Source organism: Phragmites australis, chromosome 16 (genome assembly GCF_958298935.1).
Source record: "Phragmites australis chromosome 16, lpPhrAust1.1, whole genome shotgun sequence".
Taxonomy (NCBI): domain Eukaryota; kingdom Viridiplantae; phylum Streptophyta; class Magnoliopsida; order Poales; family Poaceae; genus Phragmites; species Phragmites australis.
Window position 1 is genome coordinate 432,664 of NC_084936.1, and position 139,147 is coordinate 571,810.

Below are 139,147 nucleotides of genomic sequence, written 5' to 3' on the forward strand. Positions count from 1 at the left end.
ACCGATTTAAACTGGTCATGAATTACCGTAAACCAACTTGAAAGCGTCACAAGGACAAAGACAAAAACTTCCCATGGAGTACCAGTAAATTCAATTGATCGATTAGAAGTAATTGGCCAGCATAATTGGAGTCAACTAAAGATCACAAGCAACGAATGGAATGAAGCTGAAACATGAACATTAGTACCGGTTAATCAACTGATCTCTCTCTCTCTCTCTCTCTCTCTCTCTCTCTCTCTCTCTCTCTTGTTCTTTTCTTTTGGTGCCACCAAGATGAGCCAGTATTTCTTTCAGTACCACACCGATGATGCCTAGAACTCTATGGAAGGCCGAGCAAGTATAAACATGATGTTTAAAAGTAAGCTACTATACCAGTATCCTGCTAAAAGACATCTCCAAAAAACAAGTATCCTTCTAAAAGATGAAGAACGAAGCAAGAACAAGTGTCACAGGCCCCGAGGCTTAAATATTGTATCCAAAGCCCTTATGGACTATTTCAAGAATAAAAGAAATCTTACAAGCTCAAAACTCAAAAAGGCAACATGAGACTCTGATTGCAGCTTAAGCTGCATTAGTACACACTACAAACTCATGACACCAAACAGTAGCAGTCTAGCAGACGATGTAAACAAACACATCATCTTGAGCAATAACCTATGATTGACAACAGTACTACGCAAGTCAAAACCACTCTTTGTACAGTCATTTGCTTCTTCAACACTCAGCAAGTAAAATTGTTCACATTTTGCGGTCGCCGGTTATCTCTTCTTACAAGCAGTTGAGTCACCCATTTGATCACCTGCCAGTTTGGCAACAGATAGAGTTTCTCATGAGAGCTTTCAGGAACCACCATCAGTGCCTTGCATAAGGGCTCATAAAATGGTGGATTTGCAACAGCAATCAGCATCCTGGTAGCGACTGAGCTGACGTATCAGAATCAGGACAATGCTGTAGATAGAACTGACAAAATGATTGAGTTGATGTGGCAGCTGATAGACTTGTCTCCGAGTCGCCTCCATGCTGCAGCTGGGTCTGTTGCGGTGACTGGGGCACCATAGTGAACAGGCTCGGGCCTGAGACCATGGGGATGCCATATTTGCAAGGTCTACATTGCTTCCACTTGTGCAGATAGAAGGTGAGTTTGCATAAGACCTATGCTGAAATGGAGTAAGTACGGGATATGGACTGTGATGAAGGATGCCGGCTGATTGGCCTAGGGGGAGATGCTGCAACTGTTCACCGGAAGGAAGCCAAAGTGGTTGGTTGATCCAGCAGGCAAGCGAATAGCAGAAGACTCTGATACAGGGGTGTTTGATGCTCCAGCTTTTGCATCCCGCTTGCATACAGGGCAGAATGTTCTCCATGAGGTGAGCCACAGGTCCACACATGCTGCATGGAACTCTGCAAAGTGAAACAACCAAGTCTTAGATAGCACATAGCAAATGGGCCAACAAGAATGCAACAAGTACACGAGGTGACATATTAAATGCGAGCACCACTAATCATTTTGAGATAAGTTACATAGGGGAACGAACGTTTAAACTGAAATTCCATGCACGCAACATCACTGGATCACGGAGCAAATATCCAAAACATAAAGTAGCCAAAACACATGTGAAATGTGGGAAGATCGTATTCAATTGAGCTAACATCTCAAGCCCACAAGAAATATACGGAACTATTGTGATGGAATACTTTTTATTCTACCAGACCATTCTCTTACTAGCATTCTAGTATTGCATATTCTTCCATCTTGTTGAAGATACCGTGAACGCTCTACGGCCTCTTACATGTTAGCTTTGCTGTTATCAGTCCTTCTTTGATGCCCTAGATAGCGGCATCGATGATTGTGTCCTCACTTATGCCCTTCGCCTGACATCATACATGTACAAAACGACGCATGTAGTCTTTGAGTGGCTCAGTCAGCTGTTGCTTGACTACGAGGAGGTTTCCGGTCGTGACCTTTTCCGCACGATTTTCTTGAAAATTGCATAAAAGGGCATTACGTAACTGCTCCCACGAGTAAATTGACCCCGGAGGTAAGGCAAAATACCAAGATCGTGCTATTCCTTTCACTGACAACACAAAGGCCTTTGCCAATGTTGTGTCATCTCCACCAGCAGATCCGACTGCTGCCTCAAAGCTCATGACGAACTCCCTGGATATGATTCTCCATCAAACATCACCACTCTCGGTATTTTGAAACCCGAAGGCCGAGGCTGGTTTTGCAAGACCAAGGAGAGGGGGGAGTCTGGATCGCCTACGCGCTACTTGGGGCGCAGGTCTTGCGCAACCCTTGTTACAACTGCCGATGAATGGGTGATGGTGGTGTGCGCCTTCTCGCCCTCGCGCTGCAGCATGTTGATCTGGCCTTGTAACTGTTGCAGCATTTTTCTCGATTCATCAGCCTAATGATGGTATTCATCTGCCCTCCGACTTACTGTCAAGCTTTTTAGTATATGCTTCTTTTGTGCTATTTGCCATTCCAAGTCTTTGGCTTATAGTCGTGCAGTTCTTTCTGCCTCAGTCTCATCTTCTTTGTCGTCTTTATAGTCTTGAAAATGATCAAAGTTGTCATGCTCCTCAGTGGCCAGCACGACCACATCATATGTTCTTGCTGGTCCTCTGCAACTGCTTGAATCGAAGCGATGATCGGCTCCGTCACAGTCGGAGGGGTAATCACTATGGCGTCGCCCCCCCCCCCCCCTCCGCGTGGAAGTTGTAGTGTATGCTGGCGTTGTCAGCTTCTTTTTGGGTGGCATGGCTTTGGAATGTATCGGCCCCCACGAACGACGCCAATTGTTGGAAACTTGCGTAACCGAATGAAGTGGTGGACCTTCGGAACTCCGAAGTAATCCGAAGGCTTGAGGGAAATACACACAAAGTGGAGAATGATTCACTGATATTGATGTCACCCATCATGTCAGTTACAGTTACGTCCTATTTATAGGCCGTATTCAACCACTCCCTGTTACAGTTTACAAGACTATCCCTGATATTTTGGTACTTTCCTAAGTACATCCAGACTATTTACGATCCTACCAATCATGGTCTTCGGCCGCTACCCCCATGGTACTCCATTCGACCATGCCTTCGCTCTTTTCTCCTTATTTGTGCAGGACTTGGGTCATCCTTCGCTTAGACCTCCGGAGGTCTTCGCTTGGCTGCACCTGCGACGCCCCTTCGAACGACTCCCTCGTGGGGTTGAGCAGAGCCCTTCGGCTGAGCTCTGAAGGACCAATGAAGGCTTCGCTCATCTTGGTTGTCAAAACTGTTCCTCCTGTGCGAAGTGTCCGAAGGGTTCCTGAAACACGAGAGATCCGTGATAACCGTAAGTCTTGTTAGCATGCGTTACCAGCGGAGGTCTTCAACCCACTAGCCGAAGGGGCATGTGAGACCATTCCTAACATGTTGACGTATAGGATGAGTGTCACATCCCATGCTTACAAATTCTCCCTTACAATGCATTTTTGCCTATAAATGTTCGTCTATGCACGATTTATCCCTACATGATTTAAAAAAATGAATACTATGTACATGAGCATTATTTCTAGAGCACATGATAGTTAGTCAGAGATAATCAATAGTTATTTTTGAAATGAAGCGGTATAAGAGCTGGCTATTATATTAATAAGAAGAAAAGCCTTATCTGTTAACTTACTCAGTTAATTAAGGAAAAATCGAGTAAAAATAACAAACATAACAGACAAACTACCTAGCTAAACTAGACCTAGACCCTCATAGAAATGACCCATATTCCTAACCAACTACTAGCTAAACTATGTCTGAGATGGTCCATAACACCATAGAGCGGAAGAAACCTAGACCAAAGCTGGTAGCCCCCCCCCTGCATGAGAGATTACTCCCAGATGATGCCTCCAAAGAGGGCATAATGCCAAAAATGCCACCTCGCCAATTCTGAAATAACGGGAATAAGTTTTTCACCTAGAGAATCTCCTAGAGTAAGCAGGGAACACCACAACACCGCTCCCAAGGAGGGAACGACAACCAAGGGCGTGCCGGCACTGGCATCGACAGGGCGCCAAATAGGGCTTTCGCCCAATGTTCTCACACCCAATGTTTGCCCAAGGTCAAAAGGTGCAAAAAAACGTGGGCTTCGCCAGGAAGCCGCAAGAGACGCGCCGCCAACGACCCAGTCATCAACCCTTCGAGCACTCACATCCCAAAGGAGTTGTCGCCAAGCCACAAAGCTCCCTGTGGGCCAAACCTGGGGGGGGGGGGGAACAGATCTTTAATGGGGAGGAGCCCGTAAGATGCTAGAAAGGCCCGGACGAGGACGATCACCATGAGAAGAGGACCGGAGCACTATTGAAGCCAAACTGACCAATGTAAGACCCAAACCAATTGAGACACTGATGCTTGAAGCACGAAAAATCATAGACACGTCGAAGGATCACCATTGTACAACGTTTGAGAGAAATGAATAAAAACAGTAGTACAATGAACCATAAGCTACACCATGGTCAAGAGAAACCGCAACGAGTACACACTGATCTCTGACCATCGACAACAAAATTACAATGACGATAAGGGGCAACCTCTCAGCTTGGCAGTGAAAACAGCGACGGTCGCACCAACGTACGGAATGGACACACCACCGCACCTTGCATTGCTCGGGCGTCACGCGCACCGCCATCGACACCATCTCCAGCAAGGACCACACGCCGCCGGCCACCAACGGCATCGGCAGTCACCGTATTCTTACCACGCCTCAGGCATGCACACTGCCACCGTGCCTCGGCCACCGACGACACGCACCACCAAAGCAAGTGTCGGCTCACCTTGCCTGGCCATGGCTCGCGTGGCACCTATGCATGCAGATCTAGCCATCTCGGACGGATCTCGGCCGCCATCGCCCACCAAAAGCTGTCTGCTGTAGCAACACCACTCGGAGCTAGCAGACCATCGCCGAGTGGATCCCTTGAAAAAACACGGTCGCGCGCATCCCAGAAGGCGTCAAGGGGGCCGGAGCCTCTCCTCGAGCTCCGCCTTGCAGCAGCATGCAATGCGCATTGAAGCACCTCCTTCGCCGCATGCAGTTGCCCTATCGCGGCGCGCTCCATGTCGGCCACCACCGCACGCGCGTGGCACCGGCTTGTCTCCATGAGACCCATGCACATCATCTTAGTCTTGAGCCGTACAAGCGCGTCAATAATTTTTTGAGGGATTGTTCACACACAAATATATAGTCTGGACATTTACGCTTGATCCTGTTATAACTGAAATATCTACTGTCGGAGAGTGAACTCCTGTCGCAGGGATCCCGAGAGACCCCTTTTTAGAGATTCGGCCGGGGGGATGATCCTGGAAAAGCTTGTGTGGGAAATAAGCGGGAACGGAAATAAATGCGATGGCTAGTGGGAGACGATCACCCTAATGCAAGGAAAAGTGGGTACGCTGGGTTTTAGACAGGTTCGGGCCGCACGGAGGCGTAACACCCTACTCCTGTATGAGCGCTATATTTATCCTTGAAGGGGATTCTTCAAGGAGGTATCTGGTTCTAAGGGGAGAACTGTTTACAAAGAGCTTGAGGCTCTTATGTTCTAGCTTAACTTGAGCTGGTTCGAGTGTCTGTCGATCTATCTTTGGCCTGGTTCGCCGGAGATTGTTGGTTGTCTGGTCTCTTGGTCGTCTTGTGGTCGGGGGCTGTTGCTCTCTCCTCCTTTTAGCGTTCTCTATCCTTTCCTTTTATAGGCGCGCCGACCTCAACATATCCTGAATGGGAAAGAGGGGACGCGAATGCCAAGGTGCCACGGAGAAAGGCGTAATCATTTCATCTTGGCGAAGTGACAGGGGCGGTGGAGAAATGCGGCGCGCATTCGACCACCAGCCGCTACGGAAGCCTCTGGGCGCCATAAAAGGGGCCCACCGGGCAGCCTCAGAGGTGCCCGGTGCGCCCACCCCGTCTTGTCCTTCTGACAGGGCAGGGTGGCCGACGGAGCACTTTGATCCTGGCAACGTTATCCCGAGGCACCCGGATGAAACGGGACGGGACCCGTGCATTTAATGGACCCACGCCTCCCCCCCTGCCAGTACATGGCAGGGTCTGACACTGGGGCGTGGGCAGCTGAGAATGTCAGGATGTCAGGATGTCAGGCCGCACGTGCCTATTAAATGCGGCATTGGGCCTTTGACTGGATGACACCCTGACGACGGGACCCTTCGGGTCGTCGAATGATCTTGCGCGAACCTTCGGGGCACCGAGTCCTCGGGGGCCGCCACGTGCAGCCCCGAGCACTCTCTCCCGAGCACTTCGGTGGGACCTTCGGGGCACCGAGTCCTCGGGGGCCGCCACGTGCAGCCCCGAGCACTCTCTCCCGAGCACTTCGGTGGGACCTTCGGGGAACCGAGTCCTCGGGGGCTGCCACGTGCAGCCCCGAGCACTCTCTCCCGAGCACTTCGGTGGGACCTTCGGGGAACCGAGTCCTCGGGGGCTGCCACGTGCAGCCCCGAGCACTCTCTCCCGAGCACTTCGGTGGGACCTTCGGGGAACCGAGTCCTCGGGGGCTGCCACGTGCAGCCCCGAGCACTCTCTCCCGAGCACTTCGGTGGGACCTTCGGGGAACCGAGTCCTCGGGGGCTGTCACGTGCAGCCCCGAGCACTCTCTCCCGAGCATCTGCGGATCATCGGGGAACTAGGGTGCTCGGGAACCAGAGGCGGCGGCCCCAAACACCTTCTCCCGGGACTTAGCGTCTTCCTACCTTGCAGGGTGGTGACATGTGGCGGATGGCCGGCCGGGTCTCGGGACTTAGGGACCCCTGGTTCTGAATACACCGACAGTAGCCCCCGGGCCCGTTGGTAGCCGACGGGATGGAGACTACGAATGGGCCCTTCGTCGCGACCGAGGCCGAGGCTGGTGCGGACGCCATGTGGCAAACTCTTGAGAGATGGCCCTTGCGGAAAAAATGAGTAGACGCGTGTCCTCACAACTTCCGAAGGGTATGATGACCATATGGGCGGCACGGGCGGTTGCCGCGCAGATCGAGGAAAATACGCCTGGCAGCCGCTGACATCGCGCGATCGGCGGGGGATTTGCCTGGCAGTTGCGTCGATCGAGGCGACGCTTCGCCGAGCGAACCGTCTTGGGCGGCAGTTTTTGAATTTTGAGCTATAAAAAAGGGGGAATGGATCGGACCGTTCCCCTTTTTTACGCTCTCTCGCACTTGCGCTCCTGCCTTCTTTGTGCTCCGAAGCCCTCAGGAAACTCCCAGGCGACCGGAGCATTCTCCCTTCTCTCTCTTTTCACTACCAAAAAACATCCCCCATCTTGCCGAGATGACGAGGGTTGGAGGAGGACGCCGGGACAAGACTTCGGACAGCATCTTGCCGGAGTCTCGTCTGAGGAACGAGGAGGCGGCGGATAAGATTAGGAAGCTGCTGGTACCGGAGAGTCAGGAAGGAGCTGCGGTGGTGAGGCCGGCGACTCTGACGCCGGCAACGACCGTCCCTGGGCGGACCGTCCTGTTCACTTCTTTCGTGGCGGCGGGGTTGGTGCCGCCGTTCTCCGCCTTCTTCCTGCAAGTGCTGGAGACGTACGGCATTCAACTGGTGCACCTAAGCCCCAATTCTGTCGTGGCGTTGGCGGTCTTCGCGCATCTCTGCGAAATGTTCGTGGGGGTGATGCCGTCGGCGACGCTGCTTCGCCATTTCTTCGTTCTCCGGCTGGTGGGGAAGAAGAGGGGGCACTCCACGGCGGACGTCGCGGGGTGCTGCAACCTTCGGCTCCGGGAAGGCCTGGGGGATCATTACATTCCCCAGGTGCTGCGCAGCAAGTGGGAGGAGTGGCGGCGGGACTGGTTCTTCGTCGACATCGACCCCCACGAGCGCCTCGAATTGCTAGAGAGGGCGGCGGAACCTCGGCGATCGACGTGGGAGGCGCCGCCGCCAGAAGACGCGAGGCTGAAGCCGGTGCTGGAGCGCATCTTGGAGCTGCGCGAGTCCGGGCTGACCTCCGTCATGGTGGTCGTGGATTTTCTGCGCCGTCGGTTGGCGCCCTTGCGAGAGCGGGCCCGACCAAGCTGGTTCTACACCGGGCCGGAGGACATCACCAGGACCCAGATTGGCGCGAGCTGGGATCTGGGGCAGGCGGAGCTGCGAGGGATGACCCGAGTGATCACCGGGACGGAGGAGATGAGCCGGGCGGAGCTCCCGTGGCCGGAGATGGCGCTCTGCGCCAATCCCAACCGGGTGGCCATCATGAGGCGGCTGCCGGAGTTTGACGCCCAGGGGCCCGTGGACCGGCCAAGAAGCCGGAGTCCCGAGGCCTCCGAACTCCCCGGGCTGGAGGAACTGCTTGGCGAGGAGGTCGCTGGTGGCTCGGCACGGGCCAGTGAAGGGGTCGCCGCTGGCGGCAGCCGCTGTGCCAGAGAGGAGGGCGCCACTGAAGTCGTTGAGGAGTTGGCGCCGGGAGACCGGGGAAAGCGTCCCCGGGCCTTGATCCTAGTGTCGGACTCTCCGCCGTCGCCGACGGCAGCGGCGGCATTTCCGGTGCTGGAGCCGCGCCTGGTGCGGATGGGGCCTGCATCGGTGCCTGCGACCCGCACGGCGGAGACCGAGACCCGTGCGGCGGCACCCGAGGCCCGCACGACGGCGCCCGTACCCCGCGCAGCGGCTCAGCCGAGCCCCCAACGGAAGAGGCGGCGGGAGGAGTCAGGACCGACAGCGCCGGATCCGGACATCAGGCTCCCAGCGGCCAAATGGCGGTATCTGTGAGTCTTCTTGCTTGCTTTTCCATGGGCATTTCCGGCCCGAACTGAGTTTTGACAACTTTCACTTGTCTCCCGTAGGCCGGCTGCAGGCGCTGCTGTGACGGAGAGAGAGCAGGCGCCGGGGCCAGAGCCGAGCCTGCCCGCTGCGACGGCGGAGGCCGGCATAGGAACGGCGGAGGTGCCAATTGACGTGGCGGCCCCTGGGAGAGAGGCGGAGGCGGCGGCCGAGAGAAGGGCGCCGGCGGAACCTACCCCGAGCGCGGAGAGCCCGGGGCGGATAATGGTGGAGGTGGATGTTCTGCCGGGGCCGGCGGACAGGGCGGCCGATGCGGGAATGCGGCCGCCGTCCGAGACCTTGGCTCCGGCGGAGACTACCCCGGGGAGGCAGAGCCCGGGGTGGATGGCGGCGCAAGGCCCGGCGGAGAGCTCGGCCCCCCTGGAGGCATCCCGCGGAGAAGCCTGGGCCCCCCCAGTGCCCGGCCGGCCTGCCGATCCCTTCCTGGCCGCCATTAAAGGCGTCCAAGTAGCAGTCGGGCAGCTGGGCGCAGTGGTGAAGGCCAAGGAGGGGGAGCTCGAAGCCGAGCGCGCCCGCCTGGTACTGGAGAAGGCGCAGCTGGCGGGCGCCCAGGAGGAGGCCCGTGCGGTAGCCGCGCGGGAGCAGAAGCTCCTAGAAGACATCCGCGCGGAAGCCGCGCGGGAACGAGAAGACGCCGCCCGCTTGGCTGAGGCGTCGAGGCAGCAAGCTGCCGAGGCCCTTGCCAGGATGGGGCAGGCGCAGGAGAGGGAGGTGGCGGTCGCAGCCCGGGAGCAGGCCGCGGAGGAGCGGCAAGCCGAGCTGGCCCGCCAGGAGGGCGCGGCCGAGAAGACGCGCGCCGACCTCCAGCGCTGGGAAGACAATCTCCAGAAGATCAGAGAAGAATTCAAGCGCTGGGAGGAGGACGTCTCCATCCGGGAAGTGGACAACGAGCTATCGGCGTCCGGTCTTGGTGCCCGGGAGGATTCGGTGGCCCAGCAGGAGGATGTGCTAGCCCGGCGGGAGAATGAGCTGAGTCGCCGAGAAGGCGAATTGAGTCTCCGAGAGGGCGAAGCCGCTGCCGCGGCCGCTGCCGCGGCCGCTGCCGCGGCGGCCGCCGCGGCCTCCAGGGCGGAGTAGAATGCGAGGCACGAGGCGGAACTGGCCGCCCGTGAACGCGCCTTGTCCGAGATGGTGGCCAAGGCGAAGCAGGCTACCGCCCTTGCCGCAGCTGGCGGTTCTTCCGGTCCGGCCGGGGACCAGGGACTCGAGGCACAGCTGCGGGCCGCCAAGGAGAAAATCGAGACTGCCTTTGTCTCGCGGGTCAACCTTGAGCATATGCTGGAGGACATACTCCGGCGGATGCGACGGGCCGTGGAGAAGGGTGGTCTCGGACGGCTTGTCGACGACAAGAAGGGAGACGGCCCCGCACGACAAGTGTTGGGGCTGCAGCAGGTCTGCGAGCGCCTCGAGACCCTGCCCTGGGCAGTCCAGGAACTTGCCGCCCGGGAGGGGCGTGGCTTGGCACATGCCGTGGCCGAGCACGTCCTGGCCTGCTACCGAAGCAGGGACCCGAACTTCCCATTGGAGTCGGCGTGGGAGGGAGTGGTCGAGGCTGAGGAGGAGGCCGCCCGGGCAGCGGTCCGGAGTATCGCCTCCGTGGTGGCGGTCGGCTTCAGGCGAGAGGTGCCGCCGCCGCCAGCCCCCGGGGACGACTCGGAGGATTCAGCCGACGCCTCTGCTGCCGACTAGGCATTCTGTGCCCTCTTTTCTTTTGCCGTCTCAATGGATGTAAATATTAGGAGTGAACCCTTAGAAAACGCCTTGTATATGTCTTATGAATATAATGGCAGCTTTTCTTTGGGCTCGCAACTCCAATTTCTCTGTGTGTTTGATGTTTCTTCTGGTGCTCTGCCTGGAAGTCCCGGGGAGTACTCAGTCAGGCCGTTCCCGACCTTCCCATCCCCGAGAAATGAAGTTGTTCCGATCGCTGACGTTGGCGCAGCCAGCCCTCAAGCTCTCGCGAGTCCGCACTGCCTAGGTTAAGAAACGAAGACACAGACTCCCTTGCCCGGGAGATAGATCGATCCTGCTCGGAACACGCCGTGCCCAGTGAACACTTTTTCACTTTGCGACCACTCAGTTAGTAGAAGGGAGACGCGTGCGGGCGAGAATGTGACCAAGAGTCCTCGCGGTCCGGTGGTGCCCGGGCTCAAAACGGGCCGGACCGAGCACTGACAGCCCGCCCCCAAGGCCTGAGCTCCGGACTACTCGAGCAGCTCGAGCGATAGGATTACCCAGGGCACCCGAGGACTCGGTAGTGCTCGGGGTCCTTAAAAGCGGACCGAACACCACGACCACCACGAAGGGCTTCGGTCAGACATTACCGCACGCACGGTACTCCTTTCTACAAACCGCTCTGTCGTTCTGGGAAAAAGTAGACACGCGGCAGGGTTTTTGCGTGCGAGGAGACCACCTCGCCGAACAGATTAAAGCGTGAGAGCCCCCGAGAATGACTCGGGAACATAAATTTACTGAAAGCAGACTTGTCTGAATATAACCACTCACCGGACAGCTGTCGGCCTTCCGGCCAACCGATCCAGGAGGGGTGTGCTTCCGAGCTCGGGTGCCCGGGGACTTGATTCTTTCAACGGAGCGCCCGAGTGCCCAGAGGCATACGAGGCTCCTGGGGTCGGGTGATCTCGACCACTCATGCCTAAGTGGTAGGACCACCCGAGGACCCTTGGGGCCGACCAGAGACCGGGGCATTGAAGCCCTCGCGGCCGAACTGCTCGTGATTGCCAGCCTGTGACTTAAGAGAGAATATAGAATTTCTTTGTCTGGTGCGCTCTGTTAGTGCGGTACTTGTTATAGACTGCTCTCGTTTTCGACCCGAGACCTCTCGAATACCCAAACCAGCGGACAAGAGCGGACAGAGGCATAACCCAGAGGTCCTATGGTTCGGTGGTGCCCGGGTATGACAGACCAGACCGAGCACCGACAGCCCGCTCCGGGGGCCCGAGCTCCGGACTACTCGAGCAGCTCGAGCGATGGGATTACCCAGAGCACCCCGAAACTTGGTAGTGCCCGGGAGCCTGTCACGACACCGAACACCACAGCCTACCATGCCGGACGTAAGTCAGCGGCGACTGCTCGCATGCATACCGATCGGGATTCTTTTGTCAGCGGGGAAAAAGAGAGAGCGAACTTTTTCTCGCACAACCGAGCTCCTCACCAGACAGATTAAACATACGGAATCCAGAAAAAAGTATTTTGACATAGCGATTGCTTATTGAAATACTTAATGTGCAATATTTACAAGGTTGGGCGACAACGACTTACCCCACGGGGCGAAGCCTTCAGACTGCTCGGGCGGGGAGAAGCCCCCGGCCTTGCTAACCTGAACCGCGAGCACGACCATCTACGGGTAGAAGCGTCGAAGATGCTCGATGTTCCACGGATTTGGGAGTGGCTGTCCTTCCTCCGTCGCCAACCTGAAAGAACCTGCCCGGGGGACCGCGATCACGGTGAAGGGACCTTCCCACACAGGGGACAACTTATTCATTCCTTCGCGCGACTGGATGCGTCAGAGAACTAGGTCCCCCACCTCGAGAGATCGGGCCCGGACATGGCGCAGATGATAACGCCGCAGACTCTGCTGGTACCGAGCCGCCCGGACAGCAGCACGCCGTCGGCGCTCTTCCAGGTAGTCCACGTCGTCGCGCCTTTGATGCTCCTGCTCACCCTCAGAGTATGCATGCACTCGAGGGGAGCCCAGAGTGAGCTCGGAGGGGAGGACTGCTTCGGCGCCGTAGACGAGGAAGAAAGGAGTCTCCCCGGTGGCGCGGCTTGGCGTAGTCCGATTGGCCCACAGCACGGCTGGCAGCTCGTCTACCCATCCCTTCCCGTGCTTAGCGAGCACGTTATAGGTCCGGGTTTTGAGGCCCTTCAGAATTTCCGCGTTGGCGCGCTCGACCTGCCCGTTACTCCGAGGATGAGCGACGGAAGCGAAGCAAAGCTTGATGCCGAGATCTTCGCAATAGTCCCCGAATAAGGCACTAGTGAACTGGGTGCCGTTGTCGGTGATGATCCGATTGGGGACACCAAAGCGGCTAGTGATGCCGCGGATAAACTGGAGCGCCGTGTTTTTGGTCACCTTGATGACTGGGACCGCCTCCGGCCACTTAGTGAATTTGTCGATAGCGACATATAGGTATGCATAGCCCCCGACTGCTCGGGGGAATGGACCCAGAATGTCCAAACCCCAGACCGCGAAAGGCCATGACAGGGGAATGGTATGGAGAGCCTGAGCTGGCTGGTGAATCTGTTTTGCATGGAACTGGCACGCCCTGCAGCGCCGAACCAGCTCGGAAGCATCCTGGAGAGCTGTAGGCCAGTAGAAACCTTGCCGGAAGGCTTTCCCGACCAGCGTGCGGAACGATGAATGGCCACCGCACTCGCCCTCGTGGACCTCAGCGAGAAGATCGCCACCTTCTGCCCGAGAGATGCATTTCAGGAGGACACCTCCTGCGCTACGTCGGTAGAGATCCCCATCTACTATGGCATAGCGTTTGGACTGCCGAGCAACTTGAGAACATTCGGCGAGCACAGCGCACTCGCCGGACGGCGGCGCCCTGACAGGGCTTCCCACTGAGAGCACCGCCGGGGTCCCCTGAATTGAGTTCGAGGTTTCCCCTTCATCCTGTTCGGCAGGCAGGACGGAAGGCCGTGCGAGTCTTTCTTCAAAGACTCCGGCAGGGGCGCGCGCACGTGAGGAGGCCAGGCGAGAGAGCTCGTCGGCCGGAGCATTGTCGCGGCGAGGGATATGCCGTAATTCGAGGCCGTCGAAGCGTCTCTCGAGCTTTCTGACTGCATCCACGTACGCTGCCATTTAAGGATCCGTGCACTGGTACTCCTTGGAAACCTGGTTGACGACCAGCTGGGAGTCCCCTTTGACCAGGAGGCGACGAATCCCGAGCCCCACCGCAGCCCAGAGGCCGGCGATGAGACCTTCATACTCCGCCATGTTGTTGGATGCGCGGAACTGTAACTGTACGACGTACCGGAGCTCTTCACCCGTTGGGGAGGTGAGAACCACTCCGGCCCCTGCGCCTTTCAGCGAGAGGGAGCCATCGAAGTGCATAACCCAGTACCCGGGCGCGTCGTGCCCAGGATAGGCAGAGATCTCTTCTGGGATGACGCAGGGGACGGGCGTCCATTCTGCCAAGAAGTTGGAGAGTGCCTGGCTTTTGATTGCCTGGCGACAGACGAAGTGTAGGTCGAACTCCGCCAACTCAACCGCCCATTTGACAACGCGCCCGGTGCCCTCCCGGTTCCGGAGAATGGGTCCCAGTGGATAAGTGGTAACCACCGAGATCTTGTGCGCCTGGAAGTAGTGGCGCAGCTTTCGGGAGGCGACGAGCACGGCATAGAGTAGCTTCTGCGCCTGGGGATACCTTGTCTTGGCCTCCCGGAGGACCTCGCTGACGAAGTACACCGGTCGCTGTACCCGGCGGGCCCGGATGGTGGCCCCACCCGGGGGGCTGCCACATCCCCCAGGGTCGGCGGTATGGTCGGGGCTGGCCGGGCACTCGGGCTCGATTCCTTGGCTGGGAAGAGCAGTGTGTTCGGGCTCGACCCCTTGCCCAGGGGGAGCCGCGAGGATAAGTGAACGGTCGGGGGCCTCTGGGAGCTGGGACCCAGCACCCGGCCCCGAACATTCGTCGCGCTCCACCACCAGCACTATGCTCACGACCTGTGGAGTGGCCGAAACATAAAGTAGTAGGGGCTCACCTTGGGAGGGAGCCACCAAAACGGGTGGCGAAGTAAGGTACTTCTTTAAGTCGCGGAAGGCCTGCTCGGCTTCCGACGTCTAGTCAAAACGACCGGATTTCTTCAAATGCTTGAAGAGGGGGAGCCCTCGCTCCCCGAGCTTGGAGATGAAGCGCCCGAGGGCTGCCATGCAGCCGGCGAGGCGCTGGACCTCCTTGAGTCGAACCGGGGGTCGCATCTGCTCGATGGCCCGGATCTTCTCCGGATTGACCTCGATTCCTCGGCCAGAGACCAAGAAACCAAGGAGCTTGCCCGCCGGCACCCCGAAGACACATTTCTCCGGGTTGAGCTTGAGGCGGGTAGAGCGGAGACTGTTGAAAGTCTCGGCAAGGTCCTCGAGCAGGGTGGCGCGGTCTCAGGTTTTGACCACGAGATCGTCGATGTAAGCCTCGACGTTGCGGCCAACCTGCGAGTTAAGAGTGATACGAATGGCGCGCTGGAAGGATGATCCAGCGTTGCGCAGGCCGAAAGGCATTGACATGTAGCAATAAGTCCCCACCGGGGTAGTAAAAGCAGTTTTTTCCTCGTCCCCTACGGCCATGCAAATCTGGTGATACCCAGAGTTTGCATCTAGGAAGCACAAAAGATCACATCCCGCAGTTGAATCTACGATTTGATCAATGCGAGGTAAGGGGAAGGGATCTTTAGGACAAGCCTTGTTAAGGTCGGTGTAGTCCACGCACATGCGAAGCTTGCCGTTGGCCTTCGGGACGATGACTGGGTTTGCTAGCCAGTCGGGGTGGAGGACTTCTCGGATGAATCCGGCGTCGAGGAGCTTGCGGACCTGCTCGCGGATAAACTCCTGGCGCTCTGGCGCCTGCCGCCGGACCTTCTGCTTCACTGGGCGGGCGTCCGGACGCACAGCCAAGTGATGCTCGATCACCTCCCTAGGGATCCCGGGCATGTCGGACGGTTGCCAGGCAAACACGTCCACGTTAGCCCGGAGGAAGGCGACGAGCGCGCTTTCCTATTTGCTACCCAGGTCGCTGCCGATACGGACAACCTAGGTAGCGTCTTCGCCCACCTCGACCTCCTTCATTGGAACAGAGGTGTCGGCGGCGAGTCGGGGTCTGGATGAAGAGGGTCCCGGGCCCCCTGAAGAGCCATCAACCTCGGCCTGCGCTGAGACCAGAGCCATGTATGATTGTTCGGCGCAGGAGACAGCGCCGCCGGAGTCAGCGATCATGGAGATAGAGCCTGCGGGGCCGGGCATCTTAACCGTAAGGTATGCATAATGCACGGCCATCATAAACTTGGCGAGCGCCGGACGCCCGAGGATGGCGTTGTAGGGGAGAGGGAGCTCCGCGACATCGAAGAGGACGCACTCCGTGCGAAAGTTGTCCCGGCTCCCGAATGTGACAGGCAACTCAACCTGCCCGAGGGGCAGGGAGTGCCCGGGGGTTACTCCACAGAAGGGGAGTGACGGCTTTAGGCGTCGGGAGGATACTTGCAGCTTCTCAAAAACCACTTTGGAAAGGAGGTTGAGGCCGGCGCCACCGTCGATCAGCACTCTGCCGACCTTGACATTGCAGACAATGGGGGATACTACCAAAGGTAGCCGTCCCACGGCTGCAGTACTGGAGGGGTGATCAGCCATGCTGAACGTGATCAGAGCATCCGACCACCTTAGGAGTCTTGTGGCCTCCTCGCTCGGGGTTGCCGAGCATACTTCGCGTCGCATGACCTTGATGCCACGGCGCGAGCAGGGTGTGTAAGCGCCCCCGTTGATGAAGGCGACGGTATGCTCGGGCTCCTGGAAGCCGAGCTCGGCGTTGTTGGGGACGACCTCGGCATCGCCTCCTCCGCGGGACTCGTCGCGCTCCCTCTGGCGCTGCTCTACGAGTCCTTTGACCGTACGACACTCCGTGAGGTCGTGCCATCTGGTCAGGTGTATGGGACACCATTTACCTGGCTCAGGCCCCGCGAGAGCGGGGGCCCTCGCTGGAGCTGGAGCTCGGCCAGGGGCCGGGGCTCTTGCTGGAGCTGGCGCCCTAGCCGATGCCGGGGCCCTCGCGGGCACAGAGGCCCGAGGAGGAGCCCGAGCAGGGGACCTGACGGGGCGCCGATCGACACCCGGCCGTCGCTCTTGCCGGTGATCGGGCTCTTGCGGCTCTCTGTGAGCGGGGACTTGGGCTAGCTCAACGGGAGCGGCCTCGCGCTTCCTTCTCTTTTTCTTTTCCCGCTTATCAGAGCGGGAAGAACTTGGCTGATCGGAAGCGGGGCGAGGAGCATGCCACGCCCTGGCCTCCGCAGCCTTGGCGCACTTATCGGCCAGTGCGAAAAGTTCCGCAGGGGTCTCGATCTCGTGCGTACCTAGCTTCTCGAGCATCCGCTCATCACGGACGCCCTGCCGGAAAGCAACAATAATAGCATGGGGGGCCACTCGCGGAATAGTGTTGTGAACCTGGCTGAAACGCTGTATAAATCGCCGTAGCGTCTCCCCTTCCTGCTGTTGGACGGCGTGGAGGTCGCACTCCAAACCGGGACGTGCGAACGTGCCCTGAAAGTTGGCCACGAATTGGTGGCACAGGTCATCCCAGGAGCCGATAGATCCTGGGGGTAAGTTCATAAGCCAAGAGCGGGCGGAACCCCTCAAGGCAACATGAAAATAGTTTACCATCACCTTTTCGCTGCCTCCGGCCGCTTGGACGGCCGTCGTGTAGATCTGGAGGAACTCGACGGGGTCGATGGACCCATCGTACTTCTCCGGCAGCTCGGGGCGGAACTTGGAAGGCCACCTCACCCGGCGGAGCTCGGTGGTGAAGGCACGGCAACCGGTGCCGTACCCCGCAGCACGAGCGGGGGTTCTCGGTGGCGAGAAGCGGCGAGCCGGGGATCCCCGGTGGTCGTGGGCCGGGAGAGAGGAAGCCTGGTCCTCTGCCCCAACCCCCTGCCGGGTCTCCCGCTGACATTCGAGAGTGACTCGGGCATCTTCGTGGCCCCTCCGCTCGTCAAGGTGCAAACGAAGGTCCCGGGCTTCGGACATGGCCAGGGGGACGGCGCTCCGCCTGGAGACCCCTCGGCCCGTGCGGGTGTTGCCCGCTGAGGAGCCGGCTCTGGCGGCACCATGCTGAGAAGTGGTGTGAGGACTCCCGGCCTGCACCTGGCGACGAGCAGTGCCGACCAAAGCGACGACATCTTGCATCCACCGGCCTTCCGGAGTGTTTGGCGTGGCCTGAACGGGCGGGTGTCTGAGGAGAGCATGTGCTGCAAGCAACGCGCTCCCTGGGCTGGCCTCACTGAAAGCGAGCCTGCGCCGAGGCGGCACCCGACGTGGTCCAGAGGCGGACCTGGCGGCCGGGGTCCCGACCACCTACTGGGGGTAGGAAAGTACGTCGGCAGCGGCGGCGGCGCTGATGGGCCCAGCGCCTTGATCCCCTTGGGCGGGAAAAACCGCGCGCGTGGATGGCGGCTGCCGCGGGCACGCAGCAGCGACGGGGCTTTCTCGGTCGTGGGGCAGCGCTCCGTTACTGGAAGTGGAGCCGGAACGCTGGAGACGGTGCCCACCGGCCATCTTTTCCTGTGGAAAAAAAAAGTGAAACAAACAATCCAGGGATATTCCCCCCTACCTGGCGCGCCAGCTGTCGGAGAGTGAACTCCTGTCGCAGGGATCCCGAGAGACCCCTTTTTAGAGATTCGGCCGGGGGGATGATCCTGGAAAAGCTTGTGTGGGAAATAAGCGGAAACGGAAATAAATGCGATGGCTAGTGGGAGACGATCACCCTAATGCAAGGAAAAGTGGGTACGCTGGGTTTTAGACAGGTTCGGGCCGCACGGAGGCGTAACACCCTACTCCTGTATGAGCGCTATATTTATCCTTGAAGGGGATTCTTCAAGGAGGTATCTGGTTCTAAGGGGAGAACTGTTTACAAAGAGCTTGAGGCTCTTATGTTCTAGCTTAACTTGAGCTGGTTCGAGTGTCTGTCGATCTATCTTTGGCCTGGTTCGCCGGAGATTGTTGGTTGTCTGGTCTCTTGGTCGTCTTGTGGTCGGGGGCTGTTGCTCTCTCCTCCTTTTAGCGTTCTCTATCCTTTCCTTTTATAGGCGCGCCGACCTCAACATATCCTGAATGGGAAAGAGGGGACGCGAATGCCAAGGTGCCACGGAGAAAGGCGTAATCATTTCATCTTGGCGAAGTGACAGGGGCGGTGGAGAAATGCGGCGCGCATTCGACCACCAGCCGCTGCGGAAGCCTCTGGGCGCCATAAAAGGGGCCCACCGGGCAGCCTCAGAGGTGCCCGGTGCGCCCACCCCGTCTTGTCCTTCTGACAGGGCAGGGTGGCCGACGGAGCGCTTTGATCCTGGCAACGTTATCCCGAGGCACCCGGATGAAACGGGACGGGACCCGTGCATTTAATGGACCCACGCCTCCCCCCCTGCCAGTACATGGCAGGGTCTGACACTGGGGCGTGGGCAGCTGAGAATGTCAGGATGTCAGGATGTCAGGCCGCGCGTGCCTATTAAATGCGGCATTGGGCCTTTGACTGGATGACACCCTGACGACGGGACCCTTCGGGTCGTCGAATGATCTTGCGCGAACCTTCGGGGCACCGAGTCCTCGGGGGCCGCCACGTGCAGCCCCGAGCACTCTCTCCCGAGCACTTCGGTGGGACCTTCGGGGCACCGAGTCCTCGGGGGCCGCCACGTGCAGCCCCGAGCACTCTCTCCCGAGCACTTCGGTGGGACCTTCGGGGCACCGAGTCCTCGGGGGCCGCCACGTGAAGCCCTGAGCACTCTCTCCCGAGCACTTCGGTGGGACCTTCGGGGAACCGAGTCCTCGGGGGCTGCCACGTGCAGCCCCGAGCACTCTCTCCCGAGCACTTCGGTGGGACCTTCGGGGAACCGAGTCCTCGGGGGCTGCCACGTGCAGCCCCGAGCACTCTCTCCCGAGCATCTGCGGATCATCGGGGAACTAGGGTGCTCGGAAACCAGAGGCGGCGGCCCCAAACACCTTCTCCCGGGACTTAGCGTCTTCCTACCTTGCAGGGTGGTGACATGTGGCGGATGGCCGGCCGGGTCTCGGGACTTAGGGACATCTGGTTCTGAATACACCGACATCTACTATTTTTTAAGATATATATATATATATATATATATATTATTTTCTAAGAGAGAGATATATATATATATGTATATATATATGTATATGTATATATATGTATGTATATATATATATACACACTTAGTATGTACTTTCGACTCGATTCATAGAATGTATAAACTACCATAGTAGGGGTATATATGTAGCTAGCCAGGTCATTATATTAGGCGATTAACTATACATCACGAATTATATATGACCAATCGTAACTAAGCACCATTATTGAGTCCGGTTTCGTCTTCCTTCTTCCATCGTTGGCTATAAAAGCATGTGCCAAGAACAAGGAGGTACCACCGGAAAAAAATCCTGTGCAGACGGGCTGCAAACCTCTCCCCGTGCAGCCCCTGCCTTGATGCACGACGCGTGGCAGCGGTTTCGATCTGACGGGACAAACCATTTGTGGTCGATCTGGACGCCTGCGGCTCGCGATCTGGACACCCATGGCTCGGCTCGGCTCTCAGGTGGACATGAGCGTATTGTTTCCAGAATTCGAGAGGACACGGGCAATCTCTGACCACTACTGCAAACGATGTGTATGGGCAATCTTTGACCATGACTGCTCCTTTAATCCAAGGTGGATATACAAGTCTTCTACTTGGAGTTCAGCAGGATTTCACATTGGTCTCGCCTGCTAGAAAGTTACATTTCGATTAATAGCACTTGGTGCAACCTATAAGTAGGCTTTGGTTGGTATATTTTGGTGTATCAAACTATATCTTTTACTATGTTGCACTATATTTGTTTGGATTGAACTGAACCATTGAAGCCTTGATTTGTTACCTGCTTCCTTTGTTGGAGAATTTGAGATATGATGATGTGATAAGAGAAGCATTTCTATGTCTCATTGAGCAGAGAAGCATATGGCAGTACTGCAGTAGCATTTGTTCAGTTTCTGAAACTCTTTTGTTCAGAACAGTTTTTTGTATAGTTTATGTTTTGTTCAGAAAAGCTTTCTGAACTTTAATTAGCATTGTCATGTTCCTGTTTCTTGAATTGGCAACTTATCAGCGTGACTTATAGCATCTGGATTTCACTGAACATGCAAAAAGGTACATTTTTACTGAACATGCAAAAAGCCATCTACATAAAAATGTCAGGCAAAAAGGAAGAACATGCACATTTTTAACAGATTTCACTGATAGAACCATATACATTCCACCAATATCTTATAGCATCTGGATTACAATTTATAGTGGAACCATATACATTCCACCAATATCTTATAGCATCTAGATTACAATTTATAGCATCTGGACTACAATCCTTGCAAACTATTGACAATTTACAGATTACAAAGAAAGGTACAATCAACAAACTACAATCATCTTTTGTCACATTTCCAGTCCTTTCAGTCTGAGCATTTCCCTCTTCTGTTGCATTTACAATCCTTTCAGTCGGAGCATTTCTCTTATCTGAAAAAACATGGAAATGAATGTGTTTGGGGAAGCTTAACACTTGTAAGAAACAATAACTCTGTCAATTTGCAGAGCTCTGAGTCTCTGAAGATGTCTTTTGAGGCACGGGTAGGTGCTACTGCTACTGTCACAGTGGAGAGACAGGGAAGAGGAGAGCACTAGCTGCTTGATTCCTCGAACCTCCTGGACGAGGACCGGAGGAACATGCTCCTCAGGCTGCGGCTGCTCTCCCTCGCCTGCTTCCCCCCTCCTCCTCCCTGCGTAGTGGCGGCGCGCTCCTGGGCGCCGGTAGTCGAGGACGAGGCCAGACTCGAGCTTCCGCGCGACGGCGACGACCTCGTACGTGTCCCACAGCGACTGCGCGAAGTCCCATGCCGTCCCGGCGCTGCGCGTGTCCCGGGCTGCGGCCGTGGCCGCCGCGGCCTCCAGCTGCGCGGAGGGGAACGACCATCACAAGGTGGGAGGCGGAAATAGCGAAGGAAAGGGATCGTGGTTGAGCCGTGAGCGAGCGAGCCAGGAGGGGATTGAACGAGCGAGCCGCGGGCGTCGAGAATCCACCATCCTGGAGCCGAGCGGGATGTCTTGGTTTCCCGTCAGATCGTAACCGCTGCCACGCGTCGTGCATCAAGGCAGGGGCTGCACGGGGAGAGGTTTGCAACCCGTCTCCACCAAATTTTTTTCCGGTACCACCATTCACATCCCACTAATTAAGATAGATCCATAGCTACCGATCGATTAAGGTACGGTGGCCATGCACATGGCTCAAGCAGTGATACACGAGCTGCTCCATGGAGAAGCAGCGGTCCCACGAGGAGCATTTTTCTTCCTCGTCTCGCTCTTCTCCCTCGTGCTTCTGCCGATCCTACTCCGCCACTTTGCTGCATCAACCGCGAGCGCGAGGGATGACAAGCTGCTGAGCAAGCTCCCTTCGCCTCCGAACAAGCTCCCCGTCATCGGCCACCTGCACCTCATGGGCGCTCTCCCCCACGTCTCCCTCGCCGCGCTCGCCGCCAAGCACGGGCCCGACCTCATGCTCCTCCGCCTCGGTGCCGTGCCCACAGTGGTCGCCTCCTCGCCACGCGCCGCCGAGGCCGTCCTCCGCACGCACGACCACGTCTTCGCGTCGCGGCCCCGGTCCATGGTCGCCGACATCATCGTCTACGGGGCCTCGGACTCGTGCTACGCGCCCTACGGCGAGCACTTCCGCAAGGTCAGGAAGCTCGTCACCGTGCACCTGCTCAACCCCAAGAAGGTGCAGTCCTACCGCCCGGTGCGGGAGGAGGAGGTGCGGCTGGTCATGGGCAAGCTCGCCACGGCGGCGGTCGCGCGCGCCGTCGTGGACATGAGCGAGCTGCTGCACTCCTTCGCCAACGACCTCATCTGCCGCGCGGTCTCCGGCAAATTTTTCCGGGAGGAAGGCCGGAACAACCTGTTCCGGGAGCTCATCGACACCAACGCCGCGCTCTTGGGAGGCTTCAACCTTGAGGACTACTTCCCGAGGTTGGCGAGGCTGGAGCTGCTCAGCAAGGTCATCTGTGCCAAGGCCAAGAAAATCGGAAAGAGGTGGGATCAGCTGCTTGACAAGCTCATCGACGACCATGTACGCAGGGTGGTGCGCCGTGAGGACGACGCGGAGCAAGAAGACAGCGACTTCATCGACGTTCTGCTCTCCCTTCAGGAGGAGTATGGTCTCACCAGGGACCATATGAAGGCCATCTTGATAGTGAGTGCTCAAATATAGCTAATTACTCGCAACTATTTCTTTCGATGATAAATACATATCGTTTTGATTAACAATATATTCTAAAATATTTAGTTTAGAAATATTAAAATTATATATGTAGATTTATTTTAAAAAATACTTTCATAATATCACAAATTAAATATATTATATATATTCTGATAAAAATAGTGATAAAGCTATGCCATATAGACTATATTATCCAAAATAATATTTATTTATAACCGGAGCGAGAAAATAGTAGTCAAATCAGCGAGAGTTGGGACCAGCTGCTCGATAAGCTCATCAACACCCATGTACGTAGGGCATTGCACAGTGAAGACAACACGCCTCTCTGTGGAGTATAGCCTTGCCAAGGACCACATGGAGGCCGCCTTGATAGTGAATGCTGAACTAATTATTAGCGACTACTCGTTCTGGTTATAAATATATATTTCTTAGATAAGACATAACATCTAATGCATAACTTTGATCATTATTTTTTTTATTAAAATGTATTTATAAAATCTATAAATTTTGTAATATTATGAAAATATTTTTAAAGACAAATCTACCATATGATTTTAAAGGTTTCAAACTAAATATTTTGAAAACTATTGTTAGTTAAAGTTTAAAAGTTTGATCGAATCTTTTTCAAAATGAAACATGCATTTATAACCACAGGAAGTATATGTCAATAATGATCCCTCTCCCTTTTATTTCGGTCCGGAATTCAATATTTCCTACTATATATATGGTGCCATTTTCAGGCCATGTTCGAAGCTGGTACCGACACGTCGTATCTGGTTCTAGAGGTCACCATGGCTGAGCTCATGCAGAAGCCGCACCTCATGTCAAAGCTACAAGACGAGGTGAGGAGGAGCGTACCGGAGGGGCAAGAAATGGTCACCGAGGATGATCTTGCTAGCATGACCTTCCTGAAGGCTGTCATCAAGGAGACGCTCCGGCTGCACCCGCCTGCGCCTCTCTTGATCCCACATCTCTCCATAGATGCCTGCGACATCGATGGCTATACAATCCCAGCTGGGACACGGGTCATCGTCAATGCTTGGGCAATCGGCAGGCTAAGCAGCTGCTGGGACAAGGCAGACGAGTTCCGACCAGAGAGATTCATGGATGCCGATGACGTCGATCTCAAGGGGAAAGACTTCCATTACCTGCCATTTGGGTCCGGGCGGAGGATGTGCCCAGGGATTCACTCCGCGGCAGCTACCCTTGAGATCATGCTGGCAAACCTCATGTACAGTTTCGACTGGGAGCTGCCGGCAGGGGTGAAGAAGGAGGATATTGATATGGCGGAGGTGTTTGGATTGACAGTGCACAGGAAGGAGAAGCTCTTCTTGGTCCCAAAGATTCCTTGAGAAGGTGATCTGGATGTGTTGGATTGTCACGTGTCTATCGTCGACTGTGCTGTGTGTTGAAGACTGTATTATGAAAATAGAGTTCGTCGGGGTCGGTTTGAACTCGTTAAAGATATAATTGGATGATTCAAAGTGTAATCTATTAGGGATAGATTTTATCCGATGTCCAAATTGACTTCGCCTGTTGCAATCACCTGTTGTCGCACAGTGCTCTGTTCTGTTGCCGCACAGGTGCTCTGTTCTGTTGTCGCACAGAACCTTGGCTTGTTCTCGCATAGATACTCATGTACGTGCTGCACTGCATGCCGGTTAAAATATTCTACACCTGTGTGGTTAAACTCGCCCATTGTTTATGATATCTTCTTGGTCTTAGTCGGGCTGGGCTTTCCTGAACCATGGCCCGGCCCAGTACTTCAACTGGAAATTTGCCGCGATCGAGCTCTCCAAATCGGACAAAATTAAATCCGAAATTTGGCCATGTTAAGTCGGAAGCAAGACGCGTAGTTTTGGAATAAAATTCTAGTTTCTACTAGATCAATTCGTCGTCATATATATGATGACGAAGGGTATAATTTGGACAGGCTGCCGACCATGCATGCAACGTGTGAAACCTTGATGGCTAGCTTAACACGCCCATCAAGGCCACAAGCCGTATTTCCGCCTGGGCCGGCCTCCTGGCCCATTAGCTGGCCGGCAATTTTCTTCGGCCCGTCTCCAGGTCTAAACACGAGCCTCCTCCAAGCCGGCCTATTTTGTCCTCGCCCGCTCACTGTTGGTATAGGGCCGAGGGTAGTTCAACAGGCTGGTCCAGCAAGGAATTAACCGTGGGCCTTAACAATCGGACCTAAGCCCCAATCAGATCCAGTCCGACTTTGACCCAGTCAACAGGGACCCACCTGTTAGGGTCAACAGTTAACTGTTCATCGTTAACTTTTTAGTGGGGCCCACTGATCAGTAATTTCGGGTTTTCCAAAATTTACTTGAATCAAGGAATATTTCGGGGATATTACCTTCCGTTCTTTTTCGAATTAATTCCTGGTTAATATTCCGAAGACTGTATCTTCTCCGTTCGAATTCCAAATGAGGCAATTCTTTCGCCTATATTCATCTAAAATCAAGATATATCCTCCGGACCTATTTCATAATCTTAAGTACTCCTTTCACTATCCATTTGGTATTGTTAGTGATCCAACACTTTAGCCTTTCCGTTAGATTCACTACATAGCTCGACAACTGAGGCACACGCCATTATCTCATCCAAGATCTCGACACAAGCTCTCGCCAATTGGCCATGGCTATCTCGTTGTCACCTCTATTCATTCAATGTCAACCACGGCCATACTCTCACCAAGCCAAATCCACCATGGTGCAAACTCACGTTTTCACATCTCACTTACACCTTGCCAACTTCGTGCACGTATTTTACGTGATCTTAGTCACCCAGTCCCCTCAGCAGACCAGCCCATAACCAATGCCCCACAACAAAAACCCTACAGCCGTTTGGCCAGATGACTCGTGAATCCAAGCTGAGCTCAGCACCTTTTTGGACGTCAGGTAACCTAGCCTGTCAACATTAACTTGTCAATCGGCCCACCGGAAAGTAGAACCCCGCCTGACTATCAACCTTGCTAATAACCTAGTCCGCAAAGCCTATTCGCCGATCCTGTCTTTATCCAAGTGATCTTATCCAACTTCCAGTAATTAGTTAGTTGAATCGGAATCTGCTTATCCAAAGATCTAAAGAATATTGCTTGGAAATATTCTACGCCTTCCTATGTACGCAAGTAATCCTCCCAAGCCATCTTCCGAAGGCCTTAGTTTCTCCGATTCTAATGCTTCCTTTACTAGAACTCGTCTAAAATTGTAATCGATCCAATCTATCCATCTGCCCTATTAGGTAATGACCAGAACCATTTTTAGTTTATTTAGATTCGAGAAGCTTCACAGTTAGACGTAATTAACCCTTAGGCTAAATAATGTTAAGGTGGATTAACTTGGTGAATCTAGAAATAGCCTCTAGATGTGATCTTCATAGGATAAGAAGATAGCTTAGTTAGGAGCTGGTTACAGGGCAACTAGAGACAGTCAGTAGACCATAAGAGGTAGCAACCTTGATTAAAAGGTCCAAGGTTAAGCTGGATCACATGTGCTCACGGACTCCTAGTAAACCCTAGTAGCTACCGTGCCTAGCTCTCATACCTCATATTCGAATAGAAGTAGAAGTTGTTGGTACTCTCCCCTAGAACCGTGTCCCTAGTAGGTCTACTAGCTTCGGCGTTCTTCTTTCGCTTTAATGATTAGTTAGCTTTATATTAGTTTTTTCCTTAGTCGTCGTTTGTTTATCAATGATAAATTGCATAATCTAAAAGATGAAGCTCGAAGAAGCAATTGGGAGAAGGGAGCCGGAGGGAAAGTTTTGTCTGGCGAGAAGCCCAAGTTACAAGGATAGTCAACAAAAGGAATATCTGCAGGAAGGCAAGTCCTAACTCCTTGATCATATTGATCCCATGTTTGCAATATAATAAAATGATGAATTAAAAACCAGTAGTTATACATGCATACTGTATATAACAGTTTCTCTTTAAATGTCGGTGTTAGTTATAACCTATTTACTGAGCCATACCACAATCACTACTCGCAATATTCAAATAGTAACCCTAGAATGTTACCAATACCTGATACAATGATGTTGGATGAAACCTTGACAATTAGTATGCTTAGGGCTGGTTACTCTGCTCTTTTTGAAGACGCTTGTTCTCTCCTTGGACAGTATTTAATCACTTTTTATTATGATCACTTGCTTTGCAAATGAGTTAAATATGTTGGGGTGATTGACGGCGTGTGTGGTGTGAAAAGGGTGGTGTCGGTGTTAAGAAAACCCTTAAAACCGCTTTAGCGGGGGTGAGCGAGGTAGTCCTATGAAAGTTGAAGGCTATCCTCTGAGTTCTGGGAGAAAGAAGATTTCGATCTGAAGATCATGTCGTAGGCTGGCGCTCCCCCGAACAACGTCTGTGGATAGATGAAAGACCCGCTATTGCTGAAATTTATCTTAGTGTTTTTTTTAAGACCTACAGGTCTTTTTTAATGAACTTTACCGTTATGTAATGACAATATTATGTTATCACTTATGAAGTCATCGCATGTATGAAAATTTGATCTTGGCATACATGTAGAATACATCTGGTTTATTCTATTAAAAACTGGGTGTGACAGGCGATGTCGCCCAGAACGACATCCGCCGCACCAAAAGCTGTCTTGTGTAGCAACACCACTCAGAGCAGACCATCGCCAAGTGGATCCCTTAAAAAAAACACGATCGCACGCATCCCAGAAGGCATCAAGGAGGTCGGAGCCTCTCCTCGAGCTCTGCATTTGTAACACACTAATTTTCAACTTTTTCCTAATAGTAATGAATTTTTGGTAGAGGTGTTGTGCTAGCTCTTGAAACCCTAGAGAAAAACATTAATTTATAAAGCAAATAATTAATTTAGGAATTGTTTGTCACATTCATGTTGGAGTAGATGCATTAGGGTTTTATTGTGTGGAAAGTCCCTTTTGAAAAACCCCGCGAGGAGCCGTTTAAAAATAGTGGAAGAAATCGTTGCAAAATCCTAAATCAGAAATTCAGAAAATCCTCCCGGGCCGATTTCTCTTTTTCTTCCTTTTTCCGCCGGCCCAATCTTCTTCTTTTTTTTTCTTCCAGCCCGGCCCGCTTTTCCTCCTCTTCCTTCCCCCGGCCGCCCTCGTGGGCCGATCCGCGCCGGCCCAGCTTCTCCTCCCGCTCGCGCTCGCCCTCACTGCCCGTCGTTGGCGTGTGGGTCCCGCGCCATCTTCGTCTCCGCGCCGCGCCGCTCGTTGAGTTCGTCTCCGCGCCGTCTCCGCGTCGCGCCGCCGTCTTCGCGTTGAATCCCAACAACCCGAGCCCGAATCGGTTGCACCGTGCTTATCCCCGCGCCCTCCTAGCCTATATAAAGCCCCGAGCCCCCCCTTTTTTCCCTTCGCCCAGATCCAATCGCCGAGCTGCGCCGCCGCCTGCCATTGCTCTCGGCTGAGCTCGCCGTCCGCCGTTGCCGCCGCCTCTCCGCCGCTTCGGAGAGCGCCGTTGTGACCGCGTGCTTGCGTAGAGTCTCCCCCGTGCCCGGCGACGAGGTCTTCGCTTTCGCCGGCGAAGTCGCCGACGCCGTTCCCCTCCCGCCGCTGCGTCTGCTCTGCCACCGCCACCGGAGCGCCTCCCCTCGCCCAGAGCCGTCGGATCTGTTCTGGACGGCCCAGATTAGATCCCGATACCCCTTCAGCCACCCAATCCCGAGCCGCCACGTGGCACCACTTAAACCCAGTCAGCGCCACGTCAGCCTGCCACCTCAGCACCCATGCCGACGTGTCATCCGAGTCATCATGCCACGTCAACCGCACCAGCCCAGTCAGCAAAATCAGCCTTTTTCAATACAAAAATAATTCCAAGAATTCCAGAAAATTGGTAATTTTGCAATAAAGCCCTGAACTCTTCTGAAATTATTTAAAAGCCCCTATCTTTTTGCAGTTTAGTCCCTGATCTTTCCCATAATTACAATTAGGTCCCTCTATTTTTGCAAAAGGTCCCTGTTCTTTCTGTTTAATTCAAATTAGGTCCTTTTCTTTTTTCAGATTAACTCTAAAACTTGTTTCTAGCATAACTTTCTCGTTCTAGCTCCGATTTAGACGATTTTCGCGCTCCCGCGTTCGTAGCAACGTGTACTATCTTGTAGTACCTTTTTCATAGATGTTAGTTATTGTGTGGTGTACTGTTCTTAGTTGGTTTTGTTGTTTGCTTTTTCGGTGCGTGTCGAAAGCAGACGAAGAGCAGTTCGAGAACCTTCAGGACCATGTTTTTGAAGAGTCTGAGCAGTAAGTTGGGAGAGGCAAGTGTCCTTGAACATTTTGATCCCAGTTTATTTAAAATGCGTTTTTTTCAAACATGCATGCTGTTAATCCTGAATCCTATGTATGTATGGTACCCTGTTCCATATAATTTCTTGTCGCCATGTTGATAATAGAGGATATGATGGGTAGTCATGCTTAGCTTCGCACAAAGGTATTGAAGGGTTAAGGGTTAAATATGATTAACTAATTAATGCAATTATGAGTGGGAATATTAATGATGGCAATAGCAACATAGAATCTTAGGCCTTGAGCAAAGTTGGGTCAGTGATGATGAAGTTATGATGTTGGTTTAGTCTTTACTCAAGTAACCTAATTAAGGACCGGTTCGTGGAGTGACAACCCAAGAAATATCGTACCAACCACGAGACCTGGTATGGGACAGGCCTAGCCTATTAATTAGTGGATTCCAGTTTTTGTGCGTGCCAAATGGAAGAGTGGATGTGTGAGGACGGCAAATACCAGAACTATTTTGTTAGTGGTATGAGATGTATAGTGGAAGGGAAGGGTGAAAACTTTCTAGAGCTAAAAGGCGCAAAAGGGGGCTTCTGGGTGGTGTGATGCCACTTTGACGGCGGTAAAACCTAGCGGGTATGCACTTACTGGATGAAACTTTGTAACGGCTTTGTAGTGACTTTCCGGGCGACACACCACTGGAGTGTGTTAAGTGTTTCGCGGACACGGCAACAAGGAAAATCACGACTTGTGGGGAAAGCTGGACAACCTCTGTATAGTGTAAAACTGTTATAACAGCCGTGCTCACGGTTATGAGAGACTTAGATCCTCACATGATTAGCCAAGAGGGTTGGGTCGTTTTGGTCTGTTGAGAGCCTGATGTGGGAACTCAGGTGGAGGGAAAAACTGTGGATATGGTTCTAGGAGTTGGAGGCCTAATGATGATGAACCTAGTTAAGTAGGTTGCTTTCATAAAACTTTGTTAGTTGGCTTTTATGTAAAACTATAATTGTTATGGCCTGTTCCTTGTTTAAGCTTGCATAGCATTTTATTTCCCACACTTGCGGAGTACTAGTTGTACTCACACTTGTTGTTTTTACCCCAAATGCCGTTCAAACGCTGCTAAGACAATGAAGGAGATCCAGATGTCTTCGATGATGAAGAGGAAGACTGCTAGGCTCACGTTTCCCCCGGTCAAGTGCATGTGGAAGTTGGAGTTTCACGGAGTATCGCTGTGTGCCTTTTGTTAAAGACTTTTTGGTCTCATTATTTGTTATAGTTAAAACGTTGTAATAATGACACTGGATGTGATACACTGATGAAGTCGCTGCATGTATGAAACTTGATCCTGGCATACATGTGGTTTACATCTGGTTTTGCCTCTTTCTAAAACCGGGTGTGACAGCATTGTAGCAGCATGTGCGCTGAAGCACCTCCTACGCCGCATGCAGTTGCCCTACCATGGTGCGCTCCCCGTCGGCCACCACCGCACGCGCATGGCACCGGCTCGTCTCCATGAGACCCATGCACATCATCTTAGTCTTGAGCCGTACAAGCGCGTTGATAATTTTTTGAGGGATTGTTCACACACAAATATATAGTCTGTACACCTAGGCGTCTATAGTTGATCCTATTATAAGTGAAATATATACTACTTTTTAAGATGTATGTATTATTTTCTGATATGCATATAATTCTTTATAAGTGAAATATATACTACTTTCTGAGATAATATACTACTTTCTAATATATATATGCTACTTTTTGAGATGTATATACGGAGAGTATGTATACCGAATGTAAAAAAAAAATCTTTATATATATATATATAAATTAGTATGTACTTTTAGAGTTATACTCTCAGCTCGATTCATAGTATGTACAAACTACCATAGTAGGAGTATATATGTAGCTAGCCAGGTCATTATATTAGGCGATTAACTATACATCACAAATTATATATGACCAATCGTAACTAAGCACCATTATTGAGTCCGGTTTCGTCTTCCTGCTTCCATCTTTGGCTATAAAAGCATGTGCCAAGAACAAGGAGGTACCACCATTCACATCCCACTAATTAAGATAGATCCATAGGTACCGATCGATTAAGGTACGGTGGCCATGCACATGGCTCAAGCAGTGCTACACGAGCTGCTCCATGGAGAAGCAGCGGTCCCACGAGGAGCATTTTTCTTCCTCGTCTCGCTCTTCTCCCTCGTGCTTCTGCCGATCCTACTCCGCCACTTTGCTGCATCAACCGCGAGCGCGAGGGATGACAAGCTGCTGAGCAAGCTCCCTTCGCCTCCGAACAAGCTCCCCGTCATCGGCCACCTGCACCTCATGGGCGCTCTCCCCCACGTCTCCCTCGCCGCGCTCGCCGCCAAGCACGGGCCCGACCTCATGCTCCTCCGCCTCGGTGCCGTGCCCACAGTGGTCGCCTCCTCGCCACGCGCCGCCGAGGCCGTCCTCCGCACGCACGACCACGTCTTCGCGTCGCGGCCCCGGTCCATGGTCGCCGACATCATCGTCTACGGGGCCTCGGACTCGTGCTACGCGCCCTACGGCGAGCACTTCCGCAAGGTCAGGAAGCTCGTCACCATGCACCTGCTCAACTCCAAGAAGGTGCAGTCCTACCGCCCGGTGCGGGAGGAGGAGGTGCGGCTGGTCATGGGCAAGCTCGCCACGGCGGCGGTCGCGCGCGCCGTCGTGGACATGAGCGAGCTGCTGCACTCCTTCGCCAACGACCTCATCTGCCGCGCGGTCTCCGGCAAATTTTTCCGGGAGGAAGGCCGGAACAACCTGTTCCGGGAGCTCATCGACACCAACGCCGCGCTCTTGGGAGGCTTCAACCTTGAGGACTACTTCCCGAGGTTGGCGAGGCTGGAGCTGCTCAGCAAGGTCATCTGTGCCAAGGCCAAGAAAATCGGCAAGAGGTGGGACCAGCTGCTTGACAAGCTCATCGACGACCATGTACGCAGGGCGGTGCGCCGTGAGGACGACGCGGAGCAAGAAGACAGCGACTTCATCGACGTTCTGCTCTCCCTTCAGGAGGAGTATGGTCTCACCAGGGACCATATGAAGGCCATCTTGATAGTGAGTGCTCAAATATAGCTAATTACTCGCAACTATTTCTTTCGATGATAAATACATATCATTTTGATTAACAGTATATTTTAAAATATTTAGTTTAGAAATATAAAAATTATATATGTAGATTTATAAAAAAAATACTTTATAATATCACAAATTAAATATATTATATATATTCTGATAAAAATAGTGATAAAGCTATGTATTGGAGACTATATTATGTAAAATAATATTTATTTATAATCGGAGCACGAAAATAGTGATCAAATCAGCAAGAGGTGGGACCCGCTACTCAATAAGCTCATCAACACCCATGTGCATAGGGCATTGCACAGTGAGGACAACACGCCTCTCCGTGGAGCATAGTCTTGCCAAGGACCATATGGAGGCCACTGAACTAATTACGAGCAACTACTCGTTCTAGTTATAAATATATATTTCTTCAATAAGACATAATATCTAATACATAACTTTGATCATTATTTTTTATTAAAATTTATTTATAAAATCTATAAATTTTGTAATATTATAAGATTATTTTTAAAGACAAATCTGCCATATGATTTTAAAGATTTCAAACTAAATATTTTGAAAACTATTATTAGTTAAAGTTTAAAAGTTTAACCGAATCTTTTTCAAAATGAAACATGCATTTATAACCAGAGGAAGTATATGTCAATAATGATCCCTCTCCCTTTTATTTCGGTCCGGAATTCAATATTTCCTACTATACATATGGTGCCATTTTCAGGACATGTTCGAAGCTGGTACCGACACGTCGTATCTGGTTCTAGAGGTCGCCATGGCTGAGCTCATGCAGAAGCCGCACCTCATGTCAAAGCTACAAGACGAGGTGAGGAGAAGCGTACCGAAGGGGCAAGAAATGGTTACCGAGGACGATCTTGCTAGCATGACCTTCCTGAAGGCTGTCATCAAGGAGACGCTCCGGCTGCACCCGCCTGCGCCTCTATTGATCCCACATCTCTCCATAGATGCCTGCGACATCGATGGCTACACGATCCCGGCTGGGACACGGGTCATCGTCAATGCCTGGGCAATCGGCAGGCTAAGCAGCTGCTGGGACAAGGCAGACGAGTTCCGACCAGAGAGATTCATGGATGCCGATGACGTCGATCTCAAGGGGAAAGACTTCCATTACCTGCCATTTGGGTCCGGGCGGAGGATGTGCCCAGGGATTCACTCCGCGGCAGCTACCCTTGAGATCATGCTGGCAAACCTCATGTACAGTTTCGACTGGGAGCTGCCGGCAGGGGTGAAGAAGGAGGATATTGATATGACGGAGGTGTTTGGATTGACAGTGCACATGAAGGAGAAGCTCTTCTTGGTCCCAAAGGTTCCTTAGAAGGTGATCTGGATGTGTTGGATTGTCACGTGTCTATCGTCGACTGTGCTGTGTGTTGAAGACTGTATTATGAAAATGGAGTTCGTCGGGGTCGGTTTGAACTCGTTAAAGATATAATTGGATGATTCAAAGTGTAATCTATTAGGGATAAATTTTATCCGATGTTCAAATTGACTTCGCTCGCCGCATAGTCGTCGCCTGTTGTCGCACAGTGCTCTGTTCTGTTGCCGTACATGTGCTCTGTTCTGTTGTCGCACAGAACCTTGGCTTGTTCTCTCGTACTGTGCACGTGTTGTTGGCTGGTCATTTTTTACAATAAATAGATACTCATGTACGTGCTGCACTGCATGCCGGTTAAAATATTCTACACCTGTGTGGTTAAACTCGCCATTGTTTATGATATCTTCTTGGTCTTAGTCGGGCTGGGCTTTCCTGAACCATGGCCCGGCCCTGTACTTCAACTGGAAATTTGCCGCGATCGAGCTCTCCAAATCGGACAAAATTAAATCCGAAATTTGGCCGTGTTAAGTCGGAAGCAAGACGCGTAATTTTGGAATATAATCTAGTTTCTACTAGATCAATTCGTCGTCATATATATGATGACGAAGGGTATAATTTGGACAGGCTGCCGACCATGCATGCAACGTGTGAAACCTTGATGGCTAGCTTGACACCTTCTTCGATGTATTCGTTCGAAGAACACAAAGTAGGTAGCAATAATCCGCCATGGACCTCCTTGTTACACATGCATGGTGGCATCAGCATTGGCAGCGGCAGCAGCAGCAGTAGCTCCAATCCAGGGGTGACGTTGATCGGCCACCTGCACCTCGTCACCTCATCCGCCAAAATGAAATCCCCACTTCGCGTAGACACCCGTCCTAGGGTCCTTGACCTAAGCCGCCGCGGTTTCGACAACTCCGGTGAGCTCGCCGGAAGAGCGGCGCCGTGAAGACCTCCTCTGCATGTCGTGCCCCAACGAAGCAGGTTGGCCTAGCTGGCGCAGCCCATCAAGGCCACAAGCCGTATTTCCGCCTGGGTCGGCCTCTGTCGGTGAATCAGGAACCGGGGGTCCCCGAATCCCGAGGCCAAGCCAGCAATCCGCCACGTGACGCCATCTCGCGGGGTCGCCTCCGCAAGGCAAAAAAGATTAAGTCTCGGGAGGGGACGCTCGGGGCCACGGTCAGTGGTCCCCGAGTACCCAGGTTCCCCGATGATCTGCGAAGTTTAAGTGCGAGGAAGAAAGTGCTCTGGGAGGTATACGATGACCCCCGAGCACCCGAGTCCCCCGACGACCAGGAAAGCTCAGTACCGGGAGAAGTGTGCCCGGGGCTGCGAGCGGTGGCCCCTCGGGCACCCAAGTATCCCGAGGACCCACCGAAGGAAGTTCCGGGAGAGAGTGCTCGGGGCTGCCGGCAGCGGCCCCTGAGCACTCGGTCCCCCGAGGATCCGTACAAGCATGCCCGGGAGAGAGTGCTCGGGGAGGTGAACAGTAGCCCCCGAGCACTCGGTTCCCCAAGAACTAAGAGAGGGCATTCTCGGGGGAGAGTGCTCGGGGAGATGAACAGTGACCCCCGAGCACTCGGTTCCCCGTTGACCCAGGAAGCCCCTCCGTCAGTGGCCCCCACAGGGGTCCGCTAATGAGGTGTCAGCCAGTCAAAGGCCCGAGGCCGTATTTAAGAGCGCGCGTGGCCTGTCACCTCCAACTGCTCCCGCCACGCTCGGTGTTAGTTCCTGCCACATTCTGGCAGAAGGGAGTGGGGACATTAAATGCACGGGTCCCATCCCGTGCCATCCGGCACGTCTCGGGATAACGTCGTGAGGGCCGAGGCATTTCGTCTGCCGCGCTGCTGTGGTAGGAGAACAAGACAGGGCGGGCACGCCGGGCCGTTCTGCGGCTACCCGGTGGGCCCTCTCCACGGCGCCCGTTGCCAGTGCATTTATGGTGACGGATGACCGGGCGCGGGGTGCATTTTCACCCCCGGTCACTTTGCGCAGAGGCTATGATGATGCCCTTTCCATTTATGGTGCCTTGGAACTCTACTGCCGGCGAGTATTTAAGGCAGCCGACAGCACAGAAGAGAAAAAAAAGGGGGTTCTGGCCCAGGCGAAGCTGAAACAGTTAAGGAAGTAGAGAAGATCGAGAAGCCCAAGGGCACCCAAAGCCAACTGATACACACAGATCGAAGAACAAGGAGCCCCAGGCTCTAGGATAGACAAACATTCCTGTAACCAGCAACATCCTTGAGGGACATTCTCAGGACATTTATAGCATTGATACAGGAGTAGGGTGTTACGCCTTCGTGGGCCCGAACCTGTCCAAACTCCCAGTGCATTTACTCTTTTCTGCATTGGATCATTCCACCCCAGCCAGGCATCGCATTCATATCCATTTATTTCTCCAGCAAACTTGTTCAGGATAATCCCCCCGGCCGAATCTCTAAAAAGGTTGGCCGCAACGTCGAGGCCTACATCGACGATCTCGTGGTTAAGTCCCGAGACCGCGCCACCCTGCTTGAAGATCTTGCTGAGACTTTCAACAGTCTCCGCACTACCCGCCTGAAGCTCAACCCCGAGAAGTGCGTCTTCGGGGTGCCTGCGGGCAAGCTCCTCGGTTTCTTGGTCTCTAGCCGAGGGATCGAGGCCAACCCAGAGAAGATCCGGGCCATCGAGCAGATGCAACCCCTGGATTGAATAGGAGGTTCAGCATCTCGCTGGCTGCATGGCGGCCCTCGGGTGCTTCATCTCCAAACTTGGGGAGCGAGGACTCCCCCTCTTCAAGCTCCTGAAGAAGACCGGTCGTTTCGACTGGACGTCGGAGGCTGAGCAGGCCTTCCATGATCTGAAGAAGTATCTCACCTCTTCGCCCGTACTGGTAGCCCCCTCCGAGGGCGAACCACTACTGCTCTACATGTCGGCCACCCCTCAGGTCGTGAGCATGGTGCTGGTGGTGGAGCGCGATGAGTGCACAGGGTTAGGTGTTGGGTCCCAGCTCCCGTTCGCCCCCGAGCACTCCCCAGTCCTCTTGGCTCCCCCCGAGCAGGGGGTCGAGCCCGAGCACTTGGCTCCCCCCAAGCAGGGGGTCGAGCCCGAGCACTTGGCTCCTCCCAACCAGGGAATCGAGCCCGAGAACCTGGCCAGCCCCGACCACGTCGCCGAGCTCGGGGGCTGTAGCGGGCCCTCGGGTGAAGCCGCAGTCCGGGCCCGCTGGGTACAGCGACCGATGTATTTCGTTAGTGCAGTCCTCCGGGAGGCCAAGACAAGATACCCCTAAGCGGAGAAGCTACTCTACGCCGTGCTCGTCGCTTCCCGGAAGCTGCGCCACTATTTCCAGGCACACAAGGTCTCGGTGGTTACCACGTACCCACTGGGGCCCATCCTCCGAAACCGAGAAGGCACCGGGTGTGTCATCAAGTGGGCAGTGGAGCTGGCGATGTCCGACCTGCACTTTGTCAGCCGCCAGGCGAGCAAAAGCCAGGCGCTCTCTGACTTCGTGGCAGAGTGGACGCCCGTCCCCGAGGTCAACCAAGAAGAGATTTCCGCATATACCGAGCGCGATACACCCGGGTACTGGATTATGCACTTCGACGGTTCCCTCACGCTGAAAGGCGCGGGGGCTGGAGTGGTTCTCACCTCCCCAACGGGTGAAGAACTCTGGTACGTCGTGCAGCTGCAGTTGCGCGCAACCAACAACATGGCGGAATATGAGGGCCTCATCGCCGGCCTCCGAGCCGCGGTGGGCCTCAGGATTCGTCGCCTCCTGGTAAAGGGAGACTCCCAGCTGGTGGTCAACCAGGTATCGAAAGAATACCAGTGCACGGATCCTCAAATGGCGGCATATGTGGCGACAGTCAGGAAGCTCGAGAGGCACTTCGACGGCCTGGAGCTGCGGTACATCTCTCGCCGCGACAACGCTCTGGCCGATGACCTTTCTCGCCTGGCCTCCTCCCGTGCGCGCATCCCTGCCGGAGTCTTTGAAGAAAGACTCACACGGCCTTCCGTCCTGCCTGCCGAATAAGACGAGGGGGAAACCTCGAGCTCAATTCAGGGGACCCCGGCGGCGCCCTCAGTGGGAAGCCCTGATAGGGTGTCGCCGCCCGGCTAGTGCGCTGCATTTGCTGGCTGTTCTCAAGATGCCTCATGGATGGACGAGATCCGAGGGTACTTGAAAGAAAAGTTCCTCCCCGGGGATGATGCCTCTGCTGAAAGAGTTGCTCGGCAGTCCAAACGCTATACCATAGTAAATGGGGATCTCTACCGGCGTGGCGCAGGTGACGTCCTCCTGAAATGCATCACCCGGGCAGAAGGCGGAGAGCTTCTCGCTAAGGTCCACGAGGGCGAGTGCGGTGTCCATGCATCATTCCGCACGTTGGTCGGGAAGGCCTTCTGGCAAGGCTTCTACTATCCTACAGCCCTCTAGGATGCTTCCGAGCTGGTTCGGCGCTACAGGGTGTGCCAGTTCCATGCAAAGCAGATTCACCAGCCAACTCAGGCTCTTCAAACCATCCCCCTGTTATGGCCTTTCGCGGTCTGGGGGCTGGACATTCTGGGTCCATTCCCCGAGCAATCAGGGGCTATGAGTACCTCTATGTCGCCATCGACAAGTTCACTAAGTGGCCGGAGGCGGTTCCAGTCGTCAAGGTGACTAAGAACACGGCACTCCAGTTTTCAGCGGTATCACCAGTCGCTTCGATGTCCTGAACCGGATCATCACCAACAACGGCACCCAGTTCACAAGTGCCCTGTTCGGGGACTACTTCGAGGACCTCGGCATCAAGCTTTGCTTCGCCTCTGTCGCTCATCCTCAGAGCAATGGGCAGGTCGAGCGCGCCAACACGGAGATACTGAAGGGGCTCAAAACTCGGACCTACAACGTGCTCGCAAAGCACGGAAAGGGTGGATCGACTAGCTGTCTGTCGTGCTATGGGCCAATCGGACCACATCAAACCGCGCTACCGGGGAGACTCCTTTCTTCCTTGTGTACAACGCTGAGGCGGTCCTCCCCTCCGAGCTCACTTTAGGCTCCCCTCGGGTGCATGCCTACTCTGAAGGCGAACAGGAACAGCGAAGGCACGACGACGTCGACTACTTGGAAGAGCGCCGGCAGCGTGCCGCCGTCCGAGCAGCCCGCTACTAGCAAAGCCTGCGGTGCTACCATCAGTGCCACGTCCGGGCCCGGTCTCTCGAGGTGGCGGATCTAGTTCTCCGACGCGTCCAATCACGCGAAGGAAGGAATAAACTGTCCCCTATGTGGGAAGGCCCCTTTACCGTGATCGGTGTCCCACGAGAAGGCTCCTTTCGGCTAGCTGCAGAGGACGGGCAGCCGCTCCCCAACGCGTGGAACATTGAGCATTTGCGCAAGTTCTTCCCGTAGATGGCATGTATGCGTGCTCAGGTCAACCAGGCCGGGGGCTCCCCCTGCCCAAGTTGACCGGGGTCTACCATTAACCGGGTAAGTCACCCAGCCTTGTAAAAATTCTCAATACAATATATGTGTTATCAGTGTGCAGTTCTTATGTCAAATTTTATTTTTTCTGGATCCCGCATGTTTAATCTGTCTGGTGAGATGCTCAATTGTGCGAGAAAAGTTTGCTCTCTCATTTTCCCCGTTGATAAAAGAATCCCGATCAGTATGCGCGTGGGCAGTTGACCGCTGACTTACGTCTGTCGTGGTAGGCTGCAGTGTTCGATGTCGTGGCAGTCTCCCGGGCATCACCGAGTCCCTGGGGTTCCCGGGTAATCCTATCGCTCAAGCAAAGAGTAGTCCGGAGCCTAGGCCCCAGGGGCGGGCTGTCGGTGCTCGGTCTGGTCTGTCATACTCGGGCGCCACCGAACCATAGGACCTCTGGGTTATGCCTCTGCCTGTGTAGTTCGCCGGTCCGGGTATTTGAGAGGTCTCGGGTCGAAAATGAGAGCAGTCTATAATGAGTACCGCACTAACAGAGCGCACCAAACAAAGAATCTTTATATTTTTTCTCAAGTCACAGATCGACAATCAAAAGCAAAAGCAGCTCGACCGCGAGGGCCTTAGTGCCCAGGTCGCTGCTCGGGCCTTGGGGTCCTCGGGTGGTCCTACCGCTCAGGAATGAGTGGTCGGGATCACCCGGTCCTGGGCTCCCCATGCGCCCCCCAGTGCTCGGGCGCCCCAGCCGCGGGAACCAAGTTCCTGGGCACCCCGAGTTCGAAGCGCATGCCTCTCCTGGATCGGTCGGCCGAAAAGCTGACAGCTGTCCGCTGAGTGGTTAAATTCATACGAATTTTATAGTCATTAATATATTGTTCCCGAGTTGTCCTCGGGGCCCCAGTATTCTAATCTATTCGGCGAGATGGTCTCCTCGTGCACAAAACCCTGCCACGCATCCGCTTTTCCCGGAACGACAGAACAGATAGTAGAAAGGTGTACCGTACGAACGGCGATGTCCGACCAAAGTCTTTCATGGTGGTCGTGGTGTTCGGTCCGCTTAAAAGGCCCCGCGCACTACCGAGTCTCTAGGGTTCTCGAGTTATCTCACCGCTCGAGCTGCTCGAGCGGTCGGGAGCCTAGGCCCTGGGGGCGGGCTGTCGGTGCTCGATCCGATCCGTCCTAGCCCGGGCACCACCAAACCGTGGGGACTCTTGGTCGCATTTCCGCCTGCACGTGTCTTCAGTCTACTTGTTTGAGTGGTCGTAAAATGGGAAAGTGTTCACTGGTCGTGACGTGCTCCGTACTGGATCAATCTATCTCCCGAGCAAGGAAGTTCGTGCTTTTGTCTTTTGACTTAGCCGCTGCGGACTCGCGAGGGCTCGGGGGCTGAACGCGCAAAGAAGGCCTCACTGCTCGGGCGACTAGTGGTCGGGGCAACTTTGTTCTCAGGGAGGGATAGGTCGGGCTCGGTCTGTCTGAGTACTCCTCGGGACATCAAGCAAGAAGAACAGAAACTTCATCAAGCACTTAGAAGAACACTGGAGTTGCGACCCCAAAGAAAGGCTTCCATTATATTCACAAGAAAGGACAGCTATTCTGAGAGATCACTCCCATATTTACATCAAGTCAAAGAAAAAAGAAAATTACAAAAGCCTAATCTAAGTCTGAGCCCTCAGGCTCGGAAGATAGCGCGGCCTCCTCGCCGCTGCTCCCCGGGTCCGGAATCGGTGGCGCCTCTCGTGTGAAGCATGCCGCCACCTCGGCAGCGGTGCCCCGGACTGCCTCCCGGGCGGCCTCCTCCTCGACCTCGATCACCCCTTCCCGAGCTGGTTCCAGCGAGAAGTTCGGATCCTGGCTTCGATAGCAAGCCAGGACATCCTCGGCCACCGCTCGGGCCAACCCACGCCCTTCCCGGCCCGCTAGTTCCTGCACCGCCTGGGGAAGCGCCTCGAGGCGCTGGCTGATTCTCTGAGAGCCCAAGGCGATGTGGCCGATGCCCGTCCCCTTCGCTCCCACATGGACTCGCCCGAGGCCGGCCACCCTCACGGACCTCCGTGCTTGCCGAAGGATGTCTTCCATCATCAGCTTCACGTTGGCCCATTCGGTCTTGGCGGTCTTGAGCTCCTCCTTCATGCTCTGCAGCTGCTCCTCAAGGCTCGATCCCTCGGTCGCGCTGGTCAAGGCGGCGCCGGGCTTCTGGGCTTTAGCCTGCTTCACCCGCTCTGCAAGGGCAGAGAGGGCCTGCTCGCGGGCGGTCAGCTCTGGCTCCCACTTGGCGGCCCGCTCCTCCCGAGCAGCTGAGGCCACCAACGCCTCGGCAGCCTCCATCTCCCAGCGGATCAGCAGCTCCTCCCGGGCGTCCAGATCCGACACCGTGATGCCGACGTCGGTCTCGCAGATCATGACGTCCTCCTCCCGGTGCTAGAGCTCGATGCAGATCTGATCAGCCTCACCTTTCTGGTGGGCCAAGTCCGCCTGGGAGGCCTCCACCTTCCTCTCGCGGGCCAGGACCGCCTCCTCCTGAGCTTGCACCTGCCTCTCCCTGGCGAATGCCTCGGCAGCCTGCTGCCGCGATGTCTCGACCAGGAGGACGGCTTCTTCCTGCTTTGCACGGCCTCCGTGCGTATTTCTTCTAAGGCCTCTCGCTCCACCTCTATCGCGCGCAGCTCACTCTCATTGGCGCTCACTCTCATTGGCGGCACACGCCGCGGTGACGCGGGCCTCAAAAAGATGCTTACCCTCGGCTAGCCGCTCCCTCTCCTTAGAGAGGGCGGCACGGCCCGTCTCAAGAAGCGTCCTCTCTCCCACCACGGCCGCCTCCAGCCGCCCGATCACCTCCCGGGCGCTCCCTAGCACGTCCGGAAGGGATTCTGCAGGTTGGCTGGGCGACGGCCGGACACTGGGTCCCCTGCGTGCCCTCTACGAGGGGCTCAGGGTCCCCGAATATTGCAACTCAGGCACCACCATCGACGAGGCCATCCGCCCCACACTCGACGTGCTCAGGGCGGGCTCAGCCGACGCTGGTTGCTCGGGCGCGGCCCCTGCCATCGGATCGGGGCAGGGCGGCGCCTGTGGCTCAGTCTCGGCCGGCGCGCTCAGCGGCTCCGACTCCACCGGCGCGCTCGGCTCAGGCGCGCTCGGCCCGGGGGCTGGAGCCGGCCTAGGTGCCTCCAGCCGTCCTTGGTCTCCGGTGGCGTCCGTAGGCGGCCTGCAAAAGAAAACGAGGTCAGTCTCCGAACTCACTCCGGGCAAGGCATGCTCAGGAAAAAGGGGGGAAACTTACGCGGATTTGGGTCTCTAGTATTGCCACCTTGATTCCGGGATCCTGTACCCCGGGCCCGACGGCGTTGGCCCGGAATCCTCCCTCCTCCTCTTTCGCGGGGGGCTCTGCGTGGCCGCTGCGCGGTCTTCGGGTTCCAGACCAGGCCCAAGCAAATCAAGGTATAGTTCCAGAACCGCAGATGCTGCCCCCGTCGTCAGCCCCGCGCTGGACGGTTGGCCGTTCTGGCCTCCCCCCTTCTCGCCAGGCGACGGCGATGGTGAGGACGCCGGTGTACGAATGAAAGTCCGGGGGTGCTTCCCTCTGTCCTCTGGCACTGTCGCCGCCCCACTGTCGGCGGCGCCTCCTCCTCCGGCCTGGCGGCTGCTTCCTGCAGCAGCCCCACCGCTGGCTTGCGGCCCGCTGCCCGCGGCGCCTGGGCCACCGGTCTGCGCCGGACCGCCCGCGGCCTCCTCGCTGGTGGCCTCGTCCGCCCGCAGCCTCCTCGCTGGTCACCTCGTCCGCCCCGGGAATCTAGATAGTCCCGAGGTTCCGGCGCCCTGGCCGGTCGACCAGCCCCTGGGCGTCGAACTCCGGCAGCTTCGCTTGCAGTGCCACCCGGTTCGGGTCGGCACAGAGCGCCAGCTCCTTCCAGGGGAGCTCCGCCCGGCCAAGGTCGTCCACCCCGATCACCACCCGGAGTAGGCCCCTCAGAGCCGGCCTGTCCAGGTCCCACTCCGCGCCGATCTGGGTCCTGGTGATGTCCTGGGGGCCGGTGTACACCTAGCAGGGCCGGGCCCGCTCCCGCAGAGGCGTCAGGCGGCGGCGTAGGTAGTCCGCCACCACCTTCACCGAAGTAAGCCTGGCCTGGCGCAGGAAGTTGATGCGCTCCAGGACCGACTCCATCCGCACGTCCGCCTGCGACGGCGCCTCCCTGGTCACTTTCTGGGGCTCCGTCGCCCTCTCCGGCAGGGTCAGGCGGTCGTGGGCGCTGACGTCGACATAGAACCAGTCGCGCCGCCAGTCGTCCCACTTGCTTCGTAGCACCTGGGGAATGTACTGCTCCCCCAGGCCGTCTTGCAGCCGGAAATTGCAGCAGCCGGCGACGTCAGCGGTGGAGAAGCCCCTCTTCTTCCCGGCCAGCCGCAGCACAAAGAAGTGTCGGAAGAGCGACACCAACGGTGGCACCCCCACGAACATCTCACAGAGTTGGGCGAAGACCGCCAGGATGACGACGGAGTTGGGGCTGAGGTGCACCAGCTGGATCCCGAACGTGTCAAGGATCTGAAGGAAGAAGGTCGAGAACGGCGGCACCAGCTCGACCGCCACGAAAGAAGTGAAGAGGACGATGCGCTCCGGCCGGTCCGTCACCAGCGGGAAGCTCGCCGGCGTCACCACCGAGGCCCCCTGCTGACCCTCGGGCACCATCAACTTCCGCACCTTGTCCGCTGCCTCCTCGTTCATAAGCCGGGACTCTGGCACCACGCTGTCGGGTGTCTTGTCATGGCGGCTTCCTCCCGCTCTCGACATCTTGTCAGGGTGGGGGATGATCTGGAACGGTGGGGGAAGAGAGGTGCTCTGATCGCCAAAGGGAGGCTGAGGGCTCAGGAGCACAAGGAAGAAGAAGGCTTGTTCACAAAGATGGCGTAAAGAGGGGGGCGGTTCGCTCCCCTCCTCCTTTTATACTCCAGGGAAGTTCAAACGTCACCTGCCACGGCGTGCTCGACATGACGGTTTCCTCGGCCAGCACAACCGTCAGGCGAATCTCCCTCGGGTCGTGCGGTTATTAGCAGTTGCAAGGCGTGCTTTCCTCGATTTGCGCAGTTGCCATGCCTCGTTATCACGCGCCGCCCGTCCCGTTATCACGCGCCTCGGGAGTCGGCTAGACGCGTGTCCGTTTGGCCCCCCGTTGGGCCGTACCAGAAGCCCGGACCGGAAGGGCCAGTGTCTAAGAGCGCGCCGTGTGGCGTCGATGCTGGTTTCGGCCTCGATGACGATGAAGGACCCATCCGCAGTCTCTGGGCCATCACCTGCCAAGGGGCCCGGGGGCTGCTGTCGGTGAATCAGGAACCGGGGGTCCCCGAATCCCGAGGCCAGGCCAGCAATCCGCCACGTGGCACCATCCCGTGGGGTCGCCTCCGCAAGGCAAAAAAGATTAAGTCCCAGGAGAGGGCACTCGGGGCCATGGTCAGTGGTCCCCGAGTACCCAGGTTCCCCGATGATCTGCGAAGTCTAAGTGCCGGGAAGAAAGTGCTCTGGGAGGTATACGGTGACCCCCGAGCACCCGAGTCCCCCGACGACCAGGAAAGCTAAGTACCGGGAGAAGTGTGCCCGGGGCTGCGAGCGGTGGCCCCTTGGGCACCCAAGTATCCCGAGGACCCATCGAAGGAAGTTCCGGGAGAGAGTGCTCGGGGCTACCGGCAGCGGCCCTCGAGCACTCGGTCCCCCGAGGATCCGTACAAGCATGCCCGGGAGAGAGTGCTCGGGGAGGTGAACAGTAGCCCCCCGAGCACTCGGTTCTCCGAGAACTAAGAAAGGGCATTCTCGAGGGAGAGTGTTCGGGGAGGTGAACAGTGACCCCCGAGCACTCGGTTCCCCGACGACCCAGGAAGCCCCTCCGTCAGTGGCCCCCACAGGGGTCCGCTGATGAGGTGTCAGCCAGTCAAAGGCCCGAGGCCGCATTTAAGAGCGCGCGTGGCCTGTCACCTCCAACTGCTCTCGCCACGCTCGGTGTCAATTCCTGCCACATTCTGGCAGAAGGGCGTGGGGACATTAAATGCACGGGTCCCATCCCGTGCCATCCGGCACGTCTCGGGATAACATCGTGAGGGCCGAGGCGTTCCGTCTGTCGCGCTGCTGTGGCAGGAGAACAAGACAGGGCGGGCACGCCGGGCCGTTCTGCGGCTGCCTGGTGGGCCCTCTCCACGGCGTCCATTGCCAGTGCATTTATGGTGATGGATGACCAGGCGCCGGGCGCATTTTCCACTCCCGGTCACTTCGCGCAGAGGCTATGATGATGCCCTTTCCATTTATGGTGCCGTGGAACTCGTGCCCTTTTATTCGGGGCACGCTACTGCCGGCGGGTATTTAAGGCAGCCGGCAGCACAAAAGAGAAAAAAGGGGGTTCTGGCCCAGGCGAAGCTGAAGCAGTTAAAGAAGTAGAGAAGATCGAGAAGCCCAAGGGCACCCAGAGCCAACATATACACACAGACCGAAGAACAAGGAGCCCCAGGCTTTAGGATAGACAAACATTCCTGTAACCAGCAATATCTTTGAGGGACATTCTCAGGATATTTATAACATTGATACAGGAGTAGGGTGTTACGCCTCCGTGCGGCCCGAACCTGTCTAAACTCCCAGTGCATTTACTCTTTTCTGCATTGGATCATTCCACCCCCACCAGCCATCGCATTCATATCCATTTATTTCTCCAGCAAACTTGTTCAGGATCACCCCCCGGCCGAATCTCTAAAAAGGGGTCCCTCAGGATCCCTGCGACAGAAGTTAACCCTTTGACAGCCTCTTGGCCCATTAGCTGGCTGGCAATTTTCTTCGGCCCGTCTCCAGGTCTAAACACGGGCCTCCTCCAAGCCAGCCTATTTTGTCCTCGGCCGCTCACTGTTGGTATAGGGCCGAGGGTAGTTCAATAGGCTGGTCCAGCAAGGAATTAACCGTGGACCTTAACAATGTGCAGCCCAATAGCCTAATCAGACCTAAGCCCCAATCAGATCCAGTTCGACTTTGACCCAGTCAACAGGGACCCACCTGTTAGGGTCAACAGTTAACTGTTCATCGTTAACTTTTTAGTGGGGCCCACTGATCAGTAATTTCGGATTTTCCAAAATTTACTTAAATCAAGGAATATTTTGGGGGATATTATCTTCCTTTCTTTTTCGAATTAATTCCTGGTTAATATTTCGAAGACTGTATCTTCTCCGTTCGAATTCCAAATGAGGCAATTCTTTCGCCTATATTCATCTAAAATCAAGATATATCCTCCGGACCTATTTCATAATCTTAAGTACTCCTTTCACTATCCATTTGGTATTGTTAGTGATCCAACACTTTAGCCTTTCCGTTAGATTCACTACATAGCTCCACAACTGAGGCACACGCCATTATCTCATCCAAGATCTCAACACAAGCTCTCGCCAATTGGCCATGGCTATCTCGTTGTCACCTCTATTCATTCAATGTCAACCACGGCCATACTCTCACCAAGCCAAATCCACCATGGTGCAAACTCACATTTTCACATCTCACTTACACCTTGCCAACTTCGTGCGCGTATTTTACGTGATCTTAGTCACCCAGTCCCCTCAGCAGACCCGCCCATAACCAATGCCCAACAACAAAAACCCTACAGCCGTTCGGCCAGATGACTCGTGAATCCAAGCTGAGCTCATCACCTTTTTGGCCGTCAGATAACCTAGCCTGTCAACATTGACTTGTCAATCGGCCCACCAGAAAGTAGAACCCCGCCTGACTATCAACCTTGCTGATAACCTAGTCCGCAAAGCATATTCGCCGATCTTGTCTTTATCCAAGTGATCTTATCCAACTTCCAGAAATTAGTTAGTTGAATCGGAATCTGCTTATCCAAAGATCTAAAGAATATTGCTTGGAAATATTCTACGCCTTCCTATGTATGCAAGTAATTCTCCCAAGCCATCTTCCAAAGGCCTTAGTTTCTCCGATTCTAATGCTTCCTTTACTAGAACTCGTCTAAAATTGTAATCGATCCAGTCTATCCATCTGCCCTATTAGGTAATGACCAGAACCATTTTTAGTTTATTTAGATTCGAGAAGCTTCACAGTTAGATGTAATTAACCCTTAGGCTAAATAATGTTAAGGTGGATTAACTTGGTGAATCTAGAAATAGCCTCTAGATGTGATCTTCATAGGATAAGAAGATAGCTTAGTTAGGAGCTGGTTACCGGGCAACTAGAGACAGTCAGTAGGCCATAAGAGGTAGCAACCTTGATTAGAAGGTCCAAGGTTAAACTGGCTCACATGTTCTCACGGACTCCTAGTAAACCCTAGTAGCTACCGTGCCTAGCTCTCATACCTCATATTCGAATAGAAGTAGAAGTTGTTGGTAGTCTCCCCTAGAACCGCGGCCCTAGTAGGTCTACTAGCTTCGACGTTCTTCTTTCGCTTTAATGATTAGTTAGCTTTATATTATTTTTTACTTAGTCGTCATTTGTTTATCAATGATAAATTGCATAATCTAAAAGATGAAGCTCGAAGAAGCAATTGGGAGAAGGGAGCCGGAGGGAAAGTTTTGTCTGGCGAGAAGCCCAAGTTACGAGGATAGTCAACAAAAGGAATATCTGCAGGAAGGCAAGTCCTAACTTCTTGATCATGTTGATCCCATGTTTGCAATATAATAAAATGATGAATTAAAACCCAGTAGTTATACATGCATACTATATATAATAGTTTCTCTTTAAATGCTGGTGTTAGTTATAACCTATTTACTGAGTCATACCATAATCACTACTCGCAATATTCAAATAGTAACCCTAGAATGTTACCAATACCTGATACAATGATGTTGGATCAAACCTTGACAATTTGTATGCTTAGGGCTGGTTACTTTGCTCTTTTCGAAGACGCTTGTTCTCTTCTTGGATAATACTTAATCAATTTTTATTATGATCACTTGCTTTGCAAATGAGTTAAATATGTTGGGGTGATTGACAGTGTGTGTGGTGTGAAAAGGGTGGTGTCGGTGTTAAGAAAACGCTTAAAACTGCTTTAGCGGGGGTGAGCGAGGTAGTCCTATGAAAGTTGAAGGCTATCTCCTACGGGTATTCCCTGGAGAAGGATGCCTCCTGGTAAGCAAGTACTAGGGGAGGATTACTGATATTACGATGCTTGCCCCAGCCATGTAAGGACTGAATCATTGAGCTATTGTGCTAAGTGCAACCATACATTCTGTTATGGGTAGGACTTGGCTTTTCTATCTCTCGACTAAGCTGGACATTTTACTAGGTGGCCAGGGGAGCAACGAGAACCCAAGCATTTGTTAGGTGCTCCGCGGGGGTGTTTATTGAACCAGACTCTTTACGAAGGTTAAGGTGGTAACTTGGCATCACTTATGTAGGCCCGGAGCGCTTGGGATGTCTCATAGTATAATCTTACAAAGAAGGGTGATTGAAGTCTCTTGGTATGATTCGCTCCTCAGTTTGCAACCTTTGGAGGATGAGCATATTGTGTGGGTATAGTGTATAACCTCTGTAATGTGTAAATATATTCGAATAGCCGTGTTTACGATCATAGACATGTGAAGTTACAGATTCACAATGGTTAGATTCATGGTGCGCATACCCCTTGATGTGTGAGTGGGCAGTTTGCACGTATTTAGGAGAAAGCCGGCTGTATGCCATTGAAACTGTATGTGTTGACCAGCTAAAAGATGGGAAGTGCTGGGAAACGGACAACTTTTCCCTAGGGCTAACAACTCTTACAATCAAACATGTCTTTTAATTAACTGGTTTAAACTAACTATTACACATTAATTCACATTATATGTAAAACTGACTTTGCACCTAAACTATAGTCTTATGGCTTTATCCTTAATTACTTCCCTTATGCATCTACTCAACTTCTTGAAGTAGTGTTAGGATTTGTTGAGTATCTTCCGTACTCAGTCTTGCTGTTTTTAGATTTTTGAAATGGAGATCAACCTCAATCCAGATGAAGTTAAGGAGAAGAAGTTTAAGGTCCGTCTGCACCCAAGTTGCCTGTGGCACTAGTTGTTCCGATGCAGGCTCTTTTGCCTAGTTGGTTAGCTATGGATCCTAGTCCACGAGATCATCGTTCGCTCTTTTCAGACAATTATTTTATTCAAAATATATATTTAATATTATTCTGTTAAATTCTTTGTGTATCAACTACTTTATCCAGGAACTGATAAATGAGATATAGGGAAACCCGAGATCAGGATCCAACAGAAAAGGGTCATCCGTGCCCCTCTTTCACTGCCGGTTCGGAAACAACCGACAAGGATAAAATATCACTACCAGTTTCTTACTTAAAAAAAACTAATAATAATATCCCATCCAGTAAAAACTAATAGTGATAATAGAAACGTTATCACTGCCAGTACATTATATCAATCGAAAATAACAATAAAATAGAGTCCATCTTAAAAAATCATAATTTTTTCGGATTCAACGTGACTGATGACCAGCTGGATGGCGATGTTGTTTTGCTTCTTGACAAATGTTTTGCTTTGCCGCTCTCAATATCTCATGGAGCTATACCGTGCAACTTGGATTACGACCTATCCTGAGCCCGTACGATGAATAGAAAGCAGTCGCTTCCTTAAATTGAGACCCTGCCAGCGACAGAAATTCACACCGCGACCAGTACCACACTTGAATTGAGTGCCCAACTCATCGTTTGTTGTTACATTAAGGCAGTGTATTATGTATATAGGATAGCTAGGTAGCTAGTGACCATTCAAGCTGATCTTTAAGCTGCAAATTACTAGCAGTTAGCATGGCTCAAGTGTCGTTGCTGCACTCGTGGCTCTCCCATGGCGCCGCGAGCGTCACGCCACAAGCACTCGCCTTCATCTTCTTCTTCCCTCTTGTCATGCTGCTCGTCACGGCGCGCCTGCTGAGGCCGAGCAAGCAGCTGGAGACGCTGAGCCGGATCCCCTCGCCCCCGCGGCTGCCGGTTATCGGGCACCTCCACCTCGTCGGCTCACTCCCGCACGTCTCCCTCCGCGACCTCGCCCGCAGGCACGGCCCCGACCTCATGCTCCTCCACCTCGGCGCCGCGCCCAAGGTCATCGTCTCCTCGCCGCGCGCCGCCGAGGCAGTCCTCCGCACGCACGACCACGTCTTCGCCTCGCGCCCCTTCAACCCGCTTGCCGACATCCTGTTCTATGGCCTCCTCGACGTCGGCTTCGCGCCATACGGCGAGCGGTGGCGCCAGGCCAAGAAGCTGCTCACCATGCATCTCCTCACCGCCAGGAAGGTGCGGTCCTTCCGCGGCGCGCGCGAGGCCGAGGTGCGCCACGCCGTGGCCAAGATCCGCGGCGCGGCGGCCGCTGGGGACGCGCTGGACCTCAGCGCGCTGCTCAAGGCGTACACCAACGACGTCATGTGCCGCGCCGTGTCAGGCAGGTTCTTCTTCGAGGACGGCCGGAACAGGCAGATCCCCGAGCTCACCGACGTCGTCAAGGACGTGTTCGGGGCGTTCAAGCCGCAGGACTACTTCCCGGCGCTGGCGCGGGTGGACGTGCTCTCCAGGTCGTCGCTCGTCAACGCCACGGCGCTCAGGAACCGATGGGACAAGCTCTTCGACGCGCTCATCGACTTCCACGTCCACAGGCTGCCGCGCCACCAGGACGACGACGGCGGACAGGAGGAGGAAGCAGAGAGCGACTTCATCGATGTCATGCTCTCCCTCAGGGAAGAGTACGGCCTCACTAGAAACCACATCAAGGCCATTCTGATGGTACGTACGTGCTTGCCTTAATCCTCACTCTACCGATAATACAGATCGAGCTTGAACATTTTTTTAGTGACGAGCTTGAACATTTTCAATGGATAATACAGATCGAGCTTGAACTTTGTATGTACACAGAACATGTTCAACGCTGGAACAGACACGACGTACCTGGTGCACGAATTCGCCATGGCCGAGCTGATGCGACACCCGCACGCCATGGCCAAGCTACAAACTGAGCTAAGGAGCAAGGTAACCAAGGGGGATGCAGAGATCCTTACCGAGGACGACGACCTTAGTAGCATGACCTACCTCAAGGCGGTCATCAAGGAGACCCTTCGGCTGCACCCACCCGGTCCGCTCTTCCTTCCCCACCTAAACACGGCCGACTGCGAGATCGAGGGGTACATGATCCCCGCGGGGACAACGATCATGATCAACGCTTGGAGTATCGGTAGGGATCCTAGGTTCTGGGAAGACCCCGAAGAGTTCATGCCGGAGAGGTTCCTCGACGGTGGTCGTGCCGCCGGCGTCGACTACAAGGGGCAGGATTTCAATTACATACCCTTCGGGTCAGGAAGGAGGATTTGCCCCGGGTTGAGCTTTGGGATAGCCTCCCTCGAGATCATGCTGGCGAATCTCCTGTACCATTTTGATTGGGAGGTGCCCGGCCCCGGCGGGAGTGTCGACATGACGGAGAAGTTTGGGGTCACCGTGCACCGAAAGAGCAAACTTGTGCTCCTCCCGAAACACAAGCTAGCTTAAGTCGAGTTTCCTTTTGGCTCGGCTACTAGCTAGGCCCGTACCGTAGTAATAAGCTACCTTAATTCAAGTTAATTTCCGTTGTTGAGTGCACCACCATGGAAGAATTGCCTATCTGTTTGTCATGTAAAAGGCATATATATATCTCTACCATATTAATAATTATATTAATTCTCTACTATATAAAATATAAGTTAGTTCTCGTATCATATTTTCTCCTACTCATTCCATCTAATAAAAAAAATTAAAATTTAAATAATTTACTCATTTTTATCATCCATCCTCCGCCTTTAGCCTCCCTTCATCGTTACTCGCTACAGATATAAGACTCTTTTACTAATAAAAAAAATAAAGAAATTAAGAGGAAACTTAGCAGATAATCTCCTCTTATTTTAGATTTCATCTGAAATCAAACTACAATATCACTCCTGATGTATTCGTTCGGCAGCGCTCCATGACGCATCCATATCTTCGAATATTGAGTTTGTATTTGATATTATCATATCTAATATTTATTTTTTTATTACAACGTATGAACACTTAGCTAATTATTAAGTATATTAAATGTGATTTTCATCGTTCGTCCTCCCTTCCATGCTAAAAAACTGATAGAAACTACACCCACCCGTAAAAACCACACCGCATGAGCAAAACCGCCCGAAAGAAAATGGCCATCCACCAAAACCCCGAACTGCAACACCACGGGCATATCTAGGTTTTGGAGGGCAGCGCGGTGGGGACACGCCGCCGCCACCCTCTAGTAGAGCTGGGACTTTGGGCTGTATTTTTTGGGTCGGCTCGAGCCCAACACGGCCCGGTGCAGTTTAAGCCCGACCTGACCCGAGCACTGATGGGCCGGGTTAGCCCGACCCGATTTATGGGCCGGGCCGGGCCTTGATATGGGGCCCAATGGGCGGTCTGGTCCGGTAAAAAATGGGTTCGCGCCCTCACGCACGGTGGAGTGTGGTGGTGCTAGGCCCGTGCCAACCCGACCCGATAAGGCCCATCGTGCATTCGGGCCGGGTCTGAGCTTAGCTGAAGGTGGATTGGGCCAGCCCGGTCCGACCCGAACAATTTATCGGTCCATCCTAGCACGGCCTGAAAGGCCCGAAGCCCGAAGGGGTCAGGTCGGGTCGGCCCGACCCGGCTCAAGTCCCACCTCTACCCTCTAGCAGTCTGGCTGCACCTCTTCCTTCCACAACCACGACGTCGACGCCCTGCAAGGAATATTGCAGCTAGAGGAGGAGGAGGATATCAGAAGGGGGGCACTAGTGAGACAGCGAAGGGACAGGGGTGAGGGGCACGCCAGGAGCCAGCCGGTCCAGCAGCTTCGGCGGTGCCGTATATGTTACTGGTTAATTTTGATTGCTTGCAGCTTCAGGAAGCCTGGCAATGCCCATCACGGGCACTATACGGTGGTGAGCCAGCCTGACACCATCGGCTTCCAGCCAGCTCCAGCGCCCGCACCCGTCCTCCAAACGCCGGCGTGCCCGCCACCCGCACCACAGAATGCGGCAGCGCACCGTCCCCTCCCGCGCCACGGCCGCAGCTGCGCAGCACCATAGGAGGCTCAATCTTGGAGGTTCTCTGTATTTCTGCCATGTTGTATGTATCAATGGAATATTAATGCGAAACTGGTTTTGGTACAGTTTTTTTTTTTTTTTTTTTGAGAGAGAAACTAGATTGTAAGATGAAATTTGGAAAGGTGAATTTGTGGTTTTTGGACATGCTGTACAAGTGTCAAATGACTGAAATTGTTTTGTTGTCTCAGCAGTTATCTGTTATTATGATTTTAAATGTTGATATTCTTCTTTCAACATGCAAACAAAAAAATGAAGGGAAAATAAGCTGTCAATATATATTCTACTTTCAAATTGTAGTTCTTTCCAATTTTTTTGTAGATCAATAGTTCTTGCCAGTTGTGCTCAAGTACTTTTGCAAGGTAGCCAAAGTGCTTGGATCGTTTTCTATGACCTTGAGGATCTATTCAATTTTCTGATTTTGAACTTTACTGTTCCAAAATAAATGCAAAGCAAGGAAATTGGAGGTGTCCTGTTCTAATTTGTAGGTTGCATGCATTGATGTATGGCTCTAGCAGTTAAAGGAGGTCAGTTTTATCCCAGATTTATCTGAACTATCACTCAATTAACAGTGAAGGCCATATCAGTTGTTTGGATTTTCAGGTAAGTGTTTGCTGGATTCAAGAAACCTGCTCCTTCCCTGCAGGTAAGCAGTGACTCGACACATGGACCCTTCGATTTGCAGGTATCACAATACAGATCATATCATGGACATGCATTATGTTATGCCATTATTGCACTGCAGCGACGGATCCAGGGGGCTCCATCTCCCCTATTGGCTGCAGCTCCACTGAAATGAAGGGGTGGAGGACGGAGGAAGAGGAGGTGGGAGAAGAAGAAGAGGGAGAGGTGGGGGAGGAGAAAGAAGAAGCTAGCCCCTCTCCCACCCTAGGATTTGGTTCCAGCTTCGCCACTGCTGCACTGCACTACAGTTTGATGAATATGACGCCAATGAAATGAAGACTTGAAGGGTCTGTCGGATCCGTGGCCCTCTGGAAGCTTACAGTGGCTTGAATGACATGTTGCAACTTGGGGGAACATGCACGAGTGAGAAGCAGTGACACAACGGTCTTAACAATGAGGACCGCACCGTCGTCATCACCGTAATGCATTGCACCACCTGCTTCTGATATTACACTCTCGATGCATTGTACCACCATGCGCTCTTAATCCCATCGCCTTCCCCGCAAATTTTATTCCCAGTAGTTGAAACATTGATGATTTGTGCGTGGAGGGATGATGTAATCAAAGGAGTTCATGCTCGAGCTATTTGACAAGATCAACAAGGAGGACCTACGCGAGATCAGGCAGATGAGACTTGTTCAAATGAGTCTATCGGGCTGACCCTGCATGGATCCAGCTAGGCATGACCTATCTAAGGCATGGCCCAACAGATCACGCTAAGCAAATGGCCCGCGTGGCGGAGGCGCGACCTACGGCACAGCCTGTGCCCGACTGTGTCGTGCCGGGCTAGCCAGGGCACAGTTGCGGCATGGCGGGCCTGCCGGGCGAGGAGGGGCGGTCGGGTGGCGCGGTGGGGGCGGGCGGTTGGGCGGAGGTGGGGGCGGGGGCGGAGGCGATCAGGCGGTCGACTTAAGAAACCGCCTGTGGAAACTAATTTCCACAGGTGGTTCCTTAAGTGGACCGCCAGTGCAAATGAAATCCATTTCCACAGGCGGTCCACATAAGAAACTGCATGTGGAAATGCTCCTCCATTTCCACAGGAGGTCCACGTAAAGAACCGCATGTGGAAATTACTTTTCATAGATGGTCCTCGGCCGCACGAGGCCGCAGCCACTTTCTCAAACAGTTCTTTATACGAACCGCCTGTAGAAATCAATCCTAGGTGTGTTGAAAAATAGGTTTTGTAGTAGTGTTTCTTATTATTTTTTAACGAAATTAGCTTTTTGATTATGCCCATATATATCAATCCGAGCTGTACAGATGAATGATAGGCATATATGCATCCGCCCAGATTCCATACAAACAAAGCAAGTTAATCAAATTAGAAGCAAGTCAGCTGCCAATCCTAATACTAGCACGTACAATGCAAGACTTTGGAAGCACAAACAAATTTGTCCAAAATTAGGTGCAAATTGGTAGGACAAGTTCAACTCAAGTCTAAGGTCAACTCCAATAGTTACTCTAAAATTCTATTATCTAAAATACTATTATATTATTCTCTATCACTATTACAGCATCCCTCATTTCATATATCTTTAACACATACTCTATATTTCATCCCCTATCTTCTCTCTCATATATTAAATTAGTTTTCTTTAACTGTTTACTTCACTCCGCCCCCTCCCCTAGCTCCTCCCTCCGCCACCGTGCCCCCTCCGTCCTCCATCCGCCGCACCCCCTCCCTCCCTCCCAACATCTCCACACAGCAGAGCACAACACCAGAACAGAGAAGAGCAGAGAGTTGCCGGTTAAAACCCAGCGCCGCCGACCAAATCCCTGAGCCCAAGCCCAAATCCGACGGGCTCGAGCACTCAAGAGTTAGGAGAGACATCGTCGCCCGCTTCTCCTCCTTTTCCCCAGGCGAATCCACCATTTTCCCCACCGAGCTGAGCCCTCTGGCACCACCTTCCCCATCTCCAGTGCGGAGCTCCTCGAACTCACCGAGTCACCGGTGAAAGCCCCTCCACGAGCCTCCACCATTCAATGCCTCGGTGAGTTTCCTCGCGGCGCGTTTAGTTTCGCCGACCGTCCTCCTCCCTTCCCTCGGCCACCTCCTACTTGCACACCGGCGACCGAACGCCGCCGTCGCCACGCGCTATCACTGGACGCCATCTGGTCATCAGCGTTGGCCAGGGAGCCCTGAATCGAGTTCCCCCTCGCGCTAGATCTTCTACCGCTAATCCCGAGGTGGACCTCGGTCATAATCGCCGGTGAGGATGACACCGGCGAGCTCACACCATGCCGACCACCATGAGTCACGGGGCTCAATCCACTTTGTTCACTCCGCTTCCGCCACGCCGATTTCGTGAACTTGCGGGAGCACGGAGTCGTTGCCAAGTGGTCCCCGCACAGTGTTGCGACCGAGCGTTTCCTTCGACAAATATGCCGCTCCTCTCTCCTCCCAAAGTTTTGATCGCATCATTATATCACTCGAAACCGTCGCAAGCTGTGTGAAATCTGTATCCACACTATAGCACAGGATACGAACTCCGTTAGAATTAGCCTAACAGATAGAAAACATAAAAACATTACAAAATGTATACACGGAATAGGGGCTACATCGATTGGACCTTGGGTGGCCAATAACATTAGTTAACTAAAATCTGGTACGGTTGGACCAACCCTTTGTTCCTTTACGCTTCTTGTTGCAGTGTTCCCATGGAGTCAACGCACACCAGAACCACTTGGAGATGTGCCAGCTATCTTCCTCTACCACCCTGATTGATTGATGATCAGACGATTGTGCAAATTCTGTGGGTATCCAAGAGATACCTTGTGCTATTATCCGAAGGTCATCTTCAACTATTTTCTTTTTATTTTGTTTTCTTTTCTATTCTCCTCCTTATTCATATTACTTATATTTTTTTCATCTCTAACAGCTTATTTTCGAGGATTCACGAAAGGAAATAAGAGAGAATTTCGAGTGAAAGGAATGACCTTAGAAATCTCTCTGTGAAGGGAACCGTGAAGAGAAATCGTTAGAGCGTTGAAGAGAATAAAAATCTCTTCGCGAAGGGAATCTGTTAGAGATGGTCTAAAGTCAATTATACAAATATTTATTTAAAGTAGAGATATATTATCATGAATTGTGTGTATCCAAGAGTAAGACACGAGATTTTATACCGATTCAGACATCTTTTAGGATAATAGTTCTACATCATGTTCTATCCTCATTAATCTTTAGAGAAGACAATTGCAATGAGGGTGTGTCTAGATCTAATCATAAGGATCTTGTATTTTAAGTTAGAAGTTATTATCGGATGAATCTAATTGTATCTTGAATTGTGGATCTTAATGGATTGTTTCTGCTTCTATCTGACTAGACTTACTTCATATTGCTTGTCCGATTTTCTGGCTTCAATCTCGCTTCCTCTTTTTCCTCCTTGACGTACCTCATCCCTCCTTATACAGTTAGATCGGAGAGTCGTACCATACTCAGAGTTTCTGAGTATAACATTTTCGTTTTGGGTTACCATTGCTGAGCCTCATATTCACCAAAGACACGCAAAATTAGTTGAGCCCGATGAAGCTCATCACCAATCCACGGCTCAATAAACTACAACCTCATGTGCATAGTCTGAGGATATAGCCGGGAGGGCCACCGACAGGTCAATCGGCAAGCACGTAAGAGGCCTTAAGATGTCAACATTACGGTATGCTTGGTGTCTTGCAGTTACAGCCGACCTCAGCGATTGCTTGTAGCAGCACTTTGCCTTGTTGCGCTATTCACCACTATCGACGGTCCGGTCCAAGAGAGGATCAGAAGTTATTCGCGCAAACTTATGTAATTAGGGTGCTACTTATACTCATGTAATCTTGGTTACAGATAGATTAGCTAAACAAGCTAGACATGAAACTCTTTCGCCATGTTCTTATTTTTGTGATGCTTTAGCTCATACCTGACCCTCTCCACTACAGTTGGCACATATAAACTCTCAATTGGACACCAGCGTATCCATCTTTGAAATGCTTTTATAATCTTAATGAAAACCTTTAATTCATAATAAAAACATCAAATATTATTTGATAACTATCCGACGGTTCAGAATATTTCTTTAAGTTTAGAATATTATAAGCATGCAATACTATAAGCTTCTTGAGAGTTGTCATTTAGAGCTTAGACTCCACTGTGGACTCACAGCTTCTAATATTAAGTCCATGCTTCATATATAGGCTGCATAATAAATTTCATCATCACATTCTAAAGTATATATAGTACTATGTTTATTAATTGTAAACCCATTGTAAAGTGTAGGTTTTGGTTGATTTGGGTAGCAGTATAGAATTCAAATATTTGCCCCATCCAAATTACAATTGACAACTTTTTTTAAAAAAAACAATGCTAAAAGCTTGACGTCCACATAAGAAGGTGGACACTCGAATCTTGAGCCTTTATTAAGAGCAAAACCGAAGAAATCTCGTCATTCCATTTCCATCCGTAGCTGCTGTTGAAGACGATCCAAGACCAAGAAGAAGGCGTGACCAAGACAAAAAGGCAAAAGATTCCGTTCCAAATCCCGAGGCACGCCATGCCGGTGCAGCAGCGGGAGCAAGAAGACGACGACGACGACGACTTCACCTTCCCCACGCCACCGCAGCCGCAGCCGCAGCTCCCTGCCGGCCGCCGCGCGTTCTGCCTGCCCTGCTCAGCGTCCCTGTCCTCCTCCCCCATCCGCCGCAGCTTCTCCGCCGCCGACTCCGCCGCGTCGCCGTGGCGCGCCAGGGTCGTGCTCAGCCGCCACCGCCTCAACGGCGCGTGCTCCCCTGCGCTCAGCGACTACGCCGCGGGCTTCTGCGACGACGGAGAGGACGAGGAGGAGGAGGAGAGGATGGACAGCCTCTGGGAGGACCTCAACGACGAGGACGCGGCCGGGGACGACCAGTTCCTCGGCTCCCTCGACGTGTCGCGCCGCCGGTCCGTCGGCGCGCCGGACGCCGCCGAGAGGGCGAGGAGGGCGGCCAAGGATCAGCGCGAAGCCGCGGCGCTCGGCACGTCCAGAAGCTCGCGGCGGCGCTCGCCGGGGCTGGTGGTCATGATGCGCGCGCTCAAGAGGATTTTCGTCGCGCACAAGGGCAAGAGCAAGGTGCACAGAGACGAGCAGAGCACCGCCTCTGCTTCTGCTGCTTCGTCTTCCTCTTGCAGTAATAATCCCTGCAAGAAATGATGAGCTACAGCAGCACAAATGCAAACTGCATTTTTTGGGGTGAAAAAACTCGGACCTAATACTCTAATATGTTCATGTTTATCGTGTTCGTTAAAATTTGTTCCTCGATTTATTGACTCGATAGTTCCGGCCATGATGATCATCACAGTTCTGTGATATATATATATAGTTTTCCTATATATATATATATATATATATATTGTGTTGTGTATAGTTTTATCTGTTTTTGGTTAAAAATGAATATTTTGTTTAGACTGTACATGTTACATGGGCATATAGTTGGAGATCACTGAGATTTTTCTCTTTGGCCCTCTCTTTTTTAGAGTGTGTTCTTAATTCCTGTATTTTTGTTTGCTTGTATTCTTGCCCTGATATATACGTAGCAGTGTCATTGTGGTTTACTGAATAATTCTACTTACCTGCAGACAGCAGATTCATTTTAAACCACCAATATCTTTTTCTCAAATAAAAAAGAATGTGTCCCGGATAATGTGCTACATGTAGTATACCTGCACGATTAATTAGCCTCACTGAAAGAACGAAATTTGCGAAGGTTTCGTTTTATGCTACCTACAGGCTACTAACAGCATATGTGCCAGAATCTCCTGTGATTGCGATGCATACTGCCAATGCACAGATTAGGCTTTTCTTGGACGAAAGACGAAGAATTAGGCACAGGTCCATTGTCATCTACTCATCTTCGTCCATGATTAGGACAAAACCCATCAGCTTAATGCCTTAATTACTAGGTTGGACCGTGTGCCCTATGGACAAAGTTGGTTAGAGCCAGTGACATATAAGGAATTATCCTTTTTCCTAACTGTGCTGCATACTTCAGTTGTATGTGGTGCGGTCCGGGCCAGGCCAGCTGCAGCTCCACGAAAACCCATGTGATCTAAGAGGCCTTGTACGCATGCAAATGCCACTGTTTCCCGATTGGGCCTGTTGGTCGGTGCCATCGGAATCGAGTGGCTAGTTCCTGCTTGGAAGAAACAATCGATGTCTACGGCGAGCACGATGGCATCGGCAGCAGCGATCTCGCCGACGTCCCCTCCTTTGTGGTCTCCTTCCATCTTGCATATATATTTCCTCAAAAACTTGTTTACCGGATCGTGCTAGCTCCAGTTTGCTTCTAGCCTCTGATATATAAAAGCTAGCAATCTTCCCTAGCAGGCCTAGTACGTCTGGGTCCTGCGCAGCTTTCTATCTACAGGCCGGAGCCGGAGGAATAACGTGTTGGCAATGACAACGAGACGATGACTTTAATTGGCGACTACATCGATTTATTTACAAGAAACTAAGCCTAGCTCACTTGATTGAGGTTGTGGATGTACATCGAGATCACTCACTGAGGCCAACGGGACCAGAGAGAAAAAGAGTAGTAGAAGGTAGGAAATATGGTAGCGGCTGGAGATGAAAAAATAAGAGATGATGTAATAGTATTTTTAGGATGAAAATTTGAAGTAGCTGCTGGAGATGGCCTGAGATATATAGAGCCGGGCCAGGTGGTATTAATCACGCCCACAAAATTCTTATCTTCGTACGCGTCCAAGACTTGGAATTTTCTCTTACAGTGGTCTTGCTAACTTGGCAGCTTGCACGCTGTCTGTTAGATGTCACCTCAATCTAGTAATCAAGGAAGAAGACTCATCAAGAGGTGAGGTTCACTCGTGCATTGTGAACAAGTGCTATAAGATCACCCTGTCCAAGCACCTTTCTGCAAAGAAAAGCATAGATATATACAAATATAAGAACCTGTCCTACTGTTTTGCCTCCTCTCCACCATCAAAAGAAAACCACATCAAACCACTGAAGCGAGGAAGATTGAGCTCAGATATATATGGCGGGGTTCGTGGTGAGCGCCTCCATGGGGGTGATGAACCCTCTCCTGGCCAAGCTAACCACCCTCATGGGCGATGAGTACAAGAAGCTCAAGAGGGTGCGGAAGGAGGTGTCCTTCCTCAAGGATGAGCTCAGCACCATGAAAGCTCTCCTTGAGAGGATGGATGATGCTGACGAACTCGACTCGCTCGCCAAGGACTGGAGGAAACATGTAATAGCGATGACCTATGACATCGAGGACTGCGTTGATGACTTTATGCACTGTGTTGGTGAAGCCGATGGTAAGGTGGGGGTCCTTCAGAAAGCTTCTAGCTATCTAAGAACTTACAAGGATCATTATCGAATAGCAAACCAGATCCAAGAGATTAAGACTCGTGTGGTCCAAGCAAGCGAACGCCGACTGAGGTACAAGCTTGACGAGTGCATCTCTATTTCAACCACAGTATATGTTGATCCTCGTTTATCGTCCCTCTACAAGGAGTCAGTCAATCTTGTGGGTATTAACAAACAGAAAGAGGAACTTGTCAAATGGGTAATGGATGAAGGGAAACAATTGAAGGTGGTGTCCATTGTAGGATTTGGAGGGTTAGGAAAGACCACGCTTGCAAACGAGGTGTATTGTGAAGTAGGAGGGCAGTTCAACTGCAACATATTTGTGTCTGTTTCTCAAAAGCCAGACATGACAAGGCTACTCAACAGTGTTCTATCAAAACTTAAGCTACAACCATCTTCTTATGCTTGCGAGGTGCAAGATCTCATCAATATCGTTGGAGGATATCTACAAGATAAGAGGTATTCATTCTTGTTTAGTTAGAGAAAATAATTTCATTGTTTGGCCAGCATTTATTTGTGTGCTTAGCTTTCTATTAAGCAAAGTACTCCCTCCGATACAAAATATAAGTCGTTTTAGGGTTCCTATCGGTCAAATTTTTTAAACTTTGACCATCAATATATAAAGAATTATGTAGATTAACAACATAAGATTGATGTTAGTATCTTCATCCTGAAAAGTACTTTCATAACATATAATCCTTTTTTATTTAAAATATCATGTTTTATAGAAATTATTGGTCAAGGTTCCAACTAATAACTTATATTTTAGATTGGAGGGAGTACTTAATACTAGATGGGGCAAATTTGTACCAACCTAAAAGGAAAAAATATACAATTTATGATTCAGTACAGATATAGGATTGAATATTAGGTGGGACATACATTTGATTTTAACGTTCTTGAAATTTTATAAAAGAGGAGTGTCAAAGAAACATGACTGTAAGAAAAAAAGATATCAGCCTCCTTTGACGGATACAAATTCTCATTAAAAAAACCTTAATCCCTAAAAGTTTCTAGTTCTAATATAGATATAGATAAATGGATCTAGAATTTTATTTAACGACGAGAACAATAGAAGAAGGCAAATGAGTGGAATCTAAGAAGGAGAGAGCGGGTGGTGGCTAGGCGCTCATGCCGCGGTGGAGAGGGGCTTGGAATTTTTTGTTCCCTTGTTCCAACAATAAAAGGGTTAATTGGGGATTGGGGGAAACCAACAGGGAGGCATGTCTTACGAAATATGATATCCAAGAGGTTGCCTATAACTATGGAGATTAATCTAATATTTACATACATTTCGTGTTTCAACTGCAACATATTTGTACAGTGAATACAAATCTATTTTCAAATATATATATATATATATATATATATATATATATATATATATATTGTAGCTAGCACATATAGTATTGCAATTGCTCTAGGTTTATATATAGTTGTTCTTTGAAAAATAAGAATGCTTATTCCATATGCAATTTAACCTATGCTATATCTGGAATATTTTTTATAGGTACTTCATAGTAGTTGATGATTTATGGGATGTGCGAGCATGGAATATTATTAGCTGTGCTTTTCCACGAAATAATGAACATAGCAGAGTTCTAGTAACTACACGAATTGAGGATGTGGCTAGGGCATGTTGCAGTGACCATCTATGCATTCATACTATGAAACCCCTAAGTGACCCAGACTCAAGAAAATTATTCTTCAATAGAATATTTGGATCTGAAGATGCTTGCCCTTCTCAGTTGTTAAACGTTTCAAGTGAAATTTTGAAGAAGTGCGGTGGTTTACCACTTGCAATTATAACTGTAGCAAGTATTTTAGCTTGCCAACCCACAAGAATAAAGGAGCAGTGGGAGTACATAAAGAATTCTTTAGCCGCTCATTCTGCAATAAATCCCACCTTGGAAGATATGATGTATATCCTAGACCTCAGCTACAAGAATCTTCCGCAACATCTGAAGGCATGCTTTCTGTATATTGGCCTTTATCCAGAGGATCGGGAGATTAGGAGGGATGAGTTGGTTAGAGCATGGGTGGCAGAAGGTATTGTAAGTTGCCCTCCTTGGCAAGATAAATGGGATGTAGCGAAGAGCTGTTTCAATGACCTGATCAATAGGAGCATGATTCAACCTGTGTATGATAAATATACCAATGAGGTGGTACACTGCAGAGTACATGATATGATGCTTGATCTCATCGTAAGGAGGTGTAGAGAAGACAATTTTATCATTGTGGTACGTGATCTACATGCCTTGACGGAATTGCAGGACAAGGTTCGTCGACTATCTGTCGACTTGAGTGGTGCAGAGGATGACACAACAGTGTCTGTGACTACTATTAGCTGCCTGTCACAAGTTCGTTCTCTCGCCATCTATGGAGCATCGAAGTGGATGCCTCCTTTGTCGGACTTTAAGTTTCTTAGGGTACTATTCCTTGAGTTTCCTAAGCGGCCGGCGAGAATTGATCTTACAGGTATCATCCACTTGCCACATCTGAGATATTTAAATGTGGAATGCAAGGCTGCATGGTCTGAAGATGGACTGGAGCTCCGCATAGTGCTGCCTAGTCAAATTCGGAGGCTGCAATATTTGGAGACGCTGGAGTTGCCTTTTTCATCAGTTTGCACGATCCCATCAGACATTTTTGACTTGCCATGCTTGTCCCATCTGGTCGTGCCTGCGGGCACGAGATTTCCGGACAGGATTGGCAAGGTGAAATCGCTGCGAACATTGGTTTGCTATAGTCTGCACAAAGACTCGGCAGAAAATACCAGGGCACTAGGCGAGCTCACAAATCTTGCAGAGTTGAGGCTCAATTGTGGTAAGGTGTACTGGGAAACTATGCTGAGATGCACGGATGATGATGATGATACGCCGGAGGCGACTTGGGGGGCTGCTCTGAGCTCTTCCCTCCAAAAACTAGGCAACCTCAAGCAGCTTTCTATTTTCTCACCGATTCGAACTTGCAACGGTGATGCCCTGAGCTCCTCGTTTTCTCCTCCTTTCTGCAACCTTGAGGATCTTCATCTATCTGGATGGACATTCTCTAGAGTTCCCAGGTGGATCGGCCATCTCCAAAACCTCCGCGAGTTGTCACTTGGGTTGAAGTTGAAGGAGACCACCACCTGCTGGGAGGAAGTTGTTGGCATCATTGGAAGGTTGCCCTCCCTCGTCGTACTCTCGCTGCGGATCCTAGGCGTTCTTACGGAAAGGATCGTGATAAGCGGCTTCACTGGGTTCTCGGTTCTCAAGTGGTTTGACTTCGACTGTGATGGGATATCTTTCCTGACATTTGAGGCAGGGGCTATGCCCAACCTCCAGCTGCTCCAGTTAGAATTCGATCCACAAGAATGGGACAAGGCGACACCTGCTGGGCTCCAGCACCTATCCAAACTCAAGGAGATCCGTTTAATGGCGGTGCGACACCATAACACGACAATAAGGGACGAAATGTCTGCGGGAGAGCTGATCAAGGGCATATTTCAGAAAGCTGCTGGCGCTCTTCCGAGTTGCGCAGTATTTAACACGGGATCTGCAGTGAGGTAAATTTCTTGAGAATCTACCTCATGCGTTAGATGTTTTGCACATACTCCCTCTATTTCTTTTTATTGGGCCCATTAGGATTTGAAAATTTCAAACTTTTATCTGCAAAAGAAAAATAAAAAGTCAAATTTTGTAACTTTTTACCAACAATTAGTTAAATTCTAAGCATGTTTAGTTTGTCAAAGTTATATCAATAGTTTCGTATTTCACAGATCTTTTAATACAATATTAATTTTGTAGCAATTAATAATATATTGTTAGAGAAATTAATTATTAAAGTACATTTTTAAAGGAGCTTCCTTGGATTATAATTGTTTCTTTGTGCATGTAAACTCGCTCACAAACGTGCCTCTGACACTGCAGGCCGATAGAGTGGGACTCTTAGAAGACGGGGATGGATGCGAATCAAATTCAGACAGCATGGTTCAGAAATCAGCCGTCTGATCCATCTGCGCAACCTTGCATTTCATTTCATCTCATTTATGGTTTCCTTGCTACTGGATATTCACCAGCTGATGATGCCACAATTACAACAGGGAAGATAGCACGGCCACAATTAGAACTAATGGAAATGGGAATGGGAATGGAAGTTCATGGTCGTCTTGGTGGTGGGCTTTCATGGACCATATTGAGGTGCAACATTCTAGGAGATGGAATGCTCAGCCACCACCGCCTCAACGGCGCGTGCTCCCCTGCGCTCAGCGACTACGCCGCTGGCTTCTGCGACGACGACGAGGAGGCGAGGGTGGACAGCCTCTGGGAGGACCTCAACGACGAGGAGGGCGAGTCGGCGCCAGTCCCTCGACGTGTCGCGCCGCCGGTCCGTTGGCGCGCCGGACGTTGCCGAGAGGGCGGCCAAGGATCAGCGTGAAGCGTCGAGGAGTTCGCGGCGGCGCTCGCCGGGGCTGGTTATCAGGATGCACGCGCTCAAGAGAATGCTGGTCGCACACAAGGGCAACAGCAAGGTGTACAGGGACGAGCAGAGCACCGCCTCTGCTTCTGCTGCTTCGTCTTCCTCTTGCAGTAATCCCTGCAACAAGCGATCATCCTAATACTCTAATATGTTCATGTTTATCGTGTTCGTTAAATCTTGTGCCTCGATTTGTTGACTGGATAGTGCCTGCCATGATGATCATCACAATCCTTTGGCATATTAATGTGTATCCTCGTCTATAGTTTTATCTGTTTCTGGTTAAAAATGAATGTTCTAGTTAGACCGTACATGTTACATGGACATATAGTTGGAGATCACTGAGATTGTTCTTTTCCCCCTCTTTTTAGAGTGTGTTTTTAATTCCTGTACTTTTGTTTGCTTGTATTCTTGCCCTGAGATATATGTAACAGTGTAATTATGGTTTACTTGTGAATAGTGAATAATTCTACTTACCTGCAGACAGCAGATTCATTCAGATCATAAACCACCGATATCCGTTTTTTTGAAAAGGAAGTGTGTCCCGGATAATGTACTGGATGTAGTATACCTACAAGATTAGCCTCACTGAAAGATGGAAAATTGGGAAGGTTTCGTTTTATGCTACCTACAGGCTATGAACAGCATATGTGCCAGAATCTCGTGTGATTGCGATGCATACTGTCAATGTACAGACTAAGATTTTCTTGGACGAAATACGAAGAAGGCAGGAGTCCATGATTAGGACAAAACCCATCAGCTTAGGTTGGACAAAGTCGGTTACGCCACATATGTAACTGACGAGCTGTCAGTAGTTAGCCCCGCCCCAAACAAGGTTCTCTGATTCTTATATTCAGGTCAATTATGGGGAGATTAACAAGAACTAATTTTGTAGTACGTGCAGACTGATTGGATTGCCCTCTTAATGATAACAATTCTACCAGAATGTTGCACTTGCACCTGATGAGAACATTTTCAGAATGTTGCACTTGAAGCTGATGAGGAGATTTTTAATGTGCGAAACGACTAAATTCGGGTACGATACCATATCCAAACGAATTGCATGCCCTCTTTCTAACAAGCCTTTTAAAAAACAAGAAATGAATTGTCCTTCACAAAAACATAATAAGTTACAGATATACTTGAATTATAATTAGGTGAGATAGGATTAGAGTTATAGTTGAACTTATAATTTTGGGCTTTTAAATAGAAAACACCACCGTTGTAACCAAAGAAAAGACTGAAACAGTTAGGGAGGAGCGTCTATAGTCATGCCCCGAGGATGTAGGCAACTTGGCCGAACCTCATTTAAAAACATCGTGTCTTGTGTATTGATCTTATATTTGGTTTGATGATCCTAGTGATGTTTCCGCTAAAATCCTAACAAATGGTACTAGAGCTATGAAGAAAGATCAAGGAAAGACACGAGAATATGTTCCATACCGCGCAAGACTTGCACGGGTCGGGAGAAGGACAACGCAAGGTGGAGCATGGCGGCAGTCGACGACTCAATCGATGGATTCGGACACTTCGAGCGTGGCGGTTTCGAACCGTCCTATGGGCTGCATCAACGGGGATCCGTCCAAACATGGAGATCGGGTTGATGGTGGCTGGTGGCTGCTGTTCGATAGGGGTCGGTCGGATGTGATGGCTAGATTCAATGGTGCGGCTAGAAGACATCGCGGACAAGGCAGAGGCTTCGACTTATAGTTTGATTGACGGGCGGTCAATCCAGATCGGAGCGACTGTTGTTTGCTTAAGGGTGAAGCAACGATAGCGGTGGCGAAAGTTATGAGGAATTTTAGAGGTTGCGAAGGCGTTGGAGTCAAACTCATCGGGTGGCCAGGTCGCGTGGAACTCGTCGGGTCGATGTGCGCACGTGGGTGTGGCGTGCTAGAGTAGCCACGCGGTGCTGCACCAGGTGGCTGCATGCGGAGTTTGGCGTACGGTGGCTAAGAACACACCGGAGCGTTCGGTAGCCTGTTTGGCCAGTGGACCGGTGTACAATGGCGCGGTCATCTCGGGCAAGGTGCGGCTAGGAGCGTGAGCACCGAGAAGATCGGTCAGCAGGAGGCCGGCTTTTCTTTTTGCTGCAGCAGAAAAAGGGATGCATGCAGCGTTCGCATTGGTGGATAAAAAAAAAGATGCATACAGTCATATGCAACGGTCAAACATGCATAGGAATACTTGAATTAAAAAATCAAGTATGTCTGTTGCATAGTCATTGACGTGACATGCATACATGTGATTATGGAATAAAAAAATGCAGCTGCATGTTTGGCGGATTGGATCGGCTGGAGGACACCCGCGGACTGGCGATGCATCGGTTGATCGTTGCATGCGGATTCGGTCTTGGTCCTGTGCGGCAAGCGGACAAGTCTGCGGAGCTCGGTTTCGGCGCTTTCGGTAGTGCGCGCAGAAGTTCTGGGTTGGTCGGACGGCTGGTGATCGAGCTGCATACGGGCATCAGAGTTCGGATCGGGTGGTGTGGCCGGGTCCAATGCCGATATGTGAGTAGGAGTCTAGTCTGAGTCAGGCTCGAGAGCTGGCGTATGACATTCAGACTCGTGTTCGGCAGGCGTGGGAAGACCGATTTTATCCTGGACTCAGGGAGCATGCAGGGACATAAAAACAGGGGTGCGGGCAACAAACCGGGGCAGAAACAGAGTAACCGAAGAGAAGTTCATGGAGAGATTGTAGAAGATTGAAATCAGGCTGTTCGTGAACTGTTGCTTGTGACGGTTGACGGTGAACAGTGGGCGGCGATTGAGCGGGTCGACTTCGTCGTGTGCAAGCGATGTGGTTGTCGACGGGGCTTGAGATCGGCGGATCGTGCATGGAGGGTGTGCGAGGCAGGCGTACGCGCGGTTCGGCGTGTGCGTGATGATTCGTCCATGCGGGCACAAGTACGAGTGTGCAAAGGCGCGTTCAACACACGTGAGGTACACGTGAGTGGGATTCGGCGGTCTGCAACAACAGGCAGATGGTGTCGATGGCGTCCAAATTTGAGTTGATGAGATTTGATAGGACTAGCAACTTCGGGCTTTGGCAGACAAGAGTCAAGGACTTGCTGGCACAGCAGGGGATCCTGAAGGCTCTTAGCGACAAGAAGCCAGTGACAATAGATGATAAAAAGTGGGAAAAGATGCAAGCACAAGCGGCAACGACAATAAAATTGTGTCTCTACGATCAGATCATGTACCATGTCTAGATGAAACATCACCTAAGAAGATTTGGGATAAATAGGATGATCAATTCATGTCCAAGACATTGACTCAGAAGCTGTATCTGAAACAAAAATTGTATGGGATGAAGATGCAAGAGGAGTCTGATATTGCTGAGCACGTAAACTTCTTTAATCAAGTTGTCACTGATCTTGTGAAGGTGGAGGTGACAATTGATGTTGAAGATAAGGTGATTATTCTTCTGTATTTCTTGCCAAGGTTTTATAAGCACTTGGTTACAACACTGATGTATGGTAAAGAGGCAGTCAAAGTGGATGATATTCTTGCAGCGTTGTTTGCTCATGAACAAAGGAGGAAGAACAATATTAGTGAGAGTTCATCTGGAGATGCTTTTTTGGTCAAAGGTGATCAAGGCAGGGAGTCTGACAAGAAAAAGAAGAAGGGGCCACAGTGCTATAAATGCAAGAATTGGGGACATGTAAGGAAATATTGTCCAGAACTGAAGAAGGGATTGGCAAATATTGTGATTTCCAAGAAAGATGACTCGAATAGCGGTGGTGATCTTCTCGTGCTATCAAGTGAAAGGTCTTGTGGTGAAGCATGGATGTTAGATTTAGCAAGTTCAAATCATGCAACATCAAATAAGGAGTGGTTCTCTTCATACTCTGAAGGTGATTTTGATCTTGCTCGCTTGGAAGATGACACGGGTTACCGTGTTATGGGAGTTGGTAATATCAAATTGAAGATGTATGATAGACAAGAAGTGCTACTTGAGGGTGTGCGGCATGTGCCGGGACTTAGGAAGAATCTAATATCGCTTGGATTTCTGCATAGAGAAGGTTGGTTGTATCAGGCAATATCAGATAAGAAGACCTTGAATGTGATGCAGGGTGGTAATACTGTGATGATAGGTGAGAAGACGGGAGGTCATCAGTACAAGTTGAAAGGTGAAGTCATGGAGGTGAGAGCTGTAAATTTTACGGAATACGTTCCTAGCGACGAGGCATCCTTGTCGGGCTGTTCAGGATGAGCAGCGGAGATAGACGACTCAAGTCTAGATACACGGAGGTTCACACATGGTGGACTCAAGTTGGCATGCATATTCGTCAAGGTGGAGTTTGTTAGAATATGTGTTGAATATGTGTATATGGTAGGTTACATATAGACTTGAGTTGTAATTGGGTAGGACTAGAATTAGAGTTGTAGTCAAACTTATAATTCTAGGCCTTTAAATAGAAAGCACCATCGTTGTAATAAAAAAAAGACTGAAATAATTGGGGAGGAGCGTCCGTAGTCATGCTCCGAGGATGTAGGCAACTTGATCGAATCTCGTTAAAAAATATCGTGTCTTATATGTTGATCTTGTGCTTGGCATCCTGGTGATGCTTCCGCTAAAATACTAACACACATAATGGATAATGCCAATCATTGCTTCCATAGGAAATTGAGAAAATTATCGCAGATAGCATCAAGGTCATCCTGCTTACTTTCGTGTGAGGTATCTACCTCATGAGATTCTTCTTTTTCCTCTCTTCCACTTTGCTGACTGGAATTTCCCTTTTTCTCCTGTTGTCTTGTCCATTTAGTGGTTAGCTCGTCACTTTTCTAACCGCCTTTGCTACCTTTTCATCAAACCAGTTTTTAGCCTGTTAATTTCATTTGTAGTCAGATAATAAACACAACACAGTCGGAGATGGGCATAAAATTAACACTTTCTGATGGTGTGGATATGAGGATTATGAATATGCTGTGATTACTGACTTTGCTTAGACCTAGACATCTCACCTAATCAATCAACAGAAAATTCCAGATAAGCCAACAGGGTGCACAAAAACCTTTGCTTTCAAACTCAATGCTGATTCCTTGCCTATTTGTATCATTTTCATTTGGATGGGCCAAAAAGGGGAAATTGCACAAAGAAAACTTAAATCAGTAGAACAGCTGACATTATGACGACACGCACTCCAGAAAGAAAATCTGTATTAATTGGTAGCTCAGTTTGTATATGTTTCTTAAACCAGATTAACTATGACTGGGTCAATGAATCATTCTAGGCCAGCTCAACTGCCTTCCTAATGCCATCACGGCAGCGTGCTAGTTCTCCCAACATACTTTCTTTGGTTGTAAAATAAAAAATGAAAAAACAGAAACTTGCATTTGCGATGTTTGGTTGCCTTTTGGTGGTGCTGAATCGGCTTGTCAAGTAAAAACCCTCTCCATCCACCTGTTAATCGGGAACAGAAAAATCAAATTTTATTATAATCGCACACTCAAACAGTCAAGGAAAGGGGCATGACATTATACCTTTTCCAAAGTTTTCCAGGTCGCTTCAGGGAAACGGGTCAGAATATCTTGGTCTGTTTCAAGTGTGAGCAGGGTTCCTTCATGCTGCAGCAACAGAATGAACCAAAAAAAAAAACATATGAGAAAAAAAAACATTGTTGCTAGGTTTTCAATCAATATTATAAGGTTAGACTTGTTACATTGTGTATAACTCTATAATGCCCGATCCTGTAAAGAACAGCAAGGTTTCCTCCTTGCACAAACAAATCAACCTGTATTTGGAGAAAAAACTTCATAATGTATCAATACTTCTATCCTAACGGTGGAAGAATTCCCGAACGCCCAGGCCATCGCGTCCCTGTAGCTCCTGTAGCGCCGTTCCCTGGCAAGTGGGTCCAGTCCCTAGCGTTTGTCGCTGGTTGCCGCATGGTACGCGTCCACAAAATATCTAGCACACCGCCCGTCCAGAACCCTCCAGCTGCTGGCCGAAAAATCCTCGACGTCTGCTTCGTCCACATTTCTCCGTCGCATCCTTGCTCCATCCGCCAGCTATAGCTTCTCCCGCATCCTCACCCCCCCAAGCTCTGTACTCCATGCCCCCTCCTCGAGCTCTACCGATCCGCCTCCATTCCTCACCAGTGCAGCCACATCGGTTTGTCCCTCAGCGCCTCGCCCCGCCGCGCCCCCCTCCCCTCCCGTCGCGTCACCCTCTCCGACTACCTGAGAGGTCAGGTCGCTGGTACCGAGCAGTTGCCCCCTTCCCACTGCCCTCCCTCTCAACTCACACCCTCCCCCCTCCCTCTCAACTCGCACCTGCCTGTCCGCCGCATTCTTGCTCCCTCCGGCATCTGCAGCTCCTGCCGCATCCTCACCCCGTACGCAGCCTTCTCCCCTCCGTACGCCATTCCTTCCCCTCGAGCTCCCCCGATCCGGCTACATCCCTCACCGGCGCAACCACATCGGCTTCGTCCCTCATCGCCCCGCCTCTTTGGCTACCTGAGAGGTCAGGTCGCCGGTGCCAAGCACCAGCCCCGCTCCCCCCTGTCGAACTGCTACTGAGTTTAGTCGTTAGGTCGCCGGTGCCAAGCACCCGCCCCCCTCCCTCTGCCGAACTGCTGCTGAGTTTAGCCCACGATGCAATCGCCTTCTTCATCAGCTACGACTTCCCATCGGTGCCGATACAGGTCTGCCTCCTCTTCCTCACCCATTTTTCTTCGACTGTTCATTAAAAACTTGCAGCAACAAAGTGCTAACTGACCTTTCCATCTTTATATCAGCTATGTTTTCCACCGGGGCATTAGGACTTGCAAATTGGTATAACAGTTTCACTAAATAGACAATACACAGATGTAAAAATTACTTGATCTTTTTCAAACAATAATTTTAGACCTTTGTATCTAAGGCCCTGTCCATCACTACTTCAGCGAAAGTTTCATGTTCAATGTATTCTTGCAATGGCTACAACTGTGACAAACCAAGCTTTGGAGGAGATAGTGAATACCTTAGAAATCCGATATAATAATCTCTGTTAGCCTGAACAATAACATGTAGTTCAGCGAAAGCTTCATGTTCAATGTATTTTTGCAATGGCTACAAGTGTGACAAACCAATCTTTGAAGGAGACAGTGAATACCTTAGAAATCCGATATGATAATCTCTGTTAGACTAAACAATAACATGTAGCCTATTTTCTCTCCTGCTATCTTGATTGTAGCTATAATGGTGGTCTTTTTTTTAGATGATAAATATGCTGATCATTGTCCATAGCCAAGGTACATTGCTGGTCTAAAATCTGAAGAGTGGCAAATTTTCTTGCTAAAATACACAAACATAATTTTGACTGCAGCTGTACAATTGTGCAGTCATGATGTTATCTTTTTTACATATACATCTTTTTACTGAGATACTTCTCTAAGAATAGAGGAAATTCGTTTGTTCCTTCCAAAGGAAGAAAGCTAGGGTTATTTCCACGATTACTTTCTTCTATTGTACAAACTTACATCTCCAACTTAAGCAAACAACCTTGATGAATGATGACAGTGACACAAGCAAGTATAAATCAGTATAGTGTTTCAAAAGGTAGCTTATCTACACGCAAGGAGTTTCAATATTTTAGCTTAATTGCATAGATTTGCTGGTGAGTAAAATCTTTATAGTCCCTTTAAATAAGCTATCACAGCTATTACTGCTGCAACCTGATACTTCACGCCAAAGAAACAGCATTAAAATATAATCTTAATGTTATTTCTCAACTCCTACAGTTCAGTATTATTTCATTTTCCAGTGTATAGGGAATACCTTTCTGTCATTCAGCTTATATTTATTGCTTTAATTCCTATAACTGCTGTCGCTATTTATTGATCTTGATCACTGAGATTTTACAAACTATTTACAATAGCGAGGAATAATTGGTTATATAATGCTTCATATATTAGTTACATCTCTTTTCTCTTCATACTTCACGAATATATATACATTACTAAATTAAAAAAAAGAACCGTTGTATATCTACATACTGACTTACCATGCTTATGATTACACAGGAACTACCTTAGCTCAAGCACGCAGCTCAACACCAGCTGATATTCTGAAGGTAAACAAATTTCCTATTTCCATATCATAATATGTCCATAGGATAGATATGACAGGGAGTGCAAATAGTTACAGGAACAACACAAAAAAGAAACAGAAAGTCTATTATCTGCAGCTGAACCAACGCCAGCAGAATACACCGTGAGTATTACCATGTACTTATTTCAACAGCATTACCAAAAAGGAGGAAAAACAGAACATAACAAACCAACAATTCTTTGTACCATACAGGCTTTAGCTACGAATGTGAAAGAATCGTCTAAACGACACCTCACTGAACAAGACCCAGATTCATTTGATCCAAAAAACATAATCAAGTTAAAATTCTTTCCCGCTACGGTTTCACGCTCAGTATTTCTAATCCATGTAAAAAGGATGAATCATCTTATTTACTCAAACTCAATATACTTCGCAGTAAAAGACATGCTATAAGAAAACTGCTCTTCAAAGACTAAACTATTACCAACTAAACTTCTAATGGGGTAAGGCCTTCACCAATAAACATACACATGCATTTCCTTTTCAGGTTCGTCCAAATAAAAAAAAAACTTGACTATTGTACTCTTTCATTTTCTTTCAGATCTCAAGTGTTGCCACTAAATATGAGCACCAGCTGTTTACCTAACGCCTACCTCACATGTATCTCTAACCTCTCAATGTGTAAATATAGTATCTTACTGTACAGATAATACTATCAGAGAGCAATTCCTATGTACCACCCTACCATATACAACTACTATGTACTTTCCTTTCTAAACTATATTTTTTGTTATTATCATACCTCCAAAACATAAATTCAATACAGGCGCGCAAACGCGCGCCACTCTGTCTAGTTGACTATTAATACAGTAGTAGGTTAGGCTTGTGAATAATGCATACCCGTAGGTTGTTAACTGACTCTCCGTGGTATGGTATCCAAGAAACTCGATATCAGTGCAACTATAAATAAATAAAAGGAATAAGATACGGAGTTACAAATGTGAAAATAATTTGAGGATAAAATTCTCACGTCCTGCTGCTGCAGCACTCTATGCAGCTGCTGAGTTGGAATCCTTAAGTCTAGAGACCAGCTCACTATGAGTGCCCCCTAAGACTACGCCTAACGGTTTTCCTTCGGAGACGAAAATCCCGTCATGAAGGGATTTTCGTTCCCTTTAGCGCTCCAACGGTTTTACTTCACGGTTTCCGTCACGAAGGAATTTTCAAAGTCATTTTCTTCAGGACGGGATTCTCTCTCCTTTCCCTTCGCGATTCCCTCGAAGGGAAGCTGTTATAGATGAGAGAAAATAAAGGGATTGAGAACAGAGAAGGGAATCAGGAAGGGAACGAAATGAAGGAAATATGGTTGGAGATGGTCTAATTGCATCGTAGACATCTGCGTCCTCAGGATCAACAAGCCAACCATGTACCAATGGGATACCCAAAAATGAAAATAAAGCCCTCTCGTAACTAGGGTAAAACTGGATGGCACTACAAATGAACACAACATTTTAGTATAATTACAACATCAAGAATGAACTTCAAGATGCAATGAACACTAAAATGAAAACAATTACAACATGAAGACGAAATCAAGACGAAGACGAAGGGATACAAGGTATTTAGAACCCTAGTGTATAAAGCTAGCTATTTAGAACCCTAGTAGGGTCTTTGCAGTTTTTGCGTCTTGCGGCAGAGTCCCAAAATTTTATAGCGGGACAAAGCCAGCCTTCAGGTGGATCACAACTTAATATGCACTTAGCACTTAGGTGGTGTTTGGTTCAATGAATGATAACTTAAATGGAAATGTAATCAGGTTACACTGGAATCAGAGGTGGGATGTTCCAACATGGAATATTATTGTAGTTGATGAATATATTGTAGCATCTAGTTTCATATTGCACAAGCTTTGATATATTTGGTTCTTTTAAAAGTAGGTGCTTATTCCATTAATTTAATGTATATGCTCTACGTGAAATGTTTTTGTAGGCACTTTATTGTAGTTGATGATTTGTGGGATGTTCTAGCATGGAATATTATTGCATGCGCTTTTCCACAAAATGATCAACATAGCAGAGTTATAATAACTACAAGGCATGGGGATGTGGCTGGGGCATGTTCCAGCAACCATGGATGGATTCATAATATGAAGCCCCTAAGTGAGCAAGACTCAAGAAAATTATTGTTTAATAGAATATTTGGATCTGAAGATGATTGTCCTCCTTACTTGACAGAAGTTTCATGTTAAATCTTAAAGAAGCGTGGTGGTCTACCGCTAGTTGTTACTGTAGCTAGTATTTTAGCTTTTCTACCCACAAGACTGAAGGAGCAGTGGGAGTATGTACAAAGTTCACTAGCCACTAATAAGTTTGCAGGAAAGTCCACCTTAGAAGACATGATGCATGCAAATCTTAGACCTCAGCTACAAGAGTCTCCGCTATCATCTAAAGGCATGCTTTCTTTATCTTAGTGCTTATCCAGGTGTGACGCCTGTTTTCCCGCCTCCCTCTCTCTGTCATGTGGGCCCCACCTTCACCCTCTCTGCCTGCTAAAACCGTCGCCCCCACGTTCCAGCACGCACACGATCCGTCTCTGCAACCGCCCCTCCCCGCGACTATAAAGCCTAAATCGAACCCCGGCCGAGGCTCCTTTCACCCCACCGCGCTCAAGCCCCCTTTTCCCGACGAGTTCGCATCTCCAGAGCACCTCCACGCTATCGACAAACCTCCACCAAGTGCCCTCACCGTCGTCGAGTCGATTCGCGCATCCCTGATGCTGTTCGAGTGTGCGCCCATGTTCGCCGACCACAACTCATCGTCCCCGATCTATCCCTGTCGAGTTTTGGCCACTGCACGAAGCTCCAACCGTCGCCGAACCTTTGTCGCCGCCCTCCACCGTCGTCGAGCCGTTGGAGACTATCCCGATGCCAGCATGACCCCCAGGGAGGTTCGTCGTCGCCCCTCCACCCTCTTCCACCACTCGCTGTAGCAAACGGGTCGCTGTAGCGCGATTCCGGCAACCCTCCCGAGTCTGCGCCGCTGCACCGAAGCCCCACATCGTCGGCGCGTCGCCCGGAGGAAGAAGGAAGCTGGTAAGCGGCCCGATTCGATTTCAACAGCCACGATTAGAAGTTGCATACCCCTTTGCTAGTCAATAGGATTGCGCCATGTGTCCTTTTTAACCCAGTCAGCTTATGAGAGCCACGTCAGCACCACGTGCCTACCACGTGTCGGGCCACGTCAGCCGAGCCGAGCCGGTTAGCAGCCACGTCAACGTGCTGACATCATAATTAGGTTTTCAAAATAAAAATTAATCTGATAATTCTTTTAAATAGGTGCTTTTGCAGTTAGGTCCCTAGACTTTTCAGGTTTCAAAAAAAGCCCCTTTCAGCCCCTGTTATTATACTTTTAGCCCCTCATAGTTTTATTTATTTGCATATAGGTCCCTAAACTTTTACAAATAACCCCTAGTCTTTTCTATTTTTACCAAATAGCCCCTAGCTTTTTACAGAAAGACCCCTATAACTTCACACCTTAATAACTTTTTCATACGAGCTCCGTTTTAGGCGATTCTTGCGCTCACATGATCATATTAGCAAGTACTTTATGTTAGTAGGCTTTTTATAGCACTTTGCTACTGTTTGGTAGGTTGTTCTTAGTATTTTCTTTGTGTTATTTGTTGGAAGTTCCCGTGGTTAGTCGATAACATTACAGAATAGTTCGAGGGACTTTAAGATCATGATTTCGAAGATCACTAAGCAGCATCCAGGCAAATGTCCTTGATCACATTGACCCTATTGTAGGAAAGTGTCTTTTACTTTAGTTGCATGCTTGTCAATATGAATCACAAGTTTAGAGTTTACTAGTACTTTCCAGATTATCCTTGTCATATGTGTTGTAGTTTGGGTGTCAAGGGTGGAAATGCTTAGTCATGCTGTCAAGTCGGGTGGTTTAAATGTGAATATGTTTAATGATCTATGCAACATGAACTAGTTTGGGTAATCTTTGTAGCAACATGGAACATAAGGGTTCTGATCAAGAGGTGGCATGATGATGGTGCGGGTATGCACTGTTGGTTGGTGGTAGTACCTACTTGGGATCTTAAGGGCTGATTCTTGAAGCATGTAACCCGGCTGAACAGAGCAACCACGAGGCCTATATGGGTACGGCCTGACCAATTAGTTAGCCACCCCTCCGGTTCTATGGGCACAAGTGGATGATTGAGTGGCACAAGAGGGGGCTTCTGCAGCGATGGAATCGTCTGTTAGAGGTGAAACCTCAGCGGGTGCCTACGGATCGGTGGGAGCTTTGTAACGGCGTTGTAGTGATCTCCTGGCAGCACGCCATAGGAAGTGTTCAAGTGTTTGATCAGCACGGCAACATGGAGACTATCACCTGGTAATGCGGGTGATGAAATCACGACACGTGGGTAAAGTGTGCAAACTCCGCAGAGTATAAAACTGATCGATCAATCGTGCTCACGGTCAAGAGCATCTTGGACTTCTTCTTGATTAGATGGGATCAGGGTTTTGGTATGGTTGGTTGGGTAGCCAGGTAATGAAATTACCTGGTGAGTTTTGGTAGCCGGATATAGAATATCTGGTGAGTTTGGTAGTCAAATGAAATCCGATGAGCAGTTCCTCTATTTTAAGTTGTGTCTTCACACTTAGTAAATAGTATATTTGTTTCTTGGAGTTATAGGTTAAGATTGCTTAGTGCAGTAAACCAGTGTCTAACATTTTCTTGACTTAAGCCCTATTTCATGTTTTTTACACTTACGGAGTACGATATGTACTCACGCTTGCTATTTTCAATAATAAATATTGCTCAGTTGGAGAAGAAAACGTGAAGATCAAGGAAGCTGAAGACTACAAGGAAGATGGATCGTCCTAGGTCACGTTGCCCCCAGTCGATTGCCTGTGGTGTACCCTAAAGTTTTTATTGGAGTTTCCTCTTATTCTTCAGTTGCTATTCAAAACTCTGGTATTTATTTCAATAAAGTTGCTATTCAAAACTCTGGTACCCTAAAGATTTTAATTTTAACTAACTTGTGATGGTATTTATTCTTCAGTTGATGTCACCTCATGTATGATGAAACTGATCTTGACATACATGTGGAATGCACCTGGTTATTCTTTTGAAAAACTGGATGTAAACTGCTGTAAAATTAATATGGAAACACTTGTCTATAAGTAGGGGATTTTTGTCCAACGTTCCTGTACACAAGTTTCACCTAATGTTACGTTATAGATTGTGCTTAATTATCTATGCTTTTGTTCTTCTCAGCATACCTCTAATGTAATGCTCATTGTTGGTCTACCAGCTAGTTCTTTCTTTTCACATGATTAGTTGCTTTATTGTTGGCTTACGTACATATTTCATTTGGTTTAGCCTTTTCTCTTTTTGGTTTTGTCAGTTGTGACGGCAAGGACATCATCGGGGGTTGATGACGACCGCATCAGGATGCACCTTGTGGGTCTGGAACGTCTCGGTGACATGGCCGACGATGGAGCCCAGCTCGAGGAGGTGCAACATGGGGAGCTTTGTGCCACCAGTGCCTCTTAGAGACAGCGAAAATCGCGTTGCCTTTGAGGTCATTCCAGCATCTTGTCAGCTGATGGTGAGGAATACGTCAAGGAAGGAAGATAAGCTCGTGCGACGCTTGGGTTGCCATCCTCGAGGTTAGGGGTGCAAGTTGGTGACCCTTAAGATACCCTTCAACCCTTTATAGTTTAATTAAAATGAATTAAATTTTCAAAATGATCCCACCTTTTAAAAAACTAGTTCATTTGACTAAATTAGATAGGGTTGGAGGGTACCCTTAGAGTAACGAATTTGCACCCCTACTCAAGGCAGTTAGCTCATGGTTCCTGAAGCATACATCCGGTTGATGATAATAAGTCCAGTATAAACATCCTTGTATCCTAAGACAATGATGAATAAACTCACTGTAATGATTCTGTAGTGGGCGTCGATTTGTGGGAGGAGGGTAGCAGAGGTCATGTAGGGTGTGGCTTGGAGTCCTTCTTGCGTCTCATGGTGGCCAGCTGCAAGGAGGAGGGGAGATGGCGGCGTGCGGCTAGAGGTGGTGGTATGTGGAACTGTTCACGTTGGTGAATAGTACCCACAAGTGGAGAGGAAGAGAGATAAGAGATGCAATGTCTCTTTTCTTTCTTAATTGCAAATGATATAATACCTCTCATTATATAGAGAGGACTCAACTTGACTACCAAACAAACTACAATCTCTTTCCTAATTTAAATCCAAACTATTCCTTATCTATAGATAAACTATTTCTATTTAAAAGATATTTATTTTATAATAAGAAAACGACTTGACGATGACTCAATCTCAACAACGAAGTGGCGGCGGTGGCCAGCCCTAGGGCGCATGCGCCTTCCACACACAATGAAGGTCAACGGCGGCCCTAGCCCTAGCAATTGCCACCTCTCTGCTAGGACGACCGAACAGGCCTATATGGGCCTGACCCATGACATCTCCGTCGCCATTCCAGCGTGTCCTCATGCTGGGTGTCCATGCTCTAGCCGGTCCTATCCTCCTGGCATGGTGAAAAATAATTATCCTGAAGCCACACCTTGGAGCGCAACTCGCCCAACACCATTGCATTAGTGAGGTTGAAAATGGTGTTGTCGATGCACAGGGTGAACTCATAGGACACATTGTCGATGTAGCCATGAAGAGTGAAGCACCGAGATTTTAGGTGCCTGGTGTACCCCCATCATGGTGGGGATGCCAGGCACATCCGCCAAGTAGCAGCAGATACTCACGTGGTGGTAGAGCTTGCCTGCTGGTGGAGGTGTGTTGAAGAACTGGTGATGGAGGGCGACGCTAGGCAACAAAGTCACGTCCAAGCCGAAGAGGAACGTGTCCTCATGCAACTCCTTCATAAGCTTGGGAAAATCTTGGTCACCAGTACCATCAGAGCCCATGGTCTCTGATACCAGATGTAGTGGGTGCCGATTTGTGGGAGGAGGGTAGCAGAGATCGTAGTCGAAGGAGGTCGTAGGGCGTGGCTTGGTGTCCTTCCTGTGTCCCGTGGTGGCTGGCTGCAAGGAGGAGGGGAGATGGCAGCGTGCAGGTGAAGGTAGTGGTGTGCGGTATTGTTCACGTTGGTGAATAGTACCCACGAGTGGAGAGGGAGAGAGATAAGAGATGCAACATATCTTTTCTTTCTTAATTCCAAATGATACAATACCTCTCATTATATAGAGAGAACTCAACTTGACTACCAAGCAAATTAAGATCTATTTCCTAATTTAAATCCAAACTATTCTTTATCTATAGATAAACTATTTCTATTTAAAAGATATTTATTTACTAATCTAAAAATGACTTGACGATGACTCAATATCGACGACGACGTGGTGGCGGTAGCCAGCCCTAGGATGCCTACACCTTCCACACACAGTGGAGGTCGGCAGCAGCCCTAGCCCTGGCTATCGCCGCCTCTCTGCTGGGCCTGACCCATGACAGATTCTCTGTCTACAATTGTGCCCGTTGGATGAAAACCAAATGATGTGGCCGGCACCATTTTCTGTACATAGCTTTAACATGGATTGAGATTTGAACAAAATCATAAAAATTGCCTAAGAAATTCCCCTTGGCTAGCCAAACGCCCAAGCTGTGACCATTATGGCCCAAACCGGACGGAAGTGACGAGGGATCCGAATAGTCCACACGTGCTAACACAGCCTGCAAGTTCATCTCCTAGCAAGCACCGCCCCCATCCTGTGTCGGCCTCCTGCGCCTACGAGGTGAATGGCAGCCGCGACAGGTGGAACCATCCCTTCATCCTCCTATCTAGCCAGAAAGGTCATCGCTTCTTTCGTTCCCTTCCTTCCTCTGCACAACTATTAGCTGCGAACGCATCTTTGTGAGTTATATTTGTGTAATGGTGTTGCTGCCCAGAGCTTTTGATTGTTCATTCCTTCCATCTAGCTTTTGGTAATCAAGGTTTCGAGTACACTTCTCCTTACTTACCACACCACACATGCCAACCACAAGTCTTAGTTTTCTACTCAACCTACTAGTGCTAGGTTTGTATAATTATTAGACTCACAAGTAAGCTTATCAGAGCATCAACCATACCAAACTAAGCCACCCACTTCCCGGGTTCATCCTGTTGGAATATAGTTGTACATTACGTACATGCACTTGTGCTTATCCAGCATATCTAGCTAACCACCTAGCTTAGCAAAGATTAGATCTCTTCTTGATTTTTTGGCCTTGTACTATATATGCCTACGTGCATCAATGAATCAAGCACTACGTAATTCTCCAACCATCTTCAGTCTATCATGGTATCAGCTTTAACAAACTATCGATCCTTCCCAGGTTCTAGCTCTACATATCAGTGCACTCCCTTCCATTATCTCACTTCAATTTACTAATTCGGATTCTAGATCTTCTTCTACTAGCTAGCACATTGATGGAACAAGTTTGTATTACTATCACCTTCCTGGAGCCATGTTATGAGTGATCTCTGCTTCCACATAATCTCCTCTTGTATGTTTGAAGTTACAATACGATACACCACCTTTTATTCCTTGTTCGAGACCACCACTCGCGATGGTTCTACCCTAAGCCAGCCTAAGACCTATTTGGTAGAGCTTTCCTGATCCAAATTCTCTAGAAAGAGTGATTCTCTAAGGATGAAAGTGATTCTCTAGGGTAAACTCTATGGAGAAAGTGATTCTGTGTGGGAAGTGAATTAAGAAAAACTACTTTTTTCAGCTCCCATCATGTAGCTCATTTCAGATAATCACTCTCACGGAATCACTCTAGAGTTAAAGTCTGAAAACTGCTGTTTGATAAAGCTCCTCTAATTTCACTCTAGAAGCTGCTCTTAGAGCTCTGCCAAACAACCCCTAGTTTTTCCCGCAACTCACGCCAAACAACATTCTGAGTCTTCCTCTAGAGTTTCATATTCGTCCTCTCGAGAGTCCTATTGCAAGAATCTCCAATCATTGAAAAAAGAAGCCACTGTGGCTACTCCATGATCGCAATTCCTCCCCCAAGTTGGGAGTGGGTGAGCTTGTCATGCAATTCCTTTACCATCCTTCCATACATGATGTATCAGGGGACATTAACTGATACCAAAAAGGTTTGCCATGTCTGCCTCTTTGTGTGCTCCTTTCCTCTGGCTTCAAAGATAAAAGAATAGGGATGTGATCAGATTTAATTGCGAGCAAGTGTCGCACTAGTGCTACTGGAAAAATACTAGAACACCAGCTAGCAGATGCTAGAACCTTATCGAGCATGACCAGGACCATATTTATATGACCACCAGCAGTGGCGGAGCTTTGCATTGGGCAAGACTAGGGCCACTAACTAAGCATCAAGACCACCTATACCAATGACACATCGATATATAACCAAAGTAAAGTATAAAATGCACATTCTGGAAGATAACTCAATTCAATTCTTTATGGTACAGCAAACTAGATAAAAACAAAGTGATACAAAACTAGTTACGTAATTAGGGAAGATTTTGTTCCTCCTAACCTCTCATTTCTTCATCAGCAATAGCCCGTGTACCTGAAGCTACAAAGAAAAGTTGTATAAAGACAAATTAGATAATCAAAACTTCTATCAATTATTGAACTCAAAGTAAACTGTTATTCAGGACTTAGGAATGTAACATACCAATAGCAGCATGAGGTAGTCGAGGTAACTTTTTCATACGTGACTTCAGTTCTTGAAAATAGTATAAAATATCATCATTCGTAATGCTTTGCAAAAATATCTCACTCAATATAGCATATCATCCTATGGTTCAACTAGTCATTCCCCATATATTCCTCAACTCAGTCTTGATAAATTTCATTGCAGAGAAAGCTCTTTCAACTGTAGCAGTTGCAACAGGTAAAATCAAGGCCAACTCAATGAGACGATAAACCAACGGAAAGACTTTGTGTGTGTCAAATTGTACCATCATTACAACAAGATCTCCAAGGTCATTACAACATGTGAAACTAGCATCAACCCTCGCATCAACAACAAATATCTCAAGTTGGTCCTGAAGGACTACACGATCATATTGGGAGAAGTTGGCCGCATAAATCTTAGCAAGTTCTATTAGTTTATATTCATCAAAGTTGGCAAAAGAATTCATTGGATCTAAACAAGCAATGCATCTTAATAGTTGAGTAGACCTTTCAGCAAAACGATTGTTCAATTCCATAATTATTTGATCATGAACCACATTAAAGATTTCATGCTTGAAGTGATGAAAATAAGTTACCAACTGCCCACCACAGCCCTTTGAACGACCCCTAACAGTTATTGTATCTTCCATATTTGGCACAATGATGTGATGTAGGAGACAGAAGTTCAGTACCTCATCAAATAGCTCCTCCCAACCATTCTCCCTTATGTCATTAATTTTCTGCAACGTGATCCCAATCGATCCTACAACACGAACGATGTTTTGATCTTTCCTTTGCAAGCATTGTGACGATTCATTAGTTTTGCCCAATAATATGATCATAAGATGTAATATAAGCACGAATTCAAAACTCTCCATTTGTTTCAACAAACCGGAAGCTGTGTATTTCTTTTCCCCATTAGAGGCATCATCAGCCACAATCTCTAATACCTCTAGGACCGCATCCCACATGTGAACAATACAACACAAGGTTTTATGATGTGAGCCCCATTGAGTATCCACGGATCGTGCAAGGTTGGTTTCTTGATTTTTCCCTCTTCTTGAAACAATTTCACCCATATCCAACATGTTCACAAGATCCTCATAGTGTTCTTGGGCCAATTGATCCCTTCTCTTACAAGAAGCACCAAGGGTGTTCACAATCAAAGTGGAAGTATGAAAGAAATCATAAATAGAAGAACAAAACTTGGCAACCGAAACAACCACTAACTGCAACTGATGTGCAAAGCAATGTATGTAAAAAGCATATGGATTCTCATCTAATATCCTTCTTTGCAACCCATGGAATTCTCCCCTCATATTTGATGCCCCATCATACTCTTACCTGCGCAATCTAGACATAGATAACCCATGGGAAGCAAACATACTATCCAAAGCTTTCTTTAGAGAATATGATGTCATGTCAACAACATTCTCAATACCAAGAAATCTTTCAATCACTTGACCTCTTGCATTGACATACCTACATAGAATAAGAAGCATGGTTAATAATAATATGGTTAGCCTTTAAATAAAAAACACCACGCTAAACATTGCATACTAACCTCAAAATCACAGCCATTTGCTCCATGATAGATGCATCTCGGGCCTCATCAATAAGAACTAAGAATTGCCTATCCCCAATATCTTCAATAATAGCTTTGCTTGTCTGCTCTACACAAGCTCTACACAAATCTTTTTTAATCTCAAGCGAAGTCATTTGATTGTGATGAAGCAAATATGCAACATTTTTATCCTTGTCTTTATACCATTCTAGCATCTCTAAAAAGTTCCCTTTGTTGCTTGATCTAGAAGACTCATCATGTCCACGAAAAGCATGTGCTTGCAATAGAAGAAATCTTATAACTCTCAATATAAAAATCATACGACTTTTACATTCATCATCTGTTTTGTTGCCTCCACTAGTCATAGCATGTGACACACTTTGCCTCTGATTTTTATAGTCCTCGTAATCCCCTCTAGCATTATTGTGACCAATGCTTTTAGCATGATCATCAATTATGTGAGGTCCATCCTTCCATCCACGAAATTCAACATTTGTGAAGGATTCAACATTTGTGGTCACGTCGTGTCACCGTGACACGGCCGCCTGTGCGAGTATGCGGCTGGTGTAAGCGCTAGGGCCAGGCCAGGGGCACAACTGCGCAGCACGGCATCAGCGCAGGGGCATGGCCCGGCCATGGGCCGACGTGAGTCGCCTGCTCGCCGCCTACCACTAACGAAGCTAGGATTCGGCGCCGCCACCGAGGGAGCGAGTGAGAGGTTGAGGCCAGGCCACAGGACGAGGTCGAGCCATCGAGGCCAGGCTGCGGTCCATTTTTTCCAAGGCCTGGGTTGAACTTGGGCTGAGTTGGGCCATAAAATTACTGGGGGTACTCGGGGTTTTTGGGCCATGACCCTAGTGGCCCTAGTTGGAGCTCCACCCCTCCAGCTAGCCACCTTCTTCTCAAAAGTCCAATCCAAACCAACGACATAGTCTATATCACATAGTCCACATACATCCACTACCTCCCGAAAACCAACCATGAGAATGAGATATTCCTTTCTTTCATTTGGGCTCGTACACCAAGCACACAAAGGAAGATCTGAGTCACTCTTCAACCTTAATTTTCAGCTTATCCCATGTACGATAACGAAGGGATCGGTCTATTTGCTTCCCCATTCAGAAATGTCTGTCATTCTCCATGGTACTTGTCCTTGCTCCCTAGCCTCTGTGTCAGTATGATAATTAGAGAAATTTAATAACTATACCACCACATCCTTCCTCCAGAATAGGCCCATACCACCACTTCTTCCTACACTGCTCACTGCAAAGCAAGAATCAAAACCCAGCGTATAGCTCAAATTCTCCATCCGGTTTTTTTTGCTATATGTGTTTCCATAATAAACAAAATCGCATGGGTATTATCCTTAACGAGATCGCCGAGTTCTGGAACTGTCGCAAGCTTGCGATCCGACCCGTGAGATTTCCAAAACATTTACTATCTCCATCTCAAAATAGATTACTTTTAGTATCTTCTACAATATTTAAAATACCTAATATTTTACGATCGAGATAACTTTAGCCCAAGTTTTCCAATCTTACCCCTTCCATTAAGTAACTTACTTCCAAATACAAGTCTCATTTTCCACGCAATAAATGGTATTAAAAGTGGATAAGATTATCATTTTATCGTTCACCTTGTGGCCAACTTTAAAACATTGTCTATTTTGAGACTGTTGATAGCGAGATTTGGTATATGTTATGATTATTGCAGTGTTGATTAGCTTAAACCACAAGAAATCAGGGATGATGCTCATTCACTTACTATTCAGTTTTAAATTGAAAGAAAGAATGCTTCGGCTAGGACAGGTTGTAAGATTGAGTGATAATGGCTGAAGACAACAAGGCAGGTGTCTTCGACTAGATAACTTCAAGCACATGGTCGAATTCGAGCACGTTGGTCTCCGAGCACATTGAACCGAGCAGTTGGTCCTCGGGCAGGTGGTTGAACTGAGATGATGGTCGGACCGAGGAAGGACTGGTCGAATTTGAGCACAATGAACCGAGCAGGTGGTTAGATCGAGGGGTGACTGGTCAAATTTGAGCATATGGTTAAACCGAGCAGGTAGTACGTGAGCAGGTGTTCCTCCAGAACTGATGGTCGGACAGAGAATTTTAATACCTTTACCACCACATCCCTCCTCCAGAATAGCCCCATACCACCACTTCTTCCTACACTGCTCACTACAAAGCAAGAATCGAAACCCAGCGTATACCTCAAATTCTCCACCCGGTTTTTTGCTATCTGTGTTTCCATAATAAACAAAATCACATGGGAATAATGGCTGAAGACAACAAGGCAGGTGTCTCCGACTAGATAAATTCGAGCACATGGTCGAATTCAAGCACGTTGGTCTCCGAGCAGGTGGAAGGATTGGTCAAAATTCATGCAGATGGTCAGACCGAGGAGTGATTGATCGAAATTCGTGAAACTGAGTGTTCAAGCAGGTAGAAGGACTAGTCCAAATGCGAGCACGTTGTTGAATTGAGCAGTTGGTCTCCGAGCAGGTGGAAGGATTGGTTGAATTTGAGCACATTGAACCGAGCAGTTGGTCTCCAAGTAGGTGAAAAGACTAGTTGAATTCGAGCACATTGAACCGAGCAGTTGGTCCCAGAACAGGTGGTTGAACTGAGCCGATGGTCAGACCGAGGAAGAACTAGTCGAATTTGAGCACATTGAATCGAGTAGTTGGTCCCCGTGCAAGTGGTTGGATCGAGGGGTGACTAGTCAAATTTGAGCACATGGTTGAACTGAGCAGACAGTAAGTGAGCAGGTGTTCGGATCGAGCAGGTAGTTGAGTCCAAGAAGATTGAACTGCACAATAAAGGATACTCGGGTAGATGTATGGGAACTTATGTGATCAAATCAGAAAAAGATACCTGAGAAACCAAGTTGAAATATGCCTTAGTTCATATGTAATGAGTGATTGACAATGGTGTTGATTTTGTTTGGTGATTTTGAGATGGCATAGGTATGGTTATGTACTGTAATTATGATCATAACTAATCAAAGTTGCAGAGAAAATGGAGTTGATGTGTTTATTTCTGAGTTCAGAAAAATTGTATACGCCGGATGATCCGGCGCTGAAGTAAATAAACTCGTCGGATGATCCGGCATTCATATGCGGTACACGTTGGAGCATTTCAACGAAGAAGTAAAAATTGAAGTACACGCTGGATGGTCCGACATTGGGCATCAGTGAACATCGAAGCTTTTCTTGCAGAGAGATTGTAAACTGGCTCTGGCAAACTTGTATACGTCGAATGGTCCGATGCTAGAAAATATGTATGACGAATGCTTCGCTGGAGTAATTTGTCCAAAGAGGGTGCAAAACAGGTTCTGGCAAGAATGGATATGTCGGATGGTCCGACGATGGTCATGAATACACGCCAAACTATTTCTTGTAGAGAGGATTTCAAACAGCCTGGTCTGTTGAGTTGAACACGCCGGATATTCCAACGCTCAGGAGGAGTGAACACCGAATCATTCGGCGTTCATAATTTTTCAGAGATGTTTCATTTCTGTAGGGATTTTAATTTTAACTAACTTGTGATGGAGTTAAATAGTGTTGGAAGTACATGTTTGCTTATCTTATGATGTGTAGGTGGTGGATACAACTTGATGACCAATGGTGGGAAGATCGGGGCTAAGCGGGGAGTTTGGTGCCAGACGATCAAGTGAGCCGGGCGGAGTTAAGGGTAATCCTAGCTGTGCATGTGGAAGTCAAGCAAAATTTGTGAAGGTAGATGGAGACAGCATGTTGATAAAGTCAAGCGACGAGGATACCATTGCAAGTGAAAAAGCAGCTCGAGGGATAAGGACATTTGTACCCTGACAGTTCCCTCCCGAACGTGGGTGAGTGGTGAAGATCCGATGATGTGCGCTAAAATTATGATATTCTAAGTGTTGTTTATCGGATAGTTATTATCGAAACTTTTGATCACATCGGGACTTCCGATTTTCCTGCTCAGAAATTCTGATCCAAAATTACACACGAGATGCTCGGTTTTAGCGCGCGGCACCTTCACGCGTCAACAGAGACGGAGGGAGTAAGTTGGAGCAAATCTAAAACTTGCAATTTCGGACCGAAAACACTTGACTGAGCCCAATTTCCTTCTCGCTCGGGCAACACAACCTCGCTTGGGCCGGCCCGTCGCAGGCTGTCGTAGCAAAGGACCTCCGTCCCTTAGGGTCTCGTAGCAGTCTCTGTAGAGTAGAGTAGGTAGCCCCGCCCGGCGGCGCGAAGGGCGATTCCTTTCGTCGCGCCTTTCGGATTCCACCGAAATTTTGTTCAAACCAAACCGAAAACAGAGTGCGGGAGATATAAAGATAGATATGAATAACTTCCGAGGGAGGTGAAAACGGACGAAGTGGTTTCTCGTCGAGATCCGAGGGAGGGAGGAAGGTATTCGTCTACTCCTACCATGGCGCTGCTGGCGCTGCAGCGGCTCATGACCCTGCAGCGCGACCGGCAGCGGCGTCGCCGGCAAGTCCGAGCCCGGAGTAAGCTACAACTTAGCAGCTCCCTCGCCCTGTCTGTTACGTTTGGATCTGTAGCTGTTTTCTTCAGTTTAGTCCTGTTGTGCTCATGTACAAATTCATTTAGATTGATGTGAGCCGGCTGCCGATTTTTCATTTGTTTGAGATTAATCTTTCACTTTGGTGGATAGCAAGATTGCTGTTTTTTTCTTGTTTGAGTAGGTTAGGTCTCTACACTTGTTCGTAAAAAAGAAAGATTGATTTTTTACTAACGTGCGTGTCCACTAAAGAAAGATTGATTTGTTACCGACATAGGTGATGTAATTAGCTAGAGTCCTTTCTCCCCATATTACACTTGTTCGTAAAAAAGAAAGATTGATTTGCATTGGTGCGTGTTCACATTTAGTGGACGTAATTAGCTAGTGTCCTTTCCCCCGTCCTCTGTTTTCTCTCTGTTGTTGCGTCTCCCGTAGTGCCTGTCGATGTACCAAATATTCTACACGAGTAAGCAATGATTATGGGAGGAGATTTCGAGAGATTGTTTCCTTTTCTGCCTGAATTCGTTTTTTTTTCTCTTACATCTATTCGTGTGACCGTGTCTGGGATGGGTTATCATAACCATGCATGTTGGGTTGCAGATGGATTGATTGCTTCAGTGGATAAAAGAAAGGGCTCGCCCTGTCAACAAGATGGTGATGGTGATTCTCATGCTGGCAAAATAATGAGATATTCGATCCCAGACCTTCCTGAGGTATGGCGGCTATACAGTTCTGGTGATGAAGGCATACAACATTGCAAGCATAATATCACCATGACTGCTCTAACCAGGACACTACTTCTAAGGACTACACTAGATGTATGTTATTTATAAACAGGGAACATATCTCTTAGTGCTGCAATTCGTCACGGTCAGGGTTCCTACACTCCTACTGAATTAGTAGCTTTGCTTTGTTCTAACTGTAACTGTTATCTCTGCAAGGGCTAGTAATATCACCATTACATCTATTATATATATGTGTTCCATTCTATTATCTATGAAGGGTACATTACCTCAAATTCTCCGAACTTCGGGGATCAATACACGTTCCATTCTTATGTCACCACTCTTCCTACCATCCAGATCCTGACTGCATCCACCAACAATATCAGGCGTATGACTATTGATGCTGTTTGATACGGTTACCCCCAGTGTCTAATAAAAATATACAACGCACTATTAATTGTGTAAGATCTCCCACCTTGTGGTCTGTCGACTTTGTGGATTCTGGAGAGATGCGACTGATATTACGCCTTTGCAGGGAGAACAGTTATAGTAGCAACTCCATCAGAATCTTTCTTCAGATTAAAAGCAGTCATATAGTGCTTGTTCTTAAAAATATTGAGGTTGCAATCATCTTCTCCCTGTAAATGCATATTAAACATATCTTTAAGCATAGGGTTTGCCAAATTATTGTCAGCTGCCTTTGTATTGATGCGCTTGCCATAAAATTTAACACTGTCTCTAGCTTCCTTAGAAGGTACAGCTAATAAGATGGTTGCTTTTTAGGTTGGCCAATGGCCATAAAGCCTGGCAAGCATCATTAAATTCCATTTTCTTCAAAGTCCAACTGTAACATGTGATCTCTGATACAAGCAATTGGGAGCCATGCCAAGTATGTATGATTAGAACAGAAATATGGGCGGGCCTAACCATATCAAGCATGCATATACATTCTAGAAGAATATGAAAAATGGTCAGTCGTGATAACCTAACATAAATGGGATGCTTTAGTATTACGCTGCTGAAGTGTTGTGCACTTGTGCTGTAACCAAGTTCTTGTGAACATTGATTGGCATATTCATTCTAGAAAGAATTAGAAATGAAAATTTGATCAGTCTTTTCAATGGCTTCACAATTCACTCTAGGACTTGGATTTTGCTATATTGCTACCTAAATCCATAACAGTTGATGGGTTCAATTACATGTTATTTCATTATGTTTTTTTATATGGTCTTTTTGATCCATTATCTCTTTCATTGTATTTACCAAGGTTTATGTCTATCTTACACTGTAACTGTCAACTCAAAACTGCTTGATTCTATTTCTTGGGCTTCCGTTTGTTTAGGTATTTAGGCGTGCTATTTGTGTTACACATTTATTTCTGTTTCTTCGCTATTTTGACGTATTTATAACATGCTATTGCACAATAAAATGTCATCCTGTGCATTTTGGTTGACACAATTGCACAAAAACCAATATCGTTGACTGCTCGGTAATCTAATGCAAGTAAGAGTACATTTCATAGAAGTTAATCAGTGATAGTCACTAGTGACTGTCTTTTTTTTCCCTTAGAAAGACACTAATAATACTGTTACGGAAAAACTTCTTTATGCAATGCTCAGTTTACCAGCCATGGTTACATTCCACTGCACTATCTACCTATGTAATACAGGGCACCTTGTGCAACCATGCAGAGAGCTACCACGTGGTTTTCCTGTTTCTTTCTTCGGTTGTAGTAACCATTTGGCTTTACAATCCCAATGTTGAACTTTTATCCCATGCTTGTGCATGCAGGATATTTGGCGCCATATACATTCCTTATTGCCACTGCGTGATGCTGCTCGTGCTGCTTGCCTGTCTCATGCCTTTCTACATTCCTGGAGATGTCTTCCCAACCTCACCCTGAATAGGGATGTGCTTTGCTCGGAAGCACATGCGTGCGGAGGGAAATTCAGTGACAAAATTGATCGCATTCTGAGAAATCACTCAGGCTGCTTGAAGATATTCGAGCTTGATTTAGATGATCTCTCCTGCCGTTATCTTGACAGTTGGCTTCGTGTTGCTGTTACACCAGGGATTGAAGAACTCACCCTTAGGCCATATAGACGCAAGTACAACTTCCCATGCTCACTTTTATCTGATGGGGTCAGGAACTCCATTCGGTATCTTGAACTTGGCTTTTGTGCCTTCCGCCCCACAGCTGAACTTGGCCCCCTGAGAAGCCTAACAAGTCTGTATCTGCGTGCTGTGCATATTACGGGGGATGAATTAGAGTGCCTTCTTTCCAATGCTCTTGCTTTGGAGCAGTTCGTCCTCATTTATTGCAAGGAGATAATTTGCCTGAAGATACCTTGCATGTTGCAGCAGCTCAGCTACCTGAAGGTTATTGGATGCTGGAGGCTGCAGGTTATAGAGAGCAAAGCTCCAAATCTCTCCAATTTTTTCCTTAGTGGAAAAATTTTAAAACTCTCACTTGGAGAGACATTGCAAATGAAGAACCTAACTATGTACCATTCAAACGTTGTCTGTTATGCTCGTGCTGAGCTGTCGTCCACTATGCCAAATCTTGAGACTGTTGTCTTAAGTTCAGGAGAGGAGGTATACTCTAAAACTTTAGATGTTTTAGAGTACCAATATATATGTATCACAGTAGTTAGACCTTGTGTATAATTAACCTGAGACAAGACATTTGTTGTGCAGGTGGTCAATACACCAATGCTGCCTACCAAATTCCTCTACCTCAAGCACCTGTCCATTTATATGAGATCAGGATTGACCTTTTCCCCGTCCTATGATTATTTTTCTCTGGTTTCTTTCCTTGACGCGTCTCCTTCCTTGGAGACTTTGATCTTGGATGTAAGTCACTGTTTGTTCCATCCAGCAAAGATATCTGGTCAGTCTGTTGGGTCCTTAAATTCAATTTCCTTTTCATCTTCAGGTAGCTCAGGTACTTATGAAGCACGAATCAGTTTTTGGAGGCTCCTCACATTTGAGGCAGATGCCTGAACACCGCCATTGCTACCTCAAGAGTGTCAAGATCACAGGGTTCAGCTCTGCGAAGGGCTTGGTTGAGCTAGCATGTTATATTCTCAAGAACGCAGTGTCACTTGAGTGTCTGACATTGGACACCGATTATGGTTTTAGGTGTTCTGGAAAAAATGATACAACGTGCCTCCGCCTGAATAACACTATGCTCAGGGAAGCCCATAGAGCAGTCACAGCTATCAGAGCATACATTGAGGATAAAGTTCCCTCTACAGTTAAGTTGACTGTTCTGGAGCCCTGCAGACGATGCCATGCTAGACGAGGATGGCCGCTCCGTCTCCGTAATAAGTTATTGTAATCGTGCAATGTATACTATAGTTACTCAATAATGACGTGCAGTGATAGATTATTCTTGAAGTGTGATTCCGTCTACTAGTCAATTTAGTACTTGAAACTATAATTATCTGTTTGGAAAAAAGTGATAGACTAGATAAGTAAATGATGTTAAGAAAATTAGAAAGAAAATGAATATTATTTGTTTGTACTCTGAAATGTGAACAATGGATGAATCGACGGTTTGTGTCATGGAACTGCTCGTAAACTTGGACTACAACGTTATCTTTATATTGACATGGCGTCTAAAATGAGCAAGTAAGTGTATTGTGTTTTTCGTAAAAATTTCTATCATAGATGTCTAAATAGGGGTGTGGAGCTGGTGGATCGATAGGGCTATCGAGAGGATGAGGATACACTATTGTCTCGATTCAATTCGAGGTTAGGAGATATGTGAGTAGAAAATTCGAAGTCTCAGCTGTAGTGGATAAATGTGGTAGCATTGAAAAGTCTATTCGCTAGATTGTACCAGTCTAGTAGTGGTAGCACTGAAAAACCTATTCACTAGACTACACCAGCTTAGTAGGGGCAACATTGAAAAGACTATTCGTTAGACTGTACTGGCTTAGTAGGGGTAGCACTGAAAAACCTATTCGCTAGACTCAATCGGCCTAGTAAGGGTAGCACTGAAAAGCCTATTCACTAGACTGCACCGGTCTAGTAGGGGTAGCACTGAAAAGACTAGGATTGCGACACTGCTCTGATAAAGCTAACAATGCATCACTGAACATTGGTACCCGGCATTCATGTTCATACATGCAATCAAAAATACATCACACGTAGGGCATGTACATATGGTAACATGCATTGGATATGGACCTATCACGATACTATAGCACAAGTTACAATGGTATGTATGGTACACATCATCTAGAATCTAATAGAGTAAGGGAAGGGATAAGGATGGAGCACTGCTATTGCAGGGTAAGGGATAAGGACTGAGCACTGCTAGTTCCAGTGCAGTGTAGGACTATTGTTGAAAAGGCTATGTAGGACTGAAAAAATGTACGTGCGCTGCACATCCATCTATTTTGAAAATTAACTATTAGGGTTAGTAACATTTTTTGTGATGCACAATATGATTGATCCAATTTAAATTATATATGGGTTGGAAACAATTTCATATATTATTTAACAAATTTACATGAATTATAACAATTATTTTCAAAAATAGGGAATATAGAGTCACATCAGGTGGTTAGCGTGACACATTGTGCAGCCACGCCAGAGACACCCCATTTCCAGGGGCTCACTGAGAGAAAGGAAGTGGGAGAAGGGTTGGCGTGACAACATAGTTTGTTATGGAAACAACCCTGGCGTGACAGACTCCGCTGCCACGCCAGCTCTGACCCATTTCCAAGGGCTCACTGGGAGGGAGCGAGGGAGGGAAGGATCGGCATGACGATGTGTGTCATACCAATAGCCTTGGTGTGACAGAGGACCTAGTCACGACAGGCTCCTCAGCGTGATAGGCCTATATAACGAAAATCGAAGGTTATACAGGCTTATATGCTAGTCATACCAAGAATCTTGGCGTGACAAACCTGTATAACTCAGGCAAACGTGAGCTCCTTCTACTCTTGCTGATAGTCCTACTCACAGGTAGGGCTACTGACTATGATGCACAACAGTAAAGATTCAAAACATTGATTCTTCTTTGTTTTGTTTGTACGCATGAAGTGCAAGCATTCATAAGCCACCACAATATTATCTGTGATAACTCTCCCTGGGACAAATGCACATTGCTGCTTGTCCGACAGAACCGTTTTCAATCTATTAGCAAGTGTTTTGGAGATGATCTTAGCTTGTGTTTGGTTCCACGTATGGAGGTGGATACATCCATCTAGGTTTTTAGACTCGTTCGGGTATTTGATTCGTAGACAGGAGCGGATGGACTCATCCAACTACAAGAAATTTCAACCCAAATCATGTATGATCCGCTTCGGTCTGACGTCCGTGACTCCTCACCCCAGAACGGATGGTGGGTCGGGTGAACAATACCCATTTATTTGCATATATATATATATATATATATATATATATATATATATATATATATATATATATATATATATGACACATATTCTATACTCCTAGGAGTATGTACTCCCACATGCAATATACCATCTAAACAAACACTTTATACTCTTTTATCATTTTTAGTATACTCTAATACTAATTCTAAGATACTCCAATATGAGTTGTATGAAAAAAAATTCAATGTTAGCTTTTTATTTTTGCTATATACTCTTTTTATACATAAAAGAAATATATACGCAAATTAAGATAAAAATCATGGAATTTCATAAAAAATTTCGTGGGATTTGTATTGTAGTATCTTATAATTACTAATGAAGTATATTTAAAGTGATAAAGAAGTATAACACACGTGTAAAAGTGGTATATGAGAGGTGGGAGTACATACACCCAGGAGTACATACTAGTTTTCATATATATATATATATATATATATATATATATATATATATATATTCCCGTCGCGGACATGGGGGCCCAAACCCAAAGGCCGAACCTCTCGTAAACTTGGGCCGAGATACGAACCTCGCGTTGTGTCCCGGCCCAAGGCAAAGGAAACGTAGCCAACGGACCAATGAGAAGCAAATCTGGCCGTCTATTGATATCGTACGGATCAACCGAAATTTTTCATTCTAGGCGCGGGACGCGAATTACTGGGAAATTTTACCGCTCTATTCTATATAAAAGCACCAGCAAATTGGCCGCCCACCCACACGGAGCTATTCCAATTTTGAATTTCGAATTCACCAACCACCAGAGAGGCAAGGGCGTCGGAGTCGGAAGACGGGCTGACATGGCGATCGGGATCGAATCGCTGGATGATGGCCACCGCGCCCTGCTCGCCGCAGCCACGGGGCCGCACGAACTCACCATCACCAGCGTCGAGGTCCGCTACGCCGCAGCAGTCCGCGAGCTCGTCCGTGGGGAGCGCTGGACTTGCCTCAACAAGGTCGGTCCTGTCGTTCTCTTCTTCGTCCCCAATTGCTGTATCCCAATTCGTAGATCCAACTGCAATTTCCGTCTGCTGCTCGCAGTCTTACCTGGTGAAGCTGGTCCGCGCCGACTCCGTCCTGCTGCTGATCGAGTGTTCCATCCTCCCCGCCCTCTGCGTCGAGCCCACCAGCGAGCGCTGGATCCCGGAGCTGCGTCGTTACGGTGACAAGCTCAAGTCCATCGGCAAGCGTGTCGGCGGCACCTTCACCAACCTCGCCATCTCCCTCGCCAAGCGCATCAAGCACCACGCCAGCGACTGCACCCAGCGCCGCCGCTCCCCTGGTGCCCTTGGCCGCCGAGCGCGCCGCCTCTGCAACAGGGTCTCCGCACTCCGGGACGCCCACGTCAACATTGGTACGAAGTGACGCTCAGGTTCGTCGCCAGAGGGAGGGGGTGGCAGTGGCCCCGTTCCGGCCCTGTGATATACCATCCATATGCATAGCAATATACTCAGATAGTATAGTATGGTATAGTATAGTACCATCCATATACATAGCAATACATACCATTAGTATGCACGTACCCAACTACTAGTAGTTACCTGTCTAGGTTGTCGTTTCAAGTGATACAGTCTTTCGTTCGAGTCTGAGCAATGTCAGCATGTTTTTGGGATTCCAGTAGGATTTCGTTGATGCTGTTTTTCCTGTCGATGATGAATCGGAGTTGGAATTGGTGACGCGACATTGTAACCAAAGCAACCAGTTGTCATATATGAATGAATGATGAATGGAAATTCGTGCCTTGAATTGATGATACATGCATATAGGTATTTGACTTGCTGTTGGAATTTGACTTGCTGAAGCCTTAGGTTCATGGTACAGACTTGAAATCCTTTTTATTGCTTTGTTATCTATCTTTGGTGCTGCTGACCAGTCCCTGTGCTGAAATTATGAGGAGCATAGCAGCATTTGTTAATCAAATTTTCGGGCCTCATTAGCTGCTCAATTGATTGCAGATTGTGGGCATTGATAAGTAATAGTGAGCATGGGAGGAGTATGGCCAAATTTTAACTAGTGCTTGTTTAAATCAACTTAATGATTCTGTGATAAGCAATGGGTCAATGACTGTTCTTAGTGACTGTTATTTCGCTGAGCAGTGGGTCAATGGCTATTCTTAGTGACTCCTATTTCTCTGAAGGAAAAAGGATGTAACTTAACAGTCCTAAGATAATGCATTTCATATTAAATGAAGAAAACTGTATAAAGTAAACGCTGACTCTTATTTCATGTCTGATAAACAGTTGTTTGGTTGGTTGTGTCTGAAATTTGCCAGTAAGATATGTAACGAACTTAGAACTGTGAGGTGGGTAGCAAAGAAAAATATTCATTATGCCTCTGCTGATGGTCTTGTTATTTTCTTCACTGGTCATGCGCATTTTCAATTTGACGAGTCTCCTTAAAAATGATCAAATGCATCCCTCTAGTGTACTCAAGTGTTTGGTGTTTTCACTTATCAACCTCCACTTTAAGATCAAGCCTATTCGGTCGTGAGCTCCATTATATTCCGTCCCCTAGTTGCTTGTGTGATGATACTGTAAGTGTTAGAGAATCCTGTACCATGTAAGATCCTGTGAGTTTGTTATGATGCACTGGGGTTTGTATGAGACACTAGATGGAACAATGGTTTTGAGTTTGCCTGGGATTGTTGTTGGATTGTGGACATTGCGATCGAGTACTGATCTATGCCTTTTATTAGTTTCTTTCTGTTCGGTGGAGTAAATTACTTGATTGTCAGTGTTTTCGCCAGCAGTTTTCTTTGGGTTACCTTGCAGTTTTGATGTTCCAAGTCGAGCCATTTGCAATAAAAGTTCTCTGAAGGGTTCGATTCATCAAAGAGGCCGCAAGGACACTTTTTATTTTGCAAAGCAGAACCGTGTGACCATGGATGGCATCTCTGTCAGGAGCAGTGTTAGGTCCTTTGTTACCTTTTTTGCTGTGGGGATTCCACTTCTGGTAAAGCACATGTTTTTACATCGTTGTGGTGAACTGATCTATCTGGTGATGCCCTTCTCTTAACTGAAAGAGAAGAAGACTTGAAACAGAAGCGTCAAATGGCTCTTATGTTCCTTGGAGGCATGCTACTGGTGCAGCCTTAGCTCTTAGATTTGGGAACAGTAAAACCGAGACAACTGAGCTATGGTGTAAAAAATAAGAGGAAAGGCAGGATCATAGGAACTTGAACGCAGGAACAAGATGATGGAAGTTGGTGATAATAAGTTGAGTGTAACCATCTTAATTTGTACTGCACATCTTGGATCAACAACTTGATGGCAGGGAGAAATTGAGATGATGTGGCATTCTTCTCACTAGCCATTGATTGTACTCAGCTAGCTTTAACATGGATTGACATCTTAACAGAATCATAAAAGTTTAAAGTGCAATTCTCCATATGCAAACACATCGTTAGTAACTAGCAGTAATTGTTTGTGCAAATTAAGATAGTTGTGGCATGAACCATTCAGCACCGTTCTGAATCACAGAAAGTTTGAAGAAGCACAACCACAACCTTTCTGATGGCAATCTACATATTCTTTCAACACTTCAGTACCGGTACCATCAGTTGCAGAATCTTCAAACGATATGTATGATTCACAAAAAACATTGGAGTCATGGAGTACAGAGAACTATTCGCAAAAATCCATGGCATGCTTGATACGTGATACAGGCATTCAGACTAGGACATAGTGATTGACTAAGTATCATTCCCATCGCGCAGTTCCAAATTTCCTTTGCTGATCACTCATAACGAAATAACTATTTGCTGATAGTAAGTTCATAAATTGAATATATTCATCTTTGTATCACTAAGGAATTGATGAATTAACCTACCCTCATTTCGTTTATGTTCAATTGTTCCTGTTGCTGAATCAAAATTAGCAAAATCTACAGTAACCCTTACAAGTACACAATTATGAAAGATTATGGACTCAAAGCAGAAAGAGAGACAAAACTTCCAATGCTATTTATAATGCAACATCCAGTAGCTAGTTGTGTAAGAGTTAACCATCATCTTTCTACTGCTAAGGAACAGATAACCTACCTCCCTTTCTTTGTGTTCCCTCTTTTTTCTTGGGTGGATGAATTGGCAACAAGAAGTTGAGTGTAATAATTTTGCACCGCTAAGAAACAGATGGCATCATCTTGGATGAAAACTTAATGGCAGGGAGAAATCGAGTAGATGTGGCACTCTTCTCATTATCCATTATTTGTACTCAGCTTTAATATAGACTGAGATTTGAACAAGCCACAACCTTTGTCATTGCAATATTAGTACTGCTACATATTTTTTTCAACACTTCACTACCGGTACATCAGTTGCTGAATCTTGAAACGATATAAATCATACAAAGAACACACTGGAGTATAGTGAACTATCCACAATAATCTACAGCATGGCTGATCCAGGCATTCAGAGTAATGGTGATTAGATTACTAAGGTAGTATCATGCATTCCCATGCTGCAGTCCCACATTTACAATGATGATGATAATGGAACATCCAATTGCTGATAGTAGAAGTTCATAAGTTGAGTATGCTTTGTATCACTAAGGAACAGGAACTGATGAATTAACCTACCTTCATTTCCTTTATTTTCATTGTTCCTGTTGCGTGAATCAAAACCAGCAAAATCTACAGCAACTCTTACAAGTCATGATTATTCTCCCAACCAATATGCCCACCGTCCTCCCAAATTCCAAATTCTATGTGTACTATGTTCATGTTGGAGTGTACAATAACAGATTCCGAGCTGATGAAAATACAAAAATACAGGATTTCCAATGAAGCGGAGCAGATGCTGAGATGCAGTGCAGTCAGACCTGAAATTGCTCCATCTGGACGTCGGAGGCCTTGAGGGGGACGTAGTCGCCGAGGTAGACCTCGAGGTGGTCGGAGATGTTGGCCTTGTCGATGCTCTCGTGGTGGTAGCTCTTGCACACCAGGTAGACCACCGTCTGCGTGACCAGCGCCAGCATCACCACCGCGCACAGCGCCGCGAGCATGAGGAGGCCGAGGAAGAGCCTGCCCCCGGCGCCGACACCATGGGTCGCGCCTCGGACGACCCAGGCGCGGAAGGCGACCTCGACGACGGCGAAGACGAGGTTGAGCGTGGCGAAGATGGCTGCGGCCGTCCAGAGCTTGCCGCGGATGAGGTCCTTGCTCTTGCGCATGGCGTGGAAGCCCTTGTAGTCCTCGAGCACGGAGACGACGCTGGCGAGGTGCCAGACGACGCTGAGGTAGACGAGGCCCGCGAGGTAGGCGACGAGGAGGAGGAAGGCCAGAAGCCCGGCGATCCCCGAGCCGTTGTCGGCGGCGATGAGGAGCGCGAGGAAGAGGAGGAGGAAGGCGACGTGGTAGGCGAAGAGGAGCGCGAAGGCGGCGAGGAAGGTGGCGGCAAGGCGGCGCCAGACGCGGGGGACGACGGAGAGCACCCGCGGGAAGGAGAGGGCATCATATTTAGCGGAGTAGACGGAGGCGACGGAGAAGACGGCGGCGGCGGTGGAGAGGAGCGAGAGGAGGAGGAGGGCCAGGAAGTAGGCGGCCTTGAAGAGGAGGAGGGCCGCCCAGTCGGAGGCGAGGCGGCTGAGGAGGCGGTCCCGCTGCGCGGGGGAGACGGTGGAGTCGAGGGCGGTGTCGTCGGAATCGATGTGGGTGAAGAGGGCGTGGGAGATGGCGATGTGGAGGAGGAAGAGCGCGGAGAGCGGGAGGACGAAGGCGGCGGCGATGCGGGCGAAGAGCGGGCGGTGGGAGCCCCGCAGGATCTGGGCGGAGGCGCGGTAGATGCCCGCGACGCCCAGGAACTGGAGCTCCTCCGGCTCGAACTCCATGGGCTGGATTCCGATTTCTTCTCCTCTCAGCTGCTGGGCGGCTGCCGGTGCTCGGAATGGAATCCGCTCCGAGTCCGATTTGGTGGTGGTGGAGATCTCGGCGCTAGGCCTGAGGATTGTTCTCTCAGGCGAGCTCGTGTCGTGGTGGGAATTGGGAATTGCTTCGGATTTGGTTGGGTCGTCGCTCGCGATTGGAGAAGACGATGGACGGAAATGCGAGGAAGGAAACAGTCAGGCTTCGTAATTTGTTTTTGGTTCGACAAACCGAGCTTTAGGTACTACTCTCTTTTATTACAAATTTAGTTCGTTTTAATTCTGCAAACTATTCTCAAAATATAAATTATTCTCAAACTTCTATATATTTTTCATCTTATAAATATTTTTATTGTTTAATAAATATTACCACTCTTATAAATAAATGAGTTATCTTTATTATGCAGAATAAATAAAAAACAACAAGTTTATTTGATCTACTTTTTAAATTTTTATGTAAAAAATTAAAACGATCTATATTTGCAATCGGATGAAGTATTTATTATTATTTGCTGCTTCTGTTTTTTTAGTGTTTTTAGTCTCTCATTGCGCATATGTACCTATAGTTTATAGGTGTGAGTTTGGATGTGCTCGTTTAGTATATGGTAGGAGAGGATAAAAAAATTGTGTTTGGTAAGTTGATTGGGTCAAGTCCACCGGCAAGATTAGTGCTGCACGTATGGGTCAGTACACGGGCATATGGGCGAAGAGTTGGTGTAGTGGACAGCAGTTTTCAGATATTCATTCTCTGTTCCTCCAGTAGGTTGTATTGTTGTGAACCTGCTGTATGCTCCTTACGTAGCCAAAGGATACTTTTTCGCTGGACTAATGGAAGCTTTGTTCCCTTTCTTCAGAAGAAGTGCAAAGAAGGTACTTTTATGAGTCTGGTACTTGATCCACCATCGTTGGCAAAAGCGCAAGACAAGGTTCGTCATCGACTCGCATATACAGTAGTGCTTGGTCAAATCCGGAGGCTCCGGCATTTCCAATCCGTCCCATCTGGTTGCCGGACGGTGAAATCGCTGCGCACATTGCAATTGCAGGGATTTATCCTGCCGATCGAAGAGCTCCATCGTTAGAAAATATTCCATCAACGACCTCGGCAAGCTCACCAATAAAGTAATCAAATAGTTTTGTCCGTCGATGGTCACGCTTGCTTGGAATTCCCAAATGCTCATTGCTGTTCACTTGTGGGAAACTCGATCGGTAACGTCAATTCAAATGCTTCGCTTTACTATGTATGGCCCCATATCCTGTTAGTGATGACAGGCGTCCTGACCTGACGGAAAGGATCGTGGTAGGGATTCGCGCTTGCTCCTCGAGTCAAAAAACATTTTAGGATTCAATATATATATATATATATATATATATAGGACACCTATTATATACTCCTAGGAGTATGTACTCCCACATGCAATATACCACCTAAACAAATACTTTATACTCTTTTATCATTTTTAGTATACTCTAATACTAATTCTAAGATACTCCAATATGAGTTGTATGAAAAAAAATTCAATGTTAGCCTTTCATTTTTGCTATATACTCTTTTTTATACATAAAAGAAGTATATACGCAAATTATGATAAAAATCATGGAATTTCATAAAAAATTTCGTGGGATTTGTATTGTAGTATCTTATAATTACTAATGAAGTATATTTAAAGTGATAAAGAAGTATAACACACGTGCAAAAGTGGTATATGAGAGGTGGGAGTACATACACCCAGGAGTACATACTAGTTTTCCTATATATATATATATATATATATATATATATATTCACATGGTGTATGGGACGACAATGCAATGCATGCTACACCTCAAGTATCATCCATGCCTGAGATTATGGGCACGTTTGGGTTTGGATGGCGATGGCGCCTGTGCTAGCCCAGCCAATACGTTGGATTTCGCTGCCACCATTTCGCGAGTGTAAGACCATCTCCGAGGGAGTTCGTGTGTGCAGGCATTTGGGCATTTGGATCGACGCCAATGCTTTGGCTTGCCCGGACTAGCATGTGCTCTTAAACCATCCCAACTATATTTTTCTCATCTCGTTCTTTTTCTGATTTCTCTTCGTATTCTCATTCAATTTATTTTCTCTTATAGGTGTTGATCCAAATGCATCCACACTCACTTGGTCAACGCCATTTTTTTTGGCAGGGTAACTCTGGGTGTCCATCCAAAGGTGCCCTATATTCCCGGTTGCAGCTCTCCCGGCCGGACAGGACAGGGAAGATGCATGACACTACTAGACAAAGCCATTGACTTACTTGATTGACCAAGCAGAGCAGGAAGGTTCCCTTGTCAGACAGTCCACGACATGCCCTCGCAATGGTATCATCATCCATTTTGTTATCCTTATTTTTCACATACATTTTATACAAACCTCAATCTGAGCAGAAGCCATCCAAGGGAAGGGAGTCAAAGATCTTGAAACAGACAGAGCTCAACAGAATCATCAAGGAGAAGGATGATCATACATCTCCAAATTTATGGCATTTTTTGATGACCAAATGATGGCATTTCCTTTAGCCATCTTCTTCTCCAAATGTTGTAACTCACAGGTAGATTTGAATGCTATGCAATCAGGCGATCGTGAACTGGGGCTCAAGTCCCTGATTGACGAGAGCAAAGAGATGACCAACGACGAGGTAAAGCATAATCAACAGGCTGCTGCTCAACAAGGAGGAGAGGAGACCCTGCACAGGCGCATCGTCGCCGGCGAAGACAAGGCGTCACGGCGATAAGCCGTGCCATCCAGATTGGGAGCTTCATATTTGCTGGCCCAACCGTTGTCGGCAAAATGTTGGACATGAGCGAGCTCATGGCGAAGCACCTTGGATGAAAACTTATGGCAGGAAGAAATTGAGATGATGTGCCGGCCACTCTTCTCATCATCCATTGTTTGTACTCAGCATTAATATAGACTGAGATATGAACAAAACCATAAAATCCTTATCCAAACACCTTGCTAGTAACAAGCAGTAATTGTAGAGCAAAGATAGTTCGATTCATTCTCAATCACAGATAGAGATAGGAGAAGCAGAACCACATCCTTTCTCATTGCAATATTAGTGCTGCTGCTACATTTTTTTTCAACACCTGTTCACTACTGGTATAGTGAACCATCCCCAATTATCGCACCATGGCCGATTCAGGCATTCCGAGTAAGTTCCAAATTTCCAATGCTGATCATAATGAAACGTCCACTTGCTGATTCTAAGTTGATAAATTGAGTATATTCATAAATTGAGTATCACTAAGGAACTGAAGAATTAACCTACCTTCATTTCCTTTATGTTCATTCTTCTTGTCGTGTGAATTAAAAGTTAAAACCAGCAAAAGCTACAACAAGCCTTACAAGTTACAACAAGCACACAACTCATGATTATTCATTCCCCCCACCAATACTACCATCTACATCCCAATTCTATGAGTAGTATCTATGTTCATGTAAAATTACAGATTCCAAAGACAAGACCTGGAATTGCTCGAGAGTAGAAGCAGAGCACAGCCATGGAGAGGGAGGCAGTCGATCAGACCTGGAATTGCTCCATCTGCACGTCGGAGGCCTTGAGCGGGACGTAGTCGCCGAGGTAGACCTCGAGGTGGTCGGAGATGTTGGCCTTGTCGATGCTCTCATGGTGGTAGCTCTTGCACACCAGGTACACCACCGTCTGCGTGACCAGCGCCAGCATCACAACCGCGCACAGCGCCGCGAGCATGAGGAGGCCCAGGAAGAGCCTGCCGCCGGCGCCGACGCCGTGGCTCGCTCCCCGGACGACCCAGGCGCGGAAGGCGACCTCGACGACGGCGAAGACGAGGTTGAGAGTGCAGAAGATGGCTGCGGCGGTGGGGAGCTTGCCCCTGATGAGGTCCTTGCTCCTGCGCATGGCGTGGAATCCCTTGTAGTCCTCGAGCACGGAGACGACGCTGGCGAGGTGCCAAACGACGCTGAGGTAGACAAGGCCGGCGAGGTAGGCGAGGACGAGGAGGAAGGCCGTGAGGGTGGCGAGGCCGGAGCCGTTGTCGGCGGCGACGAGGAGCGCGAGGAAGAGGAGGAGGAAGGCGGCGTGGTAGGCGAAGAGGAGCGCGAAGGCGGCGAGGAAGGTGGCAGCGAGGCGGCGCCAGACGCGTGGGACGACGGAGAGGATGCGCGGGAAGGAGAGCGCGTCGTGCTTGGCGGAGTAGACGGAGGCGACGGAGAAGACGGCGGCGGCGGTGGAGAGGAGCGAGAAGAGGAGGAGCGCGAGGAGGTAGGCGGCCTTGAAGAGGAGGAGGGCCGCCCAGTCGGAGGCGAGGCGGCTGAGGAGGCGGTCCCGCTGCGCGGTGCCCGGGGCGGTGGAGTCGAGGGCGGTGTCGTCGGAGTCGATGTGGGTGAAGAGGGCGTGGGAGATGGCGATGTGGAGGAGAAAGAGGGCGGAGAGCGGGAGTACGAAGGCGGCGGCGATGCGGGCGAAGAGCGGGCGGTGGGGGCCGCGCAGGATCTGAGCGGAGGCGCGGTAGACGCCCACGACGCCCAGGAACTGCAGCTCCTCCGGCTCGCAGTCCATGGATTCCGCTCCGATGTGGTGGCGGGATTGAATTGGAGGTGGAGAGGAGGAATTGGATTGGAGGCGAGGTCGGGCTGTGCCTGCTTCTCCTCCTTCTGCGAGGTCGGGTCGTGGATGGGAATGGGGAATTAATTGGAGAAGACGATGGATGGATGGATGGAATGGGAAGTAAGGCTACTCCTCCTTTCCTCCTACCGCGAGGAGGAAGAACGCGTCCGGTGGACCTGCTTTCTCCGTTGACCACCACAATTCTAATTCCAATTCCAATTCCAATTGGTTTCCCACCGATTCCTTGTGGAATGTGGATCAACGACCAACGTGATTCCTACGCTACGCCGTCCTCTTCTCTCGTGACCACTAGCTAATGTATGATACAAGACTTGGTCTCTCCGTTGACCACCCTCTGTTTCTCTCTTGACCGCTAGCTAGCTAGCTAATTGATTTTTTTATTTATGTGTTTTTAAATTCTGGAATTTGTAAATATATATATCTGATTTGAAATTTACACACACATACATACATACATACATACATACATACATACATATATATATATATATATATATATATATATATATATATATATATATATATATATATATATATACTCTTATCACTCATTGGATAGGCGATAAGAACATGTCACTCAGACTACGTGGGTCGCAAGCGTGATAGGACTCAATACCTATGGGGCTCTCCATTGTGGTCCTCTGATTGGGCGACTAGGGCAGTAGCTCCTCCTGTCACCCGTTGAAGAATGGGCCATATGAGTAGATATATCTCAATTTTTTAAAATAAGTGTATATATTTGCAAATTCTAGATTTAAAAAATATATAAATAAAAAAGTCCTAGCTAATGTATACAAGACAGACTTGGTCTCCAACAGGTCGGACCTACATAAATGGCACTCTAGGCCATTACGGGTTGGGCAATTTTGGGCCACAGCCTAGCCTGGCAGCATGTGAGCCAAGTGCTGGATGGCTTCCTCCTGTTGCTCTAATGCTTTGTCTATTGCCTTGGATGGGGGTCGAGAGGAGGAATTGGATTGGAGGCGAGGTCGAGTTGTGCCTTGTGGTGGGAATGACGAAATTGCTCTGTTTGGCGAGGAAGACGAAAGCGATTGGTTCTGGTTTTGGTTTGTTAATTCCAATGTATACGCATGGATGGAATGAGAAGAAGAAAGCGATTGGTTTTTCTCCATCGTGGACCTTGTGCCAATCAACGTCCTTCCCGCTCTTACACTCCTCTCGCCACCACCATCAACCCTCGTCAGTTCTGCCCCCTAAGAACCCAAGAAGCCCACCGCCATGTTTCCTACTATTTTACGCCGTCCTCTTCTCTCTTGGACGCTAGCTAGCTAATGTATAGTACAAGACTACTTGGTTTCTCCGTTGACCGCCCTCCTAGCATGTGGAATCATCACGTCATACCACTTGTTGAGGGTAAATCCCTGACAGTGATTCCGAGGTATGTCAGACGGTGGGTGCGTGAACGGCGTTTCAGAGACTGAGTGTGTCTTTGTGTAGATGAAGGATTCGAGGACACTAGGGGTTAAACAGGTTCGGGTCTCCCGAAGGATAACAACTCTACATTCTGTGTATTCTCTTCTTTGGTCTAAGTTGGTTACAGATGATGTTCTTGCCAAGCCTTCTTCTCGGCCTCTTTCGCCTCTAGGCCTCTCCCTTTTTCTCCACCCTTTCCTCACAAGTCTAGTACTCCTCCCTTTATATATCAGAGGGGGAGAGGATTTACACACGAGTCAAAACATACACCCAAGCTTAGTTAGAGCCTCCCACCTAGGCACAGCATTACTAAGAGCAGACGTATCACATTTGCTCTTGGGCACTACAGAGCCTGTCCCATCGCTCCACCGCCTGCGTCATCCCGGTCGCCCGGACTGCCCTATCCTGTCCTCACGCGCCACCTGCGCACCTGCAAAAGACCTCCTGCCACGTCTGTCAGGCCATCCCGTGGCATTTAATGCTATGGGACGGGACACGACAGCTCTGCGCCGATCATGCCTTGGTCGACTAGAAAGAGGACCCGGGGAAGGAAAATACTCGAGTGAAAAAGCATTTATTGTGATTAGACTGTTTAAACACATACCTGTCCCACAACTAGAGGAGACTGGTCACGGGGTTTGCTCCTTCGACCTGGTGACTGGGTCGCGCAGCTTGGTCGGAGAACCTGGTTGCGTGGTCGCTGGCTGGTCGTGCGGGGTGACCACGGTTCCGGTCAACGTGGCATACAACACCTGCTGATATCTTACCGATGTGGGACCGTCCGCGAGGGGACCCCACTATTCTTAACACCGACACCACTACTATCCTAGTGTGCTAGAGGCAAGGTCGTGTCGTGTCTTGGCATGTGCCACCAAGGCAACAAGTGGTACATCTGTTGCATTGCACCTACCAAGAGTGGTCAGCTCCTTGATACAGGGATTGATACGGTAAGCATAGGAGATACTATATTGGTTTTAGGGCGTGACCTTAGGTTGGCTCTAGGGCGAGAGCACTTGAGGGCTATGAGTAGACTACTGACAACCGACCATAGTTGACATGGCCCGGTACGTCAACGCATTGGACGCTCTCTATCGAGATCACCAGGGAGAGCTTCGTGTAGCTTTCAAGAGATCTGAGGAGTCGGAGATCCAAGAGAGAGCATTGAGGGTCATGCTGGATCACGTAAGAGCTCAGGCAACAATAACGGAGGATTGTGCAGATAGGTCCTCCAGAGTTTGGCATAACGTAGTGACCTGCTAAACAAGCAAGAGGCCCAGATGACTGCAGCTCTCAAAGGAGGATATCGTCGTAGGTTCACCGCCAAGAAGAGAGTCATGATATTGCAAGCTAGTCGCACCAGCCATGTGGTACTGTCTGGAGTACCCCTTCTTCCCGCCAGAGTCGCAACCACGATAATGTCGGGCAGAGTCACCACCACATTGGTCCCAACAGCAGCAAAGGAGTTGAATCACTAGATCCGCTTGACGATGAGGAGATGGAGCTTGCCTCCGATAGCTTTGAGGAGCCCATCAAGCGATCTCCCACTACGGACGACGACGAAGACGAAGGCCTCACCTCACCAGAGGAGTCCACCACCGACAACATCATCGACCTCAATGGCATGGACGTTGATGGACCAGCAGGAGGTGTCTGATCACCAGAGCCGCTTGAGGACAAGGAGATGCAACCTACCTCCAATAGCTCTGAGGAGGAGGATCCCACCAAGCGTGAGCCCGCTACGGACGATGATGATGGCCTCGCCGCACAAGAGGAGTCCACCGCTTGCAACATTGTTGATCTCGACGCCTTGGACGTCGAAGGAACAGCCGGAAGCGTTGAATCACCAAAGCCACTCGACGACGAGGAGATGGAACCTACCTCTGACAGCTCCGAGGAGGAGACCACCAAGCATGAGCTCACTACAGATGATGATGACGATGGCCCCATCTCACTAGAGGAGTCTGTCGCTGACAACATTATTGACCTTGATGCCATGGACGTCGGCAGACCTACAAGAGGCGTTGGATCACCGGAGCCACTAGAGGTGAGGAGATGGATCCTACCTTCGATAGCTTCGAGGAGGAGGATACTACCGAGCATGAGCCCGCTGTGGATGACGACAATGGTGACAATCCCGCCATACCAAAGGAGTTTGTCGCTGACAACATTATCGACCTCGACACCATGGATGCCGACGAACCAGTAGGAGGCGTCGGATCACCAGAGCCTCTCGAGGACAAGGAGATGTAGCCTACCTTCGACACTTCGAGGAGGAGAAGACCACCGAGCATGAGCCTGCTACGGATGATGAAGACAACAATAGGGACAATCCCACCATACCAGAGGAGTCTTCCACCGACAACATTGTCAACCTTGACGCCATGGATGTCAACGAACCAACACGAGGTGTCGGATCACCAGAACCGCTCAAGGACGAGGAGATGGAGCCTACCTCTGACAGCTTCGAGGAGGAGGAGCCCACCGAGCGTGAGCCTGCTACGGACGATGAAGATGATGTCAGTGGCCCCGTCACACCAGAGGAGTCCATCGTCGACAACATCGTTGACCTCGATGCCATGGACGTTGATGAACTAGCAGAGGTGTCGGATCACTGGAGCCGCTAGAGGACAAAGAGATGGAGCCTATCTTCAACAGCTCCGAGGAGGAGGAGCCTACCGAGCATGAGCCCAATATGGATGATGGCCCTGCCACACCAGAGGAGTCCACCGCTGACAAACATCGTTGACCTCGATGCCATGGACAACGATGAACCAACGGGCAACGCGTGAGAGGACATCACCCAAAGGAATAAAAAAACACTAGTATGCTCTTCCAACATTGCATGGTCCCACCTCAGATCTAGTCCATATATAAGCCAAAAGCCCGTGCCCATCAAGACAACCCTCCCACCTCATGTCTCTGCTCGGAGCAACCACTTTTGCCACATATATTATTTTCTCTTCTTTTTTCTCCTTTTTTTGGACTACGCCGTTATCTTTCTGCATCCGTTGGATGCTTTTGCTTTGTTACCTACGTTGTGGATGTTCCTATGTTTACACCTAAAGTCAGTTTATGAAAGTAGATTGTCAGTTCGTGATGGTGCCTATGTTCTCAGTAAAGGATGCCATGTATTCTCACTTGAAAATAAAGCACTTGTGCTTTCACACTCATGACATAAAAAGCAGTTAAAAGTTATTTGATCAGACTTGTCAAAAACAACATAGCAGCAGGAACTCATTAGTGCTATCACAATCCTTGTCTAAGCACTAAGCCATTGTTACATTGAACAAAATAAAGGCACAAAGACATATAAAGCTACGAGCAGATCTTTTTTATCGGGCACTCAACACCTTTGATATATGAACAAGGATACCCAACAATGAGAATGAGACGAAATGTCTAGTCAGTGAACTTAATGATCTCTTTCATCTATTCATGTTCTGGGAAGAAGGTCCATGACATAACCCTTTCTCTAGCTAGAATTAAAAGGAACATCACAACTACTTACGTGATAGTATTGATCTGGTAAGTCATAGTACAAAACTGAAATATGTAAATTATCACATGACGAAGATCTATGGAAGATCTCATATGAGATGTTGTTGCCGGCTCATTCGTTTGGAGTTCTTGGACAATGTTGCAATGTCAGTAGAAAAACGTAAGAGTACATATAGGAGCACAATGAGGTATACGGGGTTCACAAAGGGTTGAAGATCGGATAGATAGTGTCGGTGACATGAGAATCAGGGGTCTCCGATTCCCGAGGCTATGACAGCAGAATGCCACATGGCGTCTTTCCTCGGGGACTATCTCCCCGAGGACCGAGAAGAGCCAGTTCCGGGAGGAGTGCTCGGGGCCATAAACAGTGGTCCCTAAGTACCCAGAGTTCCCCGAGGATCCGAGAAGAGGCAGTTCCGGGAGGGGTGCTCAGGGCCATGAACAGTGGTCCCCGAGTACCCGTAGTTTCCCGAAGATTCGAGAAGAGCCAGTTCCGGGAGGGGTGCTCAGGGCCATAAACAGTGGTCCACGAGTACCCGGAGTTCCCCGAGGACCCGAGAAAAGACATATCCGGGAGAGGACGCTCCGGGCTATGAACAGTAGTCCCCGAGCATCCAGAGTTCCCCGAGGATCTGAGAAGCCCCTTGCCAGTGGACCCCACAAGGGCTCAACGGTGAGGTGTCAATTGGTGAGAGGTCCGATGCTGCATTTTAGAGGAAGCGTGGCCTGTCATTTCCAACCACTCCCCCCTCCACACCTGTCGTACTGAGTACGTCAGTCCCTGCCACCACCTGGCAGGAAGGCGTGGGGACATTTAATACGACGGGCCCCATCGCACATCACCTTGCGGGGCCCAGAAGGGAAACGGCTTGGAGATATCGTCGCTGGGCTCGAGGCGTATCGCCTGCCCCCCTGCTGTGTCATACCTGCTCTGACCGACCGAGCATGCAGGGTTGTTCAGCGGCTGCCCGGTGGGCCCCCCTGCACCTGCTAAAGTTGGCGTAATGAGCGACAGGACCGGCCGAAGGTGCATGTTCAACCTCCTGTAATATCAAACTGCAGTCCCATGATGGTTGCTTTTCATTTATGGCTCATGGGAACTCGTGCCCCCCTTTCTGGGCACGCCGAGCCTCCCCCAGCAGGATAAAAGAGGGGGTGCACTCCGGAGAAGAAGGGGCGAGAACAGGTCAGACAAGTCTGAAGCCCGACGAACAAGTCTCGGAAGTTCTAGCTCATAGCTGAAGGTCGGAGAGATCGGCACTTGAAGACCGAAGCTCTAGACTTAGACAAAAAACCTTGTAATACAGAGAACCAGAGAGAGGCATTCCAAGAGCATTAATAGCATACATACAGGAATAGGGTATTACGCTCCGTGCGGCCCGAACCTGTCTAAAATCCCTTGAGCATTTACTCTCACTAGCAGACGATCATCTATCCCGCCTACATCCCACATATTCGCATTAAATCCACGTACGAGATAGATCCAGAATCAGCCCTCCGGCCGAATCTCAAAGGAGGTCCTTCAAGATCTCCGCTTGCGGTGTTCACCCACCGACAATAGGTAGTGCTCAATTATACTAGAACTATTGTGACATAGCTTCAGACATTGGAGCTAAGGGGGAGGGTTACCCATTAGAACCTTTTGTCGTCGTAACCAGTATCAGACACATATGAGACAGTTAGATAGCCTCAAACAAACTGGATCAGTAGCTGTGTTCTATGATAAGTTTGAGCAATTACCCCATAATGCCCTGTAGTACAACAAATGATATGACAACGTTTCTCTTCATCCTAAATTCTTATGCAGGTTAAAGGAAGGATCATTTTGTATTTGTTTTATATCACCTAAAGATGTTGATATAGCTAGTGCATTGGGTCTCTTGCTGGAAGAGGCTAGGGATGGAGAACATCAACATACTAGCACACAAGCTGCAATACAAGATGGCTGCTATGTAACCATATGAATAAATTATCTTAACGGTTTGCAATGTAGAAATATTTGGGATGAGCCGTAGGGCTAGAATCGTTTCAAATAAGAACTTGTCCCAAACTTCCTATTCAGAGCTATTTGGGATACTACGTAGAGCTCCGTTCGGGATAAATGATGAGGTAGGTATATTTCGCTCCGACTATCTTCCACACTTCTCTTATTCCATCATATCTCTTGCTGTATATTTTAAATAAGAATCCTCGATCATAGAAGGATAGGTGTGAAATGTGATGGCAACCATCACTACCCCGCACCTCTTGCAGGAAAATGCTAAGGATGGAGAACAACAAAGACACTAGCATATAAAACTGTAATACAAGACGATAACTATGGAACCGTCCGAATAAATTATCTCCGACGGTTCATAACACAAAATTGTCTAGATAAGCTGCAAAAATCGAACCGTTTCAAATAAGGACTCATCATAAACTTTCTTATTTAGGTGACTCCAACAGAGCCGACAAAAGCAATCGGCAATACTGTGTCATGCTTTTTTGCCACTCCAGTTGGATGGAGGAGTGCTCCAACAGCTCCTCCATCCGATGCTATAGGGATGGGGGAGAGAAGAGAGGTACTTAAATTTGAGGTACTCTCTCCTCCCATCTATATTGTTTATAGAGATTGATACGTGGGTTCGAAAGGAAGAGAAAAGTAATATAAGGTAGGAAATATGGTAACTGTTGGAGATGAAAAAAAAAGAGATATTATAATAATATTAAGAGATGATGTAATAGTGAAATGAATTTTTAAGGTATTTGCTGGAGATTCTTAAGGTATTTGGGATACTACCAAAGAACAGTGTGGGATAGGACTTATTTGGATTCCTTTAGGATATAAGAGGCTGTTTGGATCGTGACCTCAACAGACTAACCAATTTTTGGTCATGCCCGTGAATTTGGCCACTGTTTGGTTGGGAGAGTTTTGGTCATGCCAATTTTTTTTTGCCTGGCCAGCTACAATTAACAGGGAACGCGGGCAGGGTTGGGGCGAGCAAAACGGTCGCCCGGCATTTTGGCCGACCAGCTACAGACAAATGGCTGAGGTGGCAGCTGTCCATTGGCTGCACGTATTTCAAAAATTTTAGATTAACAAATTTTAAATCACAATATCCTCTAAACCATCCATCCGACTTTTAATCTATTTACACCATTATATTCTTTTTAATTAAATCTACAAATCAAAACTTATGTTAGTATATTTTAACGTTTAAAAAAATTAGTTATATATAAGTTCCACGTATCATAATCACTTTTTTTTAGAAATTTTGACATGGCTGCAAACCAAACGGCCTTAATTTTGCCACTATACTAACTTTGATTTGATCACAAACCAAATGACACTTTTTATACCAAAATTTAACATTGCCTTAATTTACCGATAGCCAAAATTTGGCTTGATCTGTTGAGGAAAGAACCAAACAGCCCTAAATGACGAGGTATATTTGGCCCCGCTCATCACCCTCTGCTCTCGAACCCTACCTACACTACAGCACCGCCGTCGCCGTCCTCCTCCACCACCCGGATTCCGATCCCGACGCCGGCCGCGCCAACACACAGCAGAAGAGGATCCCGTCTCCTTCTTCGTTGTTCTCGCTCGTGCTCGCCCCCTAGACTAGACCCAGGGCAGCGCGATGCAGCCCGGTCACTCGATCGGCTGAAGGAGGGGCGTGGCGGCGGCACGCAGGCTGGGGCGGAGCGGACTCGTGGCGACCTTGCCTTCATCTTAGTGGTCGTCTTCTTGGGACTTGAACGCCGTTGGCTTCGAGCAGAGTGAGTCCTGCCTGTTCTCCCTTCTCCTCGATTCTTCTGTGACGCTTTATGTTGGTGAATGATTGGTGGTTGTACTAGCGCTTTGCATCATTGCAAAATCGGAGCACCAGCGATGTGGATAAACAATTGGTTAATTCGCGTCGGCTGATGTTTGGTTTATTGTGTCGATTTTCCAAATTTGGGGAGGATCTTGTGTGTTTTAGTATTTGGGCCACGATAACAGTTAAAATCTATCCTTGATATAGTGATGATTATCTTCTGTCATAATTTGTGACTTCTCCTTGATATATTGAAATCAAACTCTGAAATGAGGCCTCGGTTACCGTATTATGTATGGCATTCAAACTCTGCGTTGATTTAGGATAGTAACTACTCCGGTTCAGTTTTGCAGTTAACAACAACTTTACATATACTTGTCTGCATTTAAAATGAAACAGACATTTTTCTGCATTGCAGCAAACGGGCCAGTGTTCCGCTTGTGGTCACCACTAGAGGAAACGGTTGGATGCCACTCGAAGTGGGTGTTGGACGAGTCATCAGACACTGAATCCCGGGTTTGTTCCGTTTCAGCATGTGATGATTCAGGAAGGAACTTGCTTGACTGGTACAAGCTTCACTGATCATCCCATTTCTTCACCATTTTATTACTCCTTTCCTTTGAAGTTAAACTGATCTCATGATTTATCAGGTGCCATCTCTTCACCATTTTATTATTCCTTTCCTTTGAAATTAGAACTGATCGCCTTCCGCATGATTTATCAGGTGCTCTGAGTGGCATCAAACCTTTTCAAGTAGTGGTGTACAAACGTGAACTGGCCTGTTTGCTGCAATGCAGGAAAATGTTTGTTCAATTGATAGCAATGGTGGGATTTATCCGCAGTCTGGGCTTGGATATTTGTTTGGTCGAAATGGGACGCAGGGTGTACATCTGCAACATCAACCTTTGGAAGGTTGCATGTATGTGAATGAGCACGGCCAGATGTGTGGACCTTACTCTCCTGAAAAGCTGTATGAGGGGCTATCCACTGGTTTCTTGCCTCAAGATCTTGCTATCTACGTGATGTTTGGTGGGGTAATGGCCAATCCTGTGCCCTTAAGCTTTTTGAAGCAGTTCCTTTCACAATGGAATTTTGGTGCTGCACTCTCCACAAATGAACCCATGGAGACAAAGAAAGTAACTTCCAATGATAAAGTCGTTCTTCCAGATGTATGGATGGCTTGCTTTTTGTCTATGTTTCTGCGCATCATCCTTGGCCTGTCTACCTTCCTGATTTGTTTAGTTTCTGCTTTCTCCCTGTTAGGCTCTTTCAAGCGAAGAATCATGCTGGATGTTTGAGGATGCAGAAGGCTGCCGACAAGGGCCACATTCTCTTGCTGAACTTTCCTATTGGCATCATAATAGCTATATCCACGATCTTTCAATGGTAGGAAAATCAGCAATGAAACTGTCAACCTTCTGAAACTCACTCTTGCTTTGTATCTGTAAATGTTGTGTACAGATGTGAAGATTTGGTGTGATAATGACATTCCTGTTGTCCTGAATGCTTCTATCCAAGTAGTGTGCCAAGGCGCATTTCTGTGATTTGATCATATCTGGTCACCAGCTCAATGGTATTATGCTGGTAGATATGCTAGTGTGTAATAGTTGCAGGAATTTATCTCTATTTTGTAGGAAAAACCTTTTGAAATTGGGTCATTTGTTGGCTTGAGTGCCCTTGGCCTTGTATGTTATAGATTAGCATCACAGGGGAATATTTGATATGATGGTTCTTCACGTTTTGTTTCATTCTTGGCAAGGACAGACAATTTGGTAACTTAGGCAGGTTGAACATCATATTAATACCACATAGTATGTGTGTTGTAGGATCATCAAGATTCACATGAAATCAGTGAGAAAAAAACAGAAGATTCTGTTAAAATTCCTATCAGAAGTCTTTCCCTTTACTTTCTATCCCCAAGTAGTAAGATAAACTACAAAGTTGGCTTGCATCTAGATCCTATACTGTCATACTGCACATTCCCCCCTGTTGCAAGTGCTGGCTTATTTATGAAACATTATTTCATTCTCAACATAGTCTACATCTGAATTATTCTGATCTTTTACTGTAGATTTATCATGTTGATGGCAAATTTGGTCCATTCACACTTGTATCACTGATTGGTTGGTGGAGTGGAGGTCATGCAGAGCGTTTGGAAGCTACATCTAATGATTCTGCATCATTAAATGGCTTAATGGGTGACATAGTTGATGATATCAGCCATCAGCTGCATGCAGGGATAATGAAATCAGCTCGCAGGATTTTAGTTGATGAAATATTCAGTTGTGTACTTCCAGATTTAATTGCTTCCAATAAGACTGAGAAGCAACTGGCTGCAAAACTGAAGAAACAAGCTACTAAGGTTTGTTTTATTTGCCAGGGTTTTTTCTAACAAGGGAGCTGCATCTTACTATTCCTTTTCAATCTCTAATAATCTGCCCTATATGTGCTGTTGTTTGCAGCCTGACAGTGTGGGCAACAAGAAGGTTCCTGCGCTTAAGGCCAAGGTTGACACACCATCTACTGTTCCAAAAAAAGGCAACTCCTCGTATCATATGGCCATAACAGATTCTTCTGTGGCTATTCAATCCCCAGCAGTGTATGATAAATTTGCTGATGTACTATCAGCAGTTTGGCAAACAATTTATTATGAATCTATGAAGAGTATCTGGGATGGAGTACTATCGGACCCTGTTATAGGCTACTGTGATGTATGGTTACAGAGAAATTGCCAGTTGAATCTGCCCTCTACGATTATTTCTTTCACCCCAGATAACACAAACGCCCAAGACAGTGATGAAATGCCACCAAAGGTGTCTCCACTAGGGCTAAATGTATTTCTTTCTTGAGAAAGTGGTTTAGGGCTTTAATCCTTTCTTTCTTACTTCGTAGCTTACATCTTATGATACTTTCATGGTTTTGCAGGATTTGGACGCTCCTGAATGCGAAATGGATTTCCCACCTGGATTTGGACCAAGCTGGGAATCTGCTGAGAGCTCCCTCTCTTCATCCTTGTTAGAAGTCAATTATGGAACTGACAAAATTGACTGGAAATCTGAATCAAGCACCACTTTATTTTCTGGCCCCCTAGCAGGAGTTCAGATGACGCTGGCGAACGAACTATATGTCGCATCAAAGCAATCTGTATTTCACTATTTTGAGGAGGTTATTGCAGAGGAGATAACAAATTGTTTATGCTTTGGACTTGAAAGCAGTATTAATCGAGTGAGTTTATAGTGATAAGAAGATTGTCTTGATAGCTGCTAATATCGCTAAATTCACACAATTTGTTTATGTAAATGTGTATCACAGGAACAAATTGGTACCCCTACTCACGCACCAGAGTCACCCATTAATGCCGGAGTGTCTACACATGAAACACTCGATCCTGGTGAAATGGCTCTAGATGAAGAGTTGAATACCATTGAAATGGCTACAATCACAATGATCAGTTCAGCTGGAACGGCTACAGATGAAACATTGAAGGTTCCAGAAATGACAACAGATAAAATGCACAATCCTCATGGTAAATGAACAGCATCCTTTTATTACATTTTGTTTTGCCTGTGTTGTGCTTGATTACATTTTCTTATCCCCTTGAAATTTGTTTGCAGCGGAACACCTGCCCCTTTGTTTGTCTTATGCAAGTATATTTGAAAAGATGAATATATGTAAGACAGTGGAGTTGGATGAGACTTTTGATGAAGTGCCTCCTGGAATGGAGACTGCCTTAGTTCCTTTGGCATTTATGGGCAAAAACAGATATCAGCCTTCAAAATCAATGAACCCTATTCCTGTGATTTCTAGATATATTGCCTTGGCTCTCTGCCGGCAAGGACTACATGAGATTTTTGTGAAAGAGTGGACATCTCTCATCCCAGATACCATTAGCAAGTGCTTCGATGCATGGTTCACCAGGCAAAATCATGTACCTAAAAGTGCAGGTGGATCATCAAAACTCAAAGAATATACATACTACAGGAAGAGGTACTCCTGACCCCCTGTACTCCGCAGTTCACCTGTCACTGTTATACACAAAAGCCTGATGTCTTTGTCTGTCTGTTTGTATTGATACCTATCCAAGACCCCAACTACGCCTTTAATGACTGATGAAATTGATGGACGATTAATAATTAGGACATTGCTTATTCCACATTTGAGTATGCTTAACTTTTAGATGCACATTTTGTCTCAACCTTGCCAATGTTCATCTTTGTTTTGTTAGGTTTTTTACAGTGCTTTGCGCTGGGTGCAGTCCAAATTCATTCAACTGAAGCAAACTGATTAGAAATTAATGCTCACCACAGTGAATTTAACTACTAGGACATGAGAAAATAAATCGATTCAATGAATGGTGCTTACCGCTTAGCCTCCTACTTTTTCTATATCTCAGTTTTCTGACATTGGTGGTAAATATTTGTAATGTCATCTGGGATGGTAATGATGATTCGTGCCAGAGCATATGTGCCACCTATGTGAATCCCAAGATGACATGTCATAGTCACCTAGGAATTTCATCAAGTTTACTTCATAGGGCAGGCTTGCATAGTTGCATATTTGCATGCCATCTGCTAGTTGTTCTGCTAGTATTTCTGGCATGAAGATTCCAATTGATGAAATCAGTTTTCTTAGACCTCAGGAATTTAATGACCCAGGTATTCTGTAGGGATCTAAAAAAACCATTACCTGCAAATTTGGAGAGGGAGGGAGCGATTCATGGCCAAATTGTTATATGTACATTTAGTTCTAATATCTTGGCCAACGAACGCAACTTTACTTCCCATTGTATTTGCAAATTACTCTAGTAAGTGAGAACCACTAGAGCATACGAGACATGATCATTTCTGCTTTGTTTGCCAACCCTTCGGTGCTGTTTCACTTCATAAAACATGCTACAGCTTACACTGTAGACTTCAAAAAGACTTGCTGGTGAGTAGAGAGCAAATCACTCTAGTAAGTGAGAACCACTAGAGCATACGAGACATGATCATCTCTGCTTTGTTTGCCAACCCTTCGGTGCTGTTTCACTTGATAAAACATGCTACAGCTTACACTGTAGACTTTAAAAAGACTTGCTGGTGATTAGAGTGTTTTATTGTCTACTTGGCAGAGTTTTTTTTATCAAAGTATGGGGTTGAGGAACATGCTGTACCGCCAGAAGAAACTACACAATATACTTATTTAGGGTAGAAGGAACTTAGTTCAAGGTATCTCGAGGAAGGTGCAAGAGCAGGCTGATACATTATCATGCCACTCTCCTCTTCTCGAGGAAGGCGCAAGAGCCTCTGCCTTCCGGAGGACTGCTGCAAGCTTTCCCTTGGTCCCAATGGACATGACAAATCAGTTCAACATGACCGGAGCTAGTAAATGGTTACTTTCTAACAAGGTTAATGCTAATGTTCTTTCTCATATCTGGATAGAGTTGCAAAATCTTGTACAGGCGCACACTATAATTATTGCGTTGGTTGAATTGAGGTCATAGAGTTTACATGGTGGATATAAAACGGGTTTAAAAATAATCCTTCTCTTCTGAGTATTTAATTAGCTGTGAAAGATGAAACACCAAAGCCAGTAATACTACCCCTTCTTTTGAGAAGTAGTATGCAATGAGCACCAAACTGAACTATTCGGGTGTCCTGCTCCTGTTGAATGGACTTTCGCCTGTTTGCTGTGGATGCATGCGTGGCTGTGTGTAGCGATTGGATGACCCTTCCCGCTTGTACATGCGAGAAATCTCCAGTCCTGCTTCATGGGCCTTTGATGATTTCTGAGCCCTCTTACCGTGTGCTGATATAGTACATGGACGGCAGCATCTCTTTTTATACCCGGGTCTACATGAATGCAATATGTTTGGGCTTTTGTTCTATACTTTTTAGTTGCTTCATCCATACATATCACGTGGTTTGCTTAGGAGGAAACATGTCAGTTCTTGCACGTTATGATGAACGAATGAGCTTTTTATTGGTCACTCTGTTGCAAATTCCATTTTTTTAATGGCACTTTGTGCAAGTTCTAGTAGTAGTTAGTGCATTGGAGCGATGCACTAGGTATGTTTATGTGAACCGGTGTAACTGTTTGTTTAATCATGTACCTACTCCTGTTCTTGCAGGTACAATGTCACAAATCTTCAAATCATCTATGACGTACGTATGCATGTAGGCGTCCACAAATTTTCCAAATGGGTGCGGTATGTGTTCCATCTCTTAATTGCTTGTCCATGCTTTCTTACTTGCATTTCTTAACTTGTGGGCCCTAATAACATTTCTTTATCATGAAAAACAAGAACAGGGCCTCCTGATTTACACTGTTTTGTGTTAGATACAGAATAATTTTGGCAGGTTGTTTGCTCGGACGCATGGATCCACGGGCCTCCTTATTTGCTTCTTGAAATTTAGGCTACCATCCGAATGAATGAAATTAAATTTTGGCAAGGTTGGTTTTAGCACAAACTAAACAAGCCTGCACGGGCAAAAGCAAGAACAAGAACAACCCAAAAACAAGAAGCAAATAAGGGAAAGAGCAGTCCGTCCTGCGTTTTTCTCTATCATGCTTTACATTTTAATAATTGAAAGAACAAACGGAAGAGAGATTGATAGATACGTTGATTAGTGTCTATCACAATGTAAGCTCTTCAAAGATGGTGCATCTTCTCAGGCTCGTTGGTGAAGCTGAATCCAAGCCCATCTTCAGCAGTGCCGGATAAAGCTAAGCTCTCCCAGACAAGGCCGTAGTAAGAACAAAAGCGTCGGCTCCCATCATCTCGTATCACTTGCTTTCTCTCTCTCAGAAAAAAAAAACTTGCTGATAGATGGCCTTAGATGTATTTAGAAAAAAAAATACTTGGCTCTAAAATCATTTCTATCTATTTAGTAACGACTTGATACTCACATTCTTACTGCCTATACTATTGGTTCAGTAGTTTTCTTTTTAGGGGAGTCGGTAGAGTAATCTTTTTTTTAGGGGATTGAGTTCACAAAATACCTTGAAAAGGAACTCAGCTAGTTGGAGTGACGATTCCCATAGCATAGCTTTACTCTTAAAGTTCGGTAGAACAATAGAACCCTGGCTGGCAAGGTAACTTATGTCCTCGCCAGACAGTTATTCTTGGGGGGATTTTCGATTCGAGAACGTGCAATGCACACATTTCATTTTCTTTCATTAAGAAGAGTTATTCTCAGGGGGATTATCAGTTCACAAAATACCTTGTGCTTGTGTTTCACCGCCCTTTGTGCTTTGTTGGAAGAGCGTAGGTAAGCATGGGGTCTTGTTGAAGGCTAGAGAGATCCTATGCTCTCCTTGCTGGTCGGTTCGAATTCGGCAGGTCGGCTCTAGGGCTTCTGGACTGTGCATTGTGAATCATATTGTTCAAGTTCGCACTAAACCTTTAAAATTCCTAGAGCATTTTTCTCTTCTTTTTTCTTTTTTCTTTTCCTGTGCCTTTTTTTAGTTAGGTTGCTTAGCTCAATCGTGAGTTCACTCAAATCTGGACATTTTTTTAGCGTACAAGAGTGCGTGAAGGTTATTTATTTATTTATTTATACCATGGAACAAGAATGTAAAGTACATGCTCAAAGGATGTACGCCCATTCTGCTGTATATCGCTAAGTTTTGTAAGCAATGTGCATATCAAAGTATGGCCTTGAATTTCTCTGGTGAGCTGCGACGATACATATATATCCACCCTATATACTGGGGTACGAGTAAGCTGCCGATAGCTCATTTCAAGGGTATGCCTAATTGGGATAATATTTAAATGTGTACGTTTTCGGCCAGGAATGTTTGTGGATCCTCGATTAAAAAAAAAAAGACAGACAATTTGGGCTGGACTTGGAAAGCCAGCAAGCAGGTCGTGAGTCGTCGGATTCAGCGAGCGATTCCGAGCATGCATGATGCTCCTCAACCTGAATCTTGTTAATTAAATTACTGCGCTGCAGAAAAGGAAAATCATAAATCGAGACGCCTAATGAAAATACTAGAGCTTTATTTTGTCAACGAATCTAGACGCCCCACACGAATCTTGACGCCCAGACTCACTTACCGGCCGGCCGGCCGGCGCGCGGTTGTAACTGGTATAGCAGCCACCTCCTGTTCTGCACGCACCGTCCATCAAAGATCCAACGGTGAGATCACCCCTAGGGACACGCACTCTGCTATTTATAACCACACGTGTTTACCGACTTACCATTCCCATACAAAAGCGTCGTTCGTATCATTTGACCAAACACCTCGGGTGAGCGAGGAATAAATAATAAATAATTATATATATTTAATAGAATATAATATATTATTAGAACAGGTATTCATGTAGGTTTTACAGTTGTTACAGGGTAAATAAGATATAAATTGATATTTTAGACAGTTCATCGTATTCTATACAGAAATCATTCTTAAATTTGTAAAGAATTTTAGATATTAAAAAAATACAATTCAAGATATTACATTCGGAAACTCTGAGTGCAGTACGACTCCGCTATATTGACTATACAAGGAGAGAGAGGACTGCACAAAGGAAGAAAATCAGGAAGACGTCAAAGAATACAAAGGCTCATTGACCTAATTTAACTGTAGGCGAAATTATGAAGCAAAGCATTCTTTCCAACCAAGAAAAGAAGACCTAACATTCCTAAAAAATGAGGTTGTTTTGTTTTTTTCTAGATTCTCCAGGTCATAATGATGAAAGTGTCCATGAAGAATAGTTGCTGAAAATCCTGTGCCGCCTTCTGCATCATTTTGAAGAATTGCAAATTAAAGTCCTAGTGTATCTGAATAGAGATCCAGCAATTGGTGGCGAATGAGCATGTGAATAAATAGATGAAAGGTTGTTTCTTCAGCATTGGTGGCGCATAGAACACAATTATAGTTATTTCCTTCAATTTCCAGCATCTTCCTTTTTAGGATGTTCTTGTATTGAATATGTCTATTAACAAAAGCCATACGAACACTTTGTGTTTCTTGCTACAGGTAGACCTCCAGATCCAGCATAAAGTTTGAGGGGGGTTGTATGCTCTTGAAAGGAAATTGTAAAACTTTTTTGGCTGAGTATGACCCAGAGCTCCAAATGTAGATCCATTCATCATTCTTTCATGAACAATTCTGATAATAGTTCAACCTAGAGTGTAACACTGTAAGCTCCTAAAAAGCTTGTTTAAATAGGAGAATATGAAAATGCCTGTGGATGGACATGTCTTCCGTGTAAGCGACCACAAAGACAAAATCATTCTTGGCATAAGAAAACAATCTAGGTAGCTGATCCTTCATTAGGTGGTCATCCCATAGGTCCATCCAAAGCATAGTCATTTGACCCTTACCGAGCCTACAACGAGAAACTCTCCGATAGTGCTCAACAAACTTAAGAATATCTCTCCACCAAAAGGAGTCCTTATCAACGACAGCATGAGGCACAAGATGAATGGTATAATAGGTATTTCAAATGAGATGTACCCAAGGAAGATCTTGCTTGTTATAGAATTTGTGGAGATGTTTAAGGAGGAGAGCTTCATCTTGGAGTTGCAAATTGATCACCTCTAAACCTCTTTTTTTTTTGGTCTGCAAAACTTTTCCTAGGCCACCATAGGTTTTTTCAAAGCATTTCTATCGAAACCACACCACAACACACTGCCTTCTAGCTGTGTCGATGTTTTGGATGACCCCAGAGGGCAATTTGAGAGTACACATAGAATATGTAGGAAGAGTTGATAGCACCGAGTTAACCATTTCAAGCCTTCATGCCATTGTGAGAAAGTTAAAAACTGCAGAGTCTTCTTTCAATATTATTCATGAGGGGAGTATGATCCTCAATTTTTGGACGAGTTATGCCCAAGGGAAAACCAAGATAGGTAAAGGGTAGCTTGCCAATTGAACAACCAAAAACCCTAGCCAGCTGCACAGCCTTTTGTTGACTAATGTTGATAGGAACAAGACATAATTTGTCAAAGTTCACCTTGAGGCCTGTAGATTCGGTGAAAGAGTTTAGAATCGCCTTCAAGCAGAAAAGTTCTTTTTGGGAGCCATTCAGAAAGAGGAGGGTATCATCTGCATATTGAATAGCAGGGAAGTTCTGTTCCACTGAAACCTGAACTGGAATGGAGAGAACGCCGCTTGTATGAGCCTTGTTGATGACACATTGAAGAATATCTACAGCAAGCACAAATAGAGAGGCGAAAGTAAGACCTCTTGTACAATTGAAGAACTTCTCTGGCACTCCATTGAGAAGCACAGCTGAAGATCCGGAGTTCAGGATAGTTTGTATCCATCTGATCCATCTCGGGCTGAACCCCAATTGGCTGGGCATGAGAAGAATAGTACCGTGCTCAACTGTATCAAAGGCTTTTTCAAAATCAAGGTTCAGGATTACAAGCTCTTTTTTGGAGTGGTAGCACTGGTGAAGTTACTCAAAGGCCCAAGTAAGACAATCTTGGATGGTTCTAGTTTTGATGAAGCCATATTTTTGTGGATAACTGGAATGATAACTCTCTGCAACCTGCTGGCCAGAAGTTTAGTAATCAACTTGAGACTAGTATTGAACAGGGAGATAGGTCTATAATCTTTGACTACCACTAGTTGTTATTTTCTGGAATTAAAGTGATGAAAGAATTGTTTATTGACTGCAGGTCAATGGAGCCATGATAGAAATCCTCACAAAGGGAGTAGGAATCCCCTTTGATAACTGATCAAGATTTCTTAAAGAAAATGCCATTGAACCCATATGATCTTGAGGATTTATCTGTGGGTATTTCCTTGGTAATCTGTCGACTTCCAACCTAGTAAAGGGATCTGAGAGACTATCAAGGTGGTCAAAGGATTGGACCAAATCATTCGGATTAAACCACATCTTTGGATTGTCTGAGGAGCTCATTCTAACCTGAAGGCACTATATAACACTGCAGCCTTGTCATAATGCGATAATTATAGTCCTACATTGAACATTACGTATCTATCTTTAACTTTTTCCTAAAGTTTGTTTGACCTACACAATTCAAATTAAATTATTTATGAACAGGCATGGTAAGAATCATTTGTTAAACGTGTGGCGTTATCCAATGTAAGCAACAGTGGCTTCTCGAGCTCACAAATTGTCATATTTGATGATTTGTTTCAACCACCATGCTATTGAGGTATTTTACTTTAGTTTAAAATGATATATATGACTAAATTACCTAGATTTCTTCGTACAAAGATTATTGTGGCACATGAGACCGTCACTAAGAAAGTTCCTTCACAGATGAGAATCTTTTTACGAAGAGATTTTCGTTTCTTTTTAACATTCTAACTATTTCTCTTCGTGATTTCTTGCTAATATGTTTAAAGCAATTCTGTTTAGGATATAATTCTCTCTGCTTATAGGACCTTGCTAGTACGAAATTAACTCAAAAGATACCGTGCACTGCGGAGGGAAAAAATTCTTCTTTTCGTCGTGTCCACTGGTCTCGATTGGCTGCAAAAAGGGAAGCGAGGCGCGTCGCGGTTGGGCCATTCCTTCATGGCTCACGCAACCGCTCACGAGCCCGTGCCGCCGCTCCCGTGGCCACGCCCGGCGCCTCTCCTCGTCTTCCTCGCCGTCCTTGCCACCTCCTACCTCGCTCTCACCCGCCTCCCCGCCGCCGCGCCGCTCGCCGCCCTGATCGCCCCTCCTCCTGGCCGCGACGCCGCCCTGATCGCCCGCGAGCCAGGCAACAGGGACAGCTGCGCCGGGTTCTACGGCGGCGCGGGGCCGGTGCGCGCGGTGACGGCGTCGCTGGAGGAGTTCGGCGCCGTGGGCGACGGGGCCACGTCCAACACGGCGGCGTTCCGGCGCGCGGTGGCGGCGCTGGAGGAGAGGACCAGGGCGGCGGGCGGGGACGGCGGCGCCAGGCTGGAGGTGCCGCCCGGGAGGTGGGTCACGGGCAGCTTCAACCTCACCAGCCGCTTCACCCTCTTCCTGCACGACGGTGCAGTCATCCTTGGCTCCCAGGTCACTCATCCATCATCTACTAATTCCTCCTCCTCTTTTTCTTCTCCCTTTCTTGAATTTTTTTTGTTCTTTCACTGTTTGATTCAATTCATGTTCTTTTGTCCCTCTCCATTCCATCTACAAGAGCAATGCAGGGAACAGCTGCTTGTGATTGTAAAAAAAGGTCTAACTTTTAGCGTCTCAACTTAAACATACATCCAAATGCGTAACGCTGCTATGTTGATACGGATAATTACGTTCACAATTTCTTTTGAACCTCGGTTCTTGTTCTTATTGGATCGCGCATCGTCAAACTAGCTAGCTTCGGGCTTCGGCGCTCGTGTTGTCACATACTCACATGTCAATGACCCGTGGGAGCAATAAACAAGGAGAAACAGAGGTGTTGATGTGTTGGAGTCACATGCTTGGACGGTCTGCTGCTCTGGTCTCTTGTGACCTCTGACACAATCTCTCTCTCTCTCTCTCTCTCTCTCTGTATGTGTGTGTGTGTGTGTGTGTTTGAAGGAATGATAATATGAGATGTTTATTCTACGTCACCGTGCCTTTGCTTTGTCCCTGCTGCTGCTTGGACTGACTGGACCCAGTTGATGCTCCTTGTACTTACTTTGCTTCCACTCCCGTCTTACCTGTTTGTATAAAGGTCACACAAATATGTGGTTTGGAGCTTTGTGCAGGAACCAATCCCCATTTTTGGTCCATCTGATGGCCATGCTGATAGGATAATACTATGTACAGACCAAACAGGTTAGGGCAGATTATTTTGCCTAAAGGAAATACGGTAGCACTGCATTCATGTGGGAGGGTGGTTCGGTAGAAATTAGTTGCAAAGGAACCATACTTAAGAAAGTAGCAGTTCTCCTGCTATGCTGCTTTCAAACAAAGAGTAGATGGGAATGAAACCATAATCAAGAGATCTAATTAGGTGCTGCGCCTTTGACATGTTGCCACATGCACTGACAGTGCAATCGCCTTTGATATATTTTAAGACAAATCATGCTAGGTTTCCAACTAATGTTGCAAATAATAACAGTATCCCATTGATTGGTTTAGGGTTGAGAAGAACTCGCTGGGAATTGATGGGTTTCAATTGAAACGAACTGATAATTGCAAACTAAAAACTGACCCAGGCCACCTTACATTTTACGGTTAATGCCAGATTCCAAAATTTTCATTTGGGTGAACCGAAACGATGAGGCTATAGAATCAGCATTCACGTAAAAAGACAGAATTGCAGTGTTTATAAAGTAGTGTAGACTCATTAAGTCATTACGATACCAACATGATAACATGAGGAAACAGTCTAAGGGGTCCAAGAACTAGTTCTCGATTGAATATTTATTTATTCACATTTAAGTAGAAGAATCTCCAGCACTTCATAGTAGTGTGTGCTGATTATAAAACTGCATGGTATTGACTGGCATGTTGGACTGATGTGCAGGATCCAGAAGAGTGGCCTCTCATTGCCCCATTGCCATCTTATGGGCGCGGGAGGGAAAGATTAGGACCACGCCATATCAGCCTCATCCACGGAGAGGACCTAAATGATGTTGTTATTACTGGTACAACAAGTTTTTAACTATGTCTACTTTCAAGTTTGATCAATAAACCAAAATTTGAATGACAAAGGTGGAACTGAAACAAAGATTGGCAATGCGTTCAGTAATGGCATAGACTTAAACTTTAGTTGGCGGGCCATATCATATGAAGAATCAGCGTTGACTTATAACTTGCAAATGTTCCTTTCACGTAGGTAACAATGGGACCTTAGATGGCCAAGGAAAGATGTGGTGGGAACTATGGTGGAACCGAACTTTAAATCACACAAGAGGCCATCTCATTGAGCTTGTGAACTCAACCAACATCTTAATCTCCAATATCACACTGCGCAACTCTCCATTCTGGACAGTGCATCCAGTCTACTGCAGGTTAGTTTACCATGCTGACGCCACACATTATCGCTCCATTTCCTAATAGGAAATGCTTCATCTTCATTCAATTTAAATATTGAGCAAAAGAATTTTTTCTATTTATTTATCAGCAACGTGGTGATGAAGGATCTGACCATACTGGCTCCACTGAATGCTCCAAACACTGATGGCATTGATCCAGGTTTGTGCTGTTATTTTCATCAGTGTCGTACTATCTTCTTCCTTCTGAAAATTGACCAAATCAAATCCAGCTGTATCATCATGGTTTTCTATACATTTGCGATTTTTAGCGACCGTATGTTTTTCATATTTGTAGTTCATCACTAGTGATGACCTTGTTAAAGTAGCTGTCAAATCGGCTTTGCAAAGAATAAACTCATCATTGAAAATTCTCGTGATGAACAATGGCAGACTCGAGCTCAGAAGTTTGTGTTGAAGACTGTTATATTGAAAGCGGTGATGATCTAGTTGCTATCAAGAGTGGCTGGGATCAGTACGGGATCTCTGTTGGCAAACCCTGTTCCAACATTGTCATCCAGAGGGTCTCTGGCACAACTCCAACATGCTCAGGTGTCGGTTTTGGAAGTGAGATGTCAGGTGGCATATCAAATGTGCTTGTGCGTGACCTCCATGTATGGAATTCTGCTTCAGCAGTGAGGCTCAAGACCGACGTAGGGCGTGGTGGGTACATAACCAACATCACCATAGCAAATGTGACGATGGAAAAGGTCAAGGTACCGATAAGATTCAGTCGGGGTGCAGATGACCATTCAGATGATAAGTATGACCGAAATGCGCTGCCAAAGATCAGTAATGTTCGTATCAGTGACATTGTCGGTGTAGGCCTGCAGCGTGCGCCAATGTTGGAGGCAGTGCATGGTGCGGTTTATGAAGGGATTTGCTTCAGAAATGTTAGCTTAAGAGGCATAAGGCGGCGCGATGGATGGCATTGTGAGTCTGTGTATGGAGAGGCGCATGAAGTTTTCCCTGCACCTTGTGAAGAGTTTAGGAAAAAGAAATCTTCATCATGGTGTGGTTTTTCTTGACAAAGTGTACACAAGTCACAAGTTTTTCACGACTGACACAGGAATACTTGAAATGGGGGGTGTTCATATCTGTATTCTAAGAAGGATAGGGCATAGGATTTTGATATCATAGATTCAAATTCAACATTTAACTTGTAGTCTTTTTGTTTTCCGAGGGGGATACAAACATCATGTCTGTTTGTCCACTGCAAAAGGACATGAATAATTAATACAGAAAAAATATTTACCGACTCCTTTTCCTACATGTGACTTATCACTTATATTTCCTGAATCCTCTCGCACTTGTCACTTCTTATGGCTCCAAGTTCTACACTGCGTGTATATGATGCGCCTCTGAGTACCGGACAACTTGCAGAGTTGTAATCAGCAGACAAGAAGCTATAAGTATAATAGCCAAGTGTGTAACGGACATGTCAGCGGGGATAGCTCAGTTGGGAGAGCGTCAGACTGAAGATCTGAAGGTCGCGTGTTCGATCCACGCTCACCGCATTATTTTTTTGGAGTTTGGACTCTGGATTTGTTCACTACGCTGACCATACTTTTCAAATGTTTACTCCTATGCTGACCATACTTTTCAAATGTTTACTCCTATGCTGACCATACTTTTCATATGTTTACTTGCTAAAATGTTTTTTCAAATGTTTACTTACTGGACTGTTTATAGTCACTGTTCATTTACGACTAGCTTCACTTTTGGCAGGCTGTGGAAAAGATCTCCCCTGACAAATTTTTAGGCAATCTTTTGTGCAATATCCAAATTCTGAAACATGCTACCCACGATTTGGAGCTTCGGCGTTTCTTCTGAAGATGACCAGAAGACTGACCACGCTCGAGTGGAATCATATAGAATCAATCCAACAAACAACTTTGCTGCACTTGAAAATGTACAACCCTTTTCTTATCCAACCACCGAGACTTTACAAATTACAAGCCTTTTATCCCAAACTGCCTGGGATTTCGATTGCATCCATTTTGTATCTTACATGCAAGAATGAAAACGTGTACCACCACAAGAGCAACAACCGGGGGTCCAGGCCAGCTTGGAAAAAAAGGAATTGGAACCCCTTGCCTTGCCAACTGGGTAAGAATCCTTGCATCTGCACAAATCTCCCAGAGAAGTAATTCGATTTTGACGATTGCCGAAGTCTTGCCTTCTACAAACTATTAAACCTTCCCAACATCTAGGACGGTGAGTTATCTCGCAATTTGGCCCTGGCGAAAAATACTCCTGCTAATAAACCTACATGGTGAAGTTTTCGGAATTGTTAGTGATATATGATACATAAAAGAAATGGTAACAATACCTTTAGCCCTGTTGTAAATATAACATACCAAACAGAATGCTCAAAGAATTCTCCATGCTTGTACGAACTTTGAAGAGAACGATTCCAGCAACAGAGAGAGGAATCTTATTTAGGGAGCCCACAAGGCTGTATCAGAAGCAATATTGGCATCAGAAACACATGAAGATAGGGATGACATAAAGAGCAAACATTTTAGAATAGTCTAGTGCCTAATACAGTAGTGGCCCATTTTTGCGAGGGAGTTTATATGGAAACTTATCTGTGTTCACATTTATATTCAAAATTCAAATGCATTTGGTACCTGTATGTTGTCGCGCTTGTCTGATGAAGAAACCACATCGAAGTAAAGCTGATTGCAAGCCCCAAAACTCCACTGGCCGTGATGACCAACCAAAATTCAGGCATCCTCAGGAGAGGTCTGCAAGTTCAATTCACAAATACATAACCCACAAGACAGGAGTAAATATGTAAATATTTCATAAATATTTCAAAGGAGCCTAACTAATGGAGTAATGGTTCAGTAGTAGCAGATAGACCATTTAGCCCTATACATCACTTCTCATTTCAGGTGTTGATATTACAGGTCCTTCCAGAATCCAGACTCATTTCATGTTGACATGCCTGGAAATGACATGAAAGGCCAGGAAGGGCAGAGAAGACTAACATGACAATTGTCAATGACAAATGATTCTTTTTGTTTTTTTGAACGGAAATACAGCAGGGGAGTGCCCTACTGTTGATTTTTATTGATAAAACAGAACTGAACAAACATAGAAGCAGAAAAAAAAAGACCTAGAGCAGAAAGAACAAAGAGGGGGGGGGGGGTATACAAGAGAGCTGCACTAAGAAGAACAGGAAAAACTGAGGGAGCTATACAAGAGAGCTGCACCAAGAAGGAAGATGACAAATGATTATAGCTAGAGATCTCAGCAGTTTGCATGTAATCCATTATGTTTATGATAGAAAAATAAATTGTTGAAGTTTGAAATAGTAGCTTACGTCTCCAAAAGGTACTCCACTTCATTAAAACCAAGCACAAGGATAATTCCCAATGGCAGCGAAAGAATGTTATTCAGTAACACCATTGACAACTCGTTCAAGTTCCCAGACTTGGTGGCTTGCTTAGCACTGTCCATTACATGCCGCAATGTAAGCTGAAAAAGAAAGGAAGGAGCCGATTCGTTGAAGTAGACGTGGAACGCCTATATAACTAAATATAATAGTCTTGTCAACTAAAGTGCCAATCTATGGGACTGGAAATAATAATTAAAATATTTGTCTGGATTGAAAATTAATAACTGACTGCATGTACTAATCGGGTTTTGATTTGCATTTAGGAAAACAATACCGAATATGATGCTGTCAGAAAACAGTTTATGATCTGCCAGGTATATCCGACTGCATGGAAGGACAGGTCTGTTACTCCTCCTGCAGCTGCAGAGATTATCTGCACAAACATATCAGTGACTCAGGTGTTGAAGGGATCAATACCATACTCTTTAAGTCAAAATGTCACTAATACATGTTATTAGATATTTGGCAGCGAGCCGGTGAATCAACTAGTAGCATGCAATGTAAAAGATACTCGGGAAAACAGAAAACTAGTGATGGAAATTAACCCCTCAAGCACCAACTTCTTCTCAAACATTTCTAACTTCTGAATATGACATACCATCAATATAAGAGCAATCCAAACTTGAGTACCATGATGCTTATTGAAAAAGTAGGTTTCTCCAGAAGCAGTTAAGACATTGGCGACATTCTTCAATATAGTCAACATTGCCACATTAATGTACTTCAAACTGAAAAGTACAGAAAAAATTCAGAAGTGAGGAAAATAAGTTTATACAAGACTTTCAATTTCAATCTAAACTTCCTTGCTACAAGCCTACAACTTGAGTGACATTCGTTCACAGCTAATATGGAAAACATACATTCAAATTGCATAGCAAAACTGGAAAATTGTTCGAGTTCATCATTGTACAAGCTACAAATGACAATGAACAGAGCCAAACTCATGAGACAGGCAACAAACTTTCAATTTTTAGCACCAACGAAGTGTGAGCACAAATGAAATTCACTCCTATATTTTTCTATAAGAAGAAAAAGCCTAATAATATTAAGCCAGAATATATCAATCTTTAATACTGATTCTCGCAACCAGCATTACCACCTATGAGTTCTGTAATTCTGAGAATGGATGGTAAGAAAACAGCATGCAATCATATTCATCAATCCTGAAGAAGAGATTTAGCTACATAGAAAACAAATGACTGCTGTAAATTCAAGAGACAGTTTCATACTCCTACAACAAATCTCGTGTACGGACCTAAAAAAAACAGGACAACAAACAGTACTCAGACCAAGCTGTTGCAGAAGATCTGGTACATACCTAAACATGCTTGTGATCAGCATTCCAACAAAAATGATATTCACAGGCAACCAAACTTTGATTAGTTTCCATGTTAATGGCTCAGTTGGAATAGCACCAGACAGAGAAAGTGTGGAAACTATGGTCACCGATACAATGTTCTGCAGCAACAGATCATGAAGAAGATGCTATTAAGGATCACAGCTGTGTTGCATGAAAAGTGAAAAGTAATCAGTCAGCAATAGTAGTATACCTGGTATAGCATCAAAAAAATTGGAGCATTGAAACCGTAGCCAGACAGAACAAATTTATTAACTAAAATCATGCTGCATGATGATATGCAGTAAGCCAGACCAGATAGAAGAGCCCGATTCTGTATATTTGGGAGCCTGAGGAACTGCGAAGGCCGGTCTCTGTCTTTTGAGGCCTTACCATCTTCCAAGTCATTGTCATCAACACAGAAGGACCTCGTCATAGATCTGGCAAACATAATACATTATTATATTATCCGGAAATACAACAGATAGTGTCAACTTATAATGTACGGTGAGGTAAACAATGATATTTTAAAGCAAAAAAAGAACAAAGCACACCAATCAAGGAACATATATGTACCTGTTTCCAATTTCTCTCCTCACAGGACTTGCAAGTGCAGTGAACCCTGCATTCTGATCCCGAAATACACTCTTTTCCCCATTCATGAGAGGGCTACTTACACTCCCTGGTACATTTCTCCTAGGAGAGGCCTCAGAGTCTGCAGGAATGTCTAACTGAAGGATTCTACAGGATAAAAGAGAATGCTAGCAGTCAATAACAATCAAATTTATTTGCTCCATACTGCGTCAATCACACTGCATTGTGTTAACAGTAGTCATGCTAGGTTTTTATCCTGCCAAAAGTCTCAAATTTAAATTCGAACCTCAGGGACAAGCAAGCAAGAGAATGAAACGGATAACTATGAGCCCGGAAATTATATATTTGTTTGCACTTTGAACTACCAAACTATTCTAAATATCAGTCATATGCAAGGGACGTGTGCCCACCCGATTTTTTTTCGTATATCGGTTGGTTAGGCTGTATAATCGCTAATAGATGGCAGGACCCATCATTTACTGGTTACTGACTTTTAGAACACTAATTTACCAGATTTAGAAAGTGGCTGCAATATTATTCTTGTTACGCAAAATGGTTAAAACATTCTTTAACTGCATTCAATAGCCTCGAGTGCACTAGAGTTTTTTTTTAATGGATAAATGCTAAATGGTGACGGAACTCTGCAACAGTATGATAGCAGATTAACTGCCAACTGCTATGGATCAATAAGTTTAAGCACGGCAATGTTAGAAAGTGTAACAGGAAGACCGGTGCAAAATTAACAAGTTCATGCGCACACGCCACTTATTCTCTTTGCAGTTCACCCACTATTTCCTTCTATTATTGTAAAAATTCATCCAATTCACTGAAAGAATCACAAAACAACTTTACTAGCCAAACTTGCAGTTACAATAGCAAAAGCTTCCCAGCAAGAGAGAATACAGGAAATAGTAACCTGAGTTGAGAACTAGAAAGAGAAAGGAGACCCTAATATTAATACAGAACAAATACACAATTTCGAACTTCCATTTAACTAGGTACGTTTCCATGTATCCAAAAATTAAAGTTGTTAATTGCCTAGCCTAATATATCAGGTAAGGTAGTAGTATCAGCTATGGGACTAATACTATGCAATCAAAGTAACTAGAGAGGCGCTAGAAGAAGAAAACAGCGTCAAAGCCCATTAGTGAGCTCTAATTGATTCCTGTTTCTTGGAGGAGCTAAAAGCACCTGAGGCTTGAAACGCCTACACGATTCCGAAATCACAGGAATTTAAACAGGAGCCGCAGCGTATTCCACCGAGACATTCGCAAGAAAGAATCCAATTAACAATTGAACACAGGATGAATCCGATTGCAAGCTGCCCCCGACACCCAAACGGAGCGAGCAAAAAGCGAATCAAACTATGCAGCCTCCAGCAACCCAACCCAAGCGCCTCCCTTCCTTGACCGAACCAGTATACTAGTAGGAAGCAGAGCATAGCACACCACCCCATATCGGGAAGGCGCACCGGAGCTCGGAGGCACGGGCGCCGCGAGGCCGGGGTCGAGGCCGGAGCTGGTGGGAAAGGGCCGGGCCGTGTGGGGGGGGGGGGGGGGGAGGTCGAGAGAGGTTGATCGGCGGCGTACCTGGAGCCCATGACGCTTGGTGTGGGTCCCAGGTGCACCCGGGCGGCGAGGTGGCGGGGGAAATGGCGCGGCGGAGGCGAGGAGGCCTCGCGCATCGGCAGCTAGCGAGGACTAGGGGATGGGCCAGGCGAGGCGACGACTACTCAGAAGGGAGTCTGTCTGACTGAGATGTGGGCCCCACCCCACCTCGACTCCATTCCAGCTCGTCCGTTTCGTCGGGTCGCTTGTACCGGCCGTGCAAAATTCATGCTTGACGAGAAGCCTTTATTTGACCCTATCAAATAGGGTACTCTCAATACCTTTATTTGTGAATAATGAATAATACTCAACTCCATTTGGACCGTTCATGGTTTGACCAAAAGCCTTTATTTGACTCAAGTTTACCCTACCAAATACTCCATCCGTTCAGAAATATTAGACACATTTTATTTTTTAAAAAATCAATTTTTATGTATTTTAATTAACATTTAATCAAATTATAATAATATCTAGTGTATAAAAATTATACAACTAGATTCATAATTCAAAATAATTTTAAATTATATATATTTATAGCTATAAATGATATATTTTGTGAGAAAATTTTAATCAAAATCTAACTTCAAAGATTAAAATTTAAAAAATACAACTACTATTTTTAAACAACTATCGATACCTTTATTTGTCAATAATACTCAACCCATTTGGACCCCTCATGTTCAAACACCGATAGATAGCCGTCTATTTACTTGTCTTGAGAAAATAATTTTGTAATAATTCAATAGCTCTCAAACCGTGAGCTGTGACACCTCATCTTAGCTCAACATTTGTAGGGACACAAAGACAGGTGTTGCAAACGAAAAATGCCAAAACAAATTACGTATCAAAATTCAATTTGACGACTTCGATATTACTTAGTTTTGTGGCTAAAGTTTTCTTGCAAATTAACTCCTTCAATTGTAATCTTTAGATATAAATAGTACAGAAGAAATTTATTATTTATATTATTTATATATTTACATCTATTTACTAGTTTGCGCTAAAGATTTCTGCTGCAAATTTCGACCAAAATTTTAGCCTGCCAAAGTGGGCACAAAAAGAATTATTATTCTTTTCGAGGCGCGGACTGAGCTTTGCCAAAGGCAAAACGAGAGGACTTGGCGGTGGCGGGTGAGACGATTACGGTATTATCAAGAAACGTTGGGGCCTTTACGCAAAACAGCCATGGAAGAAAAGAAAAGGCAAACCGTCCACGCCGCCACCCGCTCTCCAAATCCTCACTGCCGAGAGTTCCTCTTCTCCGCTGGGGCCGCTCTAGGGTTAGGGTTTTGGCTCGCTCGCTCGGGGGTCGCCGGAGATGTCGCGGACGCTGGTGCAGCCGGTGGGGCAGAAGCGCCTCACGAACGTGGCGGTGGTGCGGCTGCGCAAGCACGGCCAGCGCTTCGAGATCGCCTGCTTCCCCAACAAGGTGCTCTCGTGGCGCTCCCGCGTCGAGAAGGACCTGGATGAGGTGCTCCAGTCCCACACCGTCTACTCCAACGTCTCCAAGGGCGTCCTCGCCAGGTCCAAGGACCTCGTCAAGGCGTTCGGCACCGACGACCAGACACAAATCTGTATCGAGGTATGGTAATGGTATTCTCTCTTACCAGTTTCGTTTCCCCTCTCGAATCATCCATGCGCCGTGCCTGTAATGGATGATTGATTTGATTTGCGGCCAGATTCTGGAGAAAGGGGAGCTCCAGGTCTCCGGTAAGGAGAGGGAGGCGCAGCTGTCCAGCCAGTTCCGCGACATCGCCACCATTGTCATGGAGAAGACCATCAACCCGGAGACCCGCCGCCCGTACACCATCACCATGATCGAGCGCCTCATGCACGACATACACTTTGCGGTGGATCCAAACCTCACCTCCAAGGAACAGGTAGCTAGATGGAACCTACTTTGTGCAGATACTTGCTGCTAATTAAGTGGAACGTGGTGGCTGTTTGTTTATTATGTACCAGTACCATCACATTAATTCTTCAGAGGTTGTTGCCCTACAATCGACCACATACAAGGAATAGATGGCCTCCTGGTTCCTGCATGTTCAGAGTATCAATTGTCCATTTTAGAACGCCGTCACCTGTAAAACATAATTAAAAATAAAGGCAGTAATAATACAGCACCTATTCATTTCTCGTTAACACCATTAAACTTGGGATGTCTTGATTCCTGGTGACAATGCTTCCTGGAGATACTGCTTTTTTATTTGTGTATCATGCACACTCATCGTTTGAATAAACCTATTTGCAAAACGCAAGGGAAAGACTGCCTACAAATTCCCTTCCCCAGACCCCACAATGTGTGGGAGCTTTCAGCACTTGGTATGCCCACCTGCAGCACTTTCTTTAGAGATTTTTCTGTTTAGGCCTGATAATCAATTGCATGCAAAATTGGTAAGGCTGTATTATCGCCCACAGGTTGGGTGGCTGATTAAGTATGGCCTATAGAACACTGACTATCTCACCGCCATCTGTATATCATAACAAAGATGGTAATATTAGCATTTTTTACATGCCATTATTGCATGTCAGATGTCTGTTTTTTTTTTTTTTTTCAATGAACATTTATTGCTTGTATGCTTATGTGGCATAATATTTAGAAATTTGTCAATAGTACCTACATTCAGGACATTATGAGGTAAAGCTACTGGGTGTGTGAACTTCTTTTATCAAATGTCTTATGTTTTTTTCTCATCTGAGCTTTCTTTGGTTTTGCAGGCACTGAAGGTTATCAAAAAGCTCATAGAGCACTTTCCCATAAAGCGTGCACCACTGAGGGTGCGGTTCACTGCACCAAAGCCCAAATTTGCGGGCCTTATGGAGAAGGTCGATGAATGGAATGCTAATGTCATTTCAAAGGATGAATCTGGCAATCAGCCTTCTATTGTAAGTCTTTTAATTCTTTTTTTTCCTCTGGCTATTACTGTGTCACTTTATTGTGACTTGATATGGAATTGTAACCAGTCTTCCTCACTTAACTTGAATCATTTCACTAATTATTATAGGAATATGTGGTTTGTATGCCCTGAGCCCCTGATCCCCCCCTCCCCCCCCCCCCAAATCACCCCATACACACAATGCGGCAGAGCTGGTAAATGGTTTACAATATTATCTAGAATTTAGCTGTATCACATAGAAGTTTGGCTCACGATCCCTACTACGTTTCAAAAATTGCTAAGCGCTAGGCGGGTTGTGGGAGTTGCCTACCGCTTGATAGCTGATTAGGCAAGCTAGGTGGAGATTAGGTGTTAGGCAGGAGGGTGGCGCCTAGTGCCCCCTAGGCGGGTTAGGCATGCCCCGTTCAGTTAGTGTGTCCCTACTGCACTTTTATGTCTCTTATGAGATGCCTACTAGTGTTTTCCTCCTTTGTGACACTGATACAATCGTTTCCTGAAGCCACAATACCTATCTGTCGTACTGAACCTTATTATCATTGGTGAACCTGTAACTGTGAATAATGTTTTACAGGTATGTGAGATTGAGCCATCTATTTTGCACTCATGTGAGGAGCGACTGAAGGATGTGCAAGGGAAGGTGGAAGTGCTATCTGTCTCAGCGCATGCGGACGGTGGCTCTTCTGTGGACCAACATGACAATGTCGAAGTGCCACAAACAGTGCCTGCAAAGGAATCTGATGCTGTTGCTCAGATAAGTGAGACAATGCAGAAACAGAGCATATCCAGTGAAAGCGAGGGCAATGCGCAAGGCAG

The 139,147-nt window shown here is 47.7% G+C and overlaps 13 protein-coding genes, 2 long non-coding RNA genes and 1 other non-coding gene across 20 annotated transcripts in view; 12 read left to right on the top strand and 4 right to left on the bottom strand.

The window, feature by feature from the left end:
- Positions 1 to 21,791: 21,791 nt before the first annotated feature.
- Positions 21,792 to 24,398, top strand: LOC133896478 (indole-2-monooxygenase-like). Its single transcript, XM_062337095.1, has 2 exons — positions 21,792 to 22,814; positions 23,582 to 24,398. Exons 1-2 carry the CDS (start codon positions 21,843 to 21,845, stop codon positions 24,191 to 24,193), a joined length of 1,584 nt encoding a protein of 527 aa, XP_062193079.1. The 5' UTR covers positions 21,792 to 21,842; the 3' UTR covers positions 24,194 to 24,398.
- A 6,665-nt stretch (positions 24,399 to 31,063) lies between these two features.
- Positions 31,064 to 33,926, top strand: LOC133894827 (indole-2-monooxygenase-like). The gene is made up of 2 exons (XM_062334998.1): positions 31,064 to 32,158; positions 32,907 to 33,926. The coding sequence occupies exons 1-2, from the start codon at positions 31,187 to 31,189 to the stop codon at positions 33,516 to 33,518; spliced, it is 1,584 nt and encodes a 527-aa protein (XP_062190982.1). The 5' UTR covers positions 31,064 to 31,186; the 3' UTR covers positions 33,519 to 33,926.
- A 15,502-nt stretch (positions 33,927 to 49,428) lies between these two features.
- On the top strand, positions 49,429 to 51,572 carry LOC133896331 (indole-2-monooxygenase-like). Its single transcript, XM_062336910.1, has 2 exons — positions 49,429 to 50,654; positions 50,784 to 51,572. Exons 1-2 carry the CDS (start codon positions 49,689 to 49,691, stop codon positions 51,408 to 51,410), a joined length of 1,593 nt encoding a protein of 530 aa, XP_062192894.1. The 5' UTR covers positions 49,429 to 49,688; the 3' UTR covers positions 51,411 to 51,572.
- A 6,449-nt stretch (positions 51,573 to 58,021) lies between these two features.
- Positions 58,022 to 59,235, top strand: LOC133895769 (uncharacterized). Its single transcript, XM_062336272.1, has one exon. It carries the CDS (start codon positions 58,201 to 58,203, stop codon positions 58,834 to 58,836), a length of 636 nt encoding a protein of 211 aa, XP_062192256.1. The 5' UTR covers positions 58,022 to 58,200; the 3' UTR covers positions 58,837 to 59,235.
- A 1,302-nt stretch (positions 59,236 to 60,537) lies between these two features.
- Positions 60,538 to 65,828, top strand: LOC133895268 (disease resistance protein RGA5-like). Of its 2 annotated transcripts, none has more exons than XM_062335436.1 (3): positions 60,538 to 61,470; positions 62,522 to 64,558; positions 64,923 to 65,828. In XM_062335436.1, the coding sequence occupies exons 1-3, from the start codon at positions 60,677 to 60,679 to the stop codon at positions 64,942 to 64,944; spliced, it is 2,853 nt and encodes a 950-aa protein (XP_062191420.1). In that variant the 5' UTR covers positions 60,538 to 60,676; the 3' UTR covers positions 64,945 to 65,828. The 2 variants fall into 2 exon arrangements, with proteins under 2 accessions (XP_062191420.1, XP_062191422.1); XM_062335438.1 differs by having other exon boundaries at positions 60,538 to 61,083.
- Positions 65,829 to 70,484: 4,656 nt separating this feature from the next.
- Positions 70,485 to 74,617, bottom strand: LOC133896191 (uncharacterized). The gene is made up of 5 exons (XR_009905723.1): positions 74,539 to 74,617; positions 74,409 to 74,468; positions 71,138 to 71,209; positions 70,959 to 71,042; positions 70,485 to 70,878 (listed from the first exon to the last, which is right to left on the bottom strand). It is a non-coding gene; the product is annotated as an uncharacterized LOC133896191 (long non-coding RNA).
- On the top strand, positions 71,927 to 74,302 carry LOC133895686 (uncharacterized). Its single transcript, XR_009905633.1, has 2 exons — positions 71,927 to 72,121; positions 73,481 to 74,302. It is a non-coding gene; the product is annotated as an uncharacterized LOC133895686 (long non-coding RNA).
- A 14,274-nt stretch (positions 74,618 to 88,891) lies between the features above and the next one.
- On the top strand, positions 88,892 to 93,547 carry LOC133896318 (F-box/LRR-repeat protein At4g14103-like). The gene is made up of 5 exons (XM_062336898.1): positions 88,892 to 89,242; positions 89,857 to 89,969; positions 91,773 to 92,576; positions 92,679 to 92,834; positions 92,917 to 93,547. Exons 1-5 carry the CDS (start codon positions 89,164 to 89,166, stop codon positions 93,319 to 93,321), a joined length of 1,557 nt encoding a protein of 518 aa, XP_062192882.1. The 5' UTR covers positions 88,892 to 89,163; the 3' UTR covers positions 93,322 to 93,547.
- Positions 93,548 to 96,117: 2,570 nt separating this feature from the next.
- On the top strand, positions 96,118 to 97,369 carry LOC133896238 (uncharacterized). Its single transcript, XM_062336804.1, has 2 exons — positions 96,118 to 96,342; positions 96,428 to 97,369. The coding sequence occupies exons 1-2, from the start codon at positions 96,187 to 96,189 to the stop codon at positions 96,749 to 96,751; spliced, it is 480 nt and encodes a 159-aa protein (XP_062192788.1). The 5' UTR covers positions 96,118 to 96,186; the 3' UTR covers positions 96,752 to 97,369.
- Positions 97,370 to 99,793: 2,424 nt separating this feature from the next.
- LOC133895905 (uncharacterized) lies at positions 99,794 to 101,557 on the bottom strand. Its single transcript, XM_062336430.1, has one exon. The coding sequence runs from the start codon at positions 101,209 to 101,211 to the stop codon at positions 100,198 to 100,200; it is 1,014 nt and encodes a 337-aa protein (XP_062192414.1). The 5' UTR covers positions 101,212 to 101,557; the 3' UTR covers positions 99,794 to 100,197.
- Positions 101,558 to 104,464: 2,907 nt separating this feature from the next.
- LOC133895583 (uncharacterized) lies at positions 104,465 to 106,011 on the bottom strand. The gene has a single exon (XM_062336010.1). The coding sequence runs from the start codon at positions 105,798 to 105,800 to the stop codon at positions 104,784 to 104,786; it is 1,017 nt and encodes a 338-aa protein (XP_062191994.1). The 5' UTR covers positions 105,801 to 106,011; the 3' UTR covers positions 104,465 to 104,783.
- An 8,207-nt stretch (positions 106,012 to 114,218) lies between these two features.
- Positions 114,219 to 122,378, top strand: LOC133895699 (histone-lysine N-methyltransferase ATXR7-like). Of its 4 annotated transcripts, XM_062336182.1 has the most exons (12): positions 114,219 to 114,560; positions 115,017 to 115,248; positions 115,396 to 115,767; positions 115,862 to 115,984; positions 116,670 to 116,960; positions 117,061 to 117,411; positions 117,524 to 117,823; positions 117,911 to 118,124; positions 118,213 to 118,585; positions 119,709 to 119,984; positions 120,708 to 120,785; positions 120,887 to 122,378. In XM_062336182.1, exons 2-10 carry the CDS (start codon positions 115,237 to 115,239, stop codon positions 119,734 to 119,736), a joined length of 2,064 nt encoding a protein of 687 aa, XP_062192166.1. In that variant the 5' UTR covers positions 114,219 to 114,560; positions 115,017 to 115,236; the 3' UTR covers positions 119,737 to 119,984; positions 120,708 to 120,785; positions 120,887 to 122,378. The 4 variants fall into 4 exon arrangements, with proteins under 4 accessions (XP_062192166.1, XP_062192165.1, XP_062192167.1 ...); XM_062336181.1 differs by lacking the exon at positions 120,887 to 122,378 and having other exon boundaries at positions 120,708 to 120,793; XM_062336183.1 differs by lacking the exon at positions 120,887 to 122,378 and having other exon boundaries at positions 115,017 to 115,164; positions 115,323 to 115,767; positions 120,708 to 120,793.
- A 3,616-nt stretch (positions 122,379 to 125,994) lies between these two features.
- LOC133896462 (probable polygalacturonase) lies at positions 125,995 to 129,784 on the top strand. The gene is made up of 5 exons (XM_062337070.1): positions 125,995 to 126,548; positions 127,987 to 128,107; positions 128,299 to 128,473; positions 128,587 to 128,657; positions 128,888 to 129,784. Exons 1-5 carry the CDS (start codon positions 126,078 to 126,080, stop codon positions 129,520 to 129,522), a joined length of 1,473 nt encoding a protein of 490 aa, XP_062193054.1. The 5' UTR covers positions 125,995 to 126,077; the 3' UTR covers positions 129,523 to 129,784.
- Positions 129,785 to 129,938: 154 nt separating this feature from the next.
- On the top strand, positions 129,939 to 130,011 carry TRNAF-GAA (transfer RNA phenylalanine (anticodon GAA)). The gene has a single exon. It is a non-coding gene; the product is annotated as a tRNA-Phe (tRNA).
- Positions 130,012 to 130,366: 355 nt separating this feature from the next.
- LOC133895968 (GDP-mannose transporter GONST1) lies at positions 130,367 to 135,637 on the bottom strand. Its single transcript, XM_062336491.1, has 10 exons — positions 135,420 to 135,637; positions 133,813 to 133,977; positions 133,451 to 133,676; positions 133,219 to 133,358; positions 132,499 to 132,628; positions 132,175 to 132,273; positions 131,826 to 131,980; positions 131,128 to 131,244; positions 130,855 to 130,952; positions 130,367 to 130,762 (listed from the first exon to the last, which is right to left on the bottom strand). Exons 1-10 carry the CDS (start codon positions 135,512 to 135,514, stop codon positions 130,704 to 130,706), a joined length of 1,284 nt encoding a protein of 427 aa, XP_062192475.1. The 5' UTR covers positions 135,515 to 135,637; the 3' UTR covers positions 130,367 to 130,703.
- Positions 135,638 to 136,646: 1,009 nt separating this feature from the next.
- Positions 136,647 to 139,147, top strand: part of LOC133896463 (uncharacterized) — a 3,111-nt gene continuing 610 nt past the window's right edge. The window contains exons 1-4 of the mRNA XM_062337071.1: positions 136,647 to 137,019; positions 137,117 to 137,317; positions 138,156 to 138,323; positions 138,906 to 139,147. The exon at positions 138,906 to 139,147 is cut by the window's right edge and continues 197 nt beyond it. Coding sequence (XP_062193055.1) covers positions 136,756 to 137,019; positions 137,117 to 137,317; positions 138,156 to 138,323; positions 138,906 to 139,147 — 875 coding nt within the window. The 5' untranslated portion in view covers positions 136,647 to 136,755. The remainder of the gene's footprint in view (positions 137,020 to 137,116; positions 137,318 to 138,155; positions 138,324 to 138,905) is intronic.

What these genes read in the sequence shown, in the direction of transcription:
- LOC133896478 (XM_062337095.1), top strand. Translation starts at nt 21,843, where the DNA reads ATGCACATGGCTCAAGCAGTGATACACGAGCTGCTCCATGGAGAAGCA. An exon ending in ATATGAAGGCCATCTTGATA is followed by an intron (nt 22,815 to 23,581) that starts GTGAGTGCTCAA and finishes TGCCATTTTCAG; the next exon opens with GCCATGTTCGAAGCTGGTAC.
- LOC133894827 (XM_062334998.1), top strand. Translation starts at nt 31,187, where the DNA reads ATGCACATGGCTCAAGCAGTGCTACACGAGCTGCTCCATGGAGAAGCA. An exon ending in ATATGAAGGCCATCTTGATA is followed by an intron (nt 32,159 to 32,906) that starts GTGAGTGCTCAA and finishes TGCCATTTTCAG; the next exon opens with GACATGTTCGAAGCTGGTAC.
- LOC133896331 (XM_062336910.1), top strand. Translation starts at nt 49,689, where the DNA reads ATGGCTCAAGTGTCGTTGCTGCACTCGTGGCTCTCCCATGGCGCCGCG. An exon ending in ACATCAAGGCCATTCTGATG is followed by an intron (nt 50,655 to 50,783) that starts GTACGTACGTGC and finishes GTATGTACACAG; the next exon opens with AACATGTTCAACGCTGGAAC.
- LOC133895769 (XM_062336272.1), top strand. Translation starts at nt 58,201, where the DNA reads ATGCCGGTGCAGCAGCGGGAGCAAGAAGACGACGACGACGACGACTTC.
- LOC133895268 (XM_062335436.1), top strand. Translation starts at nt 60,677, where the DNA reads ATGGCGGGGTTCGTGGTGAGCGCCTCCATGGGGGTGATGAACCCTCTC. An exon ending in GGATATCTACAAGATAAGAG is followed by an intron (nt 61,471 to 62,521) that starts GTATTCATTCTT and finishes TATTTTTTATAG; the next exon opens with GTACTTCATAGTAGTTGATG. An exon ending in AACACGGGATCTGCAGTGAG is followed by an intron (nt 64,559 to 64,922) that starts GTAAATTTCTTG and finishes CTGACACTGCAG; the next exon opens with GCCGATAGAGTGGGACTCTT.
- LOC133896318 (XM_062336898.1), top strand. Translation starts at nt 89,164, where the DNA reads ATGGCGCTGCTGGCGCTGCAGCGGCTCATGACCCTGCAGCGCGACCGG. An exon ending in CCGGCAAGTCCGAGCCCGGA is followed by an intron (nt 89,243 to 89,856) that starts GTAAGCTACAAC and finishes GTTGGGTTGCAG; the next exon opens with ATGGATTGATTGCTTCAGTG. An exon ending in TCTTAAGTTCAGGAGAGGAG is followed by an intron (nt 92,577 to 92,678) that starts GTATACTCTAAA and finishes TTTGTTGTGCAG; the next exon opens with GTGGTCAATACACCAATGCT.
- LOC133896238 (XM_062336804.1), top strand. Translation starts at nt 96,187, where the DNA reads ATGGCGATCGGGATCGAATCGCTGGATGATGGCCACCGCGCCCTGCTC. An exon ending in GCTGGACTTGCCTCAACAAG is followed by an intron (nt 96,343 to 96,427) that starts GTCGGTCCTGTC and finishes TGCTGCTCGCAG; the next exon opens with TCTTACCTGGTGAAGCTGGT.
- LOC133895905 (XM_062336430.1), bottom strand. Translation starts at nt 101,211, where the DNA reads ATGGAGTTCGAGCCGGAGGAGCTCCAGTTCCTGGGCGTCGCGGGCATC.
- LOC133895583 (XM_062336010.1), bottom strand. Translation starts at nt 105,800, where the DNA reads ATGGACTGCGAGCCGGAGGAGCTGCAGTTCCTGGGCGTCGTGGGCGTC.
- LOC133895699 (XM_062336182.1), top strand. An exon ending in ATAAAGTCGTTCTTCCAGAT is followed by an intron (nt 115,768 to 115,861) that starts GTATGGATGGCT and finishes TCTCCCTGTTAG; the next exon opens with GCTCTTTCAAGCGAAGAATC. An exon ending in TGAAGAAACAAGCTACTAAG is followed by an intron (nt 116,961 to 117,060) that starts GTTTGTTTTATT and finishes TGTTGTTTGCAG; the next exon opens with CCTGACAGTGTGGGCAACAA.
- LOC133896462 (XM_062337070.1), top strand. Translation starts at nt 126,078, where the DNA reads ATGGCTCACGCAACCGCTCACGAGCCCGTGCCGCCGCTCCCGTGGCCA. An exon ending in AAATGATGTTGTTATTACTG is followed by an intron (nt 128,108 to 128,298) that starts GTACAACAAGTT and finishes CCTTTCACGTAG; the next exon opens with GTAACAATGGGACCTTAGAT. An exon ending in GTGCATCCAGTCTACTGCAG is followed by an intron (nt 128,474 to 128,586) that starts GTTAGTTTACCA and finishes TTTATTTATCAG; the next exon opens with CAACGTGGTGATGAAGGATC.
- LOC133895968 (XM_062336491.1), bottom strand. Translation starts at nt 135,514, where the DNA reads ATGCGCGAGGCCTCCTCGCCTCCGCCGCGCCATTTCCCCCGCCACCTC. An exon ending in AGGAGAGAAATTGGAAACAG is followed by an intron (nt 133,677 to 133,812) that starts GTACATATATGT and finishes TATGTTTGCCAG; the next exon opens with ATCTATGACGAGGTCCTTCT. An exon ending in TTTTTTTGATGCTATACCAG is followed by an intron (nt 133,359 to 133,450) that starts GTATACTACTAT and finishes CTGTTGCTGCAG; the next exon opens with AACATTGTATCGGTGACCAT.